We start from the raw sequence: 136,424 nt of genomic DNA on the forward strand, positions 1-136,424 counted from the left end.
TACTAAAATGCCCTTTTCTTTCTTAACCCTAGCTACATAATTTTGGTCGCAATTGAAACTCACGGGCTGGGGTTATAGATGTTGTTTGGCCTGTGTTTAGAGCAGCATGTCTGAACTCGGAGTGCCTCAATTTTTAAAATGACTAAACACCCCGCGCGAGACATACATTTTACTACCTGAGGAATGATGGATTTGATTTTATTATTATTATTATTTGCAGTTAGGGTCCATACCTATTTATATCTTGCATATTAATTGTACGATTGATGCTTTATAGATAAGGTTATATCAATTTACATACCATAGACTAAAAAATATAAGGTTATCTTATAAAAAAAAATGTTTTCCCAATTAATGTATAATGTCTTAACTGAGTAATGTAGCACGCATGAGATTATGAGAAGAGAGATAAGAGGTTATCAATCTAAATAAAAAGTTTGAGCACACTTTTTGAATCTATGTTATAGCCTGAAATGAAGTTAATATAAATTGAAGCCCATAACTATAAATTAATGGAAAATCTATTTTGAGATACGAAGTTCCAAATCCTGGTGAAAGTAACATCCATGGTTTACCGTGATTTCAAATAATTAAGAATTAGTACATCATAATCACTCAATCAAACTGTGCATGTTTTGAAACATTTCTCATTATACATATATATATATATATATATATATATATTTGAAAATCTAATTTTAATATTTTTTTATTGTATGAATAATGAATGAATTACCAATTCTATTTATAATGATCCACATAGATGTGATGTTTTATTTTTTATAAGTTCAATATAATAAGATTAAATTGATAATGTTAAAAAATAATAATAATAATACTAGTATTTTATTTTTTCAAATGTGACATTTATTTTGGAATAACCAAAAATAAAAAGATAGATAATTTGCTTGAGAGGAATATAAATAACCTTAATTTAATAGAATGAGTCTTAGATTATACTGAACCTCTAATCAAACTTGATTTATTCCATGTCTTATTATTTATTTTTAGCTATAAACTTCATACTTTAAACCTTTTTATATAACAATTCTACATTAAAAATTTAGAGTGCTCAAATTTCTTTTCCTAATTTGACATGATAAAAAAATAAAAGGAACGCTTGTGATATCACACACTATCACAAGGAAATTAAACCCCACGTTACCAATCTATAAGTAGAATAAGGGAAGGCACTACCCTTTCTAGAACAATTATTTTTTATAAAGTGTCAATTCAATTTCATTTAAAACACTCAAATCCGTCCTCCGATGTGGGACCCAGTAGAGATAACAAGTGGCGTGCATCGTTAACAAGATTTAAATGGGATGAAACCCGGATCTGGGCCCATCAAATATCTCAGCAGCCGCAGCCGCCTAGCCAGCCCATCCAGCCATTCAGTCAAAACGCACGAGCTTTGACCCCCAAAACCCCCCATTTCATTTCACTTCACATTTCCACAGTCAACACACCTCTTCACCTTCTCAGAAGATACCTCTAATCAGCCAAACAAGAGAGAAATTTGTGCTATACTCTACGTGTACATCTTCTCTTCTTTCTTCTCACCATCCCCCTCATATCTCTCTCTTTCTCTCTCTCTCTACTCTCTCATGGGTTCTTCTTCAGGGAGTTTGGAGACTTCGGCAAACTCATACCCACTAGCAACAACTACATCATCCACCTTCTCTTTCTCAACTCCATTCATGAATACCAACACGGTCAACACCTCTTTCTCTGACCTCCTTGCCTCCACCGACAACTACCCCACCACCACCACCGCCGCCGTCAGCCGTGGACTTTCAGATCGTATCGCCGAGCGAACGGGTTCCGGCATACCCAAATTCAAGTCAATTCCGCCACCTTCACTGCCCATTTCTCCACCAGCTGTATCACCTTCCTCCTACTTTGCCATCCCACTTGGTTTAAGCCCAGCTGAGCTCTTGGACTCCCCTGTTCTTCTCTCATCTTCTTCCGTATGTATCTCGCTTATTATTTCTTTTCCATTTTTCTGAAAAAAACGTAAAGGAAAGATCGAATTAATTGTCTTAAACTAACCATAGTTGGGTTCATATTACGTATATCTTTTACCTTTTTCTTTTCCTGTGTTTTTCATCAATCAATCAGAGGAAAGGGAAAGTAATACTAATATTTTCTTTTCCTCTGTTTTTGTTTGATTGTTGGGTTCTTTTGTCCTTGTTTGTTGGATTGGATTGGATTTTGTCATGTGTGATTTAGTGAATTTAAGGTATTAATTACTATATTCGTTTTTTATATATGCAGATTCTACCATCTCCGACTACAGGGGCATTCCCTTTTCAGTCCTTCAATTGGAAGAGCAATTCTAACAACCACCACCAGAGTCTGAAGCAAGAAGAGAACTATTCTGATTTCTCTTTCCAACCCCAAACAAGGCCTCCCACATCATCCACAACAATCTTTCAGTCTCAGAACAACACAATTCCAACTGTAAGACCTCAAAGTTAGTTTTTATTTTATTTTATTTTATTTTTTTATTTGGGTTTTTCAATCTTTAATCTGCTTTGACGCTATCTGAATATGAACAATATTTTCAGGAAGAACAAGCATGGAATGTACAAGAACCCGTGAAGCAAGATGGTGGAAAAAGTTTGGTGAAATCCGAATTCAATTCGATGCAGAGCTTCTCCCCTGAGATTGCAACAATTCAAACTAACCCTCAAAGCAACGGCAACTTCCAATCGGATCATAATAATTACAATCAATCATCATCGATAAGAGAGCAGAGAAATTCAGATGATGGGTACAATTGGAGGAAATATGGGCAGAAACAAGTGAAAGGGAGCGAAAATCCGCGAAGTTATTATAAGTGCACATACCCCAATTGTCCAACTAAGAAGAAAGTTGAGAGATCTTTAGATGGGCAGATTACTGAGATTGTTTACAAGGGTAGTCACAACCATCCCAAGCCTCAGTCTACTAGGAGATCATCATCAGCTTCTTCTCAAGCAATTCAAGCTTGCAATCGTCCCGCCAATGAAATCCCAGATCAGTCATATGCCTCACATGGCACAGGCCAAATCGACTCCGTTTTGACACCGGATAATTCCTCCATCTCGATCGGGGATGATGATTTTGAGCACAGTTCTCAGAAGAGTAAATCTGGTGGAGATGATTTTGATGAAGATGAACCTGATTCCAAAAGATGGTAAATTTAATTTAAATTTTTTTTTTAAAAAAAAAAAATCGTATAAATGATTGTTATTATGTAATGGGCTTTTTTGATTAGTGGGGATTTTAAAGGATCTGATTCATTTTTATCTAATTCTTGCAGGAAAAGAGAAAGTGAAAATGAAGGTATATCAGCAGCTGGGAGTAGAACAGTTAGAGAACCTAGGGTTGTAGTTCAGACAACAAGTGATATTGATATTCTTGATGATGGGTATAGATGGAGAAAATATGGGCAGAAGGTGGTTAAGGGTAATCCAAATCCAAGGTAAAAAGCTTACTTTGATATAACAACCAATTTTTTTAATTTGGAAAGGTGAACTTTGGGAGTTATAGCATCTTACCAAAACATTTTTTTTTTTTCGGTTTCCACTATGTCTTAACTTTCACTGGAAGATCCGTATTATTCAATATCTAGTTCCTTGATCTCCTTAAAAAAAGGTTGAGACATGATTAATCTAGTTTTCATATGTGCTGTCCATTTGTCTGTCCTAAAAGGTTACTTTAATGGGTGTGCTTCAGTCCAAATAATTGGTGCATTGTTTTAACCCAATGTTTTAGGTCATCCTCATCCTCATCCTCCCTGTCCTTATGAATGGTGTGGGCCACATGTTTTAGGTTACCCTTTTTCAGTAAAATCGTGAGATTGAACAACATTTTTTTTTGGTAAGTTTTTGGGATTGTTTTAGAGATATTTGTTGTTTCATTGTTTGAATCAATTTGGGTTAAGATGTTTGAATCCACTTAAGAGAATGACCGAGTTTGTGTAGTGTGGCCTTGTTTTTTTCACTAGTTGAGTCACCAAAAGCTGTACATAACATAAAACTCTACATATCAATATATGCAATGGGGCTAAAATTACATTTAGCTTGCAATTCTTTCTCTGATCAAGAAAGTTTGCAATGAGTCTCTTTGTTGTGTGCTCCAATTGCATTATAAGCTCTCGATATGTCTTTTAAGTAAGCAATGTTTGGAACTTGTCTAACCCTGTGATCTATTTACTACTTACAGGAGCTACTACAAGTGCACAAGTCCTGGATGTCCGGTGAGAAAGCACGTAGAGCGAGCATCGCATGATCTAAGGGCGGTGATAACAACCTACGAGGGGAAGCACAACCATGATGTGCCTGCTGCACGCGGTAGTGGCAACCACGCCATCAATAGGCCTTTCCCCAACACCAGCAACAACAATGCTGCCATTGCCATAAGGCCTTCGGCTGTGTCTACCCATAACCCTAACAACTCCGCCATCAACCCAATTCGCGGTGCAAGGCATGCAGCATCCGAAGGGCAAGCACCCTACACACTGGAGATGTTGCAGAGCCCCGGGAGTTTCGGATTCTCAGGGTTTGGGAACTCCATGGCCTCTTACATGACTCAGCCACAACACGAAGACAATGTGTTTTCTAGAGCCAAGGAAGAGCCTAGGGATGACATGTTCCTCGAGTCCTTACTATGCTAAGTAGCATGCTTCCTTGACAAAAACAAAATAAGGTGGTCAGATTCATTTGTTTATTCGCATTTAGTTTGTTTTGTATATTTTACAGGAATTTGGTTTTGTATATTGAAAATTGTATGGTATATATAGCAGTTCCTGAACGTATTTTTTTCATTTTTTTTAGGCATTTATTTTCCTAGAGATATATAGCCCCAAATGTAAAAGAAAAGGATGTAGCGATTCTTTTTGGGTAATTAAATGAAAATTGAAATTGTGATAAGTTGTGGGTTTATTGATATTCTATCATCGATCAATTTATTTATTTATTTATTATTATTTTTTTAAAAAAAATTAATGGTGTTAGTTACATGGATTCTTTCTCTCTATTCTATTATATATCATGTCTCTTTTAATATTTAATATTTTAAAATTATATTTAATTACTTTATTTCATGTTAATTATTTTGGTAGCTTGAGCATACTGGCTTGAGCTTTTCAAATCACTATTGGATCAAATTCTCATCTATAGTGATAAATGTGTGTTGAGTTTTTTTGTCAAGGAATAAAATAAAAAATAAAAAAAAACCTTGCTGGGAGAGGCATGATCGAAGTGATGGTTAAAATATGTAGATGGTTTATATAATATAAAATAAAATTGATGTAGTAAATCTCAAGTATTTGAAAATTTGGATATAGTGTGTTTATAATTCACCCGTAATATATACATAATTACATATACAAATTAATTTATACACATGTAGAGTATCACCCACCCTAGACCGGAATTAATTTAAAATACAAGGATATAGTGTGTTTTTAATTCACCTGTAATATATACATAATTACATATACAAATTAATTTATACTTAGGGAGTATCACCCACCCTAGTCCTCCCTTCTCTCCACCACTAATCCCACGAGCCAACTCCTCAACCAAAGAGGTAAAAAAAACACTCATCAACCAAAGACAAGAAGTGGACCAGTAACACCTACGCCATTTCATATATATATATATATATATATATATATATATATAATACTTCTTCCGTTCCAAAATATTTGAAATGTATTAGGATTCTAACTTTTTATAATAATATACTTAATAATGAGTGAAAATTCATTTTTAACCTGATAAGGTGTTAAACAACTAAAACAAGTAAATGAAAAAAAAATAGTTTGGGAATATAATGAAAAAAAGTACATCTATTTTTTAAAAGGAATATGTATTTTGGAACATTCGGAAAAAAAAAAAAAAAAAAAATAGACATTTATTATGAGACAGAAGAATATATATCATATATGTACCAACAGGTCTAGTAAAAAAGACAGAACTCTAATTACTTACCGAATAAGAAACAATAGAACTTTCCATTTTGGTGACCGCACATGTACCATAAAACTCACCCTCATGTTAATATGTCAATTTATATAGATGGCTTGGTGATTAATTACGTAACTAATCAAGCTTTGAAGGAGTCAAAGATTTGGAGCTGAACAATACTTGGTGCGCACGGTGGTCAAGGTCAACTTGTAACTTACCAACCCATCTGCTAGATTAGATCCATCCATGTAGAAAGATGGTGAAAAGAACCACCGTGTGAAGTGGGAACCTTCTTGTTTCGCTATGCATGGTGGGTCCTGTTTATTAATACTGAAATTACTGGATCACCCTTCGTTCACATTCTCCTATACACTCAAATTACATGTTGAGAAAAGGGTGATTTAGTAATTTGAAGATTGTGTTTCAGGGAGCTCTTGTTGCGTATCGGGCACGGTGCATTTAAACAAATTGGTCGCTGGTGGGCCCAACAGCTCACCCACCTAACAATACCAATCTCTCTTACCGATGCAGGGGTGTCTATGAAGGTCTATCCCCACCAATTGTCATGATCTCTAAATTCCCACTATTGATAATTACATAAATTAGTTCTAGAATACTTTGATAATAACTATACTTTTTTTCTTCATCTTCTTTCCAATCACTAATTTATTTCTCATATTAGTATGAGTGTGACCTTCCTTTTAAAATAATTTCTAATTAATCAACTATTAATTAACTATTTTAAAACAGAAAGAATAATTGTAATAAAAAAGTATGTTATTTAATTTATTATCATAGTATGTTGTTGGATTACCCTATAACCATAATTTCCAAATACAGTAGTCAAGAATATTACAATTTCCTTAGTTATATTTTATATATGAGAGATACAAAACCTGGAGAGAGATACACAATTTGATATATTACATCTTATTTGGGTGTTTGAGGACTTGAGGCAATTGTAGATTAAAATTAAACTCTCGCACCTTATATAGTCATTAACTTTTCCACACATAAATATCTACAATTCTACTTTTTAAAAAATCTAGATATACAATTCTACTTTTTAAAAAATCTAGATATATTTTTTCAATAATTTACAAATTTATACAAAATCTCTGATATTCTATAATCTTTTATTTCTCTCTACAATAGTCTATAATCATGCATAGTTCCACTCACCATTCAGAGGGCATGCATAGTTCCACTCACCATTCAGAGGGCATGACATTTTATAAGTCTACACCTGCAACTATGTATCCTTTATAAGTTTGCTCCTGCAGCTATCACATGATGTTTCAATGCCAGTGACTCAGTGAGTGTCTCATTGCAGGTCCTATTTTAGAGATTACCTCTTGCATGACACTGGAAAAAGGTAGAGCCTTAAAAAATGCTTAAAATCTTGAAGCAAAGTTAGAGATGTGACACATGAAAAAAGGCAGTCACCAAAAATTTCAAAAATTCTCAAAAATTGATATTTAAATTTTTTTTTTTTTTAAGGTATTATCAACCTACATCACTTTGTTAGGAGTATGAGAGGTAAAAATAAATGTAAAACATATCTTTATATATCCCATACAAATGAGCAGGCAATATGTAATTCTCCAGTAAGCCTGAATCAGGAGCTACTTTTCTAACAAAATCAACAATAGTTGTTTCAATGAGTCTTATAACTTACTTTTACTATAGGATTTTGACTTTTCAAATAAATAAATTTAATGGATTCTTTTTCCTTTTAAAATTTCAAATCTATCCATCTGAAATTTAGAAATTTACCTTATTAGGTTGTAAAGACACTGAACTTTTCAAATTGGATATTAATTTTGGAACAGAGCAAGAATAATATAATAGATAGAAGGGTAATGATCGAATGCACCTAATAAATACTTAACCTACCTATCTTTAATTGCTATTGAAAATTTAGAGCATTTATTTAGAGGATAGCATGAGCTTGTATTTTTAACGGGTAGATTTTAGTAAAATTGTTGATACAAACTCACTGACGGGGGTTAATTTATTTGATTGGGCCTTGTCAACCAGCCCATAATGAATTTTTCAACAACAGTACGAGAACAAGATATCGAGCGCCATAAATATTGGCCATGTCACAGTAACGATTTTTACTTTTTAAAGATAGGCCAAAACTTCTTGGCCCATAGGCCGCACTTAAAAGTCCCAAATCCAAGTTGGACCGTTGATGGCTCTCTCTCGCTTTTTCCTTTTAAAAGCCCCAAATCCAATTTTTTTTTTTTTTTGGTTAATTTCAGTTACACCCTTTCAAGTTTGGACAAATATTACATTAAAATAATTTTTGAAAATTATTATTACTTAGATTCAATTTTACTTTTATGTTACTAACACCATTAAAAATGCACAAAAAGACAATTTTACCTATAATTTTTTAATTATATTTATTCCAAAATATCAAGTAACTAAAATAATCATTTTACCCTCATTTAATCACAGAGGTCCAGGTAATGACATTATTGTTCAAGCAATATCAAACAATTTGCAAGTGAATCAATGCACTTACAAGTGGCAGACAAGGAATCAATCCATTTTGCACAAATTCATAAGCGTCCCAACCCAATTACATTTGGGCAGGGTACATAAAAACCAAGGCCGTGGTGGTGGTCACGGTGAAAGGGACGGTACATAAAAATTGTTATATATATGTACTATTATTAAATATGCAAAGTGTTTCAGTAGTTCAGTATTTATTTATTAATTGATATAAATTTTATAACACTCAAAATTACCTAATAAAATTAAAATTAATTCAAATTAACAATATATAAAAATAGTTTAATTCAAATTACAAATTCCCACATTGATTTTAAGTAAAAAGGATTACTTGAAAGTCTCTTATAAAATTATAGAGTTAAAGAAATAATAATCACACATTCTCGGCCTTTTGGTTAAGATCAAGTGTAGTACTAAACTTTTTTGGGTCGGCCTTTTGCTAACCTTTCTTGGTCTTTTGGCTAAGATCAAGTGTAGTACCACTTTCTCGGCCATTGTGCAAAGAATTTCAGTATTAATTGATATAAATTCTATAAAATTCAAAATTACTTAAAAGAGTTTAATTCACAAAAAAGAGCTCTCATTAATTATTATATCCCACTATATAAATTCTATAAAACTCAAAATTACCTAATAAAATTAAAATTCAATCTATAATCAATTTTTCTTGACCAAATGGTCCATAAATTAACCTATTTATCTATTTATTATTATAAATTTTTTAATAAAAGAAAATCTAATTAGAAAATAATTATTAATATAAAAATATTTATTAATTGATATATAAGACAATATAATTTTTCTAAAACTCTACCATAAATTAACTTTTATTATGAGTTTCTTAGTAAAATTAAATCTAATTAGACAAGGATATATTTAAAGAAAATAAAATAATTTCTATAAAACTCTATCATAAATTACCTATTTTATTTTCAATAAAACTATATCACACTAAAAATATATATATAAAGAGTTTCTATAAAACTCTAACACAAATTACCTATTTATCTATTTATGATGAGTTTTTTTAATAAAAGGAAATCTAATTAGACAAGTATTGTTAATATAAAAAATTATTTATTAATTGATATAAAAAGAGGTTCTGAAAGAGTTTCTATAAAACTCTAACACAAATTACCTATTTATCTATTTATTATGAGTTTTTCTAACAAAAGTAAATCTAATTAAACAAGAATTATTAAAATCAAAAATATTTATTAATTAAAAATTACCTAATAAAATCATGGAAAGTGTGTTTCCGTATTTCAGTATTTATTTATTTATATAAAAATAAATTCATTAATTGATATAAAAATAATTTTTGTAAAAATCGTTTCTATAAAATTCTAAAAATTACCTAATAAAATCAATCACATTTTATATAAAACTCCAATTTTTAGTCCAATATAAAAAAAAATAGTTATTTTTTATGGATAATTATCACAATATAACCGGTCCGGCCCAGTTATGATTATGTAATTATCATAAACGGACACATGTCATCGTCCTATTAATCAAAGAAACCTATAAATAGAGGCATGGAGGAGGGAGGAAGGGGTACAAAAATTGAGAATTCTAGAAATCCAGAATTCCAGAGTAAAATATAGAATCACTGCGAAAGAGTTTCAGTATTTATTTATTTATATAAAAAAATATTTATTAATTGATATAATACTATTATTAGATGTGCAAAGAGTTTCAGTATTTAAGTACAAATTACCTATTTATCTATTTATTATGAGTTTTTTTTTTTTTAATAAAAGTAAATCTAATTAGACAACAATTATTAAAATAAAAAATATTTATTAATTAAAAATTACTTAATAAAATCATGCAAAGTGTTTCTGTATTTCAGTATTTATTTATTTATATAAAAAAATATTTTTTAATTGATATAATACTATTATTAGATACGCAAAGAGTTTCAGTATTTAAGTACAAATTACCTATTTATCTATTTATTATGAGTTTTTTTAATAAAAGTAAATCTAATTAGACAACAATTTTTAAAATAAAAAATATTTATTAATTGAAAATTACCTAATAAAATCATGCAAAGTGTTTCTGTATTTCAGTATTTATTTATTTATATAAAAAAATATTTATTAATTGATATAAAAATAGTTTCTATAATACTCTAAAAATTACCTAATAAAATCAATCACATTTTATATAAAACTCTAATTTTTAGTTCAATATAAAAAGAATAGTTATTTTTTATGGATAATTATCACAATGTAACCGGCCGGCCCAATTATGATTATGTAATTATCAAAAAAAGACAAATGTCGTCATCTTATTAATCCAATAAGCCTATAAATAGAGGGAAGGAGGAAGGTGTACAGAAATTGAGAATTCTAGAAATCCAGTATTCGAGACTAAAATACGAAAGAGTTTCAGTATTTATTTATTTATTTATATAAAAAAAATATTAAAAACACTAAAATCTACCTAATAAAATTTAAATTAACCTATTTATCTATTTATTATTATGAATTTTTTAAGAAAAGAAAATCTAATTAGACAAGAATTACTAATATAAAAAATATTTAATAATTTATATATAAAACAAAATAATTTTTCTAAACTCAACCACAAATTAGCTTTTATTATGAGTTTCTTAATAAAATTAAATCTAATTAGACAATGAAATATTTAAAGAAAATAAAATAATTTCTATAAAACTCTATCACAAATTACCTATTTTATTTTCAATAAAACTCTATTACACTAGATAAAGATATATTTAAAGAGTTTTTTCAAAACTCTAATACAAATTATTTATTTATTATGAGTTTTTTAATAAAATAAAATCTAATTAGACAAATATTATTAATATAAAAAATTATTTATTAATTGATATAAAAAGAGGTTTTAAAAGAGTTTCTATAAAACTCTAACACATTTTTTATTTATCTATTTATTATGAGTTTTTTTGAATAAAAGTAAATCTAATTAGACAAGAATTATTAAAATAAAAAATCTTTATTAATTAAAAATTACCTAATAAAATAATGCAATGTGTTTCAGTATTTTAGTATTTATTTATGTATATAAAAAAAATATTTATTAATTAATATAAAATTAGTTTTTGTAAAAATAATTTCTATAAAACTCTAAAAATTACCTAATAAAATTAATCACATTTTATATAAAACTCTTATTTTTAGTTCAATATAAAAATAATAGTTATTTTTTATGGATAATACCCTGCCCAATTATGATTATGTAATTATCAGAAAGGGACACATTCTTCTTTTAGGCTTGAGATTGCTTCTATGATACATTACTATTATTTTGATACTGCTATTTTTGTGGCCAGTCTGTTGGCCCTACTACTGTCATCATCCAACTAATCTAAGACGCCTATAAATAGAGGCATGGAGGAAGGAGGAAGGGGTATTGAAATTGAAAATTCTAGAAATTCAGAATTATAGATTAAAATACAAAAACTCTGCCAAAGAATTTCACTATTTCAGTATTTATTTATTTATATAAAAAAATATTTATTAATTGATATAAAAAGAGTTTTTATCTATACTATTATTAGATGTGCAAAGAGTTTCAGTATTTATGTATTTATTTATTTATGTAAAAAAAATATTTAAAAAACTAAAATCAAAATAATAAAATTTAAACAAACCTATTTATCTATTTATTATTATGAATTTTTTAATAAAAGAAAATCTAATTAGATAATAATTATTAATATAAAAAAATATTTATTAATTGATATATAAAACAAAATAAATTTTCTAAAACTCTACCACAAAATAGCTTTTATTATGAGTTTCTTAATAAAATTAAATCTAATTAAATAAGGATATATTTAAAGAAAATAAAATAATTTCTATAAAACTCTATCACAAATTACCTATTTTGTTTTCAATAAAACTCTATCACACTAGACAAAGATATATTTAAAGAGTTTCTATAAAACTCTAACATAAATTACCTATTTATCTATTTATTATAAGTTTTTTAATAAACGAAAATCTAATTAGACAAGTATTATTAATATTAAAAATTATTTATTAATTGATATAAAAATAGGTTTTAAAAGATTTTCTTTAAAACTCTAACACAAATTACCTATTTATCTATTTAGTATGAGTTTTTTTTAATAAAAGTAAATCTAATTAGACAAGAATTATTAAAATAAAAAATATTTATTAATTACAAAATTACCTAATAATATCAATCACATTCTATATAAAATTTTTATTTTTAGTTTAATATAAAAAGAATAGTTATTTTTTATGAATAATTTTCACAATATAACCGACACGCTCTGTCATAATTATGTCATTATCAGAAAAGGACATTTGTTATAATCCTATTAATCGAAGAAGCCTATAAATAGAGGTATGGAGGAAGGGGTACAGAAATTGAAAATTTTAAAAATCTAATTATAGAGTAAAATATAGAAACTCTGTCAAAGAGTTTTAGTATTTATTAAAAGGAGTTTTTATCTATACTATTATTAAATATGCAAAGAGTTTTAGTATTTATTTATTTATATAAAAAAATATATAAACATTAAAATCTACATAATAAAGAGTTTATATAAAATTCTAACACAAATTACCTATTTATCTATTTATTGTGAGTTTTTTAATAAACGAAAATATAATTAGATAAGTATTACTAATATAAAAAATTATTTTCTATTAAATTCTAACACAAATTACTTATTTATTTATTTATTATTAGTTTTTTAATAAAAGAAAATCTAATTAGATTAGAAAAACTCTATCACAAATTATCTATTTTATTTTCAATAAAATTATAATACATTAGACAAAGATATATTTTAAGATTTTATATAAAAACTCTAATACAAATTACCTATTTATCTATTTATTTTGAATTTTTTAATAAAAGGAAATCAAATTAGACAAGTATTGTTAATATAAAAAAGTATTTATTAATTGATATAAAAAGAAGTTTTAAAAGAGTTTTTATAAAACTTTAACACAAATTACCTATTTATTTATTTATTGAAATCTAATCAGACAAGAATTATTAATATAAAAAAATATTTATTAATTGATATAAAAAGAGTTTTTAAAAGAGTTTTTATAAAATTCTAACACATATTATCTATTTATTATGAGTTTTTTTAATAAAAGAAAATATAATTAAATAATAATATATTTAAAGAAAATAAAATAATTTTTATAAAATCTATCACAGATTGACTATTTTATTTTCTATAAAACTCTATCATATTATCTACAAAACATTCAACACTCACGTGCCTTTTTCTAGTATATATATATATATGTTGTATAATATATACGTATATAATCACAATTCTTAGGCGGCGATGTTGTGTTCTCTGTGTGTCATGGACGCTGCCACCTCTCACCATGTTGCAGTCATAGACAACGACACCCAGTAAACAAAAGGAGCCAGTTGGCTTGGGGATTCCAATTATTGAGCTCTCAAATAGAGCCAGTATCCTTAGGTACATTTGGGATTTACAGATAGATGATTCGGAGAGATTATGGATTAAATAGTGTCACACACACGTCATCAAAACCAGAAATTTTTGGACTCTCAATTATCCCTAACCATCTTCACGGAGTTGGAGGAAAATTCTGCAGCTTAGACACCTTGTAAGGTTACTTATCAAACACAGAATTGGCAATGGCTTGGGAACTGCTTTTTGGTGGGACAATTAGGCTCCTGGAGGCCCCATTTGCTCAAGATTTTCGTCTTATATTCTCATCAATGCAGGCCTCAATAAGAATATCAGAGTCAACAATTTCATTGTCAACAACTCCTGGTGTTTTCCATTACTCATCACCAATGCAATTCCTGAATTGCTCTCTTTACAACCTCCTTGTATCTCCAGAGATGATAGAAAAGTCTGGATTGATTCTCCATCAGGTGTTTATATCTTCAAGCATACAAAAATGTCAACTACAAGACCACAATTCTCTAGTTCCATGAATGGCAAAACTTGGTATGGATATCCCCTACTATACCTAGAATGAAGTTCAACTTATGGCTAGCAGTGCAATCAAGACTACTTCCCACTCTGGATAGCAAAACCATGTCCCGTCATCAAAACATATGTGCTTTATGTTCCAACCACACGGAATCCCATTACCACTTGTTCTTCAATTGTTGCTTCATCACTCCAATTTGGAGACACATAAAGGATAGATGCATCTTCTTCACTCAAATCTAAAATTGGGATATTCTAGTAGCATGCATGGACCAGCACTCATTGGAAGACCCATTCAGCTCGCAACCTATTCAGGAAGCTATGTCTTTCTTTTGTTGTCTACCACACTTGGGAAGAAAGAAATAACCGGATCTTTCGAGCCACAAAATCGACTCAGAGGGCAGTGTTGAACAAAATCTGCTCCACCATTACTACTATTTTGAAATTGGGGTTCTTGAAGGATTGTGTAGCAACCACTCGTATCCTACATGATTGGAATGTTTAGCCGGTAATTATGGTTATCTGTTTTTGGTTTGTGCAGGCCTTTGTTGTATGGGCTTTTGTTTCATCCTCTTATGCTTTGGGCCCTGGTTTTGTTGCTTAACTTTTCCAAAAAAATTACCTATTTTCTATATATATCAGTTGCTAAACTTTTCAAGGAAAAAAGAAAAAAAAAAATTGAGATAGGGGTTCAATTTTTGGGGATTTTGTTGTTCTATGTCATAGTTAAGTAATTTTATAGGTGAAATAATTTTTTTACAAGTCAACTTAAAGTCAAAAGGATGATAAAGTCATTTTACATGCAAAAAGTGCACCGACATCACTGAAAAGTAACATTTGGAGTGTGAGTGAGAAAAAAAAAAAAAAACTAACATTTATAATATAAGTTTAACCCCTTTTTTCTTTTTTCTTTTTTTACAATACGAGTACATGATGTCAGAACATTTAATAGTAATAAGATACTAAGAAAAAATCTGAACATTAGTCTCTATGTAAGAGAGAAAAGAAACCAATTAATTAATTCCAATTTCTTGAACCTATATTTTTACTTATTTCACTTTCAATCCGTCCAATTGGTGGTATTCTTACTTTTCGATGACCAGCCAAGATTTAATTAAGGAAATTACTTTACACTGATGATTAATTACCGAATTCTTCTTTAGCTCTGACCACTACTGAGTAATTTTGATTTTTAATCAAAATAAGTTGCATTATTTCATAAAGAGCACTGGTGTTTCGCTATTTTCTTTCCAAACAAATTTAAATTCTGACAATGTCGTCAAAATGTTGGTTATCATTTGGTCTAACACCGGTTATTTATCTATTTTAGTTTTAGTTACTATCCCCATAAAACAAAACAAAAACTTAATATAGTATATATATATTTTTCTTTTGACAAATTAAGAAGAGGAAGAACTCGAATACAGGTATACTTTATATAAAGAGTTAGATACTCTATCAATTAGGTGATATGCAATACAATTCACAAACTCAAATATATACAATGTTTCGTATGATTAATTATAGGAAAATGATATAAGTTATCATTCATTTTGGATAAAACCAGCTAAAAAGAGAGAGAGTCTTATCTTATCAGTCCTGACAAAAAGTTTTGTTAAGAGTTTAAAAAAATGGATCATGCAGTATCAAAATGTTACACATGGTCTGAGGTAGAGACCAAAATTTGTATACAATCCAACCATACCATCACTGAATAAGGAAGCTTAAAGCGGCAAGTGTAAAGCAGATAACTATGGCATGGGGATGGGTTTGGATATAGATACACAGAAACAATGACTAGTGTAACACAATAATGGATAGGTGGAAGGCCTTTTTAAAGACCACGTTTGGAGGAGAAAACGAAGGAGATAATTATGTTGAATTGCTGATATCTGCAGTGAACCAACCAAAGTGAGATCACAAAAGGAATTCATAAATTACACAAATTATATGTCTACACTTATCAACAACATAGGGCGTGAACAAATTTTATGACAAGAGTCTTGATGATGACGAAGATGACAATGAAGTCCCAACACCTAATATTTTGGATTAAACCTACCGACCAACCTACCGTTAAATCCAAATCAATACCAATCCACAATCACCTTATTTGATCTCTGCAAAACCCACGTCACTATCGTTTTATATTACTCTACTTTTGAATAAAAATATTATTATGAGTAATGCTATCTCACTAGTGTCATGAATCTAGGGAGAAAAAAATTGAATGCAGTGGAACGGAACCGATCGTCAATGGTTCAGTTATGTTCAATTGTCTGTCCTAATGATTTGGTTCAATTCTAATATTTTTAAAGATGGAACTAATTTGGTTATAGTACCGCACGTTACAGAAGTGGATTGAATCAAACCCTCTACCCCCTAACTCATGTAGAGTTCATGGTACAAATTTTATTAAACAAGAGAAAAGAAAGTGTCGACTTTTTTTTCCTAATAAATATACCATGGTAAGTAAAGGTGCACCTACCTGTATGAGAGAGGAACAAATGTTGCAAGTCTTAGGACTGTCGGTAACATTCCTTGTTAAACAAAAGGTTAGCTTCAAAATATAGTGAAAAATAAGACCTCATTTAACAAAATGCATGAAACTCAGTCCACACTGTAAATCATGCAGATTCAGGATGACTGAATCTTGTTCTCTCTCTCTCTCACTCCAATCTAGAGAGAGAGAGTGAAGCCAAGTTATTCCCCGGGAATTGGTGACTGAACCCGTGAACTAAGCCTGTGATCCCCTGGTCCCAACCACTGCTACACAAGGCTCAATGCCAATTACTTCATAGGGATCTTCAAACTTACTATTTTATTGGAATATTGCTCTCTCTATTCACCAGATAGTCCGTGATACACTCATACACACTAACAAATTCACACAAATGTATCGATGTGATATAGAATAAAGTAATAGCTCAAATGAAATCCAATAAAATTTGTATACAGCCATGACCCTTCACTTTAAACCTCAATATATATATATATATATATATATATATATATATATATATATGCCACAAATGGGATGGAGATAGACATGAATGATGAATCTATCTACTCATGCTTACTGATAGTAGAATTTAAATTCACATTATTTTTTAAATTTAAAATTAGAAAAAAATTAGTCTACAATTTAAATTGATTTTTCTTTGATTTCAATTTCAAATTATTGATTCGGTACTTACCATATAACAACGAAACCAGAAAAATTAGTTTTGAAGTGCTAATATCATTCCTAAATTAAACTAGAAATTAAACTCGAAATGTCTGAACTACATAGTTATCAACAAAGAGGGCCTCTGGTGGATATTAGTTATATATATGTATATGTATGTGTATGTATATATATATATATATATAGTCTTTTTCTTTTAGTATTATTTATGGTCTAATATTTATGGGAGAGGAAGAAGAGGGAATCCATGTGAAGAGGAGTTAGATGCAATATGTTTAAGGGTTTTGCCAGCTTGCATGTTTGCGTTTCTTTTGTTGTAGCGTGGAGATGTCGCTATTTCACTACTTTGGATTTTTGTTACAAGTTAAGATAAGCCAATTATTAATACCTTAGATTAATTGCAATTTTGGTCATTTTTTTCCTCTCTCTCACACACGCACACACAACTTTTCCTTAAAACACTCAGATGATTAAACTGTTATGAAGAGGTAGATGGTTTCACGAATTAATTCTGATAAGAGTTATATTAAACTTAGTCCACCATGCGTGGAGCATATTTTGTCATCATTTGCTGTACGAAAAGTCACCCATTATAAAATAAATTAGAGTTCAGAGTTTGCTGATATATGCAAGCACGATCTTATAAATAGGGTTGCGAAAAAAAAAAAAAAAAAATTCTTATAAATAGGGTGTTCAATAAACTATAATTTCTCCATAAGAAAATATATAATTGTACGAGTCTGATTAAAATTAGACTTTGGTTCATTACTGGCATTGCTCATACAATAATTGTAAAATTAAGGCAATCATTAGACCTTATGGAGAAATAAAAATTTAAAAACTTTTGGTTAAGAATGTTGACTTCATTAAAAAAAATTTTTGCTTCATATATATATATATATATATAGCAACATGATTAGCAATAAATACAACCACACCCCAATTGATTTTACTTCCAGACCAACCATTAAAACCAGTTGACCCCTAAGATGATGAGCTGTGATACCCTAATTTATTTTGCCCTTCAATAGAAAAATGAATCTATTAGTTGGACCATCAATTATTGAAATCAAGGTGAAAGTCAAATTTTAAAAACTTCAATATACATATAAAAAATAAATAAACCTTCAATATATGACGTAAACATTTGGTAATTATTAGAACAGGATCTAAATTTTAATCAGTGTACTTTTGTAACGGGTGGAGGGTTGCTCAGTTATCCAAATGCAGTAATACGGCATATCCATCCCTTTATACCCCCTTCAACCTCTATTTAAATCCGACGTGAACAAGTTTCACTTATAACAACTTTATAGTAATTAGTCAATGAGCAACCATCAATTCAAATTTCTTCCTTGAGAAAAACGGACTAACAAATTGGATTTTTCCTTGTAAAAAAAATGTTTATTTTTTCATAATGCCAAGAAAATTATAGAAGAAAGGAAGAAACAGAGGAATGTGATCCCCCCAAAAAATATATATATATATATATATAGTATTTTTTACTTTCAACATGAGGATGTTTCAAGTAGTACAATTTTATGGGTATAAACGTCTCATAATTTTCTTGGGAGCAAACAGATCATCATCTCATGAAAACCGAAATTCCGAATCTGCCATTATTATATGCAGCCGGAAATAAAACAAAAATAAAAATAAAGTTGTAAACTTATCCACAAAATTAATGACCCCATACGTTCCCCATCAACATCCACCGGGAAGTCTGATTCCGGCACCGGAAAAAATAATTAGTCTTCTGAAATGCTTTCTAGATGAGGCCGCCACACTCCGACCCGACCCCCACTGCGATCCCGCCGTCGTGACGACTTCTTTTCCGACGTAATTTCCGACAAATATCGGTCACAGTCGGCGTTGAGGTTCTTACTCTTGCTGGAGGACTTCCTGGGGTTTTTGTGAGCTCTCTTCTTCTCTGGCAACGACGACGCCGGAATCAAGAAGTAGATGCTGCCTCTCTTGAGCTCGGATTCCGGCGAGAGAATCAGAATTCGGCGGACCACGCCTTGAGAGCAAGGCTTGCTCAATATATGGTTAGGGTTTTCTTTGAGGATCTCGCCGGCGGTGACCGGACGGGTGATTTCTTCGACGTAGCCGTTCAAGTGGACTATACGGATCACATCTAGGGCTCCACAGGGAAGAACACAGGCCAAGCAGCACCTGAGACTGTTACCCATCTCCGTCAAAACTCCCTTTCTCTTTCTAATGTCTTGAACTCTTTTTTGTGTCGCTCTCTTTTACTTTTTCTTCTTCGTCCTGGCGAGGACAGTGTGTTATATATAGTAAGAAGAAAGCCACGAACTATAATATAATATAATATTATATTGTTCTGGATTAAAATGACTAAAGTACCCCGGAAATGATATTCCATTCTGGGTTGGGTCCCTTGAACTCTCTTCTCATTCATGCCCTTCCGTCTAACTGGATTTTACTTGAGCCGCCTTGTATAGCCTGGATTCTAATAGTAACCTTAAAGCTAGTAAACCTTAAAGCACGTTGTTATGTTTTTATAATGTATTCTTAATCCTCAACTATGAGTCAAAATAAGTAGGAGAAAAATAATAGAATGATAATATTGATTTAAAAAGAACATGATAGTAGTTTGTTTGAACAACCATGTAAAAATGAAAGGATAAAGTCTTGCCTGAAGAGAGGTAAATCACCTTTAAAAAAAATATATGTATATATATTAGTTCAAAAAAATGAAAGTATTAATATTTTATTAAAATGGCTAACTTGCTATCGGAAACTTATACTATTGTTGAGAGTCAAATGTATATAATTTTATTTATAAATGTGAATAGATTGTTTTTCATTTCTAACCAGATCTCCCATCATAATAAATAATAAATAATAAATGTGCAGTCAAGACTCATCAAAATAAAATTTTATTATTATTTTGAGAATAAAATCAGCAAACAATCAATATATATATATATATATATATATATATAAAGAAAGCCAAAGTATTGTTTAGGAATTAGGAGATTGACAAGGCCACACTTGTACTCATTGTTAAACTATACTTAAGATTTATTATTATTATTATTATTATTATTATTTTTCTTTCTTTCTTTCTAGCTTCAAAACGAAAGCTCTTGACTAATAGTATTGTAGCCCTTGAAAACAAGACATGTTGCACACCATGTTTCTTTTTTGGGATTTTTTGCAGACCATGTTTCTAAGACATGGTTATGTAAAACAAGTGCACCTAGTTAGTATTTAAATACCAAAACAAGCAGCAGTAGCTAGTTAAGTTACACATGACACTCTTCTCTCTACCAAATATACCCCATCTTTGAAATAGGGCAAGCCAAAACAACCAATGTGCCATGTGGGATGTTTTAGGAAATTACTCTTAAGAGCTCCATTAATGCTATAATCAATGAATTTTACGATAACCTAGTGCAAATGTTGTATTTTCTGTGGGTCCCACAACATGACCCCAGTTGGGAGTTATCGCGAATTTAGGCATAACAGCGCCGATTCAGACGAATGAACTTGTCTTAAAATAATGGGCTTTAGGTCGCAAATTAGTGATTGGGTACGGAAATGAAATTCAAGAGTACCTGTTTTTGGCAGTACGCAATGATTGTATCACCCGCAGTGACCCACCGGAGTACCTCACAGCCATGTCTCATTGGACCAGCGCATATCAAACCATGATTGGGACCTTTTATTGGACCATCTTCTGTGATTGTTACGCTACACCCTACAGGTTAGTGATTTAATTTTGGACATAAAACTTGCTAAATTCCAAAGAGTCCAGCCGTCCATAATTTTTTTAATTTTTATTTTTTTCAAAACTTAATTTCGATTTCATTTACCTAAGTATCCCCATGGCAACATCATTATTACAATTAATTTATTTTCATTTTTTTTTTTTTTTTTTTTTTGTTGGTTCAACATGCACTAAACAATTAACTGAATAAAATTTTCAAATGATGAACATAAATGATTCAAACTCCTTACCTCTTAGCTCAAATCATTAAGACTATCTCGCTAGAATTACGAGATTTATGTTTATAGTAGCTACTATATATATATATATATATGAAAGTATATAGACCATTATGCGTGTGCATAATATATATTATATATCAACTTAAACAGAGTGAGATAGCTGGCTTGTGAATATTTAAAAAATGGTTACATTCATGCTGCTCGTCTCCCAACAAACTGTTAATAGTATAATTTTCTTTGAAGTTCCAGAGTAGTTTTCTGTTTGGCACCACGAATCGTGGGTCTGTTCCCAGTCTCTAAGTACAATAGTAATATAATTCATTCATCACAGACTTATATATAATAATAAGCAATTAAATTAATTTAAACTTTGGAGTTAAAAATACACCTGCATAGTTATACATAATTTACTTCAGTATCATGCACCAAATTGTCTTGACCTCAACTTTACAATTAAACATATCTAAAATATGTTGCTAAACGACAAAAGGAACTGAAGCAATTATCGATCCTTAGTTTGTACTGGATTATGTAGGGCTTACGGTTCTTGTTGGACGGTGTAAGCAAGCACCGTCGTGGGACATGGTCACACCATAATTCAAATACCAAATTCTGTGTTTGTCAAGTCTTTTAAGAAAGTCAAGTTTCAACAGTTTGATTAACACTAGTTACACATTTCGATTTTTCATATATAAATTAATATAACTAATGTATCTCTTTCGTAATAAATTTCATCATAATTGTCATAAAAGTTGCTTGTAAGTTATAAGCCAAATATTTGTTTCAGCAAAAATTGTTTTCTATATACAATAAAAAATAAAAAAATAAAAAAAAATCTCTTATAAAGTGTAAAAACTTTTTTCATAAAAGAAAAGGTAAAGTGAGAAAAAGACCTTAATATTTACAATTTAGCCAAATAACACTCCTATTGTCACACCCCAAATTTTAACACAAGAACTACTTGTCCTGCATAAAAATCTAAGGTATAATTTCCATCAATTCTCAACATACATCCTCCATAATAGAACTACGATGAATCCCGTCATTCAATTTAACAAACATGAGAGTCTGACAAATTTTATACAAATCCATAAATAGAGGTGCAATTCCCTCTAGTAAAACAAAACATCTATGGCCACTGAATCAACTCAATAAAGTTTCATAAAACATTAACTTTATTACAATAATCAGAATAAAGGAAAACCGAGCTGAAATAAATCAATGTGCAACGAGCTAAAATCCGTTCCCGTCACGTGTCACCATCACGTTCCTACTCTACGAGCACCTGAAATGTGATAATGGGGTGAGTTCACAAGCTCAACAAGAAATGCTAAACACAATCATCGTTCAGCAAGTTAACCTTACCTTGTATTCCCATATATATAAGCAACTCAATAAATTCATTAATTAAATGTATATTCTAGTTAATTATAAACTCAATAAATAACCATCATTTATTTTAAGTAAATTTGCATATCTCATCTGAGCCCCGGGTTCCCATCCAATAAAGTGGTGTGATTTGTATAGTCCCTGACTATCGAAAACACACGTGTGGCTAGATTGTACGTCTACTCCCCAGATGATCCTTGATCACATCCACACAATAAGGGCTCATTAGACCCATGGCCATAATAAAAGGGTAGGACACTCCCAAATAGATAGGTCCCTGACCATACCCAAAAGTCATCATAGGGTCAGCCCCTGACTACCCTTCTGACTAATCCAAACTCATCCATTAATTATTAATTATGGTGAATTACGAAAGATATTATTAATTAATAATTTAAATTAATAAGTAATACACCCAAACACACTTTTAATTTAAAAAAAACTCTAATATCTTTAATATAACATTTAAATACTAAATAATTAATAATAAAATATAATATACAAAATTTAAGGGTTTTACATTCTACCCACCTAAAAAGAAATTTCGTCCTCGAAATTTGCATACCTTATTCGAAGAGATGTGGGTATTTTTCCTTCATTTCTGACTCTAGTTCCCAGGTAGCCTCTCTCTCGTCCTGATGATTCCACTGCACCTTCACTAGAGGTATTTCTGTCCGCCTCAACTGTTTCACCATACTGTCAACGATGTGAACAGGAGTCTCAACATAGGTTGCATCAGGACGCAACTGAACCTCTGTGCAGTCAACTGCCTGAGTTTCATCCCTCAAGCACCTCCTCAACATAGAGACATGGAAAACATCATGAACAGCAGATAGTCTGGGTGGTAAGGCCAATCTACATGCCACTTTCCCAATACTCTCTGTGATCTCAAAAGGTCCGATGAATCGAGGAGCTAACTTCCCTTTCTTCCTACCAAATCTCGTAACCCCCTTCATTGGTAATACTTTCAAGAACACTAAGTCACCCACACTAAACTCCAAAGCACGACAGCGTCGGTCTGCATAACTCTTTTGTCAACTCTGAGCTGTGCGAAGTCGATCTCGAATGATGGCAACCTTCTCCGTAGTCTCTTGCACCAACTCTGGCCCCAAAAAACTACCATCACCAACCTCAGCCCAACATACAGGTGAACGACAAGGTCTACCATAAAGTGCCTCATATGGTGCCATGCCGATACTAACCTGATAGCTATTATTATAAGCGAACTCAAACAATGGAATGTGATCCTCCCAACTGCCCCAAAAATCTAACACACAAGCACGAAGCATATCCTCCAACACCTGAATGACCCTCTCGGACTGGCCATCGGTCTGAGGATGAAAAGCAGTACTCAAACTCAAAGGAGTACCAAAAGCTGCTTGGAAACTACTCCAAAATCGAGATGAAAAACGAGGATCACGATCTGAGACAATAGATACCGGCACTCCAAGAAGCTTAACTATGTCTCTAATGTAGATCTTACACAATTCCTTTACAGTATCAGTAGCTCGAATGGGTAGAAAATGAGTTGATTTAGTCAATCGGTCCACTATCACCCACACTGTATCATGGTTATGTATCGACCTCGGTAACCCCACAACAAAATCCATCGTCACAAGTTCCCATTTCCACTCAGGCACAGGCAAAGGCTGTAATAGTCCTGCTGGTCTCTGGAGCTCAGCTTTCACTAGCTGACAAGTGAGACATCTAGATACAAACTCTGCTACATCACGTTTCATGCCTTCCTACCAGAACTGCCTCTTAAGATCATGATACATCTTAGTGCCACCTGGGTGCACTGTGTACCTAGAATGATGTGCCTCCTCTAAAATCTCTCTCTTGAGGTCTGCTAAGTCTGGAACACATAGCCTACCTCGAAATCTCATACCACCATCAGCTCCATACGCCCAGTCAACATTACCTTCATCATTAACAGACTCAACTGCTTTGGTCTGTAACCTGTCATCCTGAGTTTGAAAATGAATGATCCGGCTGATCAAAGTAGGTTGTACAGTCAAACTACAAAAAATAGCCCCTGTACTCTGAGAACTTGGCATGATAGAAAACTTTGCCAATGCCTCTAACATCATCCACTCCTGAATCATCATAAAGGCAACTAATCCTCTCGGTTTCCGACTCAAGGCATCTGCTACCACATTCGCCTTTCCAGGATGATACTGAAGAGTCATATCAAAATCCTTCATCTTCTCCATCCACCTCCGTTGCCTCATATTCAACTCCTTCTGAGTGTAGAGGTATTTGAGGCTCTTGTGATCAGAGAATAACTCAAATTCCTCGCCATACAAGTAATGCTTCCACACCTTCAATGCAAGAACCACTGCTGCCAATTCCAGGTCATGTGTAGGGTAATTTTGCTCATGTGGCTTAAGTTGCCTAGAGGCATACGCTACCACCTTATCATCTTGCATCAATACACAGCCAAGACCCTGATGTGATGCATCTGTGTAGATCACAAATCTCTCACCACTAGCAGGAATGGTAAGAACTGGTGCTGATGTCAATCTCGTCTTCAGCTCCTCAAATGTCTGCTCACAGCGGTGGTCCCAAACAAACTTCACATCCTTCCGAGTCAACCGGGTCAAAGGTGCAGCAATCTTGGAGAAACCCTCAATAAAGCGCCTGTAGTATCCTGCCAGTCCTAAGAAGCTACGAATCTCAGTGACAGTAGTAGGCCGTTTCCAACTCATCACAGCCTCCACCTTGGCAGAATCTACTGAAACTCCATCCTTAGAGATCACATGCCCCAAAAACTGAATCTGCTCCTGCCAAAAGTCACACTTCTCAAACTTAGCATAGAGCTGATGCTCACGCAAAGTCTAAAGTGTAATGCTCAAGTGTCTCTCATACTCCTCCTTAGTCTTGGAATATATCAGGATGTCATCAACAAATACCACAACAAACTGATCTAAGTAAGGTCGAAACACTCGGTTCATCAAATCCATAAAAGCTGCCGGAGCGTTAGTCAACCCAAAAGGCATGACTAAAAACTCATAGAGGCCATAATGAGTCCTGAAGGCAGTCTTAGGAATATCATCCTCCTTAATCCTCAGTTGATGGTATCCAGTCCTCAAGTCAATCTTAGAAAACAACTGCGCCCCTCTAAGTTGATCAAACAAATCATTAATGCGTGGCAATGGGTACTTATTCTTAGTAGTGACCTTATTCAGCGCACGGTAGTCAACACATAAGCGGAGTGACCCATCTTTCTTCTTGACAAATAAAACAGGTGCTCCCCAAGGTGATGTGCTAGGTCGAATAAACCCCTAATCTTGCAACTCTTGAGTCTGCTTCTTCAACTCACTCAATTCAATTGGCGCCATTCTGTAGGGTGCCCTAGAGATAGGTGAAATACCAGGAGTGAGGTCGATGCAGAAATCCACTGCCCTCCTAGGAGGCAAACCCGAAATATCCCGAAACACATCTGCATACTCTGACACTGTAGGCAACTGTTCTATAGTCACGCATTGCTCAACCACCTCGATGTGGGCCAGAAATCCCATAGTCATGGTGCCCTCAAACTCCCCACACTTATATCGAGAAGGTAACTGTCCCGGAACTGAGAATACAATAATCCTCTCATGGCAGTCCAACTGAGCATGATATCTAGCCAACCAATCCATACCCAGTATAGCATCAAATTCTCTCATACGTAATACTATTAAATCAATAGGATACTCCAACTCCCCAATTGTAACAGGGCAAGCACGACATATTCTATCAAGTGTCGTCGCGCTCCCGAGTGGAGTTGTAATAGATAAGGCATTACTTATATGTCCAGGTTCTAATCCCAGTGTATCCACAAATGATAGTGCAATAAAAGAATATGAAGAACCTGAATCAAATAGTACTTTAGCTATACTTCCATAAATAGTAAGTGTACCTTCCACTGTTGGCGGTGCACGATCCTGTCTTCCATCTGGAACAATTGCATAAACCTTTGCACCTCCTTGTTGCTGTGGTGCCTGACCTTTCTGCTGGTTATTCTTGTGAGGCTTAGGACAATTACGAGCCAAATGTCCTTGCTCACGACAATTGTAGCAATGCCCGCTGAACTGATATGGCTGTGCATCATGAGGTGTGGCTGGTACTAAAGCTGTGGATTGCTCACCTTCACCAACTTTCTGCCGTTTCCCTGCTCGCCAATCTTGTCTACCTCTCTGCCAAGATTGACCCTGCCAGTTTCTCTGAGTTTGCTGCTGCCGACCCCTTTGATTCTGTTGAGAGCTACTCTGATTCTGTTGAATGCTGCTAGCCCCCTTACCTTTCTGTTTTGCCCTACGCTCCTTCTGTTTCTGAAAGGCAATGTTATTATTCTCCTCTACTGTCATAGCACATTCCACCACTTTAGCATAAGTGTTAAAACGATGACCCACCACAAACTTCTTCATATAAGAGACCAATCCTCGTTCAAACTTTCTAACCTTGTGTAACTTATTCGCAACAATGTGAGGAGCGAATCGGGATAGCTCTATAAACTTCCTCTCGTACTCACTAACTGACATCTCATTATTCTGTTCCAGCTGCATGAACTCTGCTGCCTTCTTCTCCTTCATTGATTGTGGAAAGTATTTGTCGTTGAACCAAGTTTTAAAATCATCCCAGGTCATAATTGTAATGTCCACAACCATCCTGGTCTCTGATTGCCACCACTGGTGTGCCTCACCAGATAAAAGAAATGCACCAATCTTCCTTTTCTACACCTCAGTGCAGTCCATCATCTCAAAATACTTTTCCATATCTTCAATCCACTTCTCAGCATCAAGTGGATCGGTAGCTCTAGCAAATTCAACAGCCCCCAATTTGCGGATATCTCTGATAAATCCAATCATAGGATTCGGCACATGAGGTGCATCCTCCAACTGAACATCGTCATGGTTAACACCACCACGACCAACACCTCCCTGACCTCTGCCTCTAGCAGGTCGTCCTCTGCCTCTTCCAGCTCCTTACATCCTATTTTCAGTAAAGAATGTCAATGATAAGTCTCACAAGTAATTTATACTTAAACTGGAGCATGGTAAGAGAGCAATAATTCGTATAAGTATATGCTCCTATTCTTATTATCACTTCTCTTAACCAGGTAATTCTTAACCTAGGCTCTGATACCAAACTGTCACACCCCAAATTTTAACACATGAACTACTTGTCCTGCATAAAAATCTAAGGTATAACTTCCATCAATTCTCAACATACATCCTCCATAATAGAACTACGATGAATGTCGTCATTCAATTTAACAAACATGAGAGTCTGACAAATTTTATACAAATCCATAAATAGAGGTGCAATTCCCTCTAGTAAAACAAAACATCTATGACCATTGAATCAACTCAATAAAGTTTCATAAAACATTAACTTTATTAAAATAATCAGAATAAAGGAAAACCGAGCTAAAATAAATCAATGCGCAACGAGCTAAAATCCGTTCCCATCACGTGTCACCATTACGTTCTTACTCTACGAGCACCTGAAATGTGATAATGGGGTGAGCTCATAAGCTCAATAAGAAATGCTAAACACAATCATCGTTCAGCAAGCTAACCTTACCTTGTATTCCCATATATATAAGCAACTCAATAAATTTATTAATTAAATGTATATTCTAGTTAATTATAAACTCAATAAATAACCATAATTTATTTTAAGTAAATTTGCATATCTCATCTGAGCCCTCCGGGTTCCCATCCAATAAAGTGGTGTGATTCGTATAGTTCCTGACTACCGAAAACACACGTGTGGCTAGATTATACGTCTACTCCCCAGATGATCCTTGATCACGTCCACACAATAAGGGCTCATTAGACCCATGACCATAATAAAAGGGTAGGACACTCCCAAATAGGTAGGTCCCTGACCATACCCAAAAGTCATCATAGGGTCAGCCCCTGACTACCCCTCTGACTAATCCAAACTCATCCATTAATTATTAATTATAGTGAATTACGAAAGATATTATTAATTAATAATTTAAATTAATAAGTAATACACCCAAACACACTTTTAATTTTAAAACAGAACTGACCCAACCACTGAGAGTACCAAATTCTGGACATAGTCCAATATTTTTAGAATAATAATACTATTTTCCCTTATTTCCTTTAGTTTAAAAATCAATTTAAACGAATAATAATAAAATATAAAGAAATAGTGTTTTATTTTATTTCCTTTAATCAAATAGTATTTTATTTCAATTTGTTTTCAATATCAATGAAATATGAAAAATAAGAATAACTTGCAATCTAACCCAGCCTTCACGTGCGTACAAGTCACTGTAATTATGGGCTAAACTCAGATGTATAAAATATCAAATAAACATATGTATAAACAAATGCCATTGATGCACACATTTTCCAGTCCTGCTACATGATTAACATGAACCAAAGTAATCATGTGTGCAATGCAATACTCTCTATATATATCAATCACAGACATACAAAGTCTCTAAACTCAATTTTCGCAAGTTATATATATATAGGTATGAATGACCAAAAAGTAAGAGTATTCAATTTGGTTAATATTAAATCATATAAATATCCTAATCAAGTTGCAATACTACTGCCAACTATAATCCAATGCATACAATCACTTAAAAATTCTAAAGGCAGATTAAATTTAAGAAAAATTCAAGGTTACACCCTAACCATTCCATCCCAATTAGACTCATAATGTACCAGCAATCCAATCAATATCTTAAGAAATTTATCTATCAACCTGTATCATCAGTAACCTAAATTATGGGACTTTGATTCGGATCATCAACTATTTTATATAACAAGATTAGGACCATACACTTTCGGTTCAATCAAAAAAAATGCAGACAAGGCTTCAGTTCCTAATTCACATGTTCGTTTCTAATCATATATACATATATCCATATAAAGATGCTTGCTTTCATGTACGTGCCTACATGAATTATACATACATGTATATATATAGATCCAAAGTTAATATACATAATACACAATTTATAATTCTATAATCCAGTCCTCGAACCATATCTCATAGAATACATCAGACAAATAGTTCATAACAATAACTAAATATTAATAATCATTCTGATTGTTTGGGTGAGATCAATAAATCGTAACATGTAGACTTATATTTCAATTTACTAATATAATAGTAACATAATCAATCTTTACAAATTTAAATAAACCAATAACCAAAGTTCCTGTAATTAAATTTTATCAAATCTTTAGTAATAAATAAATCTCGTCCAATTAAATTCAAGACAACAACCTACACAACTATATTATCCTAATCGTAACTATCATTAAGAATATTTTTTTCCTACTATTTATTAAAACATACAAGATTCATCAAAAGCAAGTTACAAATATCTATAAGAGTACAATGCAAGATTAACTTGCCTCAAATATCGTTTCACCTTCCTTTCCAGACAATCGATTATTGAAATATAATTTCTCCTTCTTCTCTAGGCAATTTCTCGGTCACCGTCTTTCCTTCTGGCTACTACAGATATCAATATCACTCTCTATATCTCACCCTTCTCTTTTCTTTTTCTTTTTTTTTTTTTTTTTTTTTTTTTTGTTTTACAAAATGAGATCTCTGTAGAACTGATACAGCGTGAGTTATAAAAGATAATTATAACTGTAGTTGAGATAGTTTAGGATTCCTTTTTAAAATTTAAATATTAAAAAAACTCTAATATCTCTAATATAACATTTAAATACTAAATAATTAATAATAAAATATAATATACAAAATTTAAGGGTTTTACATCTATTCTTTAATCATTGTGTATATAATTCCTTTAAGTTTGAAAAAAATGAGCAAATAAGGACTTATACTGTGTATATAAGTCCATTAATTTTGAAAATTGAGCAAAGAATGACGTGAGAAGTCACTGTTAAGATATGAAATTTCAAAAATACCCTTATCTCTTCCGTTAATACCCTTATATATTATACACACACACATTGATGTTAAGAAATTTTTAAAGAGACAGTTAGTCATTTCACATTTAATTAGCATTTTTTTTTTTTTTTTTCACAAGTACATCGAAATTAGATAAGATTTATTTCAGTGATCGAATTAAGATGAACATGTCTCGACATTCTCCCTCAAAAAAAAAAAAAAAAAATCCTATAATGATATAAGGAAATCTTAAACCTTGGTTAGGATGATTATGAATAATATCTAATGTGCTCGTGTGGGCGACTAATATTTGTTAGACGTCTAATTAACTAAAAAACAAACAGCAGCTAGCTAGCAATAGGACGAAGCTTCTTAGGACATAGTTTTCTGGCACCGACCACATGGGCATTAGGTAAAAAAAGCCAGTGTGTGAAGGACGCACGAGGTTTGCTATTAAGATTCCAAATGTGAGATTGAATCTGTACATGTGTATGTAGGAGAAAACTATGTACCCATTATTGAATAACGTGAGTTCGAGTGTGTCTTCACACCAAAGCCAAGGTGGAAATTCAATACTTTAATTAGTACTATATATATATATATATATATATATACTTACACACACAGAGACAGTAGATGAATAATAATCATTGGTATTAGAGTATTTTGGAAGCTCCAACCACCACCCACCGTACCCCTATCGTCTCGTACTTGCACCATATCCCCTAAGATCAGAATTATAAATACTACAACTCCATTGTAGTTTTCTACGTATCATGTTATTGATCACAACTTCAACATCATTTTTCCACCGTACATTTGTCAGATCATCTTAGTTCAGAAGAAGATTAGATATGCACTTTAAAGTGTGTGCATGTGTGTCTCTCTCTGCGCGTAATAAAGTCAGTAAGTTGACACACACACATATATATATTATATATATACTGTAAATCTTTTCATCATTCACAAGGAAAAGTTGGAAACCAGACTTAAGATCTGTTGTTTGATTGAAACTTTTCTGACTTGGAAGTTGGAACCATATAAATATTCTTGTTGTAATGTACAAGTTGGGATTGACAACACAAGTAACAGACCTTTAGATTTGGAGACTGATCAGTGATGAATTTCTTTTACTTATAAACAAATACAAATAGGTGAAATTTTACCATTATAACATTGAATTTCCATCCTCATAGTGGTGAAATTCACCTAACTGCGAAATAATGTGGTTTGGAGTTTGGGATAATTAATAATGCGTTTTAAGACATTCCTAAATGATGATACAGTTCAGGGATGTAGGGAAAATTTTAAATTTTGACACACTTTGTTTTCTTTTAAATTTTATAAAATTTATACACTTTAACCAACCCAAAAATAATTTGGGTAAAATTCATTTAGACCCCCTCAGTTTTGTCTATATAGGGGTGGTTCACAACTTAACTATGCCACATGTGCATAATAAAAACATTCTACATTTGCAACAGCCTTCGAAACTAATTAAGTTGTTATACTCACTAAAAGACCTCATCGCTGGGTCACTATTCTAACATGGCCAAAAGTCTCTATGGTTATAATCAACGAGCAATTAAACCCTAACATCGCGCTAGGTGGTTCAAAAGCCTCAAATGATTATCACCAATAAGCAATCAAACCCTAGTAGCGCACTAGGTCATTCAAAAGCATCAAATTAATGGTTATCATCAACAAGCAATTAAATCCTAACAGCGCATTAGGTCATTCAAAAAACTTCAAATGTTTCTCACCAACGAACAATCAAACCCTAGCAACGCGCTAGGTTATTCAAAAAGCCTCAAATGGTTATCACCAACAAGTAATCAAACCCTAACAACCCGCTAGGTCATTCAAAAGCCTTAAATGATTATCACCAACGAGCAATCAAGCCATCGTACAATGTTTATTCATAAGGAGCCTTGAATAAATGCTTTCATCGAAAGCAACTAAACATCGATGCCGTTGTATGCTACCGGGAACTCCAAAGACTTCTGGGAAAATCAAAACACCATGCCATACAACGAAAGACAAGTCGTGGGCAAACATCTAGAGATACGATAGGGTGTTCTCGACCATGGGGAGCTTCACCCCATAGGGATCTATAAAAAGATTTGGTTTGGTGTATGAGAAACTAGAACATATTTGGTAAACGAGCTTGTTTAGTGAGATGGTGGACACACGTTATGAAAAAGAAACTTCGCATCACATTTAATTCCATGACACAACCATGATCAACTTGGCTATTGCCAGGTGCATGTAAGGTATGTCACAAATACACTTAATGCAATAGGTAGAGTTACCCAGCAGGTTTCAGGACTTGATCAGAGGAAGCGACCTCTTAGAGTCCTAAAGTCATCATGACTACTTCACTAGCCATGACTCATGATGATGGCCTTTGGTTAAAATATCTAATGTGTATTATGGCCATAAATATATCAGATTAAGATACATTAATTAATCCTGATCGCACACCCCCTATCTCCACCAACGTACTCACTAATCGGTCTACTTTCTCCTCCTTCTCCGGCCTTTTTTGGATCCTTCACATTTGTGTTTAAAAATATCACCATTTATTTACTATTTACTTGTTTTAAGAAAAGACCCTCCTACAGTCTACACTTCAGATAGACCCCACAAGGTCGCATATCTTCATTCAGACCTCCTATCAAACATTGTCTGCCGGTGGTGTTAAAGAAAAGAATGAAATGACTAATTTATCCTTATTGCCTCCAATAAGGAGGAAATTGTTAAATTAAATAAAATAGAAGTAATAGGGAGGACAATCTGAGCATTATATATATATATATCGGACATGTAGACAAACCTTACTCAAATGATTGAGATCGGCATAGTTTTGTTAGGGTAGATGATACTTTTTTTTTTTTTGGGGGGGGGGGGGTAAATAAATAATACGAATAAATTGATTGTGTACATGGATGCAAAAGCCAGAATACCATCAAGGAGCATAGCAATAATACTTGGCATCTTCTCTCTATGGACATAATTTGGCACTTTGAACTCAAAAAGTGGGCAATGACTGGATTCATTTTGTGGACCCGCAAACAAAATTTGGTGAAATGTCAAGCTCTATATATCTAAAAATCTAGGTCTTAAATATCTAAATAATGGTCTGTTTGGCACACCCAAAAATCTTGCCAGGGACCCAACCATGGATCACCACCATATATATGGCTCCTACTTTGTTCGGACCCATTGTAAGATTTGTGCCATTAGCAAGTATCTTCATTGTTAGGATTTAGTCACCAGCCATTTAAATGATTTTAAACATGATCACAGAGAGAGAGAGAGAGAGAGAGAGAGAGAGAGAACTTAGGCCATATAGCACATCCACACGAGTGGGAAAGAAACAGATTAAAAAAGCTGGACCAAGACATTGATGGGTCAAGGCTGGAAAGCCATGCCTTAATTCAGCAACTTAAAGTGGTTACGAGAGTTCCACGTTTTAGATATCTTTGCCTATCTCATTAAGGGCTAGTCCGAGGTTTTTACAATTGTGAAATCTGAGAATGGCCAGAAGTACGCATTATGAAGAGATTGTTTTCATTTTCAAAACCGTGACCTATTAGATCACAATGAAAAAACCTTGTAGTTTCGCTAAGTCATGAATTTAAAAAACGAAGCCTTATCAAGAAATAATGAGAAAGATTTTGATTCTTTTTAAAAACTTTATGGGTTTTTAAATATTGCACAGGCATCATGTTTTCTTACTTACCAAATACAAACAAATATTAGCATTTTATGAACATTTTGATCCTATACAAAGTTGTCCATTAGTTCAAATTCTTGGAATGATAGTTTTTTTATTTGATCAAAAACAAAATTTTATTTTTTTTCAGATCCTGAAGATTTACTGACAAATCTTTCAAAAAAAAATCAATGTGGGGAGAATATAGAGTTGGTGTGGTATATAATGTCATATTCATTATAAAAAGCATGGTTCTGCTGCGTGTTCCGTACTAATATTGAGATTAAGCTGAATAATATTATTCCAATTTCCTGCGGAAATCATATTTTATTAGTTTACTTCATGTTTCTCGACATCAAACACGATTATATGAGAGATTTGCTGGAATATAGAGATTTTTCATTTAAAAAAGAAGATTATATATATATATATATATGTTTCATTTCCAAGAAAAGTTTGGTGTTGGTGCTAAATCTTTAGAGGGGATTGTTTAATCGTTGAGCACAACCACCACTCTCAAATTGAGTTCTGAATTACAATTTAACAACATTTTTCTTCCTTTTCTTGCTGTACTCACTGTACTGCCAGTATCTGCCATATTGCAGTAGATGATCTGTATAACTCATAAATACTACAAGATAATTTTAACAATTTTTCACGATTTTTTATTTTTTATTTTTATTAATTCACAATATTCCTTCACTTCTCTGGACTTGGCCAAGCAGCTAGGAAGAAATGTAAAGAACGAGAGTTGTTGACACTAGCATATTGGAAGATTAATCAATTTTTGTTCTTCATTTGAATTAGTATTTCGTGGTTGGAAAAAACATTGCACTGCAACCTTGAGATAACCTGTTAAAATTGTACTTACCCAACTTGGCAACTTCTTACTTTCCAGAAGTATTGTTCTTCATCTTCATCAATTCAGGCTATGCCCAAAATTGATTTGGTTGTTGTATGAGTGGCTCACAACTAAGCCACGTGTCAAAACTTAGCGAAAGGTAAGCAATTTGCTCTAGCACTCTTGACACTATATTAATTCACTAAAATACTTGAACCACGTTGCCATCAGACACCAACGAGCAAATCAAAACCCTAGCGTTGCACTATGTTATTTAAAGTCTCAAACGGTTCTCACCAACAAGCAATCAAACCCTAGTGTTGCGCTAGGTCATCTAAAGCCTCCAAGGATTCTCATCAACTAGCAATCAAACCCTAGCATTGTGCTAGGTCATTTAAAGCCTCGAATGGTTCTCACCAATGAATAATCAAACCTTAATGTTGCGTTAGGTCATTTAAAACTTTGGATGAAGCCATTATCAAGTCAACCAAACATCCACACTATCCTACACCTCCAGAGACTTCAAGAGTCCTCGGTGACTAGAGTACCACATCATGCATTACTATGAAAAGCAAAAAACAATCAAGCAACTCGAGATACTGGTAGGGTCTTTTTGATTCTTAGAGCTTCTTCTCATTGAGAAAATACTGGTAGGGTCTTTTTGATTCTTAGAGCTTCTTCTCCTGCAGTAATAAACTGAATTTGAGACATCCAAGCAAATTCCCACTCTTACAATCTTAAAGATGAAGTCAGAGTACAACCATTTGACTAGTTTCTAATATTATCACTTTGCAGACAAAGTTTCAACAGATGTAATATACCAACCCATTAACAAGAACCCTTCTAAATAACTAAATTACCCCATCAACGGGACCAATTTGGTTGAGTCTAAATTTTCATTCTGCTATTTGGGTATCAAATTTGTTGGGACACTTTTGAGCATGCAGCCACAAGAAGTACAGCTTGTGGGCATATTCATTCATGTATATATCAAGTTCATATCTAAATTCTCTCCTCTGCATTGTACATACTTTGGAAGAATATGGAATAGCTATCTACCATGCTTCACTTTGAACCTCTCATAGCAAAAACCACCCTTAATCTATTTCTTTTTTCCTACTAATAATATTCACTCTATATTGTAGGCGATTGAACATGTTCATATGCACTGTCATGATTACTCATATGGTGCCTTGGTCACATGGGACTCAATCTCTACTACTCCATATTAAATTGTGATCAGTGTTCTCTCTCCTTGACCTTCACATAAGTGGCATTACTTCGCTATATATATATATATAATGAAATTATGCTCCTATCCATCTTGTGTTAAGCATCTAAAACCTTATAAAACCACATTGAAGTCAAATGAAAACACTCATAAAAAAAAACATAAATCCATACTTCAAAACTGTTCCAAGTCTTCAAATCAGAAAACAGGACTCGGAAGATTTGCTAAACATCAAATTCAACAAAAACTTTCAAATTAAGAAGAATATGTAATCTCTTTACATTATATAACTTGTGTTAAGCATCTACAATCTTATAAAACCACATTGAAGTCAAATGATCATAAAAAAAAAAAAAACATAAATCCATACTTCAAAACTGTTCCCATGTCTTCAAATCAGAAAACAGGACTTGGAAGATTTACTAAAACATCAAATTCAATAATAACTTTCAAATTAAGAAGATTATGTAATCACCTTCTTCTTGATGGTTCTCAAGCAAATCAGTAATGAAAATTGTACACCATAAACCATGAATGTTATAGCATTAAAAGCAGCTGTCATGCCTATGGCTCTTACCCTATTTCTCTTCACACTCCTCCTTCAGGTTTGCACCACCATTACCAATATATTCAGCAATGGCACGAACCTGCCAAAATTCCCAGCTATTTCTGTCTTTGGTGATTCCCAGGTATCACTTTTTATTCTGAATCAAAAGGTCAAGAATTTCCCAGTCGCGTTCCTACATGAAGGTATTTTGTTATATTCTGTACTTGTTATGTTTTCCTAGTACGGGAGTATTTATTTCATTCTGAACTCTCTATGTGCCGTTTTTCTGAACATAGTGAAATCCCTGAACTAGGCTAAATCTGTGTGTTTTGATCTGTTTTCTGTTTAATTTCGTAACAGTTTTCGGAAGGAAAACTCACTCTTGACTTCTTGGCTTCGGCACTAGGACTAAAGGAGACTCTTCCACCTTTCCTAGATCCAAATCTATCTAATGACAACCTACATACAGCAGGTGTCTGTTTTGCATCAGCTGGATCGAGATCGATATGATGACATAAGTAATGGTGCATTTGGAGACTGGAGTTATACCAGTGTGAGGCAACCTGAGTACTTCAAGAGTGATATAGAGAAGCTTAAAGGAGTTGTATGAGAAGAAGAGGCTAAAAACATAATAAATGGTTCTATAGTGTTAGTAAGTTCAGGACCTAATTACTTTGCTTTAAACTTTAAGAATTGCTAACTCAAATACAGGCATCGCTTCCAGGGAGAAAAATTGTCTATGCACATATGCAGACTATGCAGATATATACACTCCACTGATTGACATGCTCAACAATCCAAAAAAATATGGTAAACTGAACTGCATCAATGTTGATTAGCCCAAATTATGCAAGTATAATATATACATATGCATTCAAACATCCACATAAACACACAAAAACCAAATTTTGTTATGAAAACATCAGTGTTTGGTTAAATTTCGAAGTCAAGATGATGGGAAACTTTGATCCTCAATTGCTAGTGAACCATCATATATATGAAGTGAATTGTTACTGATGGTGTGTGTCACACAACAGGTTTATCGGAAACTAACAGAGAAAGCTGCAAGACTGGATTAATGGAAACAGGACTCTTTTGTAGTCCATTTAGGATCATGAACTCTTTTTTAAGCTAATATATATGCCCAATTCCCAGAAGCTAATTTATGCGGACATTTCAGTTTTCAACTATTCTAACTTCCCAAGTATGGTAAACAATTCACAAAAATATGGTAAACTGAACCGCATCAAGGTAGATTATTCCTATATTTGCAACTAAAATACACACACACACACACACACACACACAAATATATATGCATACAAACATCCACATACATGCACACCAAAATTTGTTATGAACACATCAGTGTATTGTAAAATTTCAAGATCAAGATGATAGGAATCTTTGATCCTCAAATGTTACACAACAGGCTTCACAGTGGTAACTAACAGTAACAGAGAATGCCGTGGGACTGGATAGATGGAAACATGACTCTTTCGTAGTCCATTTAGTCCAGGGTGTTCAAATCCTCCCCAGTACTTATTTTGGGATGATATAGATCACAAACGCTTTTTCAACCTAATAAATCATATATGCCCAATTCCCAGAAGCTAATTTATGCAAACATTGTGACTTGGAAAACTTCTCTTATTAGATGGAAACAGGATTCTATTTTCTCTGAGAATCCAAGACTTTATGTCTTTGTGATATTCACCAAACCTTGGAAAACTTATCTTATAAAATTGCCTTTCAACGCAATTTTCAAGCAGTAACTAGTAGTAAAAAAAATTCCCTTTTTTACCTTAAAGGGAAGATCCAGAAAAACCTTGAAAATGTATCCAGTAAACTAACATAATAGTACAAAATTTGAATTAATTAACAAAAGCAGTCCCTCATAAATCTAGTGCTACTCACTTAGTCAGAGTATACCAAATGTGTTAGTCAACTAATTTAATATTAATAGATTTTAAACACTGACCAGACTCCACTTCTGATGCAACTTGACCAACCACTTGAATTATAAATGACTCTGTCCTTGTCCAGGTATCCCTAAGCCTGAGGCGTTAACTTTAGAAACAAAAACAAAACAAAAATCAAGATAAAACAAAAACCATAGATAAGTACAGATCATAACCATTAAATTCATTTAACAAAAAAATAATTAAGCATTAAATTCAATGAAGCATCCATATTTACAAAGCTTATCTGTATTCCCTTAACTTACTAATGCAAAATAACTTCACAGATAGACCATGTATTGTTATACCTATTAATGACTGACTTGCAAGTCAAAATCTACATGCTTAAAATATGCCCAACTTTCAACACCATAAATAGGAACCTCAATGAAAAAATGTATATTGACAATGGCACCAACTCTTTTCTTCATCCTCCTAATGCAACTCATTGCCACCACATGCAATGGCGTGTCCCCACCAAAATTCTCTGCTGTTCTCATCTTTGGTGACTCCACTGTTGATACAGGCAATAACAACTATATCGATACTGCATTCAGAGCCAACCATACACCATATGGCCAAGACTTTCCTGACCACATTGCTACAGGGAGGTTTTCTAATGGAAAACTAGTCCCGGACTTCCTGGCCACAAAACTAGGAATCAAAGAGACTGCTCCTCCTTTCCTTGATCCAAATTTACCGGACTATGAATTACTTACAGGTGTGAACTTTGCATCTGCTGGATCAGGATATGATGAACTGACCACTGCTGCAACTGGTGCAATCCCATTGTCGAAGCAGCCTCAGTATCTAAAGAGCTACATTGAGAGACTTAATATTATTGTGGGGGAAGACAAGGCTCGAAGTATAATCAATGATTCTTTGGTCGTCATTAGTGCAGGACCAAATGATTTTATTTTCAATTTCTATGACATACCCACAAGGAGGCTTCACTTTGACACTGATGCATACCAAGATTTTGTGCAATATAGGCTACAGATTTTTGTCCAGGTTAAATATCTCTCTCTGTGTCCCTCCCTTTCTTGATTTTATCAGTATATTACATCTATATTTACTAGTTTCTAAATTTCTAGGAACTCTACAATCTCGGATGCCGAACAATGATCATATCTGGGCTTCCTCCAATCGGTTGTCTGCCAATCCAAATGTCTGCAAAATTAAAGCCTCCCTATTTAAGAACTTGTTTACATCACCAGAACAGAGATGCTCAATCATATAATCAGAAGCTTGTAAATCTTTTACCTCAACTTCAGGTGTCACTTCCAGGAACCAGATTGATCTATTCAGACGTATATGAGCCACTGAACAACCTGATTACCAATCCACAAAAATATGGTACGCTTAGCTTCCACATTATGCACACCATTAATTAGCTAGCTTCTACTATGAATAGCATATATGACACATTTTATGCTAATTAACATCCAACATGTTTGCTGGGACCAATTATAACCTTGTCAATTTATTTGTAGTAACAACAAAAGATCAAGCACAAATCAATTTATTTGTAGTAACAACAAATCCTGATCCAGCAGATGCAAAGTTCATCATATCCTGATCCAGCAGATGCAGCAGATGCAAAGTTCAATTTATTTGTAGTAACAACAAAAGGATATATACATACTCGTAGAATATTAATGTTTCAATGTGTGACAGGATTTGTGGAAACTAGTATAGGTTGCTGTGGGACTGGAACAGTGGAAGCAGGGGGTTTTTGTTCACCAAACACTCCAGTATGTGCAAACCATTCCCAGTATGTGTTCTGGGATACCATTCATCCCAGTGAAACGACATATCGATATGTTGCCGAATATCTAGAGAATGAAATCTTAGCCCAGTTATCAGACATTGGCAGTCATTGATTGTTGAGGATGCATGCTCAAGTTCAGTCAAAAGTATGCAGCTATCGGGAAGCACAAATCAAGCAGGATGTTAATTCGATATACACAAGATCAAGCACACATCAAGCAGGACATTTAATTTAGTATGTGCTGTAGGGTAAAATATCTGTTAATGATACAGTAGTTTGAAAAATAAATTCAGTTAATGATACAGTAGTGGAATTAAACGTAACTGCTATAATTGTTGAGATTGCATGTTCTAAAATTATCTAAAATACTTCTTGTGGAATGATCCTCACTCTCCTCAATGTGCACTAGATGTTGTGGTGCACCGAAGAAGGTACAGGTCCAAAATGAAATAAAATCATGTCAAGTGCACATAAGCTAATAAAGAGTCTATTATTCCATAACAATACATGTCAAATCTCAAACTCGAATAAATGGAATCGATGTTCAAAGCTTTTTAAGGTTAAATTGGACAATGACTATTTTTCAAGTAAATGAGATTTATTGTTGAAATACATATTTTAACGATATGAAATTTTTTCATGTGATCAATTATTTTATACAGTAATTTTCAAGATAATTTTACCGAACATAGTAGATTGATTGAATTTACATAGAGTTTGTTTGGTTAGCATGTACTGGTTAAAAACAAAAAAAAAAAAAAAAAAAGGAAAATTTTACCGAACATAGTAGATTGATTGAATTTACATAGAGTTTGTTTGGTTTAGCATGTACTGGTTAAAAAAAAAAAAAAAATGGAAAATTTTAAAATTTGTTAGGAGATTAGTTAGCAAGAAAAAGAAAATTAGAAAGAAAATCAATTTTCATAAAAAAATTTGTGAGCTTAAAATATTGTCGTTTCTTTTATGGTAAGTTACCTTATGATAATTTTAAATTTTCATGCTAATCAAATTAATATTGAAAACTTAATTTTTGTCCCTTCACTTTCCTTTCTTTTACTTTCATAACTAGTTTTGGTCTAGCCAACCATATCTAAACCATATGAAGTATTAATTAGAGAGAGATTAAAGTGCAACTTCATCCCATTGTTGCAATCTCGCCTCATATTCCCTTCGGTCTCTTTCGTAATATTTCCCAGTACACCGCGTAAATCATAAAGCAAGCCAAAGTCGTCCGACCACCGACAAAACCAATCATCACCGTCCATTAACATCAACGGTTTTCAACATCCAAACTCGCATCAAAATCCTGTATCTACAACACACATCATAATCCCTCAAAAACCCCTTTATATATCTCTCACCAGGAAGTCCCCACTTTAGTACTTCACAAGTCAATCATAGAAGACTATCTCTCCCCGGCCACCCTATATTCGCTCTCTCCACCCTATATTCCTTCAAATCTCCCTAGCTTTTCTCCGAATTCCATCAATGTCCTCTCCTCCTACACTCCCGATCTCCAACCACGCACCATCCCAACCCTCATCCATCGCCACCCCCGCCTTCCGCGCCTTCGTCGGACGCCTCTCCGACTCTCTCCGACGCGCCTCCGCTCGCCGCCGCGCGTGGTCCGAACTCGCCGACTACACCGCCTTCTCCCGTCCGGACTCGGTCTCCGAGGCTGCCTCCCGCGTCCGCAAGAACTTCTCCTACTTCCGCGTCAACTACCTCACCCTGCTCGCAGCCGTACTCGGGATCTCCCTCCTCTCTCACCCTTTCTCGCTCATCACCCTCCTCTCTCTCCTCGCCGCCTGGCTCTTCCTCTACCTCTTCCGCCCCTCCGATCAGCCTGTCGTCGTCCTTGGCCGCACCTTCTCCGACCGCGAAACCCTAGGTATCTTGATCGTACTAACAGTGGTCGTGATCTTCCTCACCAGCGTTGGATCCTTACTCATGTCGACTGCATTGGTTGGATTGGCGATTGTGTGCGTTCACGGTGCATTTAGGGTTCCTGAGGATCTGTTCCTTGATGATCAAGATCCAATTGGATCCGGATCTGGACTCTTCTCCTTCATCGGTGGGGCCGCATCGTCTGCTGCTGTCGCCGCAGCACCTTCTGTTATCATCTCGCGTGTCTAATTGCAGGATCTGATGATCGGTCCTATTTTTTTCTTCCATTGATTTTTACTGTTTATATCGGCATTCTTATATTTGGTGTTTCCTAGTTCCACGAAGAAATTTGATCATAATTTTTTTTTCTTCGAAATTTTAATTTGATCATAATTTTATATGATGATACTTATATGCCAAGTGTAATGATTTGATTTACTTTGTATCATCCATATAAATTCTTACTGATTTACCGATGTGCGTTCAGGAATTTTTTTTTTTTTTTTTTTAAAAGTAAATAATTATATGTCGGCGGGGCTTAGAATTTAAATTTATCACATATTATTTGAATTTAAATTTATCACATATTATTTGCAATATATTCATACTCGATCAAGCAATTACACTGAAAAAAATTTCAGATCCTCACAAGAGGAGAATGCATCACAGAATACCACTTTAAGTCACCAAGCAAAATGGAGGTTATATAAGTAACTAATTATCATGTCAAAAATCAAGGAATCCAATAATGGAAAGCTTTCAGTTTAACAGTAGGAGTAATCTACAACACCAAAATTAAGAAAAGGGTATGTAACAAACTCTAACAGATCAGAAGCAAGTGGAAAAAAATAAATAACAAGTGCTCTCTTATCTTTATTTTGATCAAGAATGTGCAGCTATTTACCCTAATAATAGGTTGCACATAAATAAAATATAAAGAAAAAGAGAAGGAAAAGCTAAAGAACCAAAATTTACAGTCACGCAGTTCAACGGCTCCCTTTTGCATACGCACTAGTCTCCTCTGCAACTTTTGCCCATTCATTCCCAATTTTCTCTGCATATGCCACCTGTAATTTCCACATATTAAACCCTAAATATCAAAAAAGTAAAAAAATAAAAAAAGAATAGAGAAAGAAGTAGCAAACAATTTCACCAAAAAAAAGAAAGAGAGAAAGGAATCAGTACAGAAACTTTTGACACTGAGAAGCTGAGAAGAGGAATAAAAAAAATGAAAAGAGAACGCTTCAGAGCTAAGTGTCACAATGGGCAGGTTTCACAACCCAAAATCACTAATCACTTGAGGGGGTTCCCCTGTTATCAACTCTGTTGTGAGAGACACAACGAACCCAAGTTGAATCAAGAATTACGACAAAAATGTAAACATGCCACACAAAGATTTACACATGGTTCGGAAAAAACCTACGTCCATGGTTGGAATCCGGCGAAAGTTTTCACTGTGTAAAATTGAAAATTACAAGTTTTCAACCCCACTCTGTTTCTATACAAATTTCAAAGTCTCTCCCTTACACCACTCCAAACCCTAAGCGCCTTTATATATCGGGCTACAAGAGAATAATTAGGATCTACGATTCATAAGGAAAAAAAAAAAGAAAAAAGAAAAAAGGGGGGGGTTTAAAATTTTGTCGGGTCATAAGCGGGTCGTGACCCAGCACCAAATTTGGGCCACAATATCACAAACCCCAAGACCAATGGCTCACTTCCATTGATGTCCGCATTAACCTCCACAACCACTTGCCTAATAGTGCCTAATCGAAGCACCAGAACTCCTAATTCCCAGGTCCCTTTCCTTCACCATAGTGCACCAAACATTCCATTCCACCAGGTGACATTTGAAATCTTCTCCATGCATACCCAAAGAAAACTCCGAAACTTCTCCAACAACCTCACCAACACCAAATGGTGAAGATGGACACAGTGACACCAGTAAGCTAGAGAGCACTTTTCATGAGAGTATTCACCGCATCTCCCCGGAGAAAAATTGTTCTTCTTTCATCTTGCCAATCTCCTTTTGAACCTTAAACCTTTTCACCACAGAATCCCAAAAGGACTTGAATTTGAAGGACAAACCCAACAAGATAAGAGGTAAGGGTATTACCCAACCACCATACAGAACACGATTGACACCAAACCTACGTCGTCTTCCACTTTCCTGATAGGAGGAACTAACTCATGCGAATTATAGAATAAGCAAAGCACTGAACATCAGTGAATTCCCTGTCTTGAAAACTAAATATGTTGACTCAAAATGTACATAAGCAAATAATATACCCACAGCCATGGAAGCAAAACTACAGCTTTAATCTTGTAATTTTGAATCCCCGAAGTCTGATTGAAAATCCAACATTTCGAGGAGATCTATGTTATTGAATATCAGTTAATCACGAAAGAAGTGCCTCGAGGAAGGACGTTACTAAAACATGAAGGAAAACAATTTAAAATTATCTTATTTCTTAGTTATTTATTCATTGATTTATTTTCTATACACCCACCTCAAGATGGTTGGCGGTTTGGCATAGACCCTAACTCGTTTGACATATACACAAACCCCAAAGAAAGACAAGAAAGGGCCTCACAACCTAAAACTTAATACCCAAAGAAAACCCTACTTCCAAATATCATGAAGACTAGATTTAATAATAAGAGTCTAATGGAATTTGAAAAGTTATATTAATTAACTAAATGAGAACTGGCAAGTCATTGTTACCTGTTTACTAGGATGTGAAAAAACGAATGCAAAACTGAGGGGTATTTAAATAATCTTATCTCAGAGACAAACAAAGGGCCTCGCAACCGAAAACTTCATATCGAAAAAAAAAAAGAAAAAGAGCAAAAAACTTCTTCCAAATATCATGAAGAACCGGTTTATTAAAAAGTCTTGACAACTCATAGAATCTAAATAAGTCTGAATGACCCTATCATCACAAGCCAAGTTCGTTGAAGTATCCACAACTTTATTAGTTTACCAATATAGATGAAGAGAGAGTATTTGACTCTAACCAAATATGTCAAAAACCAACTATGTTATTCCCCAAAGAGTATCAACCAGCTCAGTCAAGGTATCCACCAGGACCTTAGAGTCGGATATAATGATGAGGGGATCGTCAAATAACGAGTATAACAGACTTAAATTATCTAATAAAGCTCCCCATTCAGTTGCCAATTGGAATAAACCCCGTAGATATTAGAAATCTCACAGACCAGACCTCCTATGGCTTGTGCACCAGTCAAAATCACTGCAAAGATCAACATTGCTAGTACATATCTGGAAGATGAAAATTCAGATGCTCAAAATTACAATCAGAAGCTTGAAGCATTGCTATCTAAAATATATACAGGGAGCATAATCGTCTATGCGGATATATACACACCAATGTTTGACATGGTCAACAATCCACAAAAATATGGTAAACTGAACTGCATTAAGGTTGATTGGACCTATATTTGCAAGTACAATACATGCATATAAATGCATCCAAAAATACACACACACACACACACACCTAATTTTGCTATGAACACATCAATGTTTGGTTAAATTTCGAGATCAAGTTGATAGAAAACTTTGATCCTCAATTGCTAGTGAGCCATCATATATATATAAAGTGATTTGTTACTAATGGTGTGTCACAAAACAGGTTTCGCGGTACCCAACAGAGAATGCTATGGGACTGGATTGATGGAAACAGGACTCTTTTGTAGTACATTTTGTCCAGTGTGTGCAACTCCTACCCAGTATTTATTTTGCAATGGTATAGATCATGAACTCTCTTTCAAGTAATATGCATACCCAATTCCCAGAAGCTAATTTATGCAAGCATTTCAACCATTGTAACTTGTACTTGGACCTGTTTCCATTTTCTGAGATAACTCTTAAGAATTTATGTCTTTGTGATATTCACCAACCCTTGGGAAAACTTTCTTATTAAATTGCCTTTCAACAATTTTTTCGAACATTAAATCGTAGTCATGAAATTCAGTTTTTACCTTGAAGGGAAGATCCAGAAAGACCTTATTAGTAAAAAATTTGAATTGATTAATAAAAGCAGCCCCTCATAATCTGATTCCATTTTCTGAGATAATTCAAGAATTTATGTCTTTGTGATATTCACCAACCCTTGGAAAACTTTCCTATTAAATTGCATTTCAACACATTTTTCGAACATCAAATAGTAGTCATGAAATTCTCTTTTTTACCTTTTTTTTTTTTTTGATAAGTAAATTGTATTAAAAGCGTTCAAAAAGGGGAACGCGACCCAAACTATACAAAGAAAACGGAGCCTATGAATTCAAAGAACTCATAAAGTCAACAATCTCCTCAAGAGAGGAGTAGTCTCTCCCCTGACCCCAACAAAACAAATTACAAATGATAGAAAATTTTAACACCCCAATGGAGGATTCCTTTCCTTCAAAAGATCTTCCATTACGCTCTCTCCAAAGGCTCCACCAAATACAAAAAGGGATCACCCTCCAAAAAACTCTGACCTGAGCCCCCACCCATTGGCCCCTCCACATATCTAACAACTCTCAAGATGTCCGAGGCATGACCCAATGAATACCAAACAGGCCAAACATCAAACTCCAACAATCATGAGCCACAGGACAGTGCAACAAAAGATGATCCACTGACTCCCCATTAATCTTGCAAAGACAACACCTATTAACAATGATATGTCTTCTCTTCCTCAAGTTGTCCAACGTCAAAATCCTACTCCAGCAGTAGTCCACACAAAAAAGCCCACCCTAAGAGGCGCCTTAGACCTCCACACCGTCTTCCATGGGAATGAGGTACCATGAAAACCAGAAAGGCACACAAAAAAGGACCGGACCTGGAACATCCCCTGAGAAGAAGGCACCCAAATCAAAGAATCTGCCCCAGACCCCTCCACCTCCTGTCCGTAAAGAAGAGCCAAAAACCCAGTGACATCATCCAGCTCCCAATCCTGAAAAGCTCGCCGGAAACGCACATCCCAAGACAACCTTCCACTATCAAGGCGATAATAGTCAGCAACCATTGCATGTTTGTCAATAGCAATCCTAAAAAGCCTGGGAAACAAAAGGGCCAAAGGCCTATCATCACACCATGGATCCTCCCAAAACCGGACAGTTCTTCCATCCCGAACTCTGAATCTAATATGTTTGGAAAAGGCATTCCACCCCTTACCAATGGCCCTCCACACCCCCACTCCGCCAACAGACCTGACTGATCTAGCTGACCACCCTCCTCTCTCCTCCCCAAAGCGACATGAGATAACCTTTCTCCATAATCTATGTCTTTCCTTACCAAATCTCCAAAGCCACTTACCAAGAAGAGCACAATTGAAAGTGGCCAATCTCCTAATTCCAAGCCCTCCCAACCGAATAGGCCTGCAAACCTGTTCCCATTTGACAAGATGATACTTGAACTCTTCACCGCGACCCCCCCAAAGGAAATTACGTTGAAGCATTTCTAGTCTTCCAACAATAGAGGCTGGAATACGAAAAAGCGAAAGAAAGTACGTTGGAAGGCTTGACAAAGTGCTCTTCACTAACGTAACTTTACCGCCCTTTGACAGATATTGTTTTTTCCAACCCGCTAATCTTCTCTCGACCCGCTCAATCACCGGGTTCCAACTTCCCACCCTCCTAGCCGAGTCCCCCCGCAGCAAACCCAAGTACGAGATGGGAAAGCGTTGCGTCCCACATCCTAGAACAGCAGCCAGAGTGTCCACCTCCTGAACTTCCCCCACAGGAACAATCACACTCTTTCATCTTGAAACAAAGCCATAGTTAATCTTAGAAACAAAGGGAAGCTACTCCCTTTTCATCTTGAGGAAACATTAGTTAGAAGCAAAATGACATAAACCCACATTTTAAAATTTTTAAAAAAAAAAAATCCAACCCAAAAGCCATAGTTAATAACTTCTTTTTTTTTGATAAGTAAAAAAAGCCATAGTTAGTAACTTAGTACAGATCATAAGCGTTAAATTCATTAAAAGAAAAATAGTTGAGCATTAAATTCAATGAAGCATTTGTATCTACACGATTCTCTATTTTCCTCAACTTACTAAAGCACCATAAATTCACAGCTTGGCCATATCTTTTTACAACTCCGATTAATGGCTCACTTGCAGTTTAAAAATGTACATGCTTTAATTATGCCCAACTCACGAAACCATAAATTGCTACCTCAGTGAAAGAATGCATCTTAACAATGGCACCAACTCTCTTCTTCATCTTCCTAATGCAACTTGTAGCCAACACATGCAATGGTGTGTCCATACCAAAATTCTCTGCTGTTCTCGTCTTTGGTGACTCGACAGTTGATACAGGCAATAACAACTATATCTATACCATATTCAAAGCCGATCATCAACCATATGGCCAAGACTTTCCCGACCATATTGCTACAGGGAGGTTTTCTAATGGAAGACTCATCCCGGACTTCTTGGTCACAATACTAGGAATCAAAGAGACTGTTCCTCCTTTCCTTGATCCTAATATACTGGATGATGAACTACCTACAGGTGTGAACTTTGCATCTGCTGGATCAGGATATGATGATCTGACTACTGTTGCAACTGGTGCAATCCCGGTCTCAAAGCAAACTCAGTACCTAAAGAGCTACATTGAGAGACTTAAAAGAATCTTGGGGGAAGACAAGGCTCAGAGTATAATCAATGATTCTTTGGTTGTCATTAGTGCAGGATCAAATGATTTTATATTCAATTTCTATAACACCCATAAGGAGGCTTCAGTTCGACAGTGACGGGTACCAAGATTTTGTGCAAAATAGGCTACAAATTTTTGCCAAGGTTAAATCTCTCTCTCTCTCTCTATGTAATGGCTCTAAAACTAACATGCTAAGTTGTAAGTTAGATTAAATCAGTATATTGATCTACTGCTATAACAATGCTACATCTATATTTAATAGTTTCTATTTTTTTAGGAACTGTACAATCTCGGGTGCTGTACAATGGCGATATCTGGGCTTCCTCCAGTGGGTTGTCTGCCACTCCAAATGACAGCAAAATTAGAGCCTCTCTTTTCAAGAACTTGTTTAGATGACCAGAACAGAGACGCTCAATCGTATAATCAGAAGCTCGTAAATCTTTTACCTCAACTTCAGGCATCACTTCCAGGAACCAGACTTCTCTATTCTGACATATATTCGCCAATGAACAACTTGATCAACAGTCCCCAAAAATATGGTACGGTTAGCTTCCAAATTATGCACATCATTACCTTCCACTATGATTGGCATATACTCCGTATGACACATTTTATGTTAAAAAACATCAAACATGTTTGTTGGGACTGCTTATAAGCTTATCATCACCATAGAACGGATAACATGAGTTTAACTTTTTGTAATAACAACGAGAAGATATAGATACCCGTATTTTTATATAGAGAAAATGTATGTGTGTATATATAGTATACGAGGACATCTTCATCAACTGTAATTAACTCCAAAGGCGAATTTTACTGACACAATTTGTGACAGGATTAGTGGAAACAAGTAGAGGTTGCTGTGGGACTGGAACAGTTGAAGGAGCTGCCCTTTGTTCATCAATCACTCCAGTATGTGCAAACAGTTCCCAGTACTTGTTCTGGGATAGCATTCATCCCAGTGAATCAACATATCAGTACGTGACTCAATATCTAATAACTGATCTCTTAGGAAAGTACTCAGATATTGGCAGTCATTGATTGTTAAGGATGCATGCCCAAGTTCAGAAGTATGACGTTCCCGGGAAGCAAAAATGAAGCAGGATGTTCATTGGACATACACAAGATCAAGTAAGAGGTTTTATTTAGGATGTACTGTAGGGCAAAAAATTAGTTAATGATACATTATTGGATTAAAAGTTGCCTGCTATAATTGTTGAGATTGCATGTTCTAAAATTAATTAAAATACTTTGTGGATCTTCACTCTACTCAATGTGCAGTAGATGAAGATAAAGGTCCAAAATAAAGTAAAATCCTCTCCAGCGCACTGGAGAGGGATAAAGGTCCATCCCAAACAATACAATTTGAACAACCAACACATTTTATTTTATTTAATTAAAGAGGTTAGGAAACAATTTCACTGTTTTGGCCCCGTTGTGGTAGGGTCTTGGAGATCGAAGACTCAAAACTGAACAAACCTTTGGGTTTTGACAAAGTGATTGCTTTAAGTCTCAAACTCGAATTAATAGCGTCAATGTTCAAGCTTTTTACTGCTAAATTGGACAATAACCATCCTTCGGTAAATGAGATTCATTGTTCAAGCTAAAATGAGTGTGTTAAGATGGATGAGTGGAATAGTAGAAGAAATAGGGTCACTAATGAAAGTGTGAGAGAAAAATTAGGTGCAGCACCCATTGGTGAGAAAGTTCTATAGAGTAGACTTAGGTGGTTAGAACACATACATCGGATGATGATGATTTTACCAAGATATATCAGATTCTATAGAGTAGACTTAGATGGTTAGCACACATACATTGTTCAACGATGATGATCATTTTACCATGATGATTTTATCGAACTTAGTATATCGATTGAATTCATTTTAATTAAGGGGGACATTAGTGCACCAATTTTGTAAATTGGAATATTCTCAACCTTTGAAGAAGTGGGCTTTGACCTTAACCATTCTATCCATCCATTAAAATACAATCCAGAAATTAAATAATTAGAATAAAATTAAAAGTCTGAGACCCTAATCAATAATCTCATTTCAAGCAATTTATGTTATAAAACGAGATCAGTATAATCTATTTAAGATTCTTATGCTATAAAATATTGTTTTAATATTAAAATCTCATGCTATCAGATTTTTTTTTTTTTTTTTTTTTTTAATTTTATTTTTTTATAAGTCAGGTAGTACTCGGACACACTACCACAAGCCCCCTTTTAGAACTTGAACTCCTCATACCATTCAATATTTTTTGCAATTAACCCTTGAAATTAAAATTCTCATGCTACAAGGAAAAAATTATATTATTTCTATTTATTTTTTTAATAGTCAGGTAATACTTGGACACACTGCCACAAGCTTTTAGAACTTGAACTCCTCGTACCATTCAAACTTTTTTTGCAATAAACCCTTGAACAAAATTTCAAGCCGATTAATCTCCCCATGCTATTTAAAAGTTACAAATAGTCCCATTGTCTCTATGCGTTAAACTTTAGATTCTGACTCTAAAGGGGTTATTTGTAACTTTCAAATAAATTAAGGAGTTAATACGACACGACATTTTTGTTTATGCAATGGCTTCATCCGATTAAGAATTTGACGATGCAATTTCGCATTACATTCCCATCCGTCTCTTTTGTATTGTCTACACCGCATAACTGACAAAGCAAGCAAAAAATTAACTAACAAAAACAAGGTCCATCTTCAATAAATGAACTGAAAAAAACAAAGCCCTTTTTTATCTTGTCAATCTCCTTTTGTCTCATTTTGAACCTTAAACCTGTTCACCGCTGAATCCCAAAAGGCCTTAAATTTGAAGGACAAACCCAACAAAAGGCGAAGCTAAGAGCAAGGTTAGTACCCACCTTGCACACCACGATTGACATCAAACCTACTATGTCTCCCACATTCTTGATAGGAACTAACTCATGCAAGTTCTAGAATAAGCAGAGCATCTGAAGATCAGTGAATTCCCCGTCTTGCAAACTAAATATGTCGAATAAAAAAGTACACCCATTGAACCATGGGGAAAATAATAAACCCACAATCATATAAGAAAAACATAACTACAGCTTTAATCTTGTAATTTTAAATCACCTAAGCCTGATAAAATCCAACATTTTGAGGATATTTTGTGTTATTGAATATCAGTTAATCATGAAAGAAGTGCCTTGAGGAAAGATGTACTAAAAGGTGTTGTTTGATAAAACTGAAAAATATGTCCTGAAAATTTTAAGAGCTGAATATTAAGTGCTGAAGTTTTTAAGTGGTAATTATTTATTATTATTTTTTTTGGATATTTTTTTTTTGAATTTCCAGCGTTTAGCATTCAATGATAAGTGATGTCCTTGTCACTTAAAATTTTACCCCATTTTAAGTTGTGCTTACTATTTTTAGTGATATTCAAATTGCATTATCAAACGCACTCAATTGGATAAGCGCTTAATCCGTTCAAAATTAAGCGTTGAATTGAGTAATCAAACAGCACCCAAAACATAAATGAAAACAATTTTTCATTATTTTATTTCTTCGTTATTTATTTATTGATTTATTTTCCATACACCATCACAAGATGGTTGGCGGCTTGGCATAACTCTTGCTCGTTTATCAAAAGATCAAAAACTGAATGCAAAACTAAGGGCCTCACAACCTAAAACTTCATACCCAAAGAAAACCCTAGTTCCAAATATCATGAAGACTTGATCTATTAATAAGAGCCCAAGGGAACTTAAAAAGTTATATTTATTGACTGAATGAGAATTGGCAAGTCATAGTTACTTGTTTACTAAGAGATGAAAAAACAAATGCAGAACCAAGAGGGGCATTTAAAGAACCTTATCTCAGAGAGAAACAAAGAGCCTCATAACCTTAAACTTCATATCCAAATAAATAAATAAAAAAAACTAATTCCAAATATCAATAAGACTTGGTTTAGAAATAAGTCTTGGCAATTCATAGAAACTAAAGAAGTTTGAATTACCCTATCATCATAAGCCAAGTTCGCTGAAGCATCCACGACCAGTACCCCAATACACAGATGCACACAAAATTTGACGTAAGCCAAATATGTCAAAAACCCAAGTATGTTATTCCCCCAAAAAATATCAACCACCTCAATCAAGGTATCCACCAGACTACCAATTGGGGATGAGAACGCCCCAACAATCACCCACTCTAGATATTAGAAATCTCATAGACCAGTATACTTATAGGTTTAATCATCTTCTGACAAAGTCTTTAAAGAAGATGTATCACAGATTACCACTTAATCATGGTATAAGTGCTTCAAGAAAAATTTAATAATCATAGAAGAAAATATACAGGAGTACTTGTTGACTTTTATTTTTCTGTCCCAATGTCTATCAACTCTTCATGCTAATCTAATCCAGTTGAACCCATGCTAGGGACAATATTTGTTTCCATACAAGAGCATTTATGATTAGACTGATAGATGTATGTTCCATAAAAGCTCCAATCATCAGATAAAGCCAAGAGCAGAAAGTACCTGATTAATCACAAATCCCTTCAACATATTAAGGAAGTCAGCTTTCCTTTCTCTGTCAAGCCTTTCAATCTCATTCCTGTTATTTTCCTGCAGTTAACATCAATCATTAAATCATATATTAGGTACATGGTGAAGGTAGTCAATAAATGTCATCCAGGAACATTTTTGCATCAACAACATAACATATACACGTGGACAGAACACCATGCAGTAATCTTACAAAAGTGGGTTAACAAGTTTCGGAGCACCTATATTAATTGCTAGGTAATGTGAGAATCTGTTTCGGAGCAGAAAGGAACATTTGATGCAAGCAGATGATTATAGGTGATCATTATTCATTTCTCTCTGCTCAATCTTCTCAAAGGAAACATTGGAGAATCTGTTGCTCATAGAACTCAAGTAGGTGGGATGATGAAGGGTAGAAATGCTTTAGGAGTGCTAACATCATTGAATACCTGTCAAGTGCAAGGAGGGGGAGGAGATTCATGAAGATGGCTTTGAGATGTGGAAATCTATGCCTTTGTTAGTTTGACTGAATAAACGTTAAGGAGCGAATCTCATTTTAAAACTCTCCAAGGACAGAAGCTGTAAGGCAAACCATCCCTTAAGAGACTGTGTTTTAGCAATTAATAAATAACTGTATGAAAAATGAAATCAGCTGAAATGGGAAGTTGTCGTGGAAAAGTTTGGATTTGGAAGGGTGAATGAGGGTATTAGAACCCATATTTAGCAACAATTGGGCAATAAAAGAGCAAAGTTGTCCAAGATGCTCAGTTATTTGCAACAAGAACAGATTCAAATTAAAGTAAATACACTCTGGAGGAATACGAAGAAAGCCAAACTGAGAGAAAAAAAAAAAAGAAAAAGAATACATAACTCAATTTGGTGAGGAAAGACATGATAACCTATAATTTAACTACAAGAATTACTTTACGAAGGGGTGACTGGCTGAAAAAATATTGTAACTGACTTTAATTGGTAGGGTCTGAGTTATTTTGTATCAGTTTATTAACTCTGGAGAGAAATTCTCGCTTGGAAATTCTGAATTTTCATTCACCAAGAAAGCAAGAGGGAAACAATCAAGTAAGGTCTTTTAGTACACTTGAGACATAAACAGGATTCCCAAGGTTGTTGGAAAGCAAATCATTAATTTCTACAGGTAGATGAACCTCAATTTCAGCTATTGACAAAGTTCAAGTGAAAAGAATTAGTACCTTGATCCGTTCAAATTCTCTAACCGCACAGTTTTTAGCATGCTCAGTTATCCTTATTGTGTCTTTCAACTCTTCGATCTTGCGAATCCTTGACTTATCACCACCAAATGTTTTGGACGACGCAGCTTCAAATTTTTCAGCTCTTGAATGCAAAGAAGATAATTCTGATAGAAGAGTTTGTACTGTCAATAAAGCACTTGAACGGTCTGTGAATGCGGTGTGAACGGCTAACATTAGCCCCATATATTCATGTAGCGTATCCTGAAATACATTTACAGCTGCTGTTACAATAGCAACTGAATCCTTCTTAGAGAAGGACCTTGACGGAAATACATAATGAATTAATACTTGAAGATTAATGGATGACTTAAATTTGTACAAGTTCTTAAAATGAACTTTGGTTTATCATACAACTGATGAGGTCTTTATTCATTCCATTTGAGAGTTTCTTTGCCAATTATCTAATATGAATTACTTATTCTAAGAACATTTATCCACGAGAAAAAAGTTCAAAATAGAAGTAAAATAAAAGGGTGCAGTTCATTACCAAATGCTTGACGGTTTGTGCATTTAATTCTCGATACAATCTGCTTGCTTTGACAGTAGTAGTTGCCACATTTTTCATGTCAGCAGCCCTTATTCTTTGACTGTTGAACATGGCCTCCTCATTCTCAAATTTTGTCAACTTAATAAATGCTAGTCCTAACTCTCCCATTGTTTCTCCCATATCTTGCTGAGCTTTGACAAGCGATTCCGCCTAATTGGGATAAAAATAAAGATTTAGTTTCCATGACAAAGATCCTAACAACCAATGCAATTTATCATTGTGTCTGGATGAGTATAATAGATGCATATAAAAATGAAAGTAACTACAACCTGCTGAGATGCATTGCTGAGTTGCTGTTCAAGATCATGCAGCTTCTCTTTCTTTTCTACAAACTCCTTATCCTCCTCCTCCACGGGCGGTCTCGAGCCTCCCCAATCATTAGCCACTGACTGCTTCAATTCCTTGAAAATTCTCAACAAATCCCTGCCTCCCTTGGCAGGCTGCACAACTTCCTGTGGCCCAACCAACTGATTTGGAAGCTTCGCGGCCCCATCAAGCATCCTCGATGCCACGTCAGTAGTTGTTGGCAACGGAAGCCTCCCCTGAACCTGTATAAACACCCTCAGCTCATCGCTCTTCTTGATCACCGGATGCGAAGCCAATCTCCGCAAGTACTTCTCCAATGCCACCCTTCTCTGCTCCACAAATTCTTGCTTCTGCATCACTTGACTCTCCACAACATTCTTATCCGGCCTCACCGGAATGAAAAACCCTCTGTAAGCCTCACTCAACCGATCAGCCAATGTCACAACATCCCTAAACCGTCTCCGAACACTGAACTCCGATCCGCCAAACTCCGGCAGGTTCGTTATCGTCGTGATCAAATACGTAGTATACGTGTTCCCCCCCGGAACGATCGAATTCGATTCCTCAAGCTCTTTTTGAGGATTCGACACCGTAATCTTCAAATACTCCGAACTCGACGACGGCGATCTCGACAAGACCGACGATTTCTCCGAATCTTTGCTAGGGCTATCGACGCTGCTGGATTCGACTCCGTTATCACCGCCGTCGAGCGGGCTAAAAACGACGTCGGCGTACGGCGGTGGTTCTATATATGAATAATTTTTAGTGGAATTAGGGTCTTTGAAATCTCTGTGCGGTGACGACCGTAGAGGATCGGTGTCGGCCGGGGTGGCGATGATCGACGGGGAGAGAGGGTGGTGAGTATCGGAGACGGAGAGTGTGGTCATGGCACTTCTGTAATTAGAGTAAGATTTGGTGGTCAAAGAATCGTCGAGGACGAGGCTCTCCATCTCTTCTCTTGATGCGTAGAGATGGGCTTCTTCGAAGCCCTCGTTCTCTGGACCCATCATCTTATTCACAAAAACAATAATCTTCGAGCTTTCTTGAAAAACCAGAACACGAGATTCATTTGAATTCGAAGAGAGACTGGTTTAGGTTTGTTTGATAAAATAGTGATAGGTTCACGTTGGTTGATTCATGTGGTTGTGTTGGAGATGCTATATTGCGCCGGGGTGAGCAGTGCCGCCGGAAGACGACGGAGTTGAAAGAGCAGGGGAATATAGCGATTAGGTGGCCCCTGTATTAGGATTTGGAGTTTCCGATTGGAAGTTCTGTTGGAAAAGATCACTGTCGCTTTTTTGAAAGAGAAATTCTACAGAGATATAGGATTGCTTTTTATATAGTAAATTTCTATTTCTGTTTCATGATAAAAATATTAAAATAACAAATATATACACATAAAAAATACGGAGTAAAATAAACCAATTACTATCCTTTCCTCAAAAAGTAGGGAGGGTTGGAATTGGGCGTGAACAAATTCTATTTCATATTTCTTACATAATATTTTTCTTAAATTAAATTGAGAAAATTATTCATGCAAAAAATTAATTTATGAAATCACATATTATTGATTATTAAGAATATTGAATGTGAAATCTAAATAGATTGTATAACTATATATCTTGGATTTTATTTATTTATTTATTTTTCGTTCAAAAGCACTTGCACAATATTAGTTTCATTAATTAAATATGTTTTTGGTGAAAAAAATGTTTATTCTTTATATTATTTTTCATTCAGGAATTTTGTATAACGGTGTAAAAATTCAAAAATAAGGTTATGTTTGTTTTGACTTAAAATATATATATTTTTTAAAGTTTTTTTTTTCAGTGTTTTGCAAAGGTGTAGGTTGAAGTTGAAGTTGAGGTAAAGTCCATCAGTAAGTCTTGTAAAATAACTTATTTATATTTTAGTACGACCAAACATTAAGAAATAAAGAAATATTTTCCATCAAAACAAACTGAGCTTAAAGCAATCACACTCTTAAAATATATTATATCTCTACCAATGTTAAAAATGCTGGACTATAGAAGAAATTTGCAAACAAATTGAGGAATGCATTAGGTGTAAACTCTTTGTTGTTTGGCACTTCGATTGTACAACTTCAAGGTTTGTCACTGGTGATTGGAGCCTTCTAAGCTCGATGATGGGTGCCAAACCTATTTGGCATTATTCAATGAAAATCCTTGGACGACTAAACATTATAATATAATAATAAACTTTTATGGGACATTTTTTCAAGCTATTTTAATTGGGCACCAACGACTGGTTGGGTTGGGGGGGCTTTTGTTTTGGGCTGCTGCTGCTCCTTTTGTACGTTTTTGTTTCTTATTAATACACATATTTACCAAAATATAAAAATAAAAAGACTTGACAACAAGCAAATTAAAAATTATTCAAAGTCAGTTGTTTTATTTTATTTCATTGTTAGGGGGTTAGTTATAGGTTGAACAGGCTCTTAGTTTTAGGAAAATAATTTAACCACTCAAGCAACATTACGCGTTGAAAGTGTGGTGTCGTCGATAGCATTCTTAATTTGTTAAAAAAAAAAAAAAAACATAACACGTTGAAAGTTGATTGATAGCACAATTTAAATATAGCTTGAAAAGGAATATAATTTTCTTATTAATGTATCATTTAATATTTATGAATTAGTAGAATATTTATCTATCAAATTTTAAAATGACATATCATAAGATCAAAATTAGTTCCATAAAAGGAGATAGAATGATCGACTGTCAACCTACTAACAACCAATGAACCGACCCAAAAGAGAATAGACACTTCAAATCTGGAAATGGTGAAAAAACCAAAACAAGTACAATCTTCAAAATAAGTTATTTTATTTTATTTTGGTAAAGTATAATCTTCAAAAGATTCCTCTGAAACCCCTTAACCATACACCTCTCCTGCTGTGTGTACTGAGAGTTAAAAACACGTGTATTTTACCCCGCGTAAATCTAAAGCTAGGCGAGTTAACAGTTAAAACTCAGGAAGTACAGCGCCACGCTCCCGTTATCACTGCAGCCAAACAGAGTATAGGTTACCCACATTTCAATTCACATCCTCTTTCAAGAAGGCCGACACACGCCCAAACTGAGAAAACCCGTTTCTCTTCCCTCTCTCCCCTCCACCGTTCTGTTGTTTATAAATCTCTCGCCCCCATTAGAGTTTCGCCGTTATAGAGAGAGAAAGAAGAGAGAGAGAGAGAGAATCAGATTTTCCCAGATATAGAGAGAGAAAGAGTGTATCTCTAATGGCGTCGAAGCTCGGCATGCCCGGTGGCATACTAGAGCGTCGTGTTCGTCCGATATGGGACGCCATCGATTCTGGTCAGTTCAAGAATGCTCTCAGGCTATCTGCAACTTTGGTCACCAAACACCCTAACTCCCCATACGCTCTCGTAAGTCTCTTATAGTTTATACTTTGTAACACTTGTGCATACCTATGCTTGAGTATCTATTTGGTGAATTAACTATCGTTTTGATATCCAGCGACATTCTTGGTCAAGAGTTTCTAGTTCTTTATTCATACATATTATATATACAAATCAGTTAGAGATGAAATTACACATATGATGAAAATAGTTTTTTAATATCCAGCGACATTCTTCATCAAGATTTTCTAATTCTTTACTGATACATATTTTCTTTCCAAATCAGCTTGACAGATGAAATTACACCTGTGGTGAAAATACCTTTACATATCGAGCGACATTCTTGATCAAGATTTTTTAGTTGTTTATTCAAACATTTTTTCTTTCCAAATCAGATTGACAGATGAAAATACACATATGATGAAAATAAAATCGGTTTGATAAATGAAGTATCGTTTTGATACGTTCTTGATGTGTTTCCAGTTATTTATTCATACATATTTTCTTTCCAAATCAGTTTGACAGACGAAATTACACGTATGATGAAAATACCTTTTTGATATCCAGCGACATTCTTGATCAAGATTTTCTAATTCTTTATTCACTCTCATACACACACACACACACACACACTTATATATATATATATATATTTCCAATTCAGCTTGACAGATGAAAGTACACATATGATGAAAATAAAATCAGTTTGATAAATCAAGTATCATTTTGATATTCAGCGACATTCCTGACGAAGATTTTATAGTTCTTATTCATGCATATTTTACACATATGATGAAAATACCTTTTTGATATCCAGCGACAGTATTGATCAAGATTTTCTAGTTCTTTATTGATTCATATCTTCTTTCAAATTCAGTTTGACAGATGAAAGTACACATATGATGAAGATATTTAGTTCTTTATTTTTTAAGATACAGATTCTCTAATTCTTTTTTTTTGGGGTACAATTTAAAGCATTAAAGCGGCCACCAATTAAGCACATACTGCCTATTTTCGGCCGATGTGGTAGCTGCGATTATATATGCACGTATACAGTATTTGTACATATATAAGCATATACATTTTTTTTCTTTCTATTTTTTGTCTTTATGAATGTTAGTTTGTGGCTTGGTGCTTTTGTGCATAGAGTTTTCAAATTCGGTCATACATATATATATATATATATATATATATATATATATATTTGGATTTTTAATACATTGAATTTATTCTTTTACATTCCTTCCAAATAATGGCTTTTATTCTGTTTATTCTTCTTATTCCTTATTTTTTTCAGCCTTTCCGAGGTTTCAAGTTATGACTGTTAGACATTACTGGTTGGCGATTTCAGAATCTTTGTCTATATAGAGAATTTGAAAATGGCTGACAATGACCACCCAAATAGCACTGGTTCTGTTTTCTTTTTTGTTGCTGTATATATTTGTTGGTGGACTAGGTTTCCAAACTCTGGTAGTTTGTCTCAGGAAAATAGAAACCAGGTCACATTTGGCAAAGCCAAGAATAGGATATATATGTATGTATTCATGCATGTATTCATAAAGCTATTTTCTAAGGTGAAAACTAAATTTGAGGTTTATATACCTTCATATTCTTAAAGTTACTGTCAAAGATTTCCAAATGCAGGCACTAAAGACTCTCATTTTGGAAATAATGGGTAAATACGGCGAGCCACTGTCTGTTTGTGTAAATGCTGAAGAGCTATTGTACACCAACGTTTTTCATTTGCTCATCTTTGAGTGTCTCATTGGTGAATGATATATGACTATTTATGTTGAAATGGTAACAAAATCAACACCATCTGTGCTACACTTTAAGCTAGGTTTTCTTTTTCTTTTCTTTTAAATATCACGCAGGCAATAAAGGCTCTCATTTTGGAAAGAATGGAGAAAAATGATGAGGCACTGTCTGTTTGTGTAAATGCTAAAAAACTATTGTATACCGACGGCTCCATAATTGATGATATCACTCTCAGTACCTTGCAGATTGTTTTGCAACGACTTGATCATTGTGAGTACATGTTTCACTGCTTGATCTCATTTCATATGTGTAAGATTTACTGACAAGTTATGTCCGATGATTGTTTTATGTCATCAGTGGATATGGCCACTGGTTGTTATGAATATGTCTGTGGGAAGTTTCCAAACAATCTGGAATTAATGATTGGCCTTTTCAACTGCTATGTTCGTGAGTACTCGTTTGTTAAGCAGCAACAGGTTGATGGTATTCGATAATCATTAATTTTTGTTTTTTTTTTGTTTTATTTTATGGCTTCTGTAGATATATAGATTGAGCAAGAATTAGCCTAAAAAGTTGTTTGTTTTGGCTATTGTTTACTGGCAGATAGCTATTAAAATGTACAAGATTTCTTGTGAAGAAAGGTTTTTGCTCTGGGCAGTTTGTAGCATTCAGTTACAGGTTCCATCTTTCTTCTCATGTTCCTCCTTTCAATTTTATATATTTCTTAGCATTTCCTTTATATGGTCTGTTCACTTTTTCTTTGGGGACTGATTATCTCTAGCAAAGGCTTGTAAAATCATATAATATGAACTATAATTTGTGAAGTTTAAAAAATCGAAGCAGGGAACAATCAAGGTACATATGGGTATTTTGTAAAAATAAAAATGCTTCTTCTGATATTATATGAACTATAATTTGTGAAGTTTTCCTGCAGTTGTAGTTCAAAGGGCACTGGCCATGGGGTTCTATCATAAAACTTCTTGGCCCAGCCTGAAGACCCACAACAGAAAAGACATATTGAATAACTTATGCAACAATTTTTACTTGTTAGAGAAGTAAAAGAACTAATCTAATGTAATTTGAAAACATGTTCATAAAAAGGGTTAAGTGCACAAAACACCCCTCTAGTCTAGCTTTTGTGCACGATGACTCCCTACTTTTTAATAGTGCCCTTTTAACATTCGGAAAATGTCCCTCTTGCAATTGTTGTATTAATTTCCAAATTTTAACCTCTCTCAAAAAAAGCCCTCAACCTCTCTCTCTCTCTTAGTTTAGACACTTTAATGATGGAACACAATGAATATCTGAAGTTTGTTGGATCGGACATTGTCCCAGCCGAGTGCTACCAAATCTCTCACATGGAGAATTTTTTGGTTCACCCTATAAAACAATGAGATTGAGGTTAAAGTCATTTGGGTTAAATATGATACCTAATTACCTATGCAAAATAATTATTTATTTATTTATTATTATTTATTATTTGCTATTGAAGATGGTGATGGAATAACTTGAAAAATTACCATGATATATTAGTAATACTTTAAATCATTAGTGGGTTTGATACTAATTTATGTAACTTGGAAATTTCTATGGTCAATCAAAATTGATTCTTGAAATATACTATGATATATTAGTGGTTTGATACTTCAAATAATTAGAGGTACTCAAGGCGAATCCATAGTAATGAAGATGAAAAGTATCACATAATTTTAAATGATGAAAATTGATCATACTAATTAAATTCCATGTTAAATTACTTTTTAATTGGGATTTTATAGTGAGGAAAAAAAAAGGAAGGCAGGGCAATCTCATTAATAGAATGAATAGGATGGCCCGGCATTATTGCCCTATCACATTTAGAGAGTATATTAAACATCAAATTATTAGATACCCTATTTATTTTTAATTACGAGGAATGGGGCAATTAATAGGAATGATTAATAATTAAAGAATTTATCTAGTTGGGTCAGTGATGCAAATCGGGGAGAGAGAGAGAGAGAGAGCGTAGTGCCTACATGTGACAATGTCCAGTTTTGTCATTTCCCATTTGCATTTATAAATAAATAAATAATATATCAGATAAATTTCTGCCAGGGTATTTAAGTCTTTGCATGAGGTTAATGTGTCAGGAGGTCCTGATTTGAACACTTTAGAAATTTGAACGGGGTTTAGGGAACACCTTGGGGGGGAGGGGGGGGGGGTATGGTTATATTATACGCACTATGTGGATTGTAGATGGCTGTTTTCTGCACTTTACCCTCATAACAAAGTATTTTATGCAAACAGTTGGTGATTTGTTCAAAATTCTGTGGTGTTAAAAGCTTTAGATTTGATCTAGTTGATAGTTGCAACAATTAAACTGTCCAATCTGGTCAAAACTCAAAACTACTTTACCGAAAAAATTAATCTTTCCAATCTAATTTAAGTTTTTTAACCTCTTTATGTGGCAGGGGATATCAAATAGTTGTTATTATTGGGTTATTAGATGTTTGGGAAAGGTGCAAGATCTACATGACATTGGTTGGACGTGTGTCTGACATTCATAATTTCATATACATTATTTATAGCTCTTATCAAATATATATATATATATATATACACACACATTATTTATAGCTTATCTTAATTAATTGGAGTCTGTATAGCAATGTTGTTTTGACTTCTGAGGAATTAGAAAATTACATGTTCTTTCATTCTTGTAGTAAATTGTTTGTTTTTAACTTAAAATTCCAAGTGAATTTTAGGCCATTTATGGTATGAAAAGAAAAGTGAAAAGGGCTCGGTTAATGTTCTAGCATTATTCAGCTACAAATTATCAAAGAGCAAAGAAAATGAGAGAAAGATAAAGGAAAGCGATATTGTTCTGGTTCTGTTTAGGTTGATCTATTTGTTTAGGAAACAAGTTATTGAATAATTGGTGCACAATATATAATTATATATATATTTTTTGTTGGGGGCGCGCCCTGGGGGGGGGGGGGGGGGGGGGGGGGGAGTGTTTTGTGTGCGTGTGACCTTTGCTGTAAGCACGCTGTAATTGGCAATGTACTTCTCTCTCCTGTATGTTCTTTTCTTGTTAAAAAAAAAAAGATGTATTTTTAGCCAAACTTGCTTTCTGTATATTTATGTTATAAATATGAAATTAACTTCTCTTTTTTCGGTTTGATTTCATTCTGGATCTAGGGTTTCCCTTCGTTGAGGATTTCCATGGCTAGGGTTTCGTTTCTGGTTAGTGAATGGTTGTTTAGACTTTAGACATTTTATGACGTTTGGAAGTATTGTATGTGGTTGGACCCAAATGCACGTTTTGATTGCCAACACTTTATTCAAACCGAATCCCATAGCATTTAAGCCGGAACCAAAAGTGTTTTGGCACTCAATTTTACTATTTTTCCTTGACTCTATATCCTAGGATCTTTAATCCAATCTTGCCAAATCTTATCCAGCAAACAGAAGTTGCGATACTGTTCTTCTTCAAAAATAAATTGAATTTTTAATTTTTGTATCTATATCTTTTTGTGGCTACGCTTTATACATGGATTTTAATCTTTTTATTTGGGGTAAGAAAGATTTTCTCAGCTGCCTCTCTTTTGTGGATTCTGTGCCTTTTTGGTATAGGTTTTTAGTGGCAATGGGGGAGAGAAGCTATTGCTTTTAGCCGAAGGTTTACTTAATAAGCACATTGGTTCTCATAGCCTGCATGAGCCAGAAGGTGCACTTTGTCTTTTCTTCCCCGTTCATAATAATTAATGAGGCAGAGATATTGTGTCTCATCTTTTGCATTTGATCCATATGCTGAAATATTGCGATCTTCTGCAGCTCTCATCGTCTACATTTCTGTACTTGAACAGCAATCTAAGTATGGGGATGCTCTGGAAATTCTTTCCGGAAAATTGGGATCACTAATAATGATTGAAGTTGATAAGCTACGGATACAGGTATTTTCTGAAGCTTTCTTTTCTCATCTTTTTGCCTCTCTTCCCGGTACTGAACATGGACGTAAAAGAAAAGGAAAAACAAAAACAAAAGAGATTCACTTATCAAATATATATATATATATATATATATATATATATATATATATATATATATATATATCAAAAAGAGATTCAGTTCTCACACGCTTTTGCGATTGCATTATATTTTAGAAACTTGACCTTGTTTCTATTCTTATAAACTCGTACTCTTTAACTTCAAGTTGACAGGGGAGGCTTCTCGCTCGGGTAGGTGATTATGTTGCTGCTGCAGATGTATTCCAGAAAGTTCTAGAATTATGGTATGCTTGTGGAAATGGGAACCTGATCAAAGTTTTAAAGTTATTTGTTTATTTATTTATTGAATGCTTTATTTCATCATACTTGCCTTTGTCCAATGGGGTAGGCCACATGAATTCTCTTCTTCGATTATTTTCTATACAGGCCGTCTCGTCTATAATACTTAACTTTTTAAAATTAATTTTAATTTTTACTTCCCTCTTTGTCTCTTACCCTCAATATTAATTAGTCTTCCTTATCTTATTGGTGTGTCAATAGATCTTCGTTATATATGTCCATACCACCTGACTCTGCTTTCTCTCATTTTTATTAACACTAGGTGCCACTCTTAATTTTTCCCTTAGTAACTCTTATCTCTTTTAGTCACTCTTACCATCCATCTCGACATCATCATATTAGTTACATGAATTCATTGTTCTTGTTTCTTTTTTAAAGCCCAACACTCTGCCCCATATAAAATATTTGGTCTAATAACTGTGTATAAAATTTCCCTTTTAGCTTATTTAAAATTGGCCCATTACTTAATGTTTTATTTGATATTATTATTAAATCTTCCTTTGTTGCTTTCTAGCTTTGAAATCTTAACTAAAAAGAATTTTCTCCTGTAACTTCAATTTGATGGGTTTGCATTCCGTTGATTGGTTTAATAGTTTCAGTGGCATATTCAAGGTTATGTTGCATCAACAATACCTTAGAACTTGAGAAAAAATTGTGGAGAATGTTGCTTAGAAAATATATTCAGACTTGCAGGATGTGATCTCTAGAATAACCAACAATGCATCTGGGTTTTGGTGGAGATGGGATTGATTATGTTAGAAAAATGAAGGCAGATGCTGATCATACTGTCATTTAAGAATATTGCTAGGAACTTGGGATTGCATAAATTATTATCTCTTTTTTGATAATGGGCTGTTGCATAGTTCAACAGTTTAACGCTTGAACATTAGTGTTAGTGGTGCGAGTTCGAGCCTCAGAGCATCCACTTTGTGAAATATCAAATGTTAGGTCTGTTTTGACTTTTGAGTTCTCCCTGTCCCTGCTGTAGCTGTACCAGGGTTAGGTAATATTCTTTTTCATTATTGCTTTTGACAAGTACAACATATATCCGTGTCCCAAACAGGACTTGAACCCTGCTCCTCCACGTCGTTGGTGGGTGGAGATACCACCTAAAGCTGCGGAATTTATATCTTTCTTGTTATGTACTCTTCCTTTTCCATATAAAATTATATTCTTGTTCTTCTAAGCTCTGTTTGGTTAGATAGAACTAGGAAGAAAAGAAAAGAAATGGAAAATGAAAAGAAAAGTGAAGTGAATGAAAAGAACATTTATTTTCTAGCATGCATTTGGTTAATTTATTCAAGAAAATTGTATTGAATAGCATAAAAGTTACTAAAAATATTTGTACTTACCTAAATTGTGCTTGTGCTATATTGTCCTTATTTTATAAAAATAGTAAAATAATAAAATAAATAGTAGAATAATAAAGAATTAATTATTAGTAATATATATCTAAAAAAAATGACATAGTTTTCAATTAATTGACACCTTATAAATTACTAGTTATAGAAGTCAAGTTAATTCAAACTCGACCACCAATAAAGTTATTGTTGGTTTGTGATTCTTTGAAACCCAGTAAAAAAATAAAAAAATAAAATAAATTATTGGTGGCTTACAATTGTAGATATAGTTGTTGGATAAAATAGGAATGCAAAATAGAAAGACGTTGCTTTCACGAGAAAATTTTATTTTTGCGTGTTTTGGGGAAAATAACGGGTTTCGAGAATTCAAATTTTCCAAAACGTTTCATTTTCATTCTATCCAAACTCTAAAAAAGTTATAAAATTTTCACTTTCCTTTATTTTCTAGTTGATTCTACCTAACCAAACAGAGCCCTAGTGATAGAAAAGAAGAAAGTTTTATTTGACATCATAACCATTTAGAAGAACATTTACAACTCCATCATCATAGGATAATATATTAGAGAGCTCGTTTTGTTTCTTAAAAATAATTTCCATTATAACTGTAAGAAAATTCAGTTTTGGTTGCATTATTTGTTGTGTTTATTTGATCCTAGGGTAGTGTACAAATTATCTTTGTTTATAAAACTTGTGTTTCTCTTTTCGTGGTATAGTGCTCATATTTTTCTCAATCATATTGGGATGCTAAAATGAGGACCAGATTGAGCCTCAACTACAAGTGCCCAACTTTACTTTGGCTTCATTAATTACAAGCCTCTTGTATGATTTGATAAATGATCAGCTGGTCTTTTCTTATCCATGCTTTGATAAATTGAAATATTCCTACCTATTCAGTTGGATTGATTGCTTTTAACTGCAAATATCATGTGGTGGATTGTTTCCCTCCCTCCTGCACCCTTTAATATTTTTGTTGTTGTGCTTTTAGCCTTTTTGTTGCACACTTGAACTAGTCACTCTTTGCTTTAATGGACCAATTCCTTGTAAGCAGCCTCCACAGGTTGGTCCTAAATGGTATAATAAGTTGACTTTTCTATGTTATCCTTCCTTGGGGAGTACATTGAGCTGATATCCCCACGGCAACCAGTTTTCTTCGTATTCTTCTACCAAATACTGTGTGGTTGCTTGTTCTGATTTTATTAGCGTTCTTGATTGCTCCTCCAATCAGTTCTTTTTGATACAATATGTGGTATTCTTGCACGATCTGAACTGTTTATTTTGTTTCTTTCATCTGTCAGCCCTGATGATTGGGAGTGTTTCATACATTACCTAGGCTGTTTGCTGGAGGATGATAGTTGCTGGTGCAAGGATGGCAGCAGTGATCCAATTCACGCACCCGGATCCGTGAATTGCAAAGTCTTGCACTTAACACATGATGTGGTGCTTTTTACAACTCTTGAATTGTGACTACGACTATTACGAGTGGGGATCTGTTAATTTTATCAGTGCAGCTTCTTATTTGTGTGACATTGTTGTGCAGTTTGATTCACGTATATCAAGTGCATCAGCTTTTGTACGTGAATTACTGGAAGAAGCCAATAGCAATTCTATAAGATGCCCATACTTGGCAAATCTTGAAATTGAAAGGAGGAAACTCTTATACCGAAAGGGGGAAGAGGAAAAGTTAATAGAGGCTCTTATGGAATATTTCATCAGGTATTTACAACTATAGCGCCTTTGTATGTAAACTTTCCAGTGAATGATCAGTGACAGACTGACAGTAATCCTTGGGTTCCTCATTTTGATTTTTCACAATTTTATTTGTATAATTTTTTCTCTGTACCAGTTCCAGGTTGCTTATTTGCTGCGTAGTTAAGTAATTTCAATCTATTAATGCAACCTTCCGTAATCTTGAACTTTCCCTTTGATGGCCATAGTAGCGCTTTGGAAAGAGAATTGTCCCCTTGATGCATATAATAATTCTTTGTAGTTGTTAGTTGTGAATGAGTCTACTTTAGCTTCTACAACATTGGGGGAGTTCTTTCATCTTGCTCCTGGTGCTTCTCCTCCTTTACATTTGTTAGATTGATCACGTTGATGCATAGTTTGCACTCTACCCCAATTATCTGCTATTATGACCTTCATTTTGATGTTTTAATCTTTCAGTCCTATAGATTTATCTACAATAATCTTGTGGATTATGCTGTGAATACTTCTTGATTCCTTATTTGATATTATGCTCGATATGCAAATTGATGCAGCATAATTCTATCGTTCAGAACTACTTATAAAAAAAAAAATTTCTATCGTTCAGAACTTTTGTTAACACAGTTTTGGTCACTTGGCTTTCTTCTCTTCTGATGTCGAGATGTTCCTTCATGTTTTGACTCGTGAGAAAAAGAAATGGTTTTTTTAGAAAATTGGAAATCATGAACCTCTTAGCACAGAGCCAATTATCTGCTATTCTGACCTTCATTGTAATGTTTTAATCTCTGTCCTATAGATTTATCCATAATAGTCTTGTGGATCATGGTGTGAAGACTTCTTGATTCCTTATTTGATATTATGCTCAATATGCAAATTGATGCAGCATGATTCTATCATTCAGAACTTTTGTTAACACAGGTTTGGTCACTTGGCTTGCTTCTCTTCTGATGTCGAGATGTTCCTTCATGATTTGACTCATGAGAAAAAGAAATGGTTTTTGAAGAAAATTGGAGAGATTGAACCCCATAGCTCAGAGCCAACACAAATACTTGGGCAGTTCATAACCGTCCTTAAAATTCAAGAACTGGTCGGCAACATGTTCACTATCCCTGCTGATGGTACAAATCCTGCCTTTTCACTTTATTGTTTGCATATTTTTCTTTTATGTTGTCAGGGATATTGCTGTCATACCCTTGATTTGCTGACACCACCTTTCATTGAGAGCTACAGTTAGTTTTTGAAAGTTCTATTACAATTTTTTGGAAGTTATTATTTTTGGATCATTTGGGTGGTGTTGGATTACATAATATTTTTAATATCAAATTTTATTGCTGACCAATATGTGTTCCTGCCTCAAATTTGCTCTGTTTTTTAACCAACCACATCATTTTCACTCTGATCACATTTGCCTTTCTCCACATGTGCTTCATTTAGTCACTCCACCAAATATTTAAGCCATTTCCCCAGTAATCAAAGTTGTGGCATGATTTCTAGCCCTCTGCTTACCTTTTTACTTTTTTTTGGGTATGGTAATTTATTTCTATAACTTCTTTTTGACACTAATCTGTTTCACAAAGGCAACACTGTTTTCACAACAACAACATTGTCATTGAGTTATTATATATTTGACTCATAGAATATTGTTATTTCAGAACTTGAAGGCTTTGCTATACTAGTGGCGAAGATGTACTGTAAGAACCTTCCTCTTTCCAAGGACTTGGATGTACAAGAGAGTATGCATGGTGAAGAGCTTCTCTCTATGGCCTGCAATGTGCTGGTCCAGGTATCTCATGTTTTGTTTGTAAATTCATATTTGTTTTTCAAGTTATTACTAGTTGCTTCTTTTCTTTTAATAATTAATGTATTTATGGGGCGTTGTTCGTTGTGGTGGTTACGGCTCGTGCTGACAAACTTGAGAATACTGTTTTGAATCTTTGAGCAATGCTTTATGCAAATAATGTCAAAACTTGCCTCTATCTATGTTAGGTTGTCAATTTAACCTTCTGTGGCATAGCCCTGCCCACGTCTAATGGGATGATTTCGGGTGACTAGGTAGGGGTGGATTTGGAGAGTGTCTCAAAAAACGTAATCTGGCATTAGTTATATATAAATTTGTTCTATTATAAGCCAGTATGCTTTTCTTTTCATTGTTTCTCATTATCATTTAAAATTTTAACTGTGAATTTCTATAATTAGATTTTTCTACGATTACATTTTCTAAAGTTTGATTTTCCCCCGAAAAAGAAGTATGTGGGGGTGACCTGAACCCGGGTCAACTCTAATGTGGGACGGGGTGGATTTGTGAATCAATCTTCCTTTGCGGGGTGGGTTTAGGATAGGGTGACCCACCTGGAACCCGTTCTGTTCACATCCCTAATCTTAGTCCATCCCTCCTTAACACCTCATATTGGCAAGACCAACATCTGGTCATTATCTTTTCTTTCTATTGTTTTAGTGGAATGCTCTGCTAATAGAATAATGTGGGGAAAGGCACAACGATAAGCATACAGACATAGTTTAATTGTTACATAAAAGACTTAGAAACATCAGAGTTCTATTCGCACATTTTGTCTAAAAAAAAAAAAAACCAGTAAACTTTCTGAAGAGAATGCTGCCCTATTCATTATGCAGCATCTTTCTACCGACTCCCTTAACAATCTGCATAGAGAATGCCCAGTTGCAGAGAATAAATTGATTTGGATTTTCCATCTCTTGTGATTCCAACTATCAGTCCATATATCTGTAGTCCTTTCTGCCCAAAGGCCTAATATGAGAGCAAGGTAGAAATGTTTCATGCTATATGTCCACAGTTGGAAAACGAAAGAGTGAAAATCTGCTGATAGCAAATAAGTGACCATATCCTCCGTGTGAAAATATTATTCATGAATAGATGACAATGCACTCCAGAAGCCATACATGTAATAGCAATTCATTTCCTCAGAGTAGGTTCATCAACAAGAGAATTCTTTTTACTTAACCAAAAAAAAAAGGAGAAGAGAATTCTATCCAGATCCGGAATTCTCCTGTAGTGATAACAGAAGGTAGAATATCACGCAAAGATATTGTGCTGAACATAACTTTCACGTTTGCTGTCTTTTCTCTTTGATGGAGTGTCAGACAAGCAAAGTGAAGTTTAGATCCATTGAGTGTAATTGTGGTTTTGGAACAACTTAAAGTTTTTTTTAAGTGTTCAAGGAACTATGTGACAACAATTTGAAATCGATTTTCTCTTAATAGGAATTGTGATTTTGCTTGTTATTTATCCGTTGCTATCTATTCTTTTGGTTGGGAACTTGGGACTTCTTTTATGGGGGTGCTCAACTAATTTCACTAAATGAGGTTTGATGCACCACTTATTAACAACTGGTGAAGAAAGAAATTCTCTCTTCCCTAATTTGATCCTTCATGTTTTAGGAGATATATGGTACATAACATGGTTGATTACATTCTAATAACTTGTTCCATATATCTTTGCTATTAGTCGACATTTCCGGTTCTAGTTTCCTTAAGTTGACGACTAGCACATGTACACCCCCCCTCCCATAAAACACATTAAAAAAATTTAGATCATTCCAGTCCAGTTTTAACCCTGCAAGTTGTAATATTCATGTGCATTTAGATCAGTCCAGTCCGGTTTTGACCTTGCAAGTTGTTTGCTATGCAGTTCTATTTTGGGTCTTACATCATATAATTGCAAACTTGACACACTGTAGTTTTTAAAGAAATTCTTTTTGTATTTAGCATTTGATACTTATCAGTATTATCATATGTTTAAAGTTTGCTTGCACATGCTATGTGTGTCCCAATTTCTTTTATTTGCACTGTTATTTATCTAGTTTTATGTTTTGGATTATATAAATTGAGTCATCAGATTTCTTTACTTAGATATGTCTGATGACATTATGTTCTTATGTTTGAGTGTTATGCTTATACCTTTTAAGTTTGCTTTCTGCTTGTAGTTATTCTGGCGTACTAGGCATCTCGGTTATTTGCTGGAGTCAATACTGGTTCTGGAGTTTGGTTTGACCATCCGAAGGTCGGAAATTATTGTTTATGTTTTTGCTTCTTATTTACTTCATTATCATTCATTTAGTTATTTAACTGTTCTCATACTTAAACATAACCATGCTATATAACCATGCCATAAATATAATATATATTTTGAACGGGAGAGAAGTGGTTTGGAGAAAATATGTAGATTTATTTAACTGTACTTGTTCGCTAGCAATGTCAAACGAATTTTTTTTCTATGAGAGAGAAATGGTCTGTGGAAACATATCCTTTTTGTTATTTTTTTCTTTCTCTTTTTATTTATTATTATTTTTTGAAATGTATTGCAACGTAGAAAGGGCACTATGCACATTGAAAAGACTCACTATGCCAAACTCAAGTGATGATTTTTAAAATTTTGGGAACAATTGCACTTTTAAAAGACTGTCACTATGCATTAGATCTGTATTTGTTTTGGGGTTTTTTTTTTTTTTGGGGGGGGGGGGGGGGGGATAATTCATAATATGTAGAACTGGCAAAAAACAGATCCAGAAAATAATAGAAAAAGTACATATTCTGATGCATAATATTCCATAACAAGAAAGTAGTTTGAAGCTGAAAGGAGGAGTTAGCTTTGGGTTTGGAAGGCTGTTGAGTCCTATGTATTGCATATGACTTGAGTTGTATGGCAAGGCTTACTATTGTATCATTGCACATTGATATAACTGAGTTGACTGAAGTGAATCATGAACCACATATAATTCATGCTTTATCCGTAATGTGCCACGTATTGTAGAGGCCCCCTTTGGTTCCAGTCTGACTTGGCCAAGTCTACTTGATCAACTGATTCTTCAACCGATAAGATTGCGATGACTGGTTAGTGGGAAGATATAAATCTATTTCCTACCCCTAGTCTACAGGTATGTCTGGGCATGGTGGACCATGCAAATGCTTTTTGAACAAATGCAGTATCCTGATTCCATTTATATTCTAATGCTATGTTTGGTTGGAGGGAAGGATTGAGGGGGGATGGATGAGAGGAGGGATGGAAAAATATTTTCGAGTTTGGTTGGAGGGAAGGGAAGAGAGGGAGGAAACAAGGAGGGATGCTTCATACCTCCTTCCTTTATGTTTTTCTATCCGCCCACTTTTGGGGGGAAGAGAGGAGAGAAAGAAAGCATAACTACCTATAAGTTTGTAATTTACAATTTTAACCTTTTCAAAATTTTTGAAATAAATATCTACCTTTTATAATTTTATATAAAAGGGTGTATTGGTAAAAATAATATAAGACTCTCATTCCCTTCCTTCCAACCAAACAAGAAAAAGTATCACTCCATTCATCCTTTCTACTATCCATTCCATTCAACCAAACATAAAATGGGAAAGACACCCTCCCTTCCATAGGGATATCTCATCCATCCCTCCCCCTATCTCTTCCATCTATTTTTCCATCCCTCCAACCAAACAAAGCATAAATATTGGTCTCATACCTTCTTTTGACAGTACTAAGGCAACTTGTTGATGGTCAAGAAAAGTATAGTGGTGAATTGGTCATCACTCTAGTGTCTTCTGTTAGCTGTGCATTGCATATAGATTGGAGGGTCACATAAATAATTGATATTGGCACAATTGCTGTTCCGACAAAGGTATGAGGTGTCTGACATGGCAGCACCCTGAAATCTAGACATGTTATGTTTGTGAATATGTTATATCAAGTATCTACTAAAAAAAAAAAAAGGGTATGTTTTATCAAGTATACAATTCATGTACCACTGGGCCATTAGCCCAGATGGTATAACATCTCCTCCTTCGAAGAGGAGGTGAGGGGTTCGACTGTTCAAGCCCCATAGTGGGCATTTGTGAATATGTGTGCGAGTATTTGCCCAACCAAAAAAAGGAAAAAAAGAATGTATTCATTTTGTTTGAGTCTGTGGATTACCTTAGATGATGACATAGGGAAGAAAGTACTAATTTTAATATAGGTTCCTTAATGGGAAGGGATTATTCACTCGTGCTTGCATATTTTGAAAGTAAATTAGGGAGTACTCTTTTTCAAATGTTCAAACCTTAATCACATAATCTGTGCAAAGGGTGGGTTGTCCCAAGCTCTGCTTGCGGATCTTTGCTTTGAGAGCGAATTTGTTCCAAATTCATGGATTCAGTTTGCATATTTCGTGGATTGACCTTTCAAGTCCGTGGATTCCTCACATTTTGGGTTAATGCACACATGGGCTGCTGTGCACGTCATTTCAAGCAGCAGCACCATGTGCAAGGCTGTGTGCTGCTGCTTGAAATGAATATAATATATAAGAATGCGGCCTACAAAGATAACTACATGGGGGTTGAACCGACCACCGTTGATGGAGTGTATGTCACTAGCCATTGAGGTGCTTGTGTTTTTGACAGGTCTAAAACAAATAAATTTATCTATTTATCTATATAACTGGTTATTAATTAAATTAACAACTAATAATAAATACGTTCGTAAATATTTTAGCTGACACTTTGGAATAAAAATTGAATAAAATATGATGCTGTTAACTAATAAATTAATGTTACCATGTATAACAAGTTAGCAACATACAGACCCTTAAAAGTATATAATTACATTTATATACGACATATAGTCTTATAGATACTCCAAAAACGATTCTGCTCTGAAAAATTTTAGGCTTTGATGCTCTTACACTCTCGCTTCTGATGTGTGTCTAGAAGATCATCCGAAACTGTGGATTATTGGTGCTGGGTCAACATTTGTCTAACAATCAGATGTGATTGGGAGAAATGTCCTACTTATCGTAGATAAGCATTGTTTATGTTGTTCCGTGCCATATGAGGATTAGTTATAGCTAATTATTTGGTGGCATTCTGTCTTTTCCTTAGTAAGGTGGCTTCTTCATGCAGGATTTTTTTTTGTATGAAAATGTTTTAATTGAATGTTAGCTCATTTAGCTGATCCCTGTTTTTTTACTCTCATTTTCTATTTCATTGGCACCCCCACTTTGTTTGAAATGCTGGTTGTCAACATCTGATCTGTAAATGATTGTAAGTTATACATGTCCTTCATTTCATAATCAAGTGCTCGGGTAATTTCACAATCTCATTACAAAGACTTTGAATATTCATTCGAGATTAAACAAATGAAGCTTAGATAAAAAGTAAAAGCCCAGTGGTAGTCCTGCATAGGTGAGTTACTTGGATTGGTAGGCTTGATACCTATGTTTCGGCATTATTTTTGTACAAAGTGCCTTCTCTCGGATATGAAACTGCTTTTCATACTTGCTGCCCATGCTCTTACCATTTTACCAAGCTATGGCTTTTCATATATATATAATCTTTTTGGTGATGTGTGGTTAGAGTATTATATTGGTATATTTCTGTCGAAGTTGTATATGTTGTTGTAATTGGTCTAATGTTACAAATAAAATGGTGGGGATGGTGCATAAATAATCTAAATTTCACATAGTGGTTTTATTCATTTATTGTTAACTAAGTTAAAAGGTTACCCACTTTTTGGTATATAACATGTGTCTGTATGGTCATGTTTGGCAGATATGTATGGCAGTACAAGATCTTGTTGTTGCATTTATATTCGTACTGGGGCGCCCTTTCATTAGCATATGAACGGTAAAGTTGATCTGTTTAGTGACAATTAAATTTCTAGTTGATGGAAACATTTCACTAATCTATTATTCCTATAATAGCATTTATGTTTTAGCAGTCATTATATATTACCATTTTCTTCTGTGTAAGTATAAAAGCGACTCTTCTTTGTAGATATAAATCTTTGGAGGTGAAGAATATCTTGCTGGAGACTGTTTCACACCACATGTTACCCCAGATGTTTGTATCTCCACTTTGGATCGATTTAAATGATTTTTTAAAGGATTATCTAAAATTCATGGACGGCCACTTAAGAGAATCTGCGGATCTTACATTTCTTGCATATCGCCATCGAAATTACTCAAAAGTACGTAAGATATTACTACGATTGTTTTTGGTCTAAACACTTTGATGGCAACTTTATATAATGGATAACTGCTTCATTTTCTTAGAGTTGGAAATACTTGAAGTAATATGCTTGTTGTTTATCGATTTTTTCTGTTCTTCAATTTGTTTATGGGATTCTCCATTTTCTCTTTTTCTCTCTCTATATATACACGTTTCTTGGAATTGTGCTCTTTGTGTGCATACGTATTTTTTGGCACTTATTTATTAGTCGACACCACATGCACACACGCGCGTATACAACATTCCATTGCTTAACACAATAATAGCGTATGAAGAAAGAAAATGCTTATAGTAAGAAGGTTGCTGTGAAGTTTTACAAAAAAAGCATCAATAAATTTTCTTTAAGAAAGATTTGATTTACTAACATAGAATGCAATCTCCTGTGAGCCCATTCACCCTTCACATGCTTCACCCATTTTCTGAATAAATATGATTTACTTGATAAAAAATCTAACTTTATTGGGACTTGAGGAGAATACGAAGTTTGTTCTTCTTTTGGTTTGGTTGTAAGTGCGACCATTGCCCAAATCATTATAATTTATGCTCCCTTCTTTGCCTTTAAAAAAAAAAAAAAAAAAAAAAAAATAGAAATATCTAGTGAAAGATGGTAATATGTCCTAGGGTCAATAGATTAAGCTTTTTTGATGACATGACTGACAACTCAGTTGTCGTGTTGGCGTTACTGGTCTATAGGACAAATGTATTGAACGATCCCAAACCATCAGCAGGAAGTTGTCTCAATGCATACCAAATGGCTACTCAACCTAGTTGACTCCATATCGTGGCTGCTAAAACTCAATTGGGATGACCTTGTCTTGCTTATGCGACATTCATAATTCAATAAATGTGGTTGGATTTACTTTAAGAAAGATTTGATTTACTAACATAGAATGCAATCTCCTGTGAGCCCATTCACCCTTCACATGCTTCACCCATTTTCTGAATAAATATGATTTACTTGATAAAAAATCTAACCTTATTGGGACTTGAGGAGAATACGAAGTTTGTTCTTCTTTTGGTTTGGTTGTAAGTGCGACCATTGCCCAAATCATTATAATTTATGCTCCCTTCTTTGCCTTTAAAAAAAAAAAAAAAAAAAAAAAAAAAATATAAATATCTAGTGAAAGATGATAATATGTCCTAGGGTCAATAGAGTAAGCTTTTTTGATGACATGACTGACAACTCAGTTGTCGTGTTGGCGTTACTGGTCTATAGGACAAATGTATTGAACGATCCCAAACCATCAGCAGGAAGTTGTCTCAATGCATACCAAATGGCTACTCAACCTAGTTGACTCCATATCGTGGCTGCTAAAACTCAATTGGGATGACCTTGTCTTGCTTATGCGACATTCATAATTCAATAAATGTGGTTGGATCTTCTCAGTATACTTGTCCTACAAAGTCAAGTCTTTTATCCCTTGAGTCTATATACACTGTCTATGTACTCCTACCATCAAATACCAAATACTTGTGGGTTTCTTGGCTGATACATAGGTTTCTTTAGGGAAAGATAGTAGATATGATTTTCACTTGTTTTCAAATTATTTATGTGATTGTATTTATATTTCAAATATGTTCAGAAAAATTTCAGGAACCAAATTCTATGAAAATTTATTATTCATTTGTTTTGCAATCAGGTAGTATAATAATAGTTATGCGGTGCTTGTGCTCATTAGTTAGATTATTGTTACAAGTAATACATGGTGTAGATTATTTTTATAAGTAATACATGGTGTAGATTATTTTTATAAGTAATACATGGTGTATATTGTTTGATGAATCAATTTTGTTCTTATTTGATTTCCCAAGTTCTTCGTTATCTTTTAGAAAATTTTGAGTCTTATACTTAATTTTAGCCCATCTTTATTTATTTCCAGATACTGATCTGTTATTCCTCGAACAAATCACGTAGGGTTCACCCAAGTTAGTAACTGATACAACGGCTTTGAACCATGCTCTTTGCACACACTATAGAAGATATCGCATAGCACCCTTTTGTCATGAAAGCGCAAACCCTAATGGGGTCATTAACCTCTTTTTCTTCCCTCTCTTTTTTGGGTAGAAACTAATGTCATTTTCACCTTTAAGGATTTTTGAATTCCCAACCTCAACCAATGTTTAGAAGCACCTTTTCCAGAGTTGTGGAGCTCAACGTGGCAATAGGGAGGAGTCACCCTCACGGAAAAATCATTGAAGTGGCTGAAGACAAATTGACATCTAATGGCTCAATAACAGTGATGAATATTTTGACGCCTTCGTGGTGGGAGTCCTTAATGATGCTTCAACTTTCACCTGTTTCTAAATGGAGTCGAGTTTATAAACTTCTGCCCTTCATCTACTCCCCTCTTTCTCTCCCTTGTTTCCTCTCTTATGTTCCGTTTCTTTCACTTGTAGAGTTTTTATCACTACTGCTGGATATGCACAAATAATTGAATGCTTCTTTGATCTCCTCCAAAAGCTCGCCCGCCTGCAAGGATTATTTTAAGCATTGACCTTGATGGTGACTGCTAAATCTTAGGCATTGCTGTGCCACATGCTTTGTGTGATTTTGTTTGATATAAACGTTTCAATGGTTGTCACAATGGAGAAATGCACAATTCTTTGATGGATTTAGGTGCAGAGTGGAATTGTACTTTTAGATCTTGGATGTTTTACCGAACCTTAAGTTCTAATACATGTCCGGATGGAAATAAATCAAAGACAAAAACTGAAAGATAGGGGTTGATGGTAACTAAGGGTAACGCAAAAGAAGGGTTGCTCTTCCTACCAGAGGTCTTCATTGAAGTTCATGTTACCCACCTTCGCTCGCTTTTTGTTTCAATCATTTTTAAGGAGAAGAAAAATTGTGTTACTTTTAGAGATGGGATATTGGCTACAGATAGGGGTGGCTATTGGGCGGGTTGGGTTTGGGCCGGGTCAAAGTGGACTGGTCAAATATGGGTTGTAACCCATATTCAACCCGTTTATTATGTGTCAAATATGGGTTGGGTCAACCCACAATGACACGGTGGCCCGTTTCTTTTCTTTCTTTCTTTCTTTTATTTTATTTTATTATTATTATTTTTTTTCTTTAGAAAGGGAAAAAATAATTCTTACTATTTTATAATCTAATTCTAATTTTTTTTACTAAAAGAATTCATTTTAATTGCTATTGAAATGTGTTAATTGCTATTTACATGTGTTGATCAGTTTGATAAAACCTGCCAAGTCCATATATATTTACAATTTTTACTTAAGAATTGTTTATATTTTATACCATTTTATGATATGTCAAGAGTCTGAGTTGGTGCTGGTAAACCCGTTTATTTGACCGATCCGTTTGTATAACCCGGCCCATTAATACGACCAACCTGTTTACACAACCTGGTCCATTATACATTTAAAACAATTCTGTTCGAAAAAACCCTTCAATCATTTATAAAGATCTGATCATTCCCAAATCACAGTAAAATATTATAGCAAATAAATATTTTTCAATCTTTAGATCTGATGAATTTAAGTTAGCATGGATTCGGCCCATCTACAAGACCAGACCCACTAACATGACCCATCCCATTCGAATCACTAAATAATTATACTTTAAAAAAACCCTAGATTCCCAAATTAAAAAAATTTAGGTTCAGATCATGATCTGCTTTTGTAGAGAGGATATATATATATATATATATATTTTTGATACCTCAGGTTGCAGAACAACGTGTACAAGGAAAAATATACAGAGGTGATATATATATATATAGAGAGAGAGAGAGACAAACATGTGGCTGGTTGTGTGCTTAGAAACATCAAACAAAGTATAAGTATAGCCATGGTGTTAAGCTTCTTGGAAGAGAGGGGGGGGGGGGGGGGGGGCGGATCGAACCTTCCAAGAGAGAAAAAGAGGAACAGATCGAACCTTCCAAGAGAGAGAAAGACTGATTGGGTGTTTGAAGGGGGAGAGGCTCAGAATGCAGGGAGAGAGAGAATGTATATAATGCGTCGTCTGGGTTGAATATTGGCCCCTTTTATAAAAGTAAAATGTGGGCGGGTTGACGGGTTAGTAACCATTTTGCCACCCCTAGCTACAGATACGGGATAGGGAATGCATTTTCTGCAACTGATACTATCAGATTCAAAAAAAGGCTAAATGCCTCCACTAGGTTTTCAGAACCTAGTGGAGGCATTATTTTGTTGCAGATCACCCTTGTGTCGAAAACCCACTTCCCCTCCTCAAAGAGAGGGAGTTCTGTGATAGTAGCTGCTTGGGAAGGATTATGGTCTGCTTCTTTAAGATTGGCCCTCTCGGGAGCATTGTCCCTTTCACAATGGAATTTTCTATTTTTTCGGAGTTGCTTGTGCCCCCACTATACAGGATGACTTTTTCATTTTGAAAAAAAATCTCTGAATTGAAAAAGGAAGCAAAGGAAATGGGAGATGGTAAGAGCTTTACCTCACGTAAGATGAAAGTTGTGGTGAATATTATACTAATTGGTCCAAAATCATGGAAGAGCCTTTCTTTTTTCCTTCTTCGGTGTAAGCTTTGTCAAGCTTGTATGGTTTATGTAAATAAAGAGAATGCCCTTCATTTATGTATTTTTTTTTCCCTATTTGAAACTCACATGCCCACTTTGTCCTATGGAGACTTGAACTGTCTATCCCCTTCATTTATGTGTTCTTTCATCTTACTGCTCAAAATAATTAAAATATATGTTTTTCACATTAATAAAGCCACTATAAAATGAACTGGGACGAGTTTGAAACCATGGTACATCTCATATACATCATTTCAGGCGATTGAGTTTGTTCAATTCAAAGAACGATTGCAGCGCTCAAGTCAATATTTGATCGCAAAGATTGAAGCACCCATTCTACAGCTAAAGCAGAATGCAGATAGCATCAAAGAAGAAGAAGTATTTTTCTTTCTCTACTCTAGTTTTAGCTGCCTCTGCTGTTTATGTAATTTAGTTTATATTTTTAAGAAAATATAACATTTATTCATTTCTTTTAGCGTGTTCTTGAAAGCTTAAAATGTGGAATGGACTTTGTTGAACTCTCAAATGAGATTCGAAGCAATTCTCTGACCTTCAATGAAGATTTGCAGCTACGACCTTGGTGGACACCAACTTACGATAAAAATTATCTTTTAGGTCAGTATGACAATTGTAGTTGTGACCATAAATCTTTTATTTGAAGAACTGTTGGGTAGCAGAAATTTGTGTTAGGCTAATAACTTTTTAGAGTGTACTGGGAAAGTATTTGATGTGCCTGATAAAAGTGTTTATTCATTGAATTTTGGTGTCTGAAGGACCAATGAAAGAATTTAAGGTCCTTTCTTTCATTTATTTATATATTTTTTGTACTTCTGAAAATGAAAATGAAGTTAGTTTTGGGAACTTGTTTCTGACTATTTATTTGTCTAATGGACTTGGGTGTTAGAAAAGGTGAAAACATCTGTTTAGTATTTTACTGAAGATGGATCGTTTTCCGGAATTTTTTTCAAAAATAGTTTTCAATGCTCTACCAAACACATTTTTGGTATACCTTTCTTTTGTATTATTTCCAAAGAACAGAAAAGTCGTCAACAACGCTACCAAACTTGCCTTAATTTTTTGCTTACTTTCTAAAGAAAGTCTGTATATTCTGTAATATGGATATCTTGTGGTTTAGATTTTCTTATAATTTTTTTCTTTAATTATTTGTAAGCTTATTTGTGTTTCATTTATACAATGTAGCTATTGTTGAGACTAAATTGGCAGTTGTTGACCTTTTTACAGGACCTTTTGAAGGAGTATCCTACTGTCCTAGGGAAAATTCGGTATGGAAAAGCAACCCTTATGATTTTGTCCTTCGATTTTAAGAGGTTATCTTGATATATTTGTCTAATTGTTCTTTAAAGGAATATTACTTTCTTTAAAGATCACTCATCAAGCTTGTATTTGGGCTTTTTCAAGAGAGTAGCATTTCGGTACAATTAGTTGCAATCAAATTAGAAGATGGTAAAGGTTATATTTTGACTTAACTTTTGGCTGCGAGAGTCTTCTTTTGGTCCTTCAAGTTGACAGGAGTCAATTCTAGGACTATGCATGCTCATATAGAGCTCGAGTTCTGTTTAGTTAAAGCTCATTTAAGCTTGCTTCTAGCTAAGACGGCTTGTGCACTTTCTGACTGCTCTTAGAATCTTGTGTATCAAATTAGTTTGAGGAAGTGCTGCTATTTTTACTGTGCTTAGTCTGGCCAAGCAGTTCCAGTGTGTGATCTTTTCTTTATCATTTTCTCTGCATTTACTCAAACGATGTCTTGCAGAACTGATTGTGATTTCTGTATTATTGACATTTTCTTAGGATATTTATACGTACTGCTGCATTATCTGCCAAAACCTAAAAATTTACTATGACTTATCTGGATTTATTGAACAATGGAGCTTATCTAGATTCATTTGACCAATGATCAATACTTACATATTGGAACCTTACAACTGCCAGCCTTTGATATTGGGGTTACACAGACTTCTCTTTCTGTTATTGTTGCTTGACCTTGATATGTTGGTCATATTCTCTCTTTGAAATAATTTTTTCTTGTTTCTATATGACTGTTGTATATGTATTATTTTGTTTTTCTGTTGCCACCTTAATAGCTAAAGGAAATATATCACTGCATTTTCATTCGTCATCTGTCTTGGCAGCAACATCATATTAAACAAATGGAAGCGAATGTACCAAAAGCCATTGAGCGAAGATCTCTACTTCCTCGATTGATCTATCTGTCTATTCAGTGTGCTTCATCATCACTCAAGGAAAAAATTGAAGCCAATGGTTCTATATTTGACCCCAAGGTTACCTTAGAGCTGAAGATTTTACTTGAGCGTTATGCAAAGATGTTGGGATATCCTTTTCAAGATGCAATAGAATTGGTTTTTGGGGTTTCAAGTGGCCAGGATTCTTCAGAGGTATGGTTTCATGCAGTGCGACTCTATGCTTGTCTTGCTACTTTTTTTATAATTATATATTTACTCTTATTTTTGCTAACCCCTTGTGGATGTACATATAGAACCATAGAAACTCTCCCCCCCCTTCTATTTTCCTTTGTTGAACCATGCTACATGGACTCGGGTACATATATTGGGTGGGTGTATGATTTTATGCATTGGATGTGTCAAATACCCAAATAAAAAGACACATGGGAACTGCTAAATGTTCATATTTTTTATTTTTTATTTTATTTTTTAGAGTAAAATAATGTCTTCATGTAACATATTGTTCAATATAGATTTTACTCGTTTTGAAGCAATAATAAAATAAATTTGAATTATTGTTCATTTTTTTAGCCGTATCTCCAACCAAAAGTGTCGGACACATATCCCGGACACCTGTTTGAGCAATGTGTGTTGGACATGGTTACTTCACCTACTTTTGTAGAGTTCATGTATTTTGTGTAATCTACTCTTGTCTTCGAAAAAAAAAAAAAACTAACTTCGTACAATTTAAAACTTCATGACATTATCGTTCACTTTTTACAAGTTAAACTTCCTTGACCTCAATCCTCATAAAATTTGAACATATGTGGAGAGGGAACATATGTCAATCCTCATTTTCACTTGGGTTTGGAAGAAGAAAATTTGGATAAATCAAAATTTATCTGTCACACTGTACTTGGATATTGGGGCTAGTTGTATTTGGTACCTTGGTGTACAGCCGCATCTGAGTGAACACAGACCTGTATTTGTTTTTGTCTTTAGACATGAACAAAATAATACCTGAGGTTGTTACAAAAGAATCAGCAAATTGTGAAGGATGTTGGTAAAAAATTTCTTTATACAATGTTCTGTAAAAGAAAAAGTGTAAATTGTTTTGTTTCTAGAGTTGCTTCATCTGAAAAAACATTTCCAAATTGGGACAGGTTTTGAATTCGGAACTGATCGACTGGATGAATTTTGCTGTGTTTTATAATGCATGGAACCTGACTTCTCGTGAGCCACCTGATAGTGATAATGCATATAGGCCTGGTACCTGGCACGTTGTGAATTATTTGCTAGAGAAATATATCATTGAGAAGGTCAGATCCATAGGACTGTTGGTTTCTTCTCCTGGCAGTGATCTTCCTATTCTGGTGCAACTGGTTACAGAATCATTGGCTTGGCATGTTCTCATAATCCAGTCTTGTCTCCGGCCGTCTGTTCCACCAGGAAAGAAGAAGAAAAAAGGTGGATCTGTGGAACGGTCAAACACTGAACTGTATAATGAAATTTCGGAGTCGATCCAGACTCAATGTAGTATACTGGAAGAGGTTACAAAGTGGTTGAGAGAACAAATCAACAGGCCAGTGGATGGAGATTTGGAGATGTTGCTTTCCACTATCAAGGGAAATGAAGGGCCTGGTAAGGTTTTCCAAGTTTTAATATCTAACTTTTCAACCACGAAGGAAATGGAAGAAGTTGGTGATCGGATTTACCAAGCAGTGAATTCTTTTAATTCTGATGATATTGTGAGGAAGATTGTAACTGGGCAGCATACGGTACTGTCTGAATTTCTCAAGATTTGCGATTCAAAGATTAAATCATTGCAAGCTTTGAAACTGCCTGTACAGCGTTAGGTTTCAAAGATACAATTGGTGGCAACACAGTTTTGCACATTTGATTTGTTCTGATGCTGCACCTTAGGGATATGTGAAATCCGGACCAAGTGTTTTTTGCTACCGAATCCACTAAAAGCAATCTGAGAGGGAACACCGTGTTCTGTTCTTAATCTCCTTTTGGAGAAATTCTTGTTAGGTTGGTTAGAGCAATGGTGTTTGTGCTGCACTTGCCATTCTGTTAACTCTTCCTGTAGAATCAGTCTCGTCTGTTCAGAAGTGTACACTAAACAAACTTGACAGAATGCCTTTGTTGAGCATGTAACTTCAATTCTTTGAGATTTTTTTGTTTTGTTTTGGATGTATAATTCATTTTACTGGCACTCTGCTCTTATAAATGTGTTTGAATATATGTTGGTCAACACTTTTTTGAGGATGTTGACAATAAGATTAGGTTTTGTAATGTTGATGTCTTGAATGGTGTTGGCAGCCTAGTTGTGCGCCGGTTACACGGTTGGAATTAGTTACTGCACTTACTCCTGCCCGGAGATGGAGGTGGAGAGGATTCTCATAGTTGAAAGGGTTTTCTGAGTTTCGATAGAAAATGGTTGGGGGAGACGGACATTTCTTAGAGATGCTTATTTTTGCTTCTTAGCTTGTGATATGATAAATAATAATAATAATAATATATTATGTGCATAAAGAGTGATTTTTGAATTGAGTGAGCAATTTTCAAAGCTTCTCTTTTACAAGTCAAATAAAAATTGCCAGTTTTGGATAATGATTGTTCGTTTTCCGTCCATGAATAGAAGGGTTGTTACATATCAGTCTCTTTTTGCGGTTGGGGGTGGTGGTGAATATTAACAAAGCTGATTGGGAGATGTCAATAATAATTTAAATTTGTAAATGTGATTCTTGAGCAATTCTTTGATAGAAAATGGTACAAGTGGATTTGTTTCACCATAACCACCACTACACTTGTTTTTCTTTGATTATGGTGGACAAAAATCACGTATTATTCTGCCGTTATTTATTATTATTATTATTTTTATTAAACTCATATATTGGGCAATGGAACTAACCAAACTCTGAGCAGGCTCCTCCAAGAGCACGTGCGAGCAAGTGCTGAGTGTTCAAAAAATTATTTAACGTTGTTGTTTGGGCATTGCATTGTCGATTCAAATACACTAGTCTAGAGAGTACCGGCCTACCAGGCAGGCCAAGCGCGCACTAGAGAGGAGATCCGTCCTCAACTTTCACCGGTGAGGAAGTGCGATTAGGCAATATAGCTTTGATGGTAAAAGTTTTTAATAATTTGAAATTCAAGGGGGCCTAAAATGATGTACTACTTCCGTCCCTTTTTAATTGTTTACCTCGTATACTATGACTCACAAATATCAGCAATCGGATAAAAAATAATATTAATTAAAAATAAAAAGGTCAAACATGTTACGAATATGTATCATAACTATGGAATTTAAAATTAAAATTTTAAAATCCCTTCAATCTCAATCACTTTACTAATATAGTTAGTTTATCTTAGCTGTCAAAAAAAAAAAAAAAAAAAATGAAATTATCCTATTGCAAATATTTGTTATGGGCACAAATTCATATTGGAACATATTGTTTTCTCTAAAAATGTTTTTTGCGTTCTCCTGGTGGGTTACTTAACACATTATAATTAATCAAATTCCAAAATTAGTATAAGGTCATAAGCTTTGAGAATATTTTTAGCTACAAAGAAAGTTTTGGGAGCAAACTAATCAAACCTTCCCCTTTTTAAGTAATACAACTACCGTACCAATTAGTGCCTTGATTGAAGCTAATCCCTTAACGCGACTACTTGTTATGAACTTCATCTACTTACTATTAGTACGTTTGCATTACTTTTATCATATTTTATAAAATAATAATAGAGAGTCCAAAGTTCATCATATTTACTTCATCTTTGTTGATCAAGCGAAACTAAGGATTTGCATTCTCGCCTTACCACTCGGATTAGTGAAACGTCTTTTTTTATTTATTTTTATTATTATACTTGCATCTTGAGGGAACCTTTTTTTAATCCCCTTACTAAAAAAATTCTTCATTTTTTTTAATTGGATTTGATTCACCAATTGTATAGTATTTCAAAACACACAATGCCTAAAACCCCCTCCTATTGAAAAAGAAAATGTGAATTTTTCAGTCCAAAAAATAAAAATTCGTGACAAATTTGAACCATTAACTATTGATTGCAAATTCATGAAAGATTCTTGAATTCGGATATATCCTATTAATTTTGTGTGAATAAGGGTTGATGTCATCATGACATTATGGATATTAATGACATCGTCAGTCCTCACTCATATAAATCAGCGAATTTCTCCAACATTCAAAGTCCAAATCATTATCCTATTTTATATTAAATTAAAGCATCAAATTTATCACTTCTTTCACAAATCCGAGGGTGTAGGGATCCGACTAAATATTCACATTTTTCAATCTTCTATTTATTTTACAGTGTTTAATATGGAAAAAATAACGTAGTAAGATTGTTTTTTTAAGTATAGCTATTTCTATACACTAGTTAGGTAAATACCTCTCACACTAGAGTTGTGAGTTTTGAAATTGATAGCTTAATATTGTGCTGGCTTTATTTGATTGTTACCTAAACCAACGATTTGACCATCAAACATGTACAAAATTCAAAGAAGTAGATTCAAATAAAATGAACCCCCAATCATATACTTTCGGTAATTTCATGGCACAAACATTAGTTGAACCCCCTCTTGGATTTGTTTATCTGTTTTATATATATGTTGTAGATGCCATCAACATTTTTGGAGTCCCTTTCACACATAAACCAACAGAAAAGCAAGTCAACTAAAGCAAGAGATAAAACACACCTTCTCTCAACCCCACCAAACTCTAACCACAAACTCAACAGCCTCACTTTTAGTCCAAATCATTCCCCCTTTATTTCAAAGGTTTCAGTAAACTATTAGATTCTGTCCTTGACTGTTTACTGATATATTAGGAAATGATAGTTCCAAGTGTCAGGTTTTTAGATGTTGACATGGGATTGGTGTGGACTGTTTGGCTAACGAACTACACTGTTCACTATTTAATTAGCACTACAAATACATTATTATAGTGACTGTACAGTTAAATAAGCAAATATTAAGACAATGTTTTTATGAAACCTTCATAATAAGAGACAAAATATATATATATATATAATCTTTATTGACTTCTCTTACTGTGTGCTGTTTCAAGTTTCAACACTAAAGCATGGATGATGCAATAATACCCCCACTCCACTAATGTTACGTACGAATTCAACATTTGATATTGTTAAATACAGTTTATTGCACTAACCACTCAGATTTCAAATTTTATATAGTGCATCTGTTAAAGGGCCTCCATCTAAGTCACGTGGAGTTTCCGCAAATTTTAAGTCATTAAGAATTTAAGAGTGAAAGTGAAAACGCATGCAAACTTAACGAGCGGAACTCGTTTAGAAAATTTGTGTGCCTTAAGTTACTATCAGGCTGATTAATATCATAAATGTTATTTATAGATGATCTCAATTAGGTAACAAGATAATATGTACTTTTAGGGGTGAATTTCTGTCTAAACAATTTCTCAAAACTTTAATGAAGATTGTGCAGTAAACATCATAAAATATTTAGAGAAGGGAGACACAGTGCCATATACACAAGAAGTCATCCAAAATTATGCATCACAATGTGAGGTTGGACCCTGAGTTCATCATTTTACATATTTAAGCAATAACATATTTTGAGATTTCAATGTGCAAGTGTCTGTGTGAGGGTTGATATCCTCTGGAATGTGATTATCCTAAACTCTTATGAATTCCATTTTTATGAATATAATAGTTTTTTAAATGCTAAAACACTTTAAAGCAGCAACAAAAACAACAATCATGAGCACCAATTGCCAAGCAAATATATATGATCCCTATGAAGAATTGAAGATACATGGTGCTTTGAGACAATTAACCCCTTCATTTGTTAAAGTGGTTGCATTATTTGCATATCTAGTGGGTGCACCAAATCCTCATTATAGTTCGACTTAGTTACCTAAGATTTAAACTCTGCTGTTTCTCTAGCTTTCTCTATAATTTTTTTATTCACTCTTCAGTCAAGTATAAATAACTGCTCCTTCATACATTTCAACTCACACATTACCACTTAAAAACTTCATTAACAAAGACACAGAAGAAGAGATATGGAGGCTCATAACGTTTTTGTCAAGCCGTTATGCAAGGGCCTCCTCCTCTGTCTTCTGGTTACATTTGCTTTCATGGTTTTGATCGCAAATGCAGAAACTCACTACCATGATTTTGTTGTACGTTGTCTTCTTTTTCTTTCTTCTTCTTTTTCTTCGTAGTGATCTCAAGTTGGTTGTTAACGACAAATTTTTACTGAAACAGGTTCAGGCAACACCAGTGAAGAGGCTGTGCAGAACCCATAGCACAATTACTGTTAATGGGCAATTTCCAGGGCCAACTTTGGCTGTCCGAGATGGAGACACTCTTGTTATCAGAGTTAGAAATGCTGCTCGTTACAACGTCACCCTCCACTGGTAATTATAGAATTAATACCAACTGCATGTATTCTGCTGCCATACTTGTATACGGAGTACAATTTAGAGTGTGTGCATCTGTGCTCGTGCATGCAATGAGTTCTCTATCCATGACTAGCCTGGAGCTTAGCTTCTACTGAGTACATACATTCAGTCCTGGGTATGAACTCAAGAAGGCACTGACACCTGAAATGCACCAACCTGCTGCTAACACACTTTTTACTACATTCTTGCATGCATTGCATGTTTTTAACTTCTCTAGCGGCTGTTAATTTGATTTTACTGTTGCTATCCACCAGGCATGGAATTCGTCAAATGCGAACGCCATGGGCAGATGGTCCTGCATACGTGACCCAGTGTCCAATCCAACCTGGAGGGACCTACACATATCGGTTCACAATTGAAAATCAGGAGGGAACGTTATGGTGGCATGCTCATAGCAGATGGCTTAGAGCTACTGTTTATGGAGCACTCATCATCTACCCTAAATTGGGTTCTTCATATCCCTTCCCAAAACCCACGCACGAAATCCCTGTTCTTCTAGGTAATGACGAACAATTTTTTCTCACTTTCTACAGCTTATCCCCAAGTCAAACATATGTTGCTCTTAGTAATCTTCAGTAACTAATGTGACAATTACGATGATGAACAGGTGAATGGTGGGACAGGGACCCCATTGATGTTCTACGACAGGCAACTTTCACAGGGGCAGGTCCAAACGTGTCTGATGCATACACCATTAATGGTCAACCTGGGGACCTATACAGATGCTCTAGCAAGGGTTTGCCACTGTTCTCCAACACTCTTTACTATGATTAGTAACAATCACAATTGTTCTATAACTTCAAATGAAATTGAGGTTAAATGACAATTGCCATGGAACAAAGGACACAACTTCTGTTTCATCAAATAGTAATAACATCAGATGTGCTTTATGACTCGAAATCTATAATGCAGGTACTGTGAAATTCCCAGTGAACTCTGGTGAAACAGTTCTCCTCAGAATAATCAACGCTGCACTCAATCAACAACTCTTCTTCACAATAGCCAATCACAAGCTCACTGTTGTTGCTGCGGATGCTCTCTACGACAAGCCTTTCCCAACCTCAGTCCTCATGCTTGGACCTGGTCAGACAACTGATGTCCTCCTCACCGCCGATCAGACCCCAGGACGCTACTATATGGCGGCACTTGCCTATGCCACTGGCCAAAATGTACCATTTGACAATACCACCACCACAGCAATCCTTGAATACAAATCTGCTCCTCGCAGTGCCAAATCCTCAAAACCGATCTTACCACGTTTACCAGCCAACAATGACACAGCCACTGTAACTGCATTCACCAGTCAACTTAGAAGTCCTTCCAAGGTCAATGTCCCTATTAAGATTGACGAGAACCTATTTTTCACAGTGGGGCTCGGGTTTCTCAACTGCAATCCTGGACCCCGATGTCAGGGGCCGAATAATACACGCTTTGCTGCCAGCATGAACAATGTCTCCTTTGTGCTCCCAACCAGGACTTCCATACTTCAAGCCTACTATCAAAATATACCTGGCATCTTCACCACTAATTTCCCACCTGTTCCTCCAGTGAAATTTGATTACACAGGCAACGTGAGCCGCGCACTGTGGCGACCAGTTTTCTCAACCAAGCTTTACAAGCTCAAGTTTGGTTCCACAGTACAGATTGTGTTACAAGATACGGCTATCTTCTCGACAGAGGACCACCCAATTCATCTACACGGATACCATTTCTATGTTGTTGGACAAGGTTTTGGTAACTTCAACCCCAAAACAGATACTGCAAAATTTAATCTCATTGATCCACCACAGAGGAATACTATTGATGTACCTGTTGGTGGATGGGCAGTCATCCGATTTGTGGCTGATAATCCAGGTAATGAGATAATAATCTATAGTTAGCTCCTACATGTTCTACAATTAAACAAGATTCACTAACCATATATTCTAAAATAATTTATTTTGCCTTAAACAGGAGTTTGGCTGATGCACTGTCACATAGATTCTCATCTCACCTGGGGTTTGGCCATGTCATTCCTGGTTGAGAATGGGGTTGGAGAATTACAGTCCATAGAGCCTCCTCCACCAGATCTCCCTCGATGTTAAGATCATCAGTAGAGCACATCAGTTGCTACAAGAGGAGATGGAGTTTTCACTAGTCCTCAATTTAATGTCACGTCTGTATGCATTTGGTGTCCTGTTTTTCTGTTTCATTTACTTTCTAGTAGAAAGTTCAGCACTTAGCTTTGATTGATTAAGCAGAACTCGAAGGCTTGAGTTTAATTGCTTATTTTTCCAAGCCAAGAAAGAGTAGGTTTTCAACTTCATAATTGGTCCAATCTATTTATTTCCAGCATTATGTAAGTCAGCCAATAAGGAAAAAGAAAAGGTGTGAGATTTTCCTCTTGTTCCTATTCATTTTCTTCCTTCTTTCTTCCTTTTATACTGAAATTAGTGAGGAGCAAAGACCAAAAGCTCGGAGACAAATATGAAGGGCCACTGAAACTCAAAACTATGAGAAAAAGTTTAAAAGCTTAGAAGAAGAGGACTCTACTAAAGATTAATGATGAACTCAAAGCAAAAGGGATCTAACAAGGACATTTTAATCTTGAAATGAATCACTGAAATAGATGTATATAGATCAGCCAAGTCAAGCAAGTACTATGTAAATTCAAACTTTCCATGAAAGTCGGGCTTAGCTAGTCATTCACTCAACTCTCCCTCTACAACCTTGGTTCAGGTGGTATTGACTAAAGCTCAAGAAGTTTCATTAAACCCAAAACTCACTTTGTTCAGAAACCTAGACCAATATTCATATTTGAGTCAATTTTTTGACATTTTGTACATTTCCATTATTAGATGCTCCAAAAGCTCGCTCATCACACCTCCTACTACATGCTAGAAGAACTCGCCTGACTCCCACATAATTCCTTTAAGTTTCATAGCACATTTAACATCTTTCAAGTTCTTTTCTTTGATAAGTTTCACAAGCGATTATGTTGGAATAGCTACAAGGAACCTACATTTTCTATTACGAGCCTGATATAGTTGAGCCTGGTATTCATCATGGTTGGCTTGCTAATTGGAGATAAAAATCAACCATGAATTTGCTTCATGTAAGCTTATGTAAAAGGTCAAATGGACTATGTTCAAGCTCCAATTCTGAGCAGGCCAGTTTAGCATTACTAGTTAGGAACATCACCATTTACTAGAAGCTTCATTCGCTTTGGTGCAAAATATACTAAAGATATATGATACCTAAAAGGATCTTCTACATAGCCAGGCACGCACCTTTTGCAAGCACCATATGGCATGGGTAGGAGATGCGGATTCCTGAAAACAAGAGGAAGATTAAGGAGATATTTCCAGCATGACTTGAGTTGAATCTGCCTGATTTTTTTATCCTCATTTACACACATGCGCGCACACACAGAGGTGTAGATGGCCAGAACCATGATTTACACGGAAGCTAGAATATGAAAAATAGTAAGTCTCCATAATATATAAAATTAACAGCTCTGATATAATACAAGTACATTCCAAGGTATAATAAATTTACAAATTTGGGATGGCCCAAACCTGTCACCAATCAAGCCACAAATTTCAGACAGCGAGTATCATTGTGTATATTCTGGCAACGGATTGCACAGAAACGCACTCCACACCTTACACATGTATAGTTTGCAGTGAAACCACAAACAGTGCAGAAATGACGGCGAGAAGTGAAGCTTGGAGGCCCCACTGCTGCTCTCAGATAGGAGGGCATGTGAGGCGGCAAGGATTCCAGGTTTGCCTGTTTTCATAAGAGGAAAGATAAATTCAATCTGTTCATCTAACTTTGAAAAGAACTAGAAGCCAGAAAGAGAAAAGCAGCATTTTCATTCTTACCTCGTGTAAGAGCTCCAGGAATGTCTTGGGGGCCCTCTTAGCATTCTCAAGTGCTTTTGCCTGACGAGTTTTACGTTTTGTGCCTTTTGATTGCCTTTTCTGGTATACTGCAAAGAAGTCAAAAGAGATGTTGAAAAAAGATGAAAAGGAAAAGGAATTGAAAATAAATAAATAACAACAAAAAGATAAAAGATAAAACCGATATGAATGAGAGCATTGCAAGAGGATGTCAACAGAACTATTTAGAAAGAAAAAACACAATGAAGAACAAGAATTATGTCATCAAGTTAACAAATGCTACTACTTCTCAGAGATGAACACTAACATCATGTTGCAAGGTAAGAAGAGGACAGTCTTGGACAACGGGAGTCAAAAGAAGGATTTTCAGTGGAAGTATGCAAATTTAGTTCCGGTTGAAGAGTATTTAAGGTGCACATTTTGTGAGCAGCAATGCGGTGATTACACATCAATGCCTTAGGACTTCGATCTCACCTAATGAGGGGAGTAGAGTGGCTGACCTTACAATTTTGGCTACTAAAAAAATGGTCTCCGAAAGCCCAAAAACTGAATCCAAAAATCCTATTCAACCTGCATCAGCAATTTCTAAAAGAAAGGAAACAGAGAAGCTTCTTACAAGGTGGTTGGTCTGGCGAGAACTTCATTTATGAGAATTATAAAACTACCAGACAACAATTTATATAGAAAGGCAAACAATATATTATCACCCCACACAACAACATCTTATTAGCTGAAAAAAGCTATTCATACCATCAAACAAACACTTGTAGGTCAATCAATTATTTAGAATAATCAGATGATTAGGGCAGCTGCATATTCCCTTTTGATAAGTAATTAGGACAGCAACAGTAGATCAAGAACTCCAAATATCAAGAACATCAATAAGTATGTCTACCATGCATGTTAAGTTATTGCCAAATACATATAAATACACTGTAAAAGACCTAAGGAACTAATAGCAATAACCCATTGATGTAATTGAGTTAAATAAATGGTCGATTAAATTCAGTTTTGAAAGAACAATATAGAAGCCAAAACAAATCAGAACTTTAACTCACGCTTACAACCAAAAAAAAATAAAAATAAAAAGACCCAAAAGATTCAAATTTTGAAAAATTCAAAAAAGACCTTGATCATCATCATCATCAAGAGAAGCGTCATCGTCTTCGTTAGCCTCCATCATTTCTGCTCCCATGTAGTCACTCTCCAAAGCTTCTAGACGAGCCAGAGCTGCCTAAATAACGAATTTGAAAAAACATTCAGTAAAACTCCCAATTGAATTGATTGACCGGTACAATGTCATTCAAATTCACTGACAAGCTTCAACGGAAGGAATTCAACAGACCTGGGTTCGATTGTCGCTGCTCGCGAGAGCAGCGACCATTCTTGGAGCAACCTTACGAGTTCGGCTCGACGTGCGACGAATCGTATTGGACATGTCGTCGTCCATTGCTGCGAAAACGTGACTCGAATTAGATGAAAAAAAAAAAAAAGAAGAAGATAAATTTAAAGTCTTTCCAACACCATGAAGACAACGACAAGAACCAAAAGATGCCTGGAATGGAAACCCTAACATTGTATTAGCGAAACCCTATTTTCACACAGATTTTAATATATACAAACAAACATTGTATAAATTTATTTCGGAGTTCAAGATTACGCAAAGAGAGAAAAAGAGACTAACCGGGTTATCTATGGCCGCCAATGAAGCACAAACGGAAGCAGCTAGAGGGGACTCTGTTCCTGTTTGGGCGAGCAGAGAGGCTGATACGAGTGAACGAGTGAAGTGAGTCTGACTCGTCGTTAAATCAGCGCGGGCTTTAAGAAGTAAATATTGCGCGTGTCTCACATACAAGTTAAAATGCACCATTTACGGCAACTTGTTTACCTGGTAAAAATTGAATTTTCTACCAAGACTATACTTTATAACTTTATAACTTTATGCTACTGAGAATCAGGTTAAAAATGATTTGTTTCGTAATTAAAATTTATTTACGTCACGTTTTATAGCAACGTGAGTCTGATTGACGTGGTACCGAGTGTTGAGACAATGAGAGGACTACATGAACACTCGAGAGAATGAGAGAACTCCAGAGCGTCATCAATTCGAAACCCTAGCTGCTGTTTCTTTCGCAGGTGAAATTTCACGAAATTTCAAACAAAATCTCAAACATAGCATGGATTCGAACTCCAGTGACAGACGTTCAGTGTTTAAGGTGTCTTCTCTCTCTATCTCTTCATTTTCATCTCTTAAATCGTCTTTATTTTATTGTTGGATGGATGAATATATACTTGTTCTTCTGTTTTGGTCTGTGATGATGGTGTCGTTTATTTGCTTCAATTCTTGACAATTAGATCTGATGATTTGTGTTGATGCAAAAATCTGCATGTTCCGGAGCCGTGACGATTCCTGCAAGGCAAAAGAATAGAGATGACTGGCGTGGTGCCGGCCGGGTGCACCCCGATGTGTAGTACTTGACGATTCAAAATCCGATCAAGCTTGCAATATGGGATTTATGGCGTACCTTTTTATGTTGACTGACCTCACTTTTATAGAAAGTTAGGGTTGACGTTTTCGCATTTCCTTTCGGGAAAGAAGGGATGAATTAATCGTATCTTTAGTGCAAGATTTGAATTAATCAAATCTTATCCTTTAATTATCTTATGAGATGGTCACCTTATCTTTTTAAATTTATCTATACCCTTTGAATCTCCATATCACTTGAAATTCTTATCTAGTCGAATATTCCGTATTAGTAGTCCCCCATTCCTGAAATCTTGTTTGTCAAGCGTCGGGAATGCCAAGTTCTTCCAAGCTAAGCATGCTTGATGATTACTTTCTTGCCCCTTTTAATAAGGCAGTAGATTTGCTCGAGCTTTGTGAGCTCACCCTTTAAATAGGGAGTAACTAACCCCTCGTCTCTTTATCGAGGGAAGAAAATGAAGTTAACCCTTCGTTCCTTTACGGAGAAAGAGGTGTAGTCTTAATGAGGGTGACCCTTTTAATACGAGAGATAGTCGTCTCGTCTCTCTAGTAAATGAAGGAAGTTTTAATTCTCTCACCCTTCTGTGTAGAGGGAGTAGTTATTTTCTCGTTCCTTTAATAATAGAAGAAGGTGTTGTCAACCTCTCGTCCCTTTAATAAGGGAAGAAGATGTAGTTGGTCTCTTATCCTTTTAATGAAGGAATGAGGTGTAGTCGGCCTCTTATCTTTTAATACAAGACACATTAACTTGATCCCTTTTAGTACGGAGAATGACAATTGCGAGCTTCATTTAGCTTGGACCCTTATAGTATGGGGCAATTTGATTTCGACTCCTTTTACTACAGAGGACGACAATTACGAGCTTCAGTCAGTTCAGGCCCTTATAGTACGGAGCACTTTTATTTCAACCCCTTTTAATACGGGGAACAACGATTATGAGCTTCATTCAACTCGCCCCTTTAATAAGGAGGTTCGTATTAATTCTGAGCTTGCCCCTTTAATAAGGAGGTTCATAATCGCCCTTTTATTTGGGGGTTGTCTCGAGTCTTACAATTTTTTTTTTTTTTTTGATTGAGTCTCAACGTGATTGGCCAATAATATTCTCATCGAATGGCATTGTATGCTAGGTATTGCTTCCTGGATGACTTTAAGCTTCAAAAGTATGCTCGTAAGTCATGCTCAGGAAGTGAGCAAAGATGGACCAACCTTATAGTAATGTTTATATGTGTTGAAAATAATGTGCAGTAAATGATTTTTTTCTTTTTATTTTCAAAAATTTTACTGTTTTAAGAAACTAAGCTAGAGTCTCGTGTGTTGTGTTGAATGTGAGAATCTCAAACCATATTACTTTTACTCAAAAATATTCAAATACTCACTCTCATTAAACTATATATGCTCCAATCAGAAAGCACCTTTAAATGCTAAAGAGGATTATCAAGTGCATGTAAGAATAATGCTCACACTCTAATTAGTTAAATCATAAAAGGTAGTGATATGATCAATTCTATAAATGTACAAATATGTATATATGTACCATAACTCATGTCTATTAATGAGTAGATTTAAATTTATAAAAATATACATGTTTACCTTACATGCCATGCTATGGACCTGAGTGATCTCAAAGCTATACTAGTTGATGAAATAATAACTAAATTAATTTATTGGTAGGCAACTCCAGACATACTATATGTAATAGAAACAATCAATTTTTGAGAACAGCAAGGACAATCTTCATTTTAACGAAGAAGATGAAATATAAAGTACGCATAATCCATACCAGGAGGGTCAAGGTGACTCTTTAAAACCATTTATAGCAGTCTATTTGGAAACGGTTGCCAAACGGATATGTAAAAATTATTTGTTGACATGCCAGTCCAGTAACTCATTTATATATATATATATATATATATATATATATATATTGAATTTTCGGATTCAAAAGCCTTTGTCATTTGTTTAAAAGATAATAAATAGCAATGTGAATGAGATTTGATCCCACCCTCAGGACTTAGATTCGACTTGGACAGTGTGGGTCAATCGGCAAAAAATTTAAGAACCAAAACAAAAGAATTGATCTTCTTTATGAGATAGATTCTACCTACTTTAGATAAATCCTCTTTGTCTCATAGGAATGATGAGACAATTGCTATATATATTTAAACAAATTCAACTCGTAACAAATAGTGAAATAAAATTTCAGTATACCCTACTAAGATATCATTATTAAGCTTAATTAATCCGCTGCACACATCTATTTCTTAGTAAAAACAAAAATGCATCTATGTCTATAATAGACACATGTAGGTTAATTCTGATAAGCAAATGCAATTTATATACAGATGAAATAGGACAATATAATCACTCCCAAGGAACTCAAATCATTAATCTGAACATTAAGATCATCTGTTGTGAGTTGGGTACGTAGTAGGCATGTACGGGAGTAGGGAAATATTCCTCTTTTAATGCATGGGCCCATATAAGAGCCTGAAAAATTCAAAAATATACGGACATGCCTATGCACCAATATATGAGCTAACATTAATTAGCAATAAATTAACTAATTAACATAATTTAAATAACCTGCATACCTGCCTTACAAAAGCTTATAGGGTTGAGAAACTGTTCACGGCAATGGATCTGATCGCCTTTGTTCACGGTAATGGATCTGATCGCTTTTGTTCACGGCAATGGATCTGATCGCCTATGTTAGGATGATAGCTCAGTGCGCCATTAAAACAATCGTTTCAGAGAGAGACTGATTTAGACCCTTGAGATAAAGCTTCCTCCACCATGCTCTGTAAACGGCTCTACTTGATTTACAACAATCAAGATCCTTGGTTGTATATGTAGATGGAAATAGAGAAAAGAGTCCTGTTCGGAACCAGATTTGGGCCTTGTGACCTGTGAAAGCGGCCCTCTAATGAACTCTAATGAACAGAACATGAGAGTGAGCCAGCGAACACAAATATCACTGAAAAGATCAAAAATTTCTCGATCGTGATTTATTTTGGAAAAAATAATTAGGAATTTCTGGGAAAAAATCAGAAATTCCTTGATTGTAATTTCTTTGCGGGACTAGTTGTAATTTTTTTATGGGACTAACACACGTTCCCACAGATGGCGCCAACTGTTGATGCAAAAATCTGCACGTTCCGGAACCGGTGACGATTCCTGTAAGACGAGAAAAGAGTTGACCGGCGTGGTGCCGGCCGGGTGCATTCCGACGGTCAAGTTAGTACTTGACGATTCAAAATCCGATCAAGCCTGCAATATGAGATTTATGGCGTACCTTTTTATTCCGACGGTCAAGTTAGTACTTGACGATTCAAAATCCGATCAAGCCTGCAATATGAGATTTATGGCGTACCTTTTTATGTTGACTGGCCTCACTTTTATAGAAAGTTGAAGTTGTCGTTTCCGCATTTCCTTCTGGAAGAGAAGGGATTAGTTAATCATATCTTTAGTGCAAGATTTGAATTAATCAAATCTTATCCTTTAATTACCTTATGAGATGGTCACCTTATCTTCTTAAATTTATCCATGCCCTTTGAGTCTCCATATCACTTGGAATTCTTATCTAGTCGAATATTCCGTATCAATTTGTATTTCATGTTTGTTGCTGTTTGGAGTTTTATGTATTGATTTCATCAAGTTTTGATAAATTGTTTCAAAGATACGGGAATTCAGTTTGTTAAAGTTCATGTAGTGGAATTTTATTTTTATTTTTTTTCATACGATTTCATCAAGTGTTTGATAAATTGTTTCAAAGACACTAGAGCTCAGTTTGTTGAAGTTCATGTATGTCTATATGCCTAAAAATGTATATAGTGGTACTAACCCCCCTTCCAACAATTATGTGAATAAGGAAGCTCGTAGCTGCAGAATATGAAAGAAATAATTAGATAGAGGGCAGGAGTTGTTGGAAGCATTGAAATAATGTAAAGACCTGAGTTACTATAGGTTTTTATGCAGAGGTAATGAAAGTTCAAACTTTGGGCATTCTTCTCAAATATGGTATAATAAATGGCAGATTTTGAATCAAATTCCATGATCTCAAAATAGTCTCACTTCATGGATCTAATGATGGATGGAAACGACACCTCATTTTAGAATCCTACCAAGTCTTAACTTGTCTTCTATAGGAGCCCCTTCATCAGTATGCTTCAATTCTAACAATTCAAATCATCAAGATATATGGATAAAAGTGATTAAATGATTAACATAACATCAAAATTGGTGAGAATTTAATCTAAAATCACATTTTGTTTTCGCCTCTTCTCTGTTAGGCAACATAATTGCTCTTATGCATAAGGCATTGCCACAACCTGGAATCTCCCAATTCGTTTTTTGACCCCATTGATAGAAATCTGTTTTTTTTTAATTCTTTCTTTCTATCAGTAACTTCCCAATCTCTTCTCTGTTCTTGTTGGGTATTTCTTTCTATCCCTTGTCTGTGGTAGTTATTTAGTTGGCTATTTGAGCTGGGCTGATTTCTAGTGGCTTGTGCTTGGCGTTTTGCCTTTGTTTGGCCTTTAATTTAGGCTTCTTTGGGATTCTGGCCATGTTTATTGTAAGGCCCCTTGGGTCTTGTTATATTGTATACTATTTTATTCTCCACACCCCCCCCCCCCCCCCCCCCCTCCTCTTTTTACACACTTTAAGCTGAAAAATTAAGAATAAAAAAAAAATCATATTTCCCCTCTACCACTTATTATAATTTGATGGCACCATCTAGTTTACTTTACTAGTCTTAAATACACTAAACAAATATACGTACTTCCTAGACCCTTTAAAATTTCTAGAATTCATATTCTTGGATCAGTCAAGCGATTTTGGTAACTGGTTATTGCTTAGTATCATACTTTATTGTTTTGACTTTAATCTGCGTGTTTCTATTTTTCCTAGTTGATACTTCCCCCACCCCCGCGGTGACTTGTTTGCACCCAAGAGGAATCGAACCTTATCTGCATGTTTCTAAGTTGTTTTGAGTTTGGTTTGGTATGTACATAACTGATTTGGTTAATGTTTGTTGTAAGAATAAGATGATTGAATTTAAACCTGTTAGGTGGTCAGGTCGTATATGTTTGCATATTGAACATTTGGGGGAAGAGTTCAATTTGGGTCTGATACATATAAATATATGCACCTTTGACGAATTTTGTATGCACATATACGTTTGAGGTCTTTGCATGTGTGTTTGTGGTGGTATGCTGTCCATTTCAGTTTTTAGACGTGTCGTAAATGGATCCTTTGATATGGTGCTATTGAGTGGTTCTTTCAGGATCTGATAGTTTTGTAATAATGTTGTTAATTTTTTGCATAGGTTTATTCATCCCCTTGTATATGGTTAGTATCCTAGAACAATGCAAGAAATTGTTGGAGATAGACTGCCCAATTCACAGAAGAAGAGGTGTCAACCAACATACTTATATAGAGAATCCAAAGAATCAAACCAAACCAAAAGAGCTGGGCTACCGACAGGACTGGAATACTGGATTTGTTTGCAAGAAATTGTCCTACTCTGTTTTCTTGCTTGGGCTTTGCAGAGTAGCGGAAAGCAGATTGGTAGGTAATTTTAGTCACATCATACATTGATCTCTATGTCCAAGTTCACATCAAGTTTCTACAAGAGATTTTATTGATTTTATTTTTCAATTAATTACTCATAGTTTTAGCTTTTTAATTGAATATCTGCAGGCAAATTCTTATTGACTTTACAATGTACCTTGGGGTCTGTACAAAGCAGTGAAGTACATCAAAGAAAACTATGAAAATCCCACCATTATTTTGGCTGAAAACATTATATATTATTAACCTTTTTCACATTAAAAATCATGTGCTGGTATGCTGTCCATTGTCTTGGTGTTTTTAGAATTTTGCACTAGTAGTCTTTAGATCTGCTAGTCCAAACCATGAAAAGAGAAACATCCTGACTCACGGTTTGGCTTTCAAGATGAGAGTGCTCTATTTTGCCGTTCAGCAGGTACGAGTCCTATTCGATTTCAATCAATTTGATCTATATTATTACACAAAGTCAATGAAACTTTTTTTTCGTCATTCTACAGGTCATTCAACTTAAAGAGCTTAGTCTTCGTTTCTTCCTATTTCTATAGCAGATTATTATCATTGTTATTTTTAACATTTAAGTCCATAAAATTGATTTGTTTGGATACAAAAAATATTTCAGTGGAAACAAAAATTCAATCTGGGTGTTGTACTGGTGATAGTTCTTTAGTTTTCAATTATATTAAATTACCATCTTAGAAAAAACTGATTAATTGTTGATGTGGGATCCAGGGGAGGCAAAGGAGGACCATGCTAAAGTAACTACTTACTGTTAGCTATAACAGGTGAAAATAATTGTTGTCTGATCCAATATTATAAAATTGGCATAAATATTCTTTCTTTGCATATCATTAATAAAAGAATCATAGTACTTATCAAAATAAATAAATAATAAAAGAATCATATCATTAACTCAAGTTTCATCCAAATTCTCTCTACTAGAGTACCTGTAAGTTAATGGACAAGAGTGTATACTTGGTGTTTACCCCCACTTTGCTTGTTCTGTTTTGCATGATAGTTTTTAGAATTTTGAAAAAATATTCAATTGATTGGACTGATACCTTCAACCCTTTCTCAGATTCCAAACTTTTTGTTGTGCAGGAGTTTGTGGAATGTGCTGTAAGCAAGTGATTGACATCAATTATTACAAACAAAATAATGTATGATGGAAACAAGATGTTGGTATTGTGGTCCCTGTTGCTCCTCTGGGGTATCAGCAGTAAGGTCCACAGTATATCTTGCTGTTGATTCTTGTATCCCCTATTTTTTTCTATCTGCTAGTGGTCTAAACCTTCGGTCTTCATATTGCCCTTTGTTTTTTACGGCAATGAGTGCTGTCTGGCAATTAAGGAAGATGAGAAGAGACTTCGCTCCATGGCATGATGGCATCAGTTTGTCAAGTACAATTCAATTTCTATGTATTCAATTTCACAATGGCAAATGGTGACAGATTCAGGCCGGTAACCGGTATGCTCAGAACCCAGTCGTCCAATAGCCGGCCAAATGAGATCTCCACCTATGTTGATACTGTTACCGTAAGCATAGAACGAGGAAAATGGAACTATTGGAATGGCAGCCCAGAAGTGTTGGTTTGAATCCAACTCGTGACAGCCGTCAGGTGCTGGAGATTTGTAAGGCCCCCCCCATAAAGCTTATCTGATCTCATCTTCAGGAGACTCTTTGTGGGAAGATCTTGATTCATTTCTTCTGTCATTTTTTGAGGAATATTCATTCAACACTTTGGGCCAAGTCAGGCTTTTGTGACTAAATCTTTCTTTTTTTTTTTCTTTTTTTTTTTTTTTTAATAAAATTAGTCTCTCAGGTGAGAACACACCAAAACTAGTAGGAACTGAAAGACAAATTCTAGGTATGCAGCTTTTGTTTTGGTGTATGCATTTACCACCATAGACATTGCTTTATGTAGCTTCTCTTTCATTAACAATTGTAAATGAGTCGAATAATTTGAGCTAGTTGATGACTGGATAGGCAAATATGGATTTGGCTTATATGAAGAATATTATGCATTTGATTTACTTTTCATCCGGCTTAATTATAAGGCCTTTTTATAGGTTAAGATGCATTGTTTCTTTTCTTTTTTGTATACCTGGTGCAAAAAACCCGGTAAAATGTTTTTAATCAGTATTTACTATTTACCGCATTGCTTGTTAACCACGACAATGTAGGCATGTTCCATTGAAGTATCAAACCATATTATGGTTTCCTCATGTATTGTGCAAAGATCATCCACCGAGGCACTAGTTGCTTGCCAAATCTTCCTAGGAATCATTACTGCAAGAGCACATCTGTAAATATCGATATTCCTGTTATTGGAGCTTAATTTCCAATCTGCCTTTTTTTTTTATAACAAAACTGTTTTAAGAAATCTTCATTATTTGCAAAATAGAAAAATATTCTCAAAAAAAGTAAAACTAAATGGACCCATCACACACACACGATCGCCAGGAAATTGCAGAAGGCCAAGCAATTACCTACCAAAGCTAACATTAGGGAAAACAGTTCATTTTTGGGAGGAAACAATGGGTCCATATATATATATATATATATATATATATATATAACTGGAAAGATTTCCTCCAATTTCTTTGAGTAATTGAGAGCAATAGTTTTATAATACTCCAAAACATTCTCTGATATAAAAATAAAATAAAATAAAATAATAAAAACATAACAACAATCAAAACTGAAATTACAACTTATCCATATAATCAGACTAAAACGTTTTGGGTTCGTTTGGTTAGATAGAACTGGCAAGAAAGGAAAAGAATCGGAAAATATTTAAACTTTTTGTGCGTTTGTTTATGATGAAATGAAAAGTTTTCCGGAAACTGAATTCCGCAAATAGTTAATTTTCTCTAAAACAATTCCGGTATAAAACACGCAAAAATTTTTGTTTCTCGGGAAACTTGTTAAATTACATTTTAAATTCCTATTATACCCATAATTATCATTTGGGTTCCTTTTTCTTTTTCTCCCCTTTTGAGACACATTTTTTTTCCAAACGTAAATGAACTTATGAAATTGGGAAGATCTTATTTTTTGCATTTTTTTTAAATCTATTTTTATCGCTTTATTCTCTTTTTTTCCCTTTTTTTTCTTTTTTTCCTTTCCAAATAGTTATATATATACATATAAAATATTATGGTGGGTTTTTTTTAAGTACATTATATTAATTTACAATATGTATATATACATATCAACTAGGTTTTAGAATTTGGATACTAGAGTTATTATAAGTTTTAGGGAATATATACGTTCCTTAAAAAGAATAATACAAAATATTCTATAGTTATATAATTCTAGTTAAATTCAAAAAGAAAACCCTCATAAACTTGGTTATTATATATATAATTCTGTTGGTTTTAGTTATTCTAATATAAACAAACATACAGTGGAACAATCCTAATCTTATTCAATTTCGTCAAAGTCCTTCCAATTAGTATATAAATTGTAATGTCCATATATATATATATATATATATATATATATATATATATATATATATATAACGAAATTCAGGTGACTTGGTGTCTTGTACAAACAAATTCAGAATATTATTATCAATAACAAAATTTGATGCATGAATTAACTTTACTCAAATTTATTTGTATTTTTAGTATTTAAAATTATAAGGGCAATTTTAACAAGTACAATCATTTTCTTTTCTCTTTCATTCTATCCAAACTAACAACATAATATTTTCTCACAACTTTCTTGAAAAATTTTCATGCTAATTAAATGCACCATGGAAACTTAATTTTCTTTTCTTTCACTTCACTTTCTTTCATTTTTACTTTCCACCATCTATTTCCATCTAACCAAACAGACCCTTTAGATTCAACCTATTCAACGGATGTAAACTCAACACTTGTTTGAAAATATTCAAATGTTGCCACATATATCCTAGTAAGTTTGACAGCATGCACATCCTACAATTGTTACTTTCTCAATCATGATAATGCAATACTGGTGAACGACCCAACAATAAAATCTCATGGGTGCACCATATTCGACGGCAAATTCTCCCTTTTCCAAGCTGCTGCTTCTCATAGTCTTCTTCTAATATCCAAAACATCATTTCATTCAAATCAATCAGACCCAAACTTTCCCCCACTTTGAAGGTTGGAAGGGCACTCATCCCGAACACCCTAGGAAAGGCAAAGGAGTGTGAGGGGACTTCCAATTGCCCCCAATAACAATAGGATTTTTCTTTCAATTCTTGTCCGAATCAAAAGTGTCAGTACAGATTTTTCGTTCAAAGATTGGATATAGATGATACCAAACGCCAATTTTGCTGGTTCTAACAATCTATAACAAAAGAAAAGGTCGAGTGCATCTAATTGAAGACAGGGTTGAGGAGAATCATGAAAGATATGATCCTATAGAAATTAGGGTTGACCTGAAGACAGTCAACCCTAGGACATTGAGGACCGAGTGGAATAGAGGATGAAATGGGAACCTAACCACACTGAGTTGGGATGAAGTGAACAAGATTTCATCATCTTCAAGACCCCTCCTAACGCTAGCACCCTCATCATCCAAATAAAGAAGGGTGGTGACGCCGTCAAGGATGTTATAACGGAGGCAAAGGGCTTCTGTATTAGTAATGGCCATGGTAATAGGAGAAAGGTCGAAGAAAGAAAAAGAATAAAGAAATGAACAAAGCAGTCTCCAATTTATAAGCCATCATCACAGCCTTCGTCGCCGTCATTACGATGCGTAATGACGGCGACGAAGGCTGTGATGATGGCTTATAAATTGGAGACTGCTTTGTTCATTTCTTTATTCTTTTTCTTTCTTCGACCTTTCTCCTATTACCATGTCCGTTACTAACATAGAAGCCCTTCTTCACCTTGGTTATAACATGACCACCCGTCTTTATTTGGACGACGAGGGTGCTAGCACTGGGAGGGGTCTTGAAGATAATGAAATCTTGTTCACCCCAACCCAACTCAGTGTGGTTAGGTTTCCACTTCATCCTCTATTCCACTCGGTCCTCAATGTCCTAGGGTTGGAGCTCTTCTAGCTGGTCAACCCTAATTTCTATAGGATCATGATTCTCCTAAACTTGGACTGGGGTCTTCAACTAGATGCACTCAACCTTTTCTTTTGCTATAGATTGATTAGAACTAGCAAAACTAACTTTCGGTATCATCTATATCCAATCTCCGAACTGAAGATCTGTACTAACACTTCTGATTCGAACAAGAATTGGAAGAAAAATCCTATTGTTATTGGGGGCAATTGGAAGTCCCTCACACTCCTTTGCCTGTTTTGTATAGCAACTCCCTCCAGTCACCCTCAACCCCTCCGGAAGTTGTATGATTCGGAGCTTCTCACTTCCTACTTCCAAAACCAGAATCACAGACGACACAATTTTAGCTAATAAGTAGGTATATAACACCATGCAACAGAATTCAGCCACAAAACCAGGAGCCCAAGCATCCCGATGATCATGATTACCGAATTGATTTCTCTCCACGCGTCAAAATCTTGTACTGGACTTCCCTACCTGATCAGGCTGATCCTGATATATGATGTTTATATTTAATGACATATGCTACTTGGTGGAAGGATCAAACCCTATAAAGTTTTGCGAATGCAAATTCAATGAACTGAAACCTCCTCCTGATACATCAGGCGGTTTAATCGCCATCAGCTGTGGAAGGACTCGGGTTTCTCTTGTACTTGGATTCATTATATATGTCCCATGGGCTCGAAAATTCTTTAGAAGACAGTTTGAGAAAGCGAATGTCTCGGCCTCCCTCGGGATCTGAGGAGTAGAGATTATAAATTCCATCCCCATGATAAACCAGAAGGAGTTTTGTACCGCGCGTCAAGCCGAGTATGAGAAAGAGTATAGTGCAAGTCAATGAAAAGATCGAGGATCATCAATTATAGAACACCATAACTTAGAAACGCACCTTAATCGCAGCAAACTTTCCACAGGAAGATCTTTGAGTACCTGCACCATGATCGCTCGGCATAAACCAGCCTTTTTGCTTTCCTCCATTTTAATAGAAATTTTAGGGTTTTGAGTTTTTCTTTTTCTAAAGGTGGGTTTTTGAGTTGCTGAAAAGTGTCCACTCCTATATATATTGTTCAATTCTGACAATAACTAATGACAGTGCATGTTAAAAAAATAAAAAAATAAAAAATTGTAGGGCAATGTAGGCATATCTCACAATATTATTCATTTTCTTGGGTATTCTAGAATAATAAATAAATAAAAAACAGTTGAGCAATTGTTTATATGTAAATGATTTACAAAGTGGGCCATTAAAGACAATGAGTAGCCCAATTTCAGGCTACCAAAAAAGGCGACCATTAAGCCTAACCAAGAAGACAGAATACAGCCCAAGTAAAAGGGACCCCAGCCCAAAAACCAACCCAAGCAAAGCTGTTTGTTCTCATTCTTTTGCTTTCTTTTGTGGGGTTCCACTTCCCTTGCATATTGTATTTTTTTTTTTTTTTTCCTTTTAATACAAATTTATTTACTGAAAGATAAAATAAAATAAATGAAGGCAAACTCCTAAACATATTTCTTGGTTTCACACAGCCCCACAAGACTCCGATATATGCTTCTAGTGCTAGGCCCAAATCCAAGTGGAACTTTCTCCACGTGGAGCTATTACCCACTTGAGAAACAACTCATAGTGACCCAACATGAATTTTCTAGTTTAGTCGAGCATTAATTCATGCTTTTTCAACAACAAATTTTGTACATATAATAATAATAATAATAATCAATTTTTGTTAACCATTTTTCTAACTTCTCTTTTTCAGAATGTGTAACGAAGCTGATACAAATCGGACGCAGTTGCTTACGTGTCGTTTAATAATTAGTTTAGAATTAATAGTTTCGAAATCATATAATAATTTCCTAAATCCAGATAAGAAGAGTCATTCCTGTACTTAAGAGGATTTAAAGTGGTTCAGCTAGGTTCCAGCCGCCATGTCTCAGAGCTCAGGGTACAAAATAAAGAGATCTCGTGCAGGACCTGACATATATGTTGAACTCACCATTTTTATGGCTGTCATGCTTGGTGTTGGACCACATTATTTATTTATTTATTATTGAACTTAATAACACCCTTATTAAAGTTTTCATATGGATTTTCAGACATTGTGCAGCACTGATGTCTTGTAAAGATGGCCCAGCAATAATGTGAATTAATTGCTATGCTGTTGGTAATGTCATAATGGATTTTTGGCTGTTTTTCAGCAAGAGAAACTCCTTTTTATTTTTTCCATTTCACACTTGATCAATGTTCTCTTTTTCTAGGACAAAATTACCATTTATAGCATTGAAGAATAAATAGTAGGAAAACACAAATGTAGTATGTGTATATTTTTACATATCCTGTATATATATTTTCCACTTTGTTTACCTTACCAATGTATGTGTATATATATATAATAAAGTTAAAATGCACCTCATTACAGTGCATTTCTGAAATATGTAACTTAAATTTTTCAGCATTTGGTTATCGTATTTAAGAAAAAATATTTATATTAAAACCTAATAAAAATAACTTACACATCAATTTTCTGTAAGTTATTTTATATGCCATATCCAATGAACTTGACCTACACCTCTGCCAAACACTGAAAAAATAGAAAATTAAAAAAAAATATTTTACCTGAAAAAGAAACATACAAATTGAGCCTTATTGTCTCCCCTAATAAAGAGAAAAATCTTTGGAAAACTAATTAAAGCATTTTCCAACAAGAAGCAAGCTTCTCATTAGTAGCATTACCGTCTTGCTACAATATAGGTCAGGGAGATGGAGGACTCGTCGAGATTGACCCAACCTTTGGTATTTCTTAAATTCAAACTCGCCCCAATAACACTGATATTTAAGTAGTCAACGATCCTCCCGGATTCATATATATATATATATTGGAAGTAGTAAAGATGGGAAGGGATGTTTTTAGATTGGAGATCTTACTTTGATATTCTATGGCACTTCTCTTCTGCCTTCTTTGTTTTTTTTTTTCTCTGCACAAAAAGTATTGGCAGACCAAGGAGAGTAAGCACTAATGAGAGCATCTTTAAGAGAAAATGACATGAAATTAGTGGCTATTTGGAGTGCACGTCTATGCATGGTCACTTCAAAATTATCATATGATCATAAATCATAACAACACACATGACACAGGACGCAACTGGGGCAAGGTGCCACCAGGTCAATTGGGATGGTACATCAACTAGCCCGACTCGAGCTTTAATTGTCCAGGTTGAGACTTACCTAGACTTGATCATCTTTGAAAAATAATGATAATTAAAATATGGATAATAAGAAACCAGAAACTCATCTTAAATAGAGTGATCAAGATTAAGTCTAAAGTTACTATTCAGTGTCACTAGCATTTTTTGTTGGTAAAGTATATGTTTCACGTGACATTTAAGATATAACAATTCTTATACTAATATGCTATGAGATAATTAATAATATGTTAAGAAATAATTAATTAAATATGCAAAATAAATTAATAAATTAATAAATAATAAATAAAAAACTTGGACCGAAGCTAATATTGAATACTATATCTTTAAGACAGATTCGCCCCCCTATGGTGCTAACAGACTCAGTGTCATCTATCTTCCAAGATACAACGGTCTACATTCACCAGTAACAGCACTACAAACTCGTGGATACGGCGAACCTCCTCCGTGTAATACTCTCTCTGACTTAAAAATGCATCTATACTATATAAAGGCTAAATTGGATGCATTCCGAACCAAATACCGAAGCTAATATTGAATACTATATCTTTAAGACAGATTCGCCCCCCTATGGTGCTAACAGACTCAGTGTCATCTATCTTCCAAGATACAACGGTCTACATTCACCAGTAACAGCACTACAAACTCGTGGATACGGCGAACCTCCTCCGTGTAATACTCTCTCTGACTTAAAAATGCATCTATACTATATAAAGGCTAAATTGGATGCATTTCAAACCAAATGGTTCGGACCAATCTTAATATGGTTCGATAAAATTGGATTAAGGTCTAAGTGACTTGAATCACTTGACCAATGGTTTGAACTCACTTGGGTTGGGTTCAAGTCTAGAGAGGGAGAAAGAAAAACAAAATTGAATTGAATGAATTGCAAATGGCAGTCCAATGGGGTATTTACAAAAATAAAAGTACTTTTTCGGATTGGGTGTGTCGATTTCTTCATCACTGGACACAACCATTTATATGTGTCTCTTCTTCACCGGACACAATCACTCTGATTGGTTGCAATGGTTCACATGATGTCTATTCACCACTAGACACATCCACTCTAATAGATTGCAATGGTTCACATGGTGTCTGTTCACCACTAGGCACCTCCGCTCCAATAGGTTATGTCTATGTTATGTCTGTTTATTTTAAGTTATATCTTTTTATCCCACAATCAACCAGTAATCACACCTATTCAGTAAAACACATCTATTGATGACTAATCAAACAATTTCCATTCACAATTTCTAACATTTCTTTATAAGTTCTTGTACCTCCCATTTATTTATAAGTTCTTTTACATCCTATTTATTTATAAGTCCTTTTTTCCTCCATAGTTATTGGTAATAATTAGATGCTAAAAGTAGTTCAAAATGAATTCTCTTCATCTTTCCTCTTTATAGTCTGAGAGGAAATACAGTCATGCTAGAGGGTTGCATACAAACCACGAGGTCAAAAAGTAAATAAATATAATTAATTACTACTACTCTCTGTAGAAACACACTTGGGGTGATTTCTCTTTTAAATGGAGGATAGATTGTTAAGAATTGATGCACTTTTCTAAACATTTAAAGGAAAACATTGTCAAATATTATATATGTACTAGTTAGGAAGTACGGACACTCCAAAATGGGTGAAGAATCTGTGTCCGACACGTGTCGGACACGCCCCGACAGGTGTCGGACACCCCAAAAAACGTGTCTGAAATTTTTTTATTTTTTTTAATTTTCGGACACGGCACGGGCACGGCTCAAACAGCTCGGACACGGGTCGGACACACTTTTCTGGATTTTTTTTTTTTTTTAAATTTTTAATGCTGATATGTTCTATTTTTTGTTTTGTACTACCCTAAAGATGCTGATATATATATATACTAACCTAAAAATGCCACAATTCGCCGTGTCCGTGTCTTAAAGATGTTGATATATATATATATATATATACTAACATATCAGTGTATATATATTCCAACCTAAACATATCATTGTTTTTTAAAAAAAATTATTAATGCTGATATATATATATATATATATATATACTATTCGCCGTGTCCGTGTCCTAATTGTTTTGGATTTGCCGTGTCGTCGTGTCCGTATCGTGTTGTATCCGTGTCCGTGCTTCTTAGTGTACTAGTAAAATTTAGATAGATCTTTTTACAAACAACATCTAAAGCCTTATGGTTGGAGAGCAAGTATTCCAAACAATAAAAGAAATTCTTTTTTCTTCTGCAAATTGTTATACATCTCTCCTTGTATACAAGTATTTACATTCTCTAAATTATCCTACTACCTTCAAGTGTTCCACTCCTATCTAAACAATTTCATCAATCCAGCAAATACCATAAGAATCCCACCTAAATTTCAACATAAATAAAAGATCACATTATTGTTGGAAGTAATTTGTTTGCCAATATATATTAGTTCTTTGCTGATAAGTATGAGCACTCATAGGAAATAATATATTGAAAAAACAGAAATTAAGTTTAAAAAAGAAAACATATAGTATTTGTTGACTAGCATTCCATAATTTCCATAGTCAAGATGAATGAAAGATTAGCATTTCAAGTAAAGCTAGTTCTAAAATGATATTTTTTGAAAAAAAAAAAAAAAAAAAAAAAAAACCTAGAGTGGTGGGTGTTTCTGTTCAAGCACATTGCGCACTCCTTTCAAAATATGAACACCTTATAGCATATAGATTAATATAAGAAGGTTGGAGATCCATTACAGGTAAGCTGGTTTCTTTGTCCCCATATAGTAAGACACCCATTGTACCCTAAAGTGATATCAAACTTCTAAATACTTGCAATCATCAATATAACATTGCATCCTAACCTTACATGTGGCACATAATGGCCAACCAGATATCCCATAATATTACATCTCAACAGAAGATGGATAAGTATCTAAACATTACAAAAGCTTTAATTATATTCCATCCCAAGCTAGTCAAACTTTGGCATTATTTTGTTTGTGAAATGAAAACTATAGCAATCTTTAATTCTCATGATAGGATATGATATGCATGAAGCTAGGAATGAGGGTGTGTGAATTGAAAATTATATAGCTTTTAGATTGAGATTACATCAGTAGTTTTTAACTTAAATAGACTGATAATGAAGGGGATGATGAAGTAGCTATAGATAGTAAATAGTTATAGAAAGGGACAAAGACGTGACCTAAACGAAGTTGGGAAGGAGTCAACATCCACAGTTATTAATTCCATTATTCAAAAGCCTGCAACAAGTTCAAGTCAAAAGCATAAAAAACCCTAGCTCCCAAAAGGTTTCTTCTGGAAAACACTACTGTCTCAGACTGAAATCACCAGTTACCATTAATACTTCTCCCACGCACAGACCTCAAAACACACACAAACACACACATATGTGTGTGTGTATCATCACAATAAAATTATAAGAAAATCTGAGTAACCCATCTTTTCAAAAGTAAAAACAAAAGAATTTCACTAATAAAAATATTGGAGTTGAGAGTACTCTGAAAAAGAGAACCAGTGGTTTGGTATCCAACATAAAAAAGCAAATCCAAGATAGATATATATAGATATCATGCTCTGATTTAATCAGTTAAAATAAACCGAAGAACAAGTGCAGTATGGAAAACCCATGGGTTTTGCTGAAAAGAAGAATAAAAAATATGGTATATCTTTGAACAAATTTTCAATGAAATCAAACTTGGAATAAGAAACCAGTGATGGAGATCCTTGATTTGTCTTTACCAAAATACTACATATATATATATATATATATACACACACACACATATATATATATATATGCGTGTGTGAGACTTTGGTTTAACTGGTGAAATCAAACCAAGAACACGAATTCCTGAGGGGGTGCGTGATCGAGTTTACCAAGAACACAGAGTAAAACTTTAGAATAACCTGATTTTGGATGAAAGATTGAAGATCATGTTTTATATTTTGTCATAATTATCATAGGGTAATAAGACTTAGACATGAATACACCCCACAGAGGAAGAGAAAAGTAACGCAGAATAACATAAATTGGAGCCCAATAACGCGAAATTTTGATTTTAATTTCCTAAGAAGAAATTAAGATCGAATTGTGTATATATATTTGGTGAAATCAATCAAAGTTAAGAACAAGACAATGATTTTGCTGAAAGAAAATATTCATACATGTACTTTCCGGGGAAAAAATCACATAGAACTTCCGAGAGAAAACAAAAAAAAAAGTCACATATATATATATTCGATCAGATAGTGATAGCAGTGAAATCAAACATAGAACAAAAGTATAGTGCAAAGATTTTTGATTTGAATTGTTTTTTAAAATGAAATCAAAAGAATCGTAAAAGTAACGTGAGAAAAAGACCGTCATCTTTCTTCATACAATATGTCTTGCTTAGAACTTTATTTTTTTTAGCTAAATCAAAACCAAGCACATGAGTAAATGAGAACACCCTTCATATTGAATAAAAAGACAAGAAAATGATACACACATATATGTATATATATATATGTTTAGTAGTACATACCCAGATGAGAATTGTTGTCACTGAAGCTGTGAGTGCGCCAAAGAAAGCAAGAAGGACCCGTGAAACTCAGGATAGATAGCGCCACAGAGTGTGTTATATATATATATATTGTTATAATCATTATAGATCCATGGCGCTATCCCTCCTGAGCTTTACAGATCCACCTATACTGCATATATACGTATATATGGAAGATCATGAAGATCAACTGAGCTGAGCAAAGCAAAGCAAAACAAAACAAAACCCTAGATCAATATATGTGTGTGTATATATATATATTGATCTGAGATGATGAGGTAGCTCACATGGTGGGGAAGGAAAGGAAAGGATAAGAGTGTATTTATAGGAGGCAAGGCAGGGGAAGGAAGCATGGGATTGGGAGGACACGCATGAGACTCACTTCTATTGGGGGCATGAAATGAAAGAAAGAGCTTATAATAATAAGACCAATTAAAATGGGGAGATTATGTGGAGGGACGGATTTTTCATTTATTCAATTTTAATACCAACGCAAGAGGTTTGCTATTTGAGCAAATACACCCCCTTTATCTTCAATTGGTTTACCTTTCAAATATATTTTGCCGACGAAGATCCGTATCCAAACAACCCAAGGGCTGGTGGGCCCTCCCTTGTTCCAGACCTTCGGTTAACTTATCATCAAACAATTCTTATATAATTATCAAAATTGAAATTTAATTGGTTAGATAAATGGAATATATATATATATATATATATATATATATATATATATATATATATTTGAAAGGCAAAGCAAGAATTTAATGAAAAATGTTATTAAAACCTAAGTGTCCAATACCCACTCTTTGTAATGTGTCATGATATAAATATGACGAGTGTTCTTTAAAATTTAATAATAATAGTAATAATATAAATGGTTAATTCATTTCCACTTAATTTGAATAAACCTCACTTATAAATTATAACAAGATTAAGTATCAAATTGTTTTATGTGAGCGAGAATGTTGTGATTATCATATCTTCATTAAATTTTAATATTTTTCCATTAAAATTTAAATAAATAAATAAATAACATTTTTCAAGTTCTGTATCAGTTAAATATGTATATATATATATACATAGACGCCCGTCTATATCTGTATATACATGCATACGCACAGGATTACGTTGTGTTTTAATTTTTTTACTTTTGTTTCATTACCTTGCATTATGAAATTAATTAAATAAATAACTTTGCATTACGTTTTCTTGCTTGTTACGCAGCCTGAGTGCCGATTAATTAGTTTCCTCTCTTGGAATACGGAAATGTGATGCAAAATAAAGTTAATTTTTCTCCACTCACGCAGCTTTGCTGGGAGAGAGCCCTAATTTCCTCGATTTTGTGTAGAGCCAGAGAAGGATTCCAGTGGGAAAACCCTCAGTACATGCTTTGTGAGCTCTCAATCATGTCCATTCGTTGAAGCCAACACCTACCCTTTAAATATATATATATACATCATGAGCTAACCAACCATCCATGTTGGACTAAAAACCTTGGTGGCATACCTCAAAGGCGCGTGGGGACGGAGCCATTTTAAAAGAAACGAATTTGAAAGAAAATTTAACCATTTTTAAAATGTAAATTAAAGAAATTTAAAATGTAAATGAGGAAAAAAAAAAGGAAAAAAGTTAAAATTTTGAAAGCTAATATTTTTAGGGGGCATACTATATAAATTTCTCTACATATGTAAAAATAATTTAAAAAATTCATATGTATTAAATAGGGCGGGGCCAGGCCAGAGGGGACATGTGTCCCCCAGGCATATACTAGCTCCACCTGTGCTCAAATGTAGTGGTTGCTATGTACTCTCACATATTCAATCGGATTGACCAAAATTATATAATAATTGTTACACCATAATGGTATATACATTTCCATGCAATACAATACTATATATATATATTGTGTGTGGTTTTTATTTATTTTTTTTTTGGGTTGGGGGGGGGGGGGTTATAGTTGTTTATTTGATGATCAAAGTCTCTATGTAGATAAGGATGGCAATTTCTTTCGGTTTTCACCCGACTCCGCTCCTAATGGAGTGTATTTGATAGCCCTCTAAATAAATTTGGAATAAATATGATAAAATAATTAAAAATTCAAATTCGGGTTGGGTGGGGCCGGGGTGAATTTAGTGATAAACTCGCTCCGCTCTCATTTGACTATATATGTACCTTTAAAATATATATATATATATAATATTTAATATTTTTAAGACATATCAATTAATACATTAATAATATTCATTACTTATTAAAAATGAGATGTGTGCACGTGATTCGGTGTTCAAGGATTCAATCAAGATCTCAAGTCCAATGAATTAACTTTACTCTTCTCTTCACTTTCAAGTTCACAAACCATTGTCAAACCCTAGTAACACAAAATGTGCCGCTCCTCTAGCCATGGAGACTAAGTGTATAGAGAAGACTAAAGAGTCCTGTGATATCGTCCATCTTCACTTGTCATATGGGTTAGTTTTTTTTTTTAACTAAATAATAAAAGTGTTATGACTCAATCCGCCCCGCAATTAAACAGAATACACGGGATGGAGTACTTTGTACTTTATCTGTCGGAGTTCGTCCATAGATGATATACCAATTACAAATTCATTCTAGAGTAGGAACGAAATTGGTATGATAAATTTTCAAACGAGACAAAATAGGATTTATCCAACTCCGCCCCATTGTCATCCCTATCTGTAATACTATCACGAAGGATTGTGATTGAAATTGAAATACACACGAACACACTTTGTAGTTCAATCACAACTATCTATGATTGTATTACACATGAATACTAGAACAGAGGATCCTTAATCATCTTCATCATCAAATAAACAAGCAAGAAACGTGAAAATAATCCAATGGCTAACCTCTTCTCACTGTTTCTCAATTTGTGTAAAGTGTGAAAAGATGACTTTAGTCTTAATTAAGCTTTGGCCGCTAATTAATCATGGCTCCATTGCCTATCCTTCACCCTCTCAATGTCACTTTTGAGTCCAGTCTTACTTTAAGAGCCCAATTTAATTTCTGTCAAAGTAATGATAATGAGTGTGTAATATTTCCATTTAGAGTCGGCAACATAAATTCTACTGTTCCCTAGACATTCATTCTCACGTCTATTCAGGTAAAGTGAATGCTTCACTCTCAACAAAACACTCAAAATCTAAGTGCTTGAAAATATTGATGACTTATGCTGTGTCATTTAATTATTGTAATCATCATATTTATCACCATCATTATCTATATACTATTTTTGCATCTTCAGCAAGAAATTTCATTACCAAAGGAAACCACCTAAATCTAATAAATGGACCCAGCATTAAAAAGGGAAGAGTTAATTTCTGTATATATCATGTATTATGATACTTTTTAAGAGTAGTACTGATCTCAACTTTTAGTGCTCGTTTTAAAAAGTAAAGTTCCTTTATTACACAAATTATAATTACTAAAAAGGATCTGATTTCACTGAAAATGTCTGTCAATGTCATAAAAGCAAGGCCTGAAACAAAACCTTTCTCAAGGTTTTTAAACCTTCCTCAGCCATTCAGCTCTTGTCCCAAAAAGTGGAAGTGGGATAAAATAAGGGAACTCTTTCATTAGAAAGGAAAAAGGAGACAACCTTTACATGACATTATAATAGCACTACTGAAATTAAATTTTTTTAAAAAATAATGAAATTTTAGATTTTTGAATGTATAGTTTTTAAAAAGCTGCATCTTATCCTTGTGTTAGAAATTGAGAAATAGACCAAAAATATATATATTTAGTATTGAGATAACAAGAAAAAAGAGGAGGGGAAATGTTCGAATTCGAACATGGACAAAAATGTATAAATACTTATTTAATAAAGAAAAAATAAAATAATTAAATATAATAAATAGGATCACCAGAAATTAAATAATGTATAGAATTCAGACTAGGAAGTGAGCATGCTTAGTTTGTGATTCTGAAAATAGTTTTCAGAAACTCCGAAAACAGATAACAGTTTTAAAAGAATTATAAAAGGATGTTCTCTGAAAATATGCCTTATTATAAATGAGTTTTCAGAAAACTGAACCAAGCAGAATTTTTTTTGTACAGTTTTCTGTTTTCAGTTTTGGGAGAATATAAAACTGTTTCTATAATTACAAACCAAACATGTCAAATTAAAAAAATAAAAATGAGTTTTTTTTTTTTTTTTCTCTTAATCTTTTTATCTCAAAACTTTGTCAAAGTGAAAGTAAGATAAAATAAGGGAAGGTATGACATCTTTCATTAAAAAGGAAAAAGGAGATAACCTTTACATGACATTATAATAGCATTACTAAAAATAAAATTTTAAAAAATAATGAAATTTTAGATTTTTGAATGTATTTATTTAAAAAAATTGCATCTTATACTTATGTTAGAAATTGAAAAATAGACCCAAATATATATATATATATATATATAGTATTGAGATAACAAGATAAAAGGGGGGTAGATGTTCGAGACATAGACCAAAGTGTACAAATACTTATTTAATAAAAAATATATAATTAAATATAACAGATAGGATCGCCAGAAAATGATGTATTGAATTCAGACTGGAAAGTCAAGTATTTTTTTTTTTTTTTTGGGTCTTTTTATCTCAAAGCTTTGTCAATGCAGTAATAATATATCTTTCTTCTTTTTAATTATACTATTGGGACAACAGAGAATTCTTTTGACTGCATTATTGTTACTAAAAACTAATTATCATTATACTTCACTCTTCAATTAAGTTGTACCTTATAGTGTATGGAAAGCATAGTGTAATACCAAATGATTATGGGACAAAATTTATGTTCTTGAAGCTTCAACAAGACATTCCAAAAAAAAATTTTACAGCGTGTAGACATCTCAATCATTTATTAGCAGCACGAGTGTTTTTTGTTTGCTCAAATCGGTCTTAATACCCAGGTCGATTACCACCAAGCCAAAATTACCAACGTTCACCAATGAATAAAAGGACAATTTTAAATTTATATAATTAAAATAGGAAGGAATATTCACACTCCACTTCTCTACACTTACACTACATTTTTAAAGGAAATGACATTTCTATCCCTAATTTTATAAATAAATATTTTTTTTAGAATACCATAATTACATTTCAATTATGAAAAGATATTTTCGTCTCCCCCTCTTTCCACAATTAAGTTTATATCTTCTTCATTCAATTTAGGCCTTATAAAATTATGTAGCCACATAGCTATGTATTACAGTTAATAAAATGCATACGATATGTGGAAGAAATAGATGTTACACTCATTGTCATTGAATTGGAGTGGTGCATCCACAACTCTTCTTTTTTCATTTTTCTCTCGTATTAGTCTCCTTCACACACGCACAATGTCTTACATCTTTTTTTGTCAATAATTTTCACCATTCTGTCACTGAATTTTAGCACTAATCCATCATTCTAATAATTTTAGTTGTGTAAATTCTCTTCTTATGGAATTAAGGAGGTTGCTCAGATTGTTTTAATTAAGTACTTATTAAACCTTGAGGATCTCAACAAGGCCTTACTTCACACGGCCCTCATCAAAATCAAGAGGAAGCGGCTTAGGTGGAGGAAGAGGTTGAAAAGCTTCAAATGTCCATCCTCAAAGAAAGCTTGAAGACTCTGTTCTTACCTTTGGTTGTTAAAAATTGGGCCACTAAAGTTCAAGAATGTCCTTTGGAGATACATTTTTTTTTTTTTTTCAATTTCCACTTCATATTCTCCTTTTTCCACATAGGCCGCCTTATTTAAAGCGTGAGTAATACGATGTGGAAATTGAAAAAAAAAAAAAAAAAAAATGGAAGTGAGGAAATATTTGAAAACAAAACCCTAGTGGATGTGTATTTGAGAGAAAAAAAAAATTAAAATTAAAATTAAAAAAATTGCTTTAGACCATATTCAAGGAAATCATATCATCTCCTTCAAAAAATTAATTAAAAATAATAAGGGAAAAAAAGAGAGCTTGTGTTATTTGCAAATTGGGTAGAGAGTGGAGAGAGAAAGAGGTAAAGAAGGTAAAAAAAGGAAAGTGTATAGTGCAAAGTGTAGTTAGGCCTGGTATAACGAAATAAGAGATGATGCATTAATTAGTTTAGGGTTTTTTTTTGTCATTTACTTTATATATATATATATATAGTATAAGTGTAGAAAAGCAGAGTCTGGATATTGCCTTCCTTAAAATAAACAAATACTTATACTTAATTGTTGAATGATTAATAAATACATCAACTCTTGGAGTATATGTATTTTTATACTAGTAAAAACATCTCAAAAACAATACAATTGGGCTTTGTTTCTAAAATTTACACAATATATATATATATATAACCTAATTACAAAAAACTACTGTACTAAATATAAAAAAGTATATTTAATTGAACCATTAATAATAATTGCAACATATTTAATAAATTTTTTAGAATTAAAAATAGTTCGGAATTCTTAACAATAGAATTTGACTAAAAAATTACTTGGCCGATACACGATCTTTTTTTAAGTCCGATATGCTATTCGTGTCGAACAATTTACACTTACTTTGTCCAAATGCATTACACCGCGATCGCGACTGATACCACAACTATAATCGATATTGCGAACCAAACATAATCATAAACAGAAGCCGGTCGAATTTTAATTATTGAATAATTTGCGATTTAGAAAAGGTCTTTTTCAATCAAAACAATCTTGTAGAACTCGATTGAGGAAAAGTCGACAATCTATCATCACAGGGCTGCATAATTTTTAAGAATATCAAAGTTGTTGCTTGTTTACAACGACCAAGGTTCAACATACTTTTTTAACCCAAAAAAAAAAAAAAAGTGTTCAACATACTTCCAACATCCTGAATATGCTTAATTGGGATATTTATTTTATTTAATTTTTCCTGTCGGCAACAGAATTAGGACTGGATAATAACTTTTTGACCAATGCCAATACAAGAGTACATGCTATATATATATATATATATATATATATATATATATATATATAGAGGTAGTATCATGAAAAATCTAGAAGAAAAGAGCACGACACCAACATAGATTAATGACAATAGGCATGCGCACTTGATATTTGCTTCTATAACATTATTCATTAGTGTCCAACCAAATAAAGAAAGAGCCATCTAAGAGATTTCTTGATTCGGGACAACAACAACAATCCAATTTAATTCTAAATTTTACTACCTGAATAACCAGACTAAGAATGGCCATTCCTTCGAAATAATAAAAAAAATGAAAATTCATCTCATATACTAATTATTGGATTGGGGATTCCATTCTGAGGTAAAATTTTAAAAACTAAAAAAAGTTACGTTAATTTAACCGCCATCACACGGCCACTGCCTACACCCCTACCCTTTCCACCATCACCACTACCTATTCCACTGCCACCTTCTACCACCACCATCATCATTGCCATTTCTTTTAAAAAATTATAGAATAATATTATTTTGTTAGTTTATTTTGTTTGTCGATCAAGAGGGGTATTTTGGAGAATTCAATTCAAAATTCATTATATTCTACATTATAAATTGGTCCAATCAAATATTAGAATGGTTATATCATTCTATTCCCACCGCATTTCATATTTGCAACCAAATAGTTGAATGAGAATGACCCTCTTTTCATTCCCACTTACATTCCTTCATTTTCTATTTTTGCTGAAACATAAGTGTAAATGGATTGTTTAAGTAGGCATGGACTTTTCTTTACATGATTAAAGGTTTAATTTAAAGATACCAACAACCAATGGCATAGCCGTACCAAACTCCTACTTTTCAAATAGTTGTCAGAGGGTTGATTCTCAATAAAAGGGGGTGTGTGTGTGAGAGAGTTCTAACTAAGGGAGAAAAAAAAAAAGTTTTTGGAGATGTTTTTAAGTTACTCTAAAAGGATTATAGAAATGTATAAAAGTTGATTTGGCTTTTAAAACAATTCTCTCAATTCTCTCAAGATTTTTACCACATACATGTATAGTTGTATAAGTATTCATTAAAAGCGCTAAATTAATCTTTTTGCCATGTTGGAGGTATGCTACTCTTCTCTGTATTGATCCAATTTTGTTTCATGTTTTCGCTCTATCTTAATTGCATACGGGCAAGTATTCTATGAAGTACGGAGATTTTTTAGGGGCTTCGTCTGTATCGTGTCTATATCAGATTCTGACACTCTTTTCCTACAATCAACAGATGTATGTCGAACACTTCTCTTAAACGTATCTATACTCTTAGAATAATTTTTTTTTAATCCAACATTATTCAATACTTCACAAATGCTTCATCACACATAGTTAACAAGTTATAAACATTAAAATGTAACGCTTCCCATGTTTAATATGATAGTAAAACTATTTAAAAAGTTAAGAATTTCCTCAAAGAAAAAATGTATTGAGATACATATCCTGATTAATTTAGTTCAAAATTTATTCATGCAATATAACTTTTATAACAAAATGTTAATATCAATATATATAACATAAAAAAATTATTATTTAAATTTATAATTTAATACACACACACATATATATATACATATATATATATATACATATTGATTTTTATGTTAATATATCATATATATATTGCCGCGCCCTTGTCTTATTTATATCCAATTTTTAAAAAAAAAAAAATTCATATGGTGATATTTGTATGGTGTGATGTCCATATCCTGTTCCAATGGATGCATTGAAGTCTCCATCTTAGATTTATCCAATACCTCAATCCCCGAATTTAAGGATGACTATGAGTATTTAAAAGAATCAGTCTCTACAGCTAGTCACTTGCGATTCATCGTTGTTGTGTATTTATATATATATATATATATATACACACACACACACACACAATTAATCATATCAATTTAAACAAATGTTAAGTTTATTTTTTGCACAAGAAATAGACAATTAATTATATCAATTGCTTTACAACAACATGTGTTGTTTTAACTTTCAACATTTGGTGTGACCAATGACTTAGAAATAATATTCATTTTAATAATTTAAGATACTCACGTCATTATGTTTAAAGATGAGCTTTTCCTGTTTGGTCAGTCGTTATATTGGTGCTCTAGTCATTGAAAACTTTTTTGATTAATGAAAGAATGTCATGATTAAACATTCTAACCTCCAACATGTATATTCATATTCATTGTGGGGTTAGTTAGAATTTGCACTATAGTGAAGTCTAGTCTGTCAATAAGTGGGTCCACTGAGAATCACCCAATCTCACTTGTATAACGGCAGATCCCACAATAGTTTATTTTATTGTCATATGTAAACCACAATTACTTTTTGTATTTGGTTAAAGTCTACTCAATAATCCAATATATAATTCTAAAATAAGGAGAAAATCTTTAAAATAAATACAGTATTCAAAGAACAAAAATTTAATGATACAACAAAAAATTGATTTTTGCTGGCTTGTTGTTCTTGTTGTTTCTTAGCCCTTTTTGAAAATAAAAAAGAAAACTAAAGAAAAGAAAAGAAAGTATATATAAAATACTTTAAATTATATTTATTATTTCTTAGAGTGGGCATATATGCATAAGTATATTTAAATGAAAACACTCACATAAATGAAATTTAAATATATTATCATATATGTCATAATTTAACCACTGAAATTATTGAAGAATTAAGTTTTTTTTTTTTTTTTTTTTTTTTTTGGTATTTTGAAGAATTAAGTTGATTTGTATTTCTAACTAATATTTTAGTTAAAATTAACAATGGTATGGGTATCTTATATGTCTTTTAAAGTATAAGGTGATGGTTCAAATCTCCATACAAATAAATATGTATAAGTTTCTTATCAAGAAAAAATTATTTTAGTTAGAATTAATTTAAAGATTATTATTATTTATTCTTCTATTTAATAGACATTGGTGAAATAATAAAAATAATGTTAGAAAATTAGTTTGGAACTTTGGATTGAGGTTGGCAAACGTTAAGTAACCTAAGAATTGAGTGGCTAACAAAATTGTTTAGCAACATCTTAAGACATACATAAAATCATTTTCTTAAAACAAGGCATACAAATTTATAAAAATAAAAGAGATACATAAAAATATAGAGAAATTAAATTAATGAGTTGTATAATGAAAATATAGGAAGGGACAATAGAACAAAGACTAAGGAATAGATCTACGAAATCCGATAACCAATAACCAATTTAGATTTATGCTAGGGAGATCCACAATGAAAGCTATTTATAGACAATTAGTTGAAAAATGTAAGAGTAAGGGCTTGTTTGATTTCCTACTTCAGCGGTGAATGCAGAAGACGGTAAGTGATTTTTAAAAATAAGTGTGTTTGATATAATTTTAGGATACTGTTTAATACGGTAGGTACGGCTTAAAAGAGGCTAAAATTTTAAGCGATGGGAGTGTTGCTTATCGCTTATCACGAAAGACGGTAAGTGATTAGGTTTTAAAACTATTTTTTTTTCTAGACTTCTTTTGCAATTTCTTTAAAATTTTCCAATTTCTCTCTGCATCTGGAAATAGAGTGAGTTCTCTGGTTAAAAAACTCTTCTATATATATTTGGTTGGTTATTACTTTTTTTTTTTTTTTTTTTTACTTTTACATTATAGAACAAATTCTTTAAAAAATATATAATTTTATCAAATTCCCAAAATAACAATAATAATTCTATGTATTATATTATAAACAAGTCTCTTTGGTTACCTATTCAAATTGATTTAACACCAATATTTATATAATAGATTTCTATTTATAGATAAGAACTCTTTTTCACCTACTTTCTTTAATATTTTTAACATCCTTTTGGATACCGTACATAAATATTATATAATTCAAAGCCCATATATTTTAAATTTTTTATCACTTATTTATATAATAGAATTCTATTCTTGGATAAGAATTTTTTTTTCACATATTTTCTTCGTAATACCCTTTTTAATACCATACATAAATATTATGTAATAAAAAATTAATATATTTTAAATTTTATTTTTTTAATCTTTGTAACACCTTTTTCGATATCATACATAACAATTTAACAAATATTATGTAATCCAAACACATTTATTTTAAATTTTACTTAAAATAATCTTTGTAGCACCTTTTTTGATATCCTACATAAATGTTATGTAATCCAAAATTCATATAATTCATATATTTTAAATTTTTATCAATTATTTATATAATATAATTTTATTTCTAGATAAGAATTTTTTTTTTCTTAATTATTTGGCATTACTATTCATTGTTAAATTGAAATATTTCATTTAGTGAATTAATGTTTTTATATTATAAATATAAAATTGTTATGAGCACAGTATATTGAGGGAAAAAATGTAATCCGTACAACTTTCAGACTTCAGGTTTTATATATAACAAACAATCTTAATTAATTCAGTATTTAAAATTAAAACATTATCAAATAGGTTTTTAAATTAATACATTCAGTACTTAAAATTTCAGCGCTTAAAATTCAGTACTTAAAATTTTCAGTGCATAATTTTCAGTTTTATCAAATAGCACCGAAGCAACATGACTTACATATGATTTTTATAGACTTAGAAAAACCATATGATAGGATTCCAAGAGATATTTTTTTATAGATTTTTTTTTTAAAAAAAAAGTACAATAGGGTTCGAAGAGATATAATTTGGTGGGCTCTATTAAAAATAAAAAAAATAAAAAAAGCAAATTCCCGTAAAAATTATAAAAGTATACAAATATGCATATGAACACAAAAAAATAAAATTTGTACCGCCTGTGGTGAAAGTACTGAGTTCTCCATAAATGTAGAAGATCAGCATCAAGCCTATTTCTATTAGCAAAAATCTTATAAGAAATAATAAAAAGAATTTCAATACAAGTTCTCATAGTGCACAATGTTTGCCGATGATATAGTGCTCTTAGATACCTCTAAACAAAGCTTAGCAATAAAATTAGAAGTGTGGAGAAATTAATGCTTTAGAATCGAAAAGATTAAGAATAAGGTGACTTAAAATCGAGTACATGGAGTGCAATTTAATAAAAACTCGGACATTGATAATATAATGATAGCACTTCGAAAACTATAGAATTACTTAAAACAACTATTTTTGTTATCTAGGATCGACAATACAAAAGGATTGAGACAGATAATAACATAACTATTACAATTTTATTGGACCGTAACTAGACTAACTATGTTGTATGAACCGAAATATTGACTCTTAAAAAAGAAAGAATCAAATAGATAAAGTAAACTTAAGGTATTTTGAACACATATATGAGAAACCTAAAGACCAACTAGATATCATAAAAAGTAAGAGATGAAAACCTATAGACCAACTTAGATATCATAAATAGTAAGAGATGAAGATTGCGACAAAAATAAATAAACAAACAAACATGTGAATAGGTTACTTAAAATGACTCAAAAAATATAGTGAGTTAAATGACAAAAAAATAAATAAAAAATAAAAAATAAAAAACGGTGCTAGAAATCTTGAATCTGATGGGTTGAATATATTACCAATTGGCAAAGCTAGAGGTGGAGGCCAATCCCAAGGCCAAACTTTGCCGGCATACCCCATTATTTTATGTCAAATCAAATGCCGCCTCTGTGTTCACAACTTGGTACGACTTCCCCATGGGGCAGGGCCCCCCCTCCCAACCCAACACCGAATAATAGTTTCGGGATAACTGGCCCCCTCCAATTCAATTTCATTGCTTAATTGATTTCTGCTATGCAATCATTCTAAAATTTGTACACAAACTATATATCTATATACATATATATATATATTAAATAAGAAAGGTGCTATAATGAGACCTCTCACAATTTCCTCAATCTCCCTCGTGATACATGCTCTATTTAAGGCCATGGTGGTTTTGCGATCCCATTTCGACTCGATATTGATTTTGGTTTTTACCCGGTTTTCAGGTATGACCCATTTTGTCTCGGACCGGTTTTGACTATTTGGTTTTTATTTTAACATAGACCAAATTCTGAAATAGAGATTAAAAATGTGTACTGAAGATAGGGTACGAGATATTTATAAATATTCTTTTTTTCTTTGCATATGTGACATGTTGAATAATTTTTTTTATGTGAAAGAAAGCATATTTTACAAGATATTTGGAAGCAAGAGTATAAAAACTGTTTGCTAATTTAAAAAATAAAATAACTAGTTAGTTAAAAAGGTCATCTAGGAGTTATTTATTATTTTTTTTTTTTCCTTGTTGTTTGTACTGTTCATTGTTACACTGTTGTTGCTATAATGTCAAAAACAACTGAAAAAACCAATTTGATAATTGGTGTTTCTGTTTTTGAACTATTTTTCAAAATAAAAATGGAACAATTCAAATTGCAAGAAAAATTACTGTCTTCGTGTTTTGCATAGCTACACTATTCGCAACAAAAAATACACGAAACAAAAACAATTGCTAAATAGTACCTTAGGCTTTCCTCATTATTTTCAATGTAAGACTATTTTCGAAAATTTGCAACACTCTAAAAATGGAGTGGTTGTTTAAAGGAAAGGAAAACACACCCAAAAGGAGAGGAGATAAGGGTTAATTGTAAAAATACTCTCCAGCACTATACTAGTTTTTATAAATAATTTATATTATTTATAATGTCCCTCTACACCGTTGCAAATGTTAAAATTATCCCTTCTTAAAAAAAATAGAGAGCTTTTCATTAGTACATGTGAGTTTATGCCGCAGAAAATATATGTGAAAAGTTTTAATTTTCAGGAAAAATAATAAAATATGTGTCTTCTATTTTAATCAGTTTTATTTAATTTAGTAATTAATCAATTACTCACATGCAAGATAAAAGTAAAATAAAGCAAATAGAGTTTGGGAGATGAAACCAGAATTTTTAGCGAGAAAATTCCAATTAATAAAATATTTTTTTTCTTAGTTAGTACTCATACACACATGCCTCCACTGAGGCTCAAACCCCTAACCTCTCTTTGAGAAGTAGGAGTTTAATAGCGCTTAGCCACTGGCCTGTTGGTCTTCAATTAGTAAAATAGACTAATTGTTAAAAGAAAAATCTCGTGAGCTGTGCAATTCAAAGCAAAACGATCCACTATTTTTAAAACAAAGTACAATGGATTTTAACTCAGGCTCACATCCTATCGTTTTACTAAACACTAATTGCTGACAATTCTTTGACTTTGCGACATCCCGTCCAACAGCTCTTGACTTTAAGCTTACTCTTGATCTCTGTAGAATGATTGCTGGTAGATCAAATAACACTCCTCGAACGCTTTGACTCTTCCAAAGTGTGATCGTTTCATCCATTTTCTTCAAGATCTGAATTTGATGTAGAAAAAATAGTTCTGCTTCTTTAATCGTTGTCGATGCAATATTCAATAAACTTTTAACACGATTTTCTGCAAAACATCTCTCAAATAAACTTTTTAAGAATCAGAATTTATAATGCAAAAGTCGTATTAACCTAGATGTAAATCAAGGTTTATATAGAATTTCAAAGACCTAGATATGCACAGAAAAATGTAATTTTCGTGCATAGGACTTTTGGAAAGAATTCTATATAAAATAGGAAGTTTAAACGTTAAACGGAACAGAAAACTAAAATCCTAAACTATATCAGCATGTGGAACCGGTAGCCAACTTTGGAATCGGTTCCCAAAAGACAAAATGCAATTCTTCGAAGCACATGTTCTTGAACAGATAGCCAAGTTTGGTATTGGTTCCCAAAGGACAAATTTTTGAGGAAATGTTTAAAATTTGGAAAAATCTCTATTTTGGTAACTTTGAAAAATATACCATGTATGTATAGTGTCTTAACTGGTAGCCAACTTTGGAACCAGTTCCCAAAGGACATAATGCAATTCTTCGAAGCACAGGTTCCTGAACCAGTATCCAAGTTTGGTACCGGTTCCCAAAGGACAAATTTCTAAGGGAAGGCTTAAAATTTGGAAAAATCCCTATTTTGATAACTTCTAAAAATATATTATGTATGTATAGTGTCATAGGTGAGAAACAACTTTTTAAAGTATTGTTCATACATTTTTCATAAATCGTAGTTTATCAAACTTGAACAACTTTTCAATTCCTTATCCGATCTAAATCATGATTTGGTAACTTGAAAATTACAACTCTTATCATATTTGTTTTGATACCAAAATTAGTCAATTATGAAAATTATATCTCACAATAGATACCACGTGTCAAAATATCATAAAGAGGTTCCGGTAACATTTTCAATAATTAAGACATACAAATTGGCATAAGGGAGTCACTTGCAAAACTTTGTATATATACTACAGATATTTTCTTGTAAATAATCCAAGAGAAAGAGTGGATATTTTTTTAAAAAAGTAACAATTATAATAATTCTAGATAATAATCAAATTCAAACTGACCATCAAGTAGACTATATTCGCATAACTTATCACTTGGGGAATCTAACATATGCTTGAGATGGTCTAAATCATGTCAAAGAAACAGAGAGTGTGGCTTTGGAGGAGCATTGGTTCTCTTCGTATGGTACGAAGACAACTAATTCAATATCTGGCAAGGTCATGATTGTTGAACCGAGAAGTCCACCAACATCAAAATTTCAGGTCATGATTTAGTGCGGTATTGGCATGATGTTGTACTGCACCGCACCGATTATGATTTTCGATACATATGAACGTTCATAAATAATATGATGTTATATTACATAGATTATAATTCTCGATACATGTGATCGATCATAAATAACATGATATTATACTGCATTGCATGATTATGATTGACGACACATGTGAACGATCATAAATAACATGATGTTGTATGGCATTGCACAATTATGATTGACGACACATATAAGCGATCATAAATAGTATGATGTTATAATGCATTGCACGACTATAATTGACGACACATGTGAACGGTCATAAATAGTATGATGTTGCACTGCATTGCACGATTATGATTAACAACACAAATGAACGATCATAATTGTCTGTGTTGATGTACCTTATAGTGCAGGACAACGAAAGAAAATCCTGTCTCCAAAATTTTACAAAGTTAGATATGGTACATCAAATATACCTAAGTTTAGGGTATATAACTCTCAAAATTGTAGAAATATATACATATTTAACAAGAAACTTACACATTTATTTATTTTTAGGAAAATTTGAATCCTTATCATCTACTACATTGAGAGGTAAAAGAGATCCCACTTGGCTACAGTAGATAGGAACTCCAAAATTCATAGTAAAAACAAGTTGCACAGAGAGGTTCTGAGAGTGAGTGTGTTATGTGTACATGTATTATGTTTATATAGTTATGATGTTTTTGCGGTGTATGATGAGTGTATAGTGTGTGAAAACACACATATACAGTATATAATATATGTATGTGTGTGTATGGTATGGTACGACCTTTATTTGGGGGAGGGCCAGGGGAGAAGGTAGTATAATGAATGGGGTGGACCCATACCGACAGGTGCTGGTGATTGCTCTCCTACTTGCCCAACTCTTCCGATACACATTGCGCCAGACCCGGATCAGCCACCTGCCCGGCCCCTGATTCTGCTTTTCTCAATCTGATGCTACAGCTTTTGCACCTCTAAATCCTTCGCATGTATACACACACACACACACATATATATAGATATGTATTGACCTTACCATCATATTCATATACCCTGCATAAATAAATTATTATTATGTATTTTCGGAATAAATAAGGGATATCATTGATAATGTATAATTTGAGTAACTAAAAAAGATTTACCTCACAAAGCAAGTCAATATAAAGTTGGAAAAGTCCAAAGAGAAATGGAGAATTGCTTTATGGTTGAGACATTAGAAGATGATGCGAGAAGAAGTTTACTGTGTTTCATGCCTCAAAGTACTTCAAAATAGTATAGTAGCACTTAAATATTAGTGTCTGGTAGGTGATAGTATGTGTTCTTTAGTATTGCTGATTCCTATATATACAAAATATATAGTGAACATCATGCATATTTGTCAAAATAATTTGTGTTTGGGATTAGATTTTGATGTGAATGTGTTTCACGGCCATGTTATCGAATAAAGAAAATGGAATATATGTACAATTTAAACAATGTGTAGACTAATGGCACCTTTAGGTCTGATGCCCCACCGCCGCCCACCCAACCACACCATAGCAGCCGCCGTGATTACTTGCTTTTCACGCGTGTTATGTACCCTATGAATTGGGACATCGCGCATAGACAAATTGAAAGAGACAATGGCTTAGAGTTCAGACTCATTCTAACTTATCCTAATTAGTTTCGAACAAGGATCCTCTAAATTGAATTAGTGAGAATTTGACATCAGACATTTTATATAGATGGACTCAAAATGAAGCACATAATCAGATCGTGATGCACATATATTTTTTGAAATTCTTATTTTCCTTCAAAAACTCAACCACTAGTTTATTATCATCTGATTTTCCTTCAAAAACTCAAATCCACATTATTCCAGACTAATTTCTGGAACGCTCTATGTTCTATTTGGGTTAGGGATTTTATTATGTTATTTTAATTTTGAAAGAGTAATAAAAAGAAAATGATACAGAAGTGTCAAGGAGAAAGGAAAGTACGAAAATTCTTCAAAAGTGGACCCTGTTTTTCTGGATATAATACCTAGAGCAACAGAGAGGTAGGTGAATTGAATTGAAGGTGAATTGAATTGAAGGTGATTGAACATTTGCAGCTTTGGGTATTGTATTTTTGGGGCACGTACAAACCCAATTTTTTATGTGTAAGTTTCAAAGCTGGCACTGCACTTAAATCACATGTCCTTCTTCCCTTTCTATACGCCAAACCATTTTTGTAACACAGACAATCAATCACCTACCCAAAAAATAATACAGTAAAAGAGTAGAATTCAGATGAACTTGACCTATCCATGTCTCAACGTGTAATTATATAATTTCTTACTGGACAGGACAAGATGGTAGTATATTTTTAACCCTTTATTTGTGCTTCAAGCTTTCCTTCTCTCGTCTCATTTCAGTCATCTTGTCGGCTCCTTCTCTCCTAAGTTGAAAAATGACAACTCATCTCTCTCTCTCTCTCTCTCTCTCTCTCTACATACATATATGTATAGTTTTTGTGTGTATATATATATATATATGAAGGGTATATAGGTGCAGATCATGCAGGCAACACATGCCAGAGCAGTTTGTATAGCATGCAACCATACTAAAAACTGCGAATACACAGTAAAATGCTGTAGTAAAAAATTAAATGATTTAATTTAAGAGTTATAATATACAGTCGGAATTCGGATGAGTATAAAAAAATAAAAAAAATTATGTAAGTAGCCATATGTAACTAAATTCCGGACTAGTCCAAATTAGATCATAAATTATTATGCTTAATTCAAATATTATGTAACAATTCAGATTCAAATTAATCTGTATTTTAATGATAGAATCCACTTATAAGTCTAATATAAATAATACTTGATCTAGGTTGAATCTTGGGCAAAATTCAATTCATTTGTATTATCCATATTTACATGAATTTAATACGGATGACTTGAAATCAAATTGTGGGTCAAAATCTGCTATATTTGAAGCCCCAATTATGGACCATCTGAGGATTCATGTCCTTTGTTTTGCCCAATTTCAAGATTTATATATATATATATACACACACACACACACACACACAATGTGCCATTGTATGTATGGCAACTGGCATGTTTGACTTAAAGCAAAAAGGACCATGTATTTTTGCACACACGTGTGATTTGATTTGGCTTCAGGCTACTTGCATTAGTGGGACTGACTTGAATTTTTTTTTTTTTTGGAAAGCAAAAATTTCTAAGAACAAATGATGGCTAATGGTTGGCTTTGCTTATTTTAACATGAAAATTAATATTGCACTAAGACAAATAAAAAAATAAAAGTATAGTTTCGATGCAATAATCAACATTAAAATGGCATGTCACAATTTTAAAAAATAAAAATTGTAGTAACAAAATTTAGAAACAGAAAATATGAACAGAAAATTAAAGGAAATCTTGTTAAAAGTATTAATTCAAAGGAAGAGTTAAAATGTGTATCAGAAAAAAAATAAATAAATAAAAATAAAAATAAAAATGAGGAAGAGTTAAAAGATTTTTAAGTTTAGCAGTTAGAGTAGCCAAGTACCCAAATGGGCTTATTATAGATCATCCAACTGTCTAGGCACCGTCCACTCAACAAAGTTCCACACTAATCTGCCTTTATGGGCCTTTTGTGTAGAAGGGGCTCGCTATTGGACCGGTCCTCTAAATTCTCACACATTCTTGATCCATCATTTTAATAACCATTTGCCTAATTAACGAGAAGCCCACTTCTTCATTACTGTTTCTTAATTTTAAGTTTGAAAAATGATTTCCAAAGTGATTAGTCAGTCCACTTATAACCTTCATACGAAGTAAAATAAGCCTCTAGATGGATCCACTTTAAGTTTAAGACCTTAATAATTTTATTTTATTTTATTTTTTTACCAGACCTTAACAATTACTTAGGTCAGATTATTGGCCTCACTTTGAATAACATTGCTCTTTTTAGTTTTAGCATCCAAATTCTAATAATATACAATGAAGTAAATTAAATTTGAATTTCTAAGCCAACTAAATGGCCCCAAGGGATTATTAAACTGCCCTTCTAAGTCCTAACATGACATATATATATATATATATATATATATATATATATATATATATATATATATGTCATGTTAGGACTTAGAAGGGCAGTTTAATAATCCCTTGGGGCCATTATATATATATATATATATGTTAAGCCAAGAATGTTAGGGGGTTTGCTGGCTCAAACACGGTTGGAGTACTCAATTCACTCAAACAACACGTAATGATAAATAAAACAGAGAAATTACAAAAAAAAAAAAAAAAAAAAAAAAAAAAAAAAAAAAAAAAAGAAGAAGAAGAAGAAGAAGAAGAAGAAGAAAAAGAATTGGCAATCACCAGTCATTAATGATTATAATGAGAAGAATATATAATTACCTAACAATCCAAGACAATCATCATTCTGTTTTAGTAATATAACAGATGATAAGGATAAAAATAATAGGCAGCTCAAAGTCAAAAGAGAAATAAGATAAGGGTAAGGGATTTATCTTACCCAAAATCTCTATGGAATCATAATACCACATGTAACCAGAGTTACCATTCCTCTAAGAAGGGAACGATCAGGGAGAATCTCGCTTGAAAAACTATTACCATTAATGCTTCTATAAAAAAAAGGATCAGTCAACCTAAAAAGGTACGCCATAAATTTCATATTGAATCCTTATCAGATATTTAATCGTCGAGTACTAACTTGACCGTCGGAGTGCACCCGGCCGGTACCACGCCGGTCATCACTTCTCTTGTCTTGCAGGAATTGTCACAAACTCCGGAGCGTGTAGATTTTTGGCATCAACAGTTGGCACCGTCTGTGGGAACGTATATTAGTCCCAACAAATTATGGTTCGTACAAGGGAAATCTACGACAAAACTTAAAAGCAATTCAGTCCCTTTACAATCTGGCTTTCTCTAAAAGAAAGAGAACAGTTCATAGATTGCATGGCCAAAAGTAAGGGTACAGTTGCTCAATCCGATAAAATTGTTAGAAAGTCCCGCCCGACCGCTAGCAGTTGTTTCATCATCGCTGTTAACCGGGTAAGTTTCATGCATTACGCGTATATCAAAATATATGTGTACACTTCCTCACATGATTTAAAGAGAAACAATTTTTTATGTGTTTCCAATTGTCTGCAAAATATTGTTGTTCACCTACATAATGATGTAGTTCACCTGGGGACCCTCCGATAAAATACTACGCTTTGAGGGTATTGTTCACAAAAAAAGAAAAAAAAAATTTGTGGGTACTGTTCACAGGGTGTAGAAAAAAAAAATTATTTTGTGAGTACTATTCACATGAATAGTACCCGCGGGTACTGTTCACAGGGTGTAGAAAAAAAAATTATTTTGTAAGTACTATGCACATGAATAGTACCCGCGGGTACTGTTCACAGGGTTTAAAAAAAAAAAAAGTTTCTTATTCTAGAGAACAATCGTTAGCTCCATTGATTATTTTGGTCCTATGATGCTCAATGATAAGTTTTTGTCTTAATTGTACCTATTCTGATATATATAAATATGTATATATATTATCCGTTCAAACTGGACATCTGTTCTTTTATTTTTGCTTTGCTAACTTTGCAAATAGAAAGAGAACATTAGTGTTCCTTGTACGTGAGAGGCAAGCTTGGGAATGGGGGCAGAAAGTTAACCTCTCTTATTAAAGATACGAGCTCACGAAACTCTGGAAAATCAGTTACTCACGAGGATGAACCTCCCATATTAAAATGATAAGTTCATGAAACTCGTAATTGTCATTCCCCGTATTATAAGGGATTCATATAAAAGCGCCCCGTACTATAAGGGCTCGAACTGAATAAAGCTTCTAATTGTTATCCTCCGTATTAAAATGGGTCAAAATCAACTTGTAAAATATACTTCCCTTTTTAAAGGGCGAGCTGAGTGAAGCTCGCAAAATATATTTTCCTTTTTAAAGGGTGAGTTGAATGAAACTCGTAATTACCATCCCCATATTATAAGGGATTGATATAAAAGTGCCCCGTACTATAAGGGCCCGAGCTGAATAAAGCTTGTAATTGTTGTCCTCCGTATTAAAAGGGGTCGAAATCAACTTGTAAAATATACTTCCCTTTTTAAAGGGCGAGCTAAGTGAAGCTCGCAAAATATATTTTCCTTTTTAAAGGGCGAGTTGAATGAAACTCGTAATTACCATCCCCGTATTATAAGGGATTGATATAAAAGTGCCCCGTACTATAAGGGCCCG

At 33.8% G+C, this 136,424-nt stretch overlaps 8 protein-coding genes, 1 long non-coding RNA gene and 1 pseudogene across 16 annotated transcripts; 7 read left to right on the top strand and 3 right to left on the bottom strand.

Annotated features, from left to right (window-relative positions):
• Window positions 1-1,437: 1,437 nt before the first annotated feature.
• On the top strand, window positions 1,438-4,919 carry LOC132269284 (WRKY transcription factor WRKY24-like). The gene is made up of 5 exons (XM_059770432.1): window positions 1,438-1,970; window positions 2,278-2,463; window positions 2,571-3,181; window positions 3,308-3,469; window positions 4,213-4,919. The coding sequence occupies exons 1-5, from the start codon at window positions 1,608-1,610 to the stop codon at window positions 4,661-4,663; spliced, it is 1,773 nt and encodes a 590-aa protein (XP_059626415.1). The 5' UTR covers window positions 1,438-1,607; the 3' UTR covers window positions 4,664-4,919.
• Window positions 4,920-19,055: 14,136 nt separating this feature from the next.
• Window positions 19,056-19,899, bottom strand: LOC132268392 (uncharacterized). Its single transcript, XM_059769246.1, has one exon. It carries the CDS (start codon window positions 19,816-19,818, stop codon window positions 19,375-19,377), a length of 444 nt encoding a protein of 147 aa, XP_059625229.1. The 5' UTR covers window positions 19,819-19,899; the 3' UTR covers window positions 19,056-19,374.
• Window positions 19,900-39,450: 19,551 nt separating this feature from the next.
• LOC132269692 (GDSL esterase/lipase At2g30310) lies at window positions 39,451-41,073 on the top strand. Its single transcript, XM_059770949.1, has 3 exons — window positions 39,451-40,201; window positions 40,285-40,546; window positions 40,868-41,073. Exons 1-3 carry the CDS (start codon window positions 39,578-39,580, stop codon window positions 41,071-41,073), a joined length of 1,092 nt encoding a protein of 363 aa, XP_059626932.1. The 5' UTR covers window positions 39,451-39,577.
• LOC132269285 (sorting nexin 2B-like) lies at window positions 40,184-57,474 on the bottom strand. 3 transcript variants are annotated; one of them, XR_009469445.1, is made up of 7 exons: window positions 56,123-57,474; window positions 55,794-56,003; window positions 55,247-55,507; window positions 54,033-54,119; window positions 43,824-43,915; window positions 40,454-40,521; window positions 40,184-40,360 (listed from the first exon to the last, which is right to left on the bottom strand). XR_009469445.1 is itself a non-coding variant. In XM_059770433.1 (5 exons), the coding sequence occupies exons 1-5, from the start codon at window positions 57,167-57,169 to the stop codon at window positions 43,835-43,837; spliced, it is 1,686 nt and encodes a 561-aa protein (XP_059626416.1). In that variant the 5' UTR covers window positions 57,170-57,474; the 3' UTR covers window positions 43,551-43,834. The 3 variants fall into 3 exon arrangements, 1 of the variants encoding a protein (XP_059626416.1); XR_009469444.1 differs by having other exon boundaries at window positions 43,814-43,915; XM_059770433.1 differs by lacking the exons at window positions 40,184-40,360; window positions 40,454-40,521 and having other exon boundaries at window positions 43,551-43,915.
• On the top strand, window positions 42,043-43,326 carry LOC132269286 (PRA1 family protein B3-like). Its single transcript, XM_059770434.1, has one exon. The coding sequence runs from the start codon at window positions 42,450-42,452 to the stop codon at window positions 43,095-43,097; it is 648 nt and encodes a 215-aa protein (XP_059626417.1). The 5' UTR covers window positions 42,043-42,449; the 3' UTR covers window positions 43,098-43,326.
• Window positions 49,060-50,691, top strand: LOC132269288 (GDSL esterase/lipase At2g24560-like; annotated as a pseudogene).
• A 1,739-nt stretch (window positions 57,475-59,213) lies between the features above and the next one.
• Window positions 59,214-85,703, top strand: LOC132269289 (N-terminal acetyltransferase B complex auxiliary subunit NAA25). 2 transcript variants are annotated; one of them, XM_059770435.1, is made up of 20 exons: window positions 59,214-59,562; window positions 61,410-61,563; window positions 61,651-61,769; window positions 61,897-61,971; window positions 64,474-64,518; window positions 64,909-65,002; window positions 65,110-65,228; window positions 65,496-65,566; window positions 68,278-68,419; window positions 68,520-68,695; window positions 69,605-69,804; window positions 70,339-70,469; window positions 72,646-72,722; window positions 76,232-76,306; window positions 76,457-76,649; window positions 81,463-81,582; window positions 81,681-81,819; window positions 82,447-82,487; window positions 83,355-83,618; window positions 84,569-85,703. In XM_059770435.1, exons 1-20 carry the CDS (start codon window positions 59,416-59,418, stop codon window positions 85,259-85,261), a joined length of 3,075 nt encoding a protein of 1,024 aa, XP_059626418.1. In that variant the 5' UTR covers window positions 59,214-59,415; the 3' UTR covers window positions 85,262-85,703. The 2 variants fall into 2 exon arrangements, with proteins under 2 accessions (XP_059626418.1, XP_059626419.1); XM_059770436.1 differs by lacking the exon at window positions 64,474-64,518.
• A 4,426-nt stretch (window positions 85,704-90,129) lies between these two features.
• Window positions 90,130-91,959, top strand: LOC132269291 (laccase-3-like). Its single transcript, XM_059770439.1, has 4 exons — window positions 90,130-90,374; window positions 90,483-90,611; window positions 90,788-91,729; window positions 91,829-91,959. Exons 1-4 carry the CDS (start codon window positions 90,146-90,148, stop codon window positions 91,957-91,959), a joined length of 1,431 nt encoding a protein of 476 aa, XP_059626422.1. The 5' UTR covers window positions 90,130-90,145.
• Window positions 91,960-93,330: 1,371 nt separating this feature from the next.
• On the bottom strand, window positions 93,331-95,584 carry LOC132269290 (SWR1 complex subunit 6). Its single transcript, XM_059770438.1, has 5 exons — window positions 95,444-95,584; window positions 95,105-95,211; window positions 94,888-94,993; window positions 93,742-93,848; window positions 93,331-93,646 (listed from the first exon to the last, which is right to left on the bottom strand). The coding sequence occupies exons 2-5, from the start codon at window positions 95,207-95,209 to the stop codon at window positions 93,443-93,445; spliced, it is 522 nt and encodes a 173-aa protein (XP_059626421.1). The 5' UTR covers window positions 95,210-95,211; window positions 95,444-95,584; the 3' UTR covers window positions 93,331-93,442.
• A 182-nt stretch (window positions 95,585-95,766) lies between these two features.
• On the top strand, window positions 95,767-103,852 carry LOC132269292 (uncharacterized). 5 transcript variants are annotated; one of them, XR_009469447.1, is made up of 3 exons: window positions 95,775-95,975; window positions 101,571-102,597; window positions 102,914-103,852. It is a non-coding gene; the product is annotated as an uncharacterized LOC132269292 (long non-coding RNA). The 5 variants fall into 5 exon arrangements; XR_009469450.1 differs by having other exon boundaries at window positions 101,571-102,230; window positions 102,313-103,852; XR_009469449.1 differs by having other exon boundaries at window positions 95,780-95,975; window positions 101,571-101,816; window positions 101,945-103,852.
• Window positions 103,853-136,424: the final 32,572 nt, after the last annotated feature.

The sequence above is a fragment of the Cornus florida genome, unplaced genomic scaffold (assembly GCF_030987335.1).
Source record: "Cornus florida cultivar Cherokee Brave unplaced genomic scaffold, ASM3098733v1 CherokeeBrave_3.0.0_Hap2_Chr08, whole genome shotgun sequence".
NCBI classification, from domain to species: domain Eukaryota; kingdom Viridiplantae; phylum Streptophyta; class Magnoliopsida; order Cornales; family Cornaceae; genus Cornus; species Cornus florida.

Excerpts from the sequence above, each read along its gene's own strand:
- LOC132269692 (XM_059770949.1), top strand. The coding sequence starts at position 39,578 with ATGAAAAAATGTATATTGACAATGGCACCAACTCTTTTCTTCATCCTC. Across the intron at positions 40,202-40,284 it reads GGCTACAGATTTTTGTCCAG|GAACTCTACAATCTCGGATG; the intron begins GTTAAATATCTC and ends CTAAATTTCTAG. Across the intron at positions 40,547-40,867 it reads TACCAATCCACAAAAATATG|GATTTGTGGAAACTAGTATA; the intron begins GTACGCTTAGCT and ends AATGTGTGACAG.
- LOC132269285 (XM_059770433.1), bottom strand. The coding sequence starts at position 57,169 with ATGATGGGTCCAGAGAACGAGGGCTTCGAAGAAGCCCATCTCTACGCA. Across the intron at positions 56,004-56,122 it reads TCAGCAATGCATCTCAGCAG|GCGGAATCGCTTGTCAAAGC; the intron begins GTTGTAGTTACT and ends TATCCCAATTAG. Across the intron at positions 54,120-55,246 it reads GAGAATTTGAACGGATCAAG|GAAAATAACAGGAATGAGAT; the intron begins GTACTAATTCTT and ends TGTTAACTGCAG.
- LOC132268392 (XM_059769246.1), bottom strand. The coding sequence starts at position 19,818 with ATGGGTAACAGTCTCAGGTGCTGCTTGGCCTGTGTTCTTCCCTGTGGA.
- LOC132269284 (XM_059770432.1), top strand. The coding sequence starts at position 1,608 with ATGGGTTCTTCTTCAGGGAGTTTGGAGACTTCGGCAAACTCATACCCA. Across the intron at positions 1,971-2,277 it reads TTCTTCTCTCATCTTCTTCC|ATTCTACCATCTCCGACTAC; the intron begins GTATGTATCTCG and ends TTATATATGCAG. Across the intron at positions 2,464-2,570 it reads AGAACAACACAATTCCAACT|GAAGAACAAGCATGGAATGT; the intron begins GTAAGACCTCAA and ends CAATATTTTCAG.
- LOC132269286 (XM_059770434.1), top strand. The coding sequence starts at position 42,450 with ATGTCCTCTCCTCCTACACTCCCGATCTCCAACCACGCACCATCCCAA.
- LOC132269289 (XM_059770435.1), top strand. The coding sequence starts at position 59,416 with ATGGCGTCGAAGCTCGGCATGCCCGGTGGCATACTAGAGCGTCGTGTT. Across the intron at positions 59,563-61,409 it reads CTAACTCCCCATACGCTCTC|GCAATAAAGGCTCTCATTTT; the intron begins GTAAGTCTCTTA and ends AATATCACGCAG. Across the intron at positions 82,488-83,354 it reads ACTGTCCTAGGGAAAATTCG|CAACATCATATTAAACAAAT; the intron begins GTATGGAAAAGC and ends CTGTCTTGGCAG.
- LOC132269290 (XM_059770438.1), bottom strand. The coding sequence starts at position 95,209 with ATGGACGACGACATGTCCAATACGATTCGTCGCACGTCGAGCCGAACT. Across the intron at positions 94,994-95,104 it reads GCAGCGACAATCGAACCCAG|GCAGCTCTGGCTCGTCTAGA; the intron begins GTCTGTTGAATT and ends TTCGTTATTTAG. Across the intron at positions 93,647-93,741 it reads TCCTGGAGCTCTTACACGAG|GCAAACCTGGAATCCTTGCC; the intron begins GTAAGAATGAAA and ends TTATGAAAACAG.
- LOC132269291 (XM_059770439.1), top strand. The coding sequence starts at position 90,146 with ATGCGAACGCCATGGGCAGATGGTCCTGCATACGTGACCCAGTGTCCA. Across the intron at positions 90,612-90,787 it reads ATACAGATGCTCTAGCAAGG|GTACTGTGAAATTCCCAGTG; the intron begins GTTTGCCACTGT and ends TCTATAATGCAG. Across the intron at positions 91,730-91,828 it reads ATTTGTGGCTGATAATCCAG|GAGTTTGGCTGATGCACTGT; the intron begins GTAATGAGATAA and ends TGCCTTAAACAG.